This window comes from Natator depressus, chromosome 1, assembly GCF_965152275.1.
Source record: "Natator depressus isolate rNatDep1 chromosome 1, rNatDep2.hap1, whole genome shotgun sequence".
Taxonomy (NCBI): domain Eukaryota; kingdom Metazoa; phylum Chordata; order Testudines; family Cheloniidae; genus Natator; species Natator depressus.
The window spans coordinates 127,933,941-128,078,119 of record NC_134234.1 but is presented as its reverse complement, the minus strand read 5'-3'; positions in this window follow the sequence as shown (position 1 = coordinate 128,078,119).

Below are 144,179 nucleotides of genomic sequence, written 5' to 3'. Positions count from 1 at the left end.
GTGAGTAGAAGCAAAATTCTGAATCTTAGAGAACAGTGGCTAATTTATTAATATGGAAACAGAAAACTTATTGTGGAGGCCATGTTCATGGAAAAGAAAATGTGGTTTAATGTCATTAATTTCCTGAACAATCTTGTAGAGGAAGAGAAGATTAGGGTGCAGTTAATCAATTAAAAGTAATATTTATTTGCAACTCTTGTTTCCTCATTGGACACACAATCGTATAAATCTGAAGTAAACAGAGACAGATGGAGTGAGAATCTGCTTTGACCTTAGAGAGAAATATAACGCAGTAAGGAAACAATGGAAGTGATATGCTTTTCATGCAAGTTGTCTTCATTGCCACAATCTGAAATATACAGATCCTGTGATCTTTTAGCAACAACTCTGCAGATGACATTCTTTGTCAGAGGACAAATAGTTTTAGCTGGGTTCTCAACCAAAAATAAACTGATTCCATTTCTTTACATAAACAATAAAGCCAAGGCCCATCCAACTTTTGTCCTTTAACACAAATCAGCTGATTCAGTGCAGCTTCTCAGACCTCTGATTGTGGTTTTCTCCTCTCTGTATAACTGACTCCATTAAAGACAATGGGGGGACAATCAAGCTAGCTTCAGAATGGAAAGAATCACAATTATGAATACCCACCAAAATGCCCTAGAATCTTGCTTTGGCATGACACATGTGAATGACAATTCTACATATATTTTCCATTTAAGCAACCAGGAAACATTTCTGGGTGCATATCTGGTGGTCATTAATCTTTCCATTGTTTCTTTTTGACTACTCAATGCAATGTTATTCCTATGCTAATGACTTCCTTCCTTATTACAGGGAGTCTTATTGTATTGCTAACTACTCGCAAATATTAATTGCGAAGTGTGACAGGGTCAGGCTAGATGGCTACAAAAGAGCGGTCGAAGGTAGATAACCTGGAACCAATGTAAGCAGGTCCTTTTTCCCTGGGTAAAATAACAGGGATTATTCCAGAACACTCAGGAACTAATTAAGGCAGGCAGGCTAATTAGGACACCTGTAGCCAATTGGGAAGCTGCTAGAATTAAGGCTAATCAGGACACCTGGCTTAAAAAGGCTCTCACTCCAGTTAGTGAGGTGCATGCAAGGAGCTGAGTGAGAGAGGGTGTGCTGCTGGAGGACTGAGGAGTACAAATGCTATCTGGCATCAGGAGGAAGGTCCTGTGGTGAGGATACAGATGGTGTTGGGAGGAGACCATGGGGAAGTAGCCCAGGGAGTTGTAGCTGTCACACAGGTGTTACACAAAACACTATAGACAGCTGTGATCCACAGGGCCCTGGGCTGGAACCTGGAGTAGAGGGTGGGCCTGGGTTTTCCCCATCCCCCGCAACTCCCTATTGGATACAGGAGGAGTTGACTTGGACTGTGAGTCCCACCAGAGGGGAAGGTCCTTGGCCTGTCCCCCGAATGACTAGGTGCACCAGCAAAGACTGTGGGGGTTGTTCTTTTTCCCCATGCTGGCCAGTGATGAGGTTATATGAGTGAATGGTAGATTTGAGCCACGAAAGTGGCCAAACTGAGGGCTTCTGTGAGGTGAGCAAAATCCGCCAATAAGTGCAGGACCCACCAAGGTAGAGGAGGAACTTTGTCACAAAAGATATTAATTGGCAAGCCCAGTAGCAGATCTCAGATGCACAGATGGGGTATGGTCAGCAAACAATTCTTCTCACTTTATGAAAGTGACAAGAAAATGGCCATTCTATAGAATAATGGCAGGGAGCTCCTTATCCTGTTCCACATCCTGCCCGTGAAGAATCCTGGATCATTCTATCATTTTTTTCATTTAGGGGACTAAGTAGAGAGAGGAGAAATATAGCAAGGAAAGAAGGTTACCCATGAATGTGATCCTCAGGTCCTGATAGCAAACTCACCAATCTATGTTGTCCACTTCTCCAGTCCTCTCACTCCCCTCTGTATCCTTTGGCTCTTCTTCACACCATTCTGTCTTCCTTCTCTCTCTCACACACACACACACACACACAAACTTGTTCTTATCTTATTTCTCTTTTCCCCTTTTTCTTACCCCTGCCCTCCCTGAATTTAATTTCCCTCCCACACTTCTTCTTTACTCACTGTGCATAGGTACTCAAAATAATATTGAGTAAAACAAAGTTGTCACCTCAAGATTTTATCATGATTCCTGAATATTTGATGTGATCTAAAAAGCACAGATTCTGGAGTCATAGGATTATGTGCAAATCTCAGCTTTCATTAAAAAAGGGGAAAGCTTCTGGCCCTCATAGCTGCAGAAAAACAGCTTGAAAATGTGAATGCCAACGTTTCAAAGAGAAAAAAAACACACCAAACAGATGGCAAGTCCCTTCCCCCAACAATTTAATCTCATCATTTTGGAAGGCAGTCTGACTTCTATTTTTGAATTTCAGAGGCTGGCTAAACTGCTAGAATCCTGAATTCTGAAGTTGTTTGCGTGACTGAATAGAAGATGTAGATTAGCAAAGACATAAGAAAGAAATTAGTGGTGAAGGGTGAGTTTTTATCAGAAGGGAGCAGGATAATTCAGCAGGCACATCTGGTGGTGCGAAGTTTTATTTTATTTTGTGGTTTCATTTAGTAAGGATAGGCTATAATTAAATGTAGTGTGAAAGTGCATTAATAATTATATGAAAAGAAAATGTTCAGCTCATCCTAACTTTCCAAAATCAAACATTTCTGCAGTGTGGGTAAAAAAAAAAATCTAAATTTGGGTTTTGACAAAATAAAGGGCTATTTTTTAGGAAAACACTCCCATTTTTTGACCAGCTCTGATTCACTATGTCCTTTCTCAATTCTTGCCTAAATCCCTGATGCCTGTGACTTGTCCCATAGACCCTTTCCACCCAGAACATTCCATTGAACAATGATATGCTTTTTGAGCCTTCAAACATTTTTGAACTTTCAAAGGAAAAGAAAGGCAGATTTTTTGTTAGTTGAATTTTCATTTCTGTTGTCTTATTACAATGTCCATGATGTTTAAATGTGCTTTCTTGTAAACCTTTTGTGATTATCAGTTTTGCTCTGATGTAGTCATACATAAAAGCCATTTATTTCCCTATAAAATCCTTTACAGTAAACATTCTAAATCCAGTGTGACTAAATGTACTCTAAAGGCCAAAAGCAGCACATGGAGTTCTATAATACAAGTCAGGACCTCTCTCATTTGTAGTATGGAGGTATTGTTTAAGAAGGTTGCAGACTTAGAGAAATAGTCTCCTCTCAGATCAAGATGGACAGTTTCATACGTAGAGAACTGAGACCTATAGTCTGATAGCACATTTTAGTTAGAATTCGGATAGCTGCACTCAGGTTCATTTAGCTCAAACTAGGTACAGGTCTGTGACACAGACCACTCTTTTCTGTTGCAAAGTGAAACTTCAAGCTAGGAAGATCCACCATAATAAAAATGCCATACAACCTTGTATTGACTTGTGCCAAATCACAGCTTTTTAATGAAGTAGCAAAGACAGCTGGAATGAATGAATGCTTCAGATGCATGGGAAGTCTGAAGACAAGTATGTACAAGGTGGCAATCAAGAGTTTTGGAGAGAGTACTAAGAAAATTGTCAACTGGTTCCTAGACTATTTGGAGATACTGCTGCCCCTCATTGAGAGGAAAAGATCTGCTCTGATCACCTGCAAGTCTACTCCTACTACTGATTCGCTCAGCAACCTAAGAGAAGCTTGTAAGGTTGTTCAAATAGCTTCCAGGAGGTGTGCTCAAAAATTTTGGCCGAGTCTCTGTGACAGCATCTAACAAGCAGCTGACACAGGTGACAGTAGAAGGTTGTATAAGGACATTAGAAAGGTCATTGGGCCAATAAAGGACAAGATAGCTCTGCTGAAACATCTGTATGGCAATATCATAACTGTTAAAGGGAAGCAACTGCAGAGGTGGATTGAGCATTATGAAATGATATACTCAAGGGAGTCAGTAGTAGACTAACATGTGATAGACGAATTGCCTGGCTTTGATGTTACGACTTTGCTGGATGCCAAACCTACACTACAGGAACTTGAGCAAAGCATCAGAAAGATTCGCAACAACAAAGCTTCAGGATATGACTGCTTACCTGCTGAAATCTACAAATGTGAAAAGACTTGCTGCAAAGATTGCATGAGGTGTTGTTACTCTGGTGGAGGGCAGAAACCGTTCTGCAAGATTTTAAGAATGCTCATTTCATCCAACTCCACACACACACACAGAGGCAGAAGTGATTGTAATAACCACAGAGGTATATCTTAACATGTGGGAAAGATCTTACACTGTATTTTACCTAAATTCAAACTCTAGCTGAGATAATCCATCTTGACAGCCAGTGTGGCTTCTGTTTGGAAAGATGCCCCATAGACTTGGTCTTCTCTATAATACAACTGCAGGAAAAGTGCAGAGAGAAGCATATTCCACTGTACATGACTTTTATAGATTTAACAAAAGCCTTTGACATGATTATTCAGTCAGGATTTTACATTGTTCTGAAGAAGCTTCATTGTCCAACTATATTGCTAAACCTTGTGAAATCCTTACACGATGGCACGAAGGCAACTAATGTACGAAAACCAAGAGTGACTCACTTATCAACAATGAAGTGAAGCAGCGTTGCTTACTGGCACCTACATTGTTTAATATTTACTTCTCATCCCTGCTTCAACATGCGTTCCATGATGTTTGAGAGGATGCCTATCTAAGCACTAGACACGATGGAGGTTTGTTTAATATTGCAAGGTTCAGAGCTAAGACAAAGATAAAGGAGATCATCATAAAGGACCTGTTTGCAGATGATGCAGCCCTTGTGGCTCACAGTGTTGATGCCCTACAACATCTTAACACTAAGTTCTCTGATTCATGAAAAAACTTTGGACTAGTAATAAGCTTGAAGACGATTATCATGCACCAAGGCTCTTCAGAACCAGTTGATATCACCTTAGATGGTATTCGTCTGAACGTTGTTGACCAATTTTGCTACTTTGGCTCTACTGTTACCAGCAATGTAGATCTTGATGCTGAGCTCACTAGTAGAATCAGCAAAGCAGCCAGGAACTTTGGTCTTTTGCAGGACAGAGCCTGGAATAATAACAGATTGTCAACTCAAGTGAAAATCCATATGTGTGAGACACGTTTTATCTACTCTTCTATATAGCTCAGAAACATGGATGACTTACGTAAAACATACCAAAGACTAAACAGCTTTCATATCAGATGCTTGTGTAAAATTCATCAAATAAGTTGGGAAAATAGCGTGATGGAAGTGTTAAATCATGCTGGTCATTCATGGGAAAGTTGATAAGAAAGAAAAGACTCAGGCGGCTTGGACATGTCAAGTGAATGCCAGATTACAGGATCCTGAAGAGCACGTGTGATGTTTTCCAGGTGTCATCTGGACCGATGATCTGCTAGGTCATGCCAATCCTCGACTCTGGGAGCCAGCCTTACCATGCTCTCCTGTGAGAACCCCCACTCCTGGGCTGTTCATGCATAGCCTCTAGCATGTAAGCTGCCCCAGCTACATAAGTGAGCACTTTTGGCCAGCCGCTGCTTGGCCTGTGCAACTGAATGACACTAGCTAATACCTCCGGTCCGAGACACAACCCTAGGAACCTCCATCTTGCAGTGTCCAGTTATGCCCGCTGGATGCTGCAAGTTTATATGAGTTCATCAATTTAACAAAGAAATTGATATGTACCAGGCTTGTTATCCCAAGGGGAGACTGACATGCTTCAAACCAAATGCACTGCTTCAGGTAGAATAAACAAACAATTTATTAACTACAAAAGATAGATTTTAAGTGATTATAAGTCAAAGCACAACAAGTCAGATTTGGTCAAATGAAATATAAGCAAAATGCATTCTAAGCTGATCTTAACACCTTCAGTGCCCTTACAAACTTAGAAGTTTCTCACCACTGGTTGCCCTTCAGCCAGGCTCTCCCCTTTGATCAGAGCTTCAGTCGCTTGGTGGTGGTGTCTGTAGATGGAGGAGGAAGAGAGAGAGCATGGCAAACATCTCTCCCTTTTATCATGTTCTTTCTTCCCTCTTGGCTTTGCCCCTCCCCCTTCAGAGTCAGGTGAGCATTACCTCATCATAGTCCCAAACTGACCAAGGGAAGGGAGGTGATACACTCGAGAGTCCAACAGATCCTTTGTTGCTGCCTAGGCCAGTATCCTTTGTTCCTGTGAGGCTGAGCTGGGTTTGTCCCATACATGCCCTGATGAGGTGTGAACTGCCCCTCTGCTCCTGGAGAGTTTTGCTTGGGCCTCTGCTCCTGGAGAGTTTTTGCCTGGGCTTGTTTTAAGCCATGAGGACACATTTTCAGCCTCATAACTATATACATGAAATTACAACCTATAACTTTACTATAACAATGCTCAATCATAATTCTTCCGAAGACACCCGACATGACAATCTTTGCATTGGATACCACATAATCATTCTATAAGGATGAACATGAGGGTGCAGGGTGTTCTCCTGAGATACAGAGTGTCACAGCGTGCTGTACTCTAAAGCTTAAGGGCCTAGAAAGAGGCAGACCGCTGCACAGATTTTGGGATGCTTGCAAGAATGATTTAGTATCCTTTGGAATCTCTGTGGATGATTCGGAAAGGAATGCAGAATGCCACTCTGGTTGGCAGAGTCCGCTCGTAGCTGGAGTGAGGCACTGAGAGGAGGTCTGGATAAAGTTTTCTGATGACTGGCATCAGAGGAAGAATAAATCTGCTGCTCAGATTTAGAGCATTGCTAGTGCGTGAGAATTCCCTACCTGTTGATGGGAATGTCACTCACACATTGGACTCAGCAGCCATCACAGAACTCATCGGTCCACACACCATGCTCTGAAAAGAGTGACAGTGTCATTGGTACAATCTTCTGATTCTTGACACATTGCTAATCATCTTTAGTTTGGAACCCGGGCTTAAAATTGTTATTGGACCCGATGATGCCAAAATACTCAAGAATTTCATTTTGGGGGGTATATTTTTAGGTGAGATCAAATTTCTGTTACTGGATTATAAAGACTAAATGTGGCTGACTGTAAAAATGAACTTTGTGGCAGAAATAGTTTTCCAATAAGTGGGATTTCTATCAGTTGTGGAGAATTCTATACAGTACTCCCAGACCCCTAAATGTTTTTTAAAATGTCATGGGATGTTTCCTCAGCCATTAAGGGCACTCTGGCACACAGATGTGAATGTCACAGATCATTTTCATGCTTCACACAAGCACAAGTTGAATTAGAATTATTCCTATTTCACAATTTATTTTCTTTGTCTCAGTGAGCATTTGAATGCTCTCCTCCCCAAGAATTATGTTAAATTCTTTTAAATGGGATTCCTTTCAAATGCATTTCTTGTCCTTAACTCACTATGACATTCTAAATGTGAAAGGATGCATTAAAATTACAGCAAGCACCTATAATATAACAAGACTTTGTGTTGGAATTTGGAACACCTAAAGCTTGCAAATGGCACTCTTTATGGAGATAATTTGCATGACAATAGTACAGTACAATTCCATTTGTTTTAAATGAGAAATTATTAAAAATTTCATTTCATTTCAGATATGAAACATTTGACAGTATTGTCAAAACCTCCACTCATTATCATTGAAAGTGGCATTCATTTTTTTTTAAAGTTTAGTTTGTCATCATTTGGTGGTTCTGTATTGAATTTTTAAGACTGCCTGTCTTACTGTATTCCTGTGCATGTGTCTTAGTGAGGACTGTATATAAAATGCTACTGTTTGCAGTGATATGTTACAATTTAAGGTCATTGTGGATTTGAATATTGGGATATTGGCAACATGAATAGTTTTTACAGAGTCTTTTTGACTGTAATATGGCATTTTATCCTTTTTTTTTTTTAGATTGTGACCTTCCAGGTTGAACTGAAGTGTTTGCTTGTTAAACTCTGTGTGGAGGTTTCTGTATTCCTCCTGCAGGAGTGGATGGAATCACTAACATCTGCAATAAGGTAAGGACTGCAGTTCCCTGCTGCACTTTAGGTGTCTCTGATGTTGAAATGCTTCAGGAGAAATACAGAGACCCTTCAACTCAGGTTATAACATATAAGTAAAAGAGGAAATTATTTTCCACTGTTCTATTAGAAAATCTGATTCTCCCAACCATATGTAGGCCATGTCTACACGATAAAATTATGTCGACCTAATTTATGTTGGCATACAGACACTGCAGTTATTAAATCACTTGTGTGTATATACTTGGCTCCTTCTGTCAGCAGTGAGCACCCTCACTTGGAGCAATTGTATTGATTGTATTGTCAGTGCGGGGCATTGTGGGACAGCTCCTGAAAGCCAGTAACAGTCAACATAAGCATTGCAGTGTCTACACTGATACTTTGTTGACATAAATACATCGACTATGGCTCTACACCGCTCGGGGAGGTGGTGTTACTAAATTGGTGCAGAAAAGCATTTACATAGATCGGAGCCAAATTTAAGTGAAGATGCTTCCACAGGTAGGTCAATGCAAGGCAATTTACCTCAAGCTAACCCTGTAGTTTAGACCAGGCCTCAAATTGAATAGCACCTTATTCCAGGAGTAAGGTCATTTGGTTTCAGTGGGACTACTTATAGAGTAAGGTACTACTCAAGGTGAGCATGACTGGCGGAACTGAACCCTTATGTAAGACTTTACATTTTCAATGCACTCTACAAACATAATCCCTAACTCAAGTCCCATCCACACACAAAATCCCTTAACATGAAGGGCAGTGAGGGAAATGGTGCTTTTAACTCCAGCTGGCTATCCCATTGAGGTATTGACTGCAGCAGAGGTGAGCACAACTCATCAACTGCTAACACACTTTGCGGTTAATACAATTACTCTGTGTAGCTGAAGTTTCACAGGGCTTTCATAGTATTTCACAGTGTTTCACCATGCTTTCATTTCAGCTGGGCTAATTTAAAATGAGTTGATTTGAGGATAGATAACTTGAGTTAACTCTGCAGTTAAAATATAGCCTAAATTACTCAGGTCAGAAAAGCACGTGGAAGTTAGATCATAAGCTCTGATACATCATAACAAGGAAGGTTTCTGTATGAAAGTTGAACACATTTTCTGTTTTTTAAAAAAAAGCAACTTTTGTAATCAAGAAAAAATTCCCATAGAGCTACTTGTCAGGTAGTTGTCTTTGAGAGAGTACTTTTCCATACACCAGATATATGCTTTTTTAAATCAGGTGGATTTAGATTCTTAAAAGAACTATTATCTAAAAATGAGAGGTTGGGTGGTCTAGCATACAGGACATGGAAGCTGGTGGTACAGATGTGATGGGTTGGGTCATAGAAACCCCCTTGGGACTGCCATCTGATGTGCTGAGACTATCTCTGAGCCCATCTTCCCTGGCAGCTTGGGACTTCAGTACCCTGTCTTGTTGAGCCAGACATGCTAGCCTGATGCAAACACAGACCCAGTTCTGAACCACATCCCCCAAAAGCTGCAGACTTAACAGAAGATGACTTAGAAAGTGCTCCTGTCTCTAGCACCCAGATACCTAGTTCCCAATTGGGTCCAAACCTCAAATAAATCCTTCTTACTCTGTATAAAGCTTGTACAGGGTAAATTCAAATTGTCCGCCCTCTATAACACTGATAGAGAGAGATATTCAGCTGTTTCCTCTCCCAGTATTAGTCATAGAATATCAGGGTTGGAAGGGACCTCAGGAGGTCATCTAGTCCAACCTCCTGCTCAAAGCAGGGCTAATCCCCAATGTTTGCCCCAGATCCCTAAATGGGCCCCTCAAAGATTTAATTCACAACCCTGGGTTTAGCAGGCCAATGCTCAAACCACTGAGCTATCCCTCCCCCCGTCTCTAACTCTGAGTTCAGTAATAAGCAAAAAGTGACTTTATTAAATATAAAAAGTAGGATTTAAGTGGTTCCAAGTAATAACAAACAGAACAAATTAAGATACCAAGCAAAATAAAACGAAACATGCAAGTCTAAGCCTAATACAGTAGGAAACTGAATACAGATGAAATCTCACCCTCAGAGATGTTCCAATAAGCTTCTTTCACAGACTAGACTCCTTTCTAGTCTGGGCCCAATCCTTTCCCCTGGTACAGTCCTTGTTCCAGCTCAGGTGGTAGCTAGGGGATTTCTCAGGACTGCAGCCCCCTTTGTTCTGTTCCACCCCCTTATATACCTTTCGCACAAGGTGGGAATCTTTTGTCTCTCTCACTCAGTTCCCACCCCTCCTTCTAAATGGAAAAGCACCATTCCAGATGGATTCCAGTACCAGGTGACATGGTCACATGTCCTGTGAGACCTCCCAAGCCTTCATTCTTCCCAGCCTGACTCACAGGAAGGCTTGCAAGTAAATAGAGCCATCTACAGTCAATAGTCCTGGTTAATGGAAGCCATCAAGATTCAAACCATCATTAATGGCCCACACTTTCCATAATTACAATAGGACCTCAGAGTTATATTTCATATTTCTAGTTTCAAATATAAGAATGATACTATCAAGGGGCACAGACTCACCCGGCAGCACCTCCTGCTGGTTGTCCTGGGGAATTAGCATCCAGCCTCCAGAGCACCTCCTTCAGGCCAGTGTCTCACTACCCATGGCCCTTCCAAACCCTGGTGCCCTTGTCTTGGGTGCTGCCCCCTGGAAGAACCCCCACAGTTCTGGGTCTCCCCCTCCCAGGGGAACCCCCACCTTGCCTCAGTCTTAGGCTACTGACAGTCACCAACTAGCCCCCACTCCCTGGGGCAGACTGCAGTATAAGCCCCTCATCAAATGGTGAAGGGGTTTGGACCTGCTGCCTCTGCCTACCCGTGGCTGCCCCTGCAACCCCCATACCTAATAGACCTTCCCAGGCCTGGAGCCTGGGGCTTTCCTCAGCCCGAGCTCCTTGGCTTTCCCCAGCCCTACTCCCAATCTGGGTACTTTCTCAGCCCTTGCAGCCAGGTCCCTCTCTCTCCAAGCTAGAGAGAGTCTCTACTGGAACTTCTGGCTCAAAGCCTTTATAGAGCCAGCTGGGTCCTGATTGGGGTGTGGTCCCCAGCTGCTGCCACTTCCCCCACTCAGCTGGAGTTTTTCTCCATTCCCCAGCCCCAGCCCTCTCAGTGCTTTTCCAACCCCTTCAGGGCTGGAGTGGGTGCTCACCCTGCTACAGGTACATTTATACAAATAGGATGAACACACTCAGTAGATCATAAGCTTTGAAATGATACCTTACAAGAGACCTTTTGCATGAAGCATATTCCAGTTACATTATATTCACACTTATTAGCATATTTTCATAAAATCATATGGAGTGCAACGTCACAACAGGTTCTATTCTTGGTCTTCCATGGACTGCTGTGTGATCTTGGGTAAATCACTTTACCATTTTCTCTCCTCTCATGCATTGTCTGTCTTGTCCATTTAGAGTCTAAACTATTTAGAGCAGAGATTGCCTCTTATTGTGTGTATTGTGGGGCACAATGGGGCCCCAATCTCTAGGAACTACTTTAACACAAATACTAATAATAACAAAAAGTATAGTTAAGAATTCAGTAAAATAATTCTCCTACATATATTTCTGTATGACTATTTAGTGACTCTGTATTGTGTGTGTGACACCAAATGCCATCTTGTAATTAATCTAAAAACATGGAAGCATCTTACATGCGTTAAAAATTAGCATGTTTTTTCATGATTTACCATCTCAACACTCAATTTACATCTCAAGTTAACTCACCAGTGGAGACAAGCCCTTAGGATGAAGAATAATATTTTCCAAAGGAACAAGCTACCCAGGGCAGTGGTGGATCCTCCATCTCCAGATGAAGTCAAATCAAAACTGGAGGCCTTTTTGGAATATCTTTTAGCCAAATACTTATGCTTTAGTCAGACACAAATTACTGAGCTCAACACCGGGGTAAATGGGTGAAATTTAATGGACTGTGATATACAGGAGGTCAGATAATGAGTTAATGGTCCCGTCTCGCCCAAACTCTATGTAACTATTATCCATCCACCCTGTTAACTTTTTCCTCTCCCACTTTCCCGCCCCTTTCCTGGAGAATACTCTTGTGTAGCCAACTGTAATTTGTTTACTGTATGTCATGGCAGTACTATGTTGACTTTACCTTTATAGCTCAATATCAAATGCAACAATTCCACATTCTCCCAATAAGAAGAGTGCAGGACCTTATTAAAATATAATTGTAAAAATAAGGAGAGGGAGCATATGTTCAAAATGCTATATGGGAGATGCCCCGAAAGATCTATTGTTCATACACAAACCCACTGAATTAAATAGCATGGAAACACTTTCAACTGTAGGGTTTTTTCTCTCTTTGAAGTGTTGCAGGATAGTATTACATTATACTTCTCTTATATTAGCTTCCATGTACTTATTCTACTGGGCCTAATCAAACAGAGCCCACGTCTCTAGGATCAAACAGCTAATCTTTGCTAGCTTTGTCAGAGTGCTGACTCCCCCAATCTATCAAAAACCAGACTTTGAAAATGTGAGATACTGCTAAATAGCATTCTGTTGGGATGCAGAGAAACTTCTTTGCTAGCTAATCTGCAGCAGCTGAAGAAGCAGCATTAGAAGGGGAAAATGTTATTTGTATGCAACTGGCTTAACTTGATAGGGTAGGCTGAGGGGCCTTGTGATTTTAGAAAAGTACAGGATGTTAACATGAATACTACCCTTCTTCCTCCTTAGAAACAAAAGTAATTGACTGTTAGAACTCCTTGTGTTGAGAGTATTGATCAGTGACAGTTAGAGGCATTCTTTACAATCACTCCTCCTGTGAGGCCCAATTAACAAAGACCGGCTTGCTGAATTAGATAACACTCAGAGTCCACTGAAATTAATGTGATGCTGTCTGAGCATTCTTCACTTAATAGGGGAAAATCAAGTTAAAATGAAAGAAAAGACGGAAGTCCTGTTAAGAGCTAAAACAATTGTGACTAGAAAAAAAGTGGATTAAGACAGGAGTTTTGCGAGGACAATGAAGACACACAAAGACTTTCCTTTTTTTTTTTTAAAGTGAAGTAGTTGGCTGCTTTTTTGTCTCATGTTATTTCTAATGATGCTAGTGTCATTTATTATTAAGGTTTCCTCATTGTTAACTCTGGCTCCTGTGATGAGATTACAATTGTGGGGGGACTCTTTAATAAACAATTATCTCCATACTCCCATCAAGCCACTTCTTGGGGCTGTCTCATCACCACAGATAGTTTCTCAAGTTACATGGTTGTCATGTTTGGATAGAATAGCTGAGGGAGTAGAAATGTCATATATGGCCTCTGGTGATCAGATGGGATAATTTGGGACACTAATTTTAGGGAGCGAGAGGAAAGAGTTTTATTTAGAGAATGAGGGACCTGAAGTTTTCTCTCAATTTGTTCCTCTGTTGAGTCAACACAGCTTGGCTCACAAAAAAAGGGAGAACTTTAGGTCTGGAGCTGTGTGGAGACAGCTTACGTAACCTCTGATGCCAGGGAATTCTTTGGGTCTCCTGGCAGTCATACCTCTATAGAATCTGAAGTAGCATTGACTGACTATTGAAGGAACCACATCTAGTTCTCCCAGACTAGAACAATGCCCCAAGGATACCGGAATTCATAGATTCATAGATATTTAGGTCAGAAGGGACCATTATGGTCATCTAGTCTGACCTCCTGCACAACGCAGGCCACAGAATTTCACCCACCACTCCTGCAAAAAACCTCTCACCTAGGTCTGTGCTATTGAAGTCCTCAAATCATGGTTTAAAGACTTCAAGGAGCAGAGAATCCTCCAGCAAGTGACCTGTGCCCCATGCTACAGAGGAAGGCAAAAAATCTCCAGGGTCTCTTCCAATCTGCCCTGGAGGAAAATTCCTTCCCGACCCCAAATATGGCGATCAGCTAAACCCTGAGCATACGGGCAAGATTAATCAGCCAGATACCCAGGAAAGAATTTCTGTAGTAACTCAGATCCCACCCCATCTAACATCCCATCACAGGCCATTAGGCCTATTTACCATGAATATTTAAAGATCAATTAATTACCAAAATCATGTTATCCCATCATACCATCTCCTCCATAAACTTATCGAGTTTAATCTTAAAGCCAGATAGATCTTTTGCCCCCACTGCTTCCCTTGGAAGGCTATTCCAAAACTTCACTCCTCTGATGGTTAACAACCTTCGTCTAATTTCAAGTCTAAACTTCCTGATCGCCAGTGTATATCCATTTGTTCTTGTGTCCACATTGGTACTGAGCTTAAATAATTCCTCTCCCTCTCTGGTATTTATCCCTCTGATATATTTATAGAGAGCAATCTTATCTCCCCTCAACCTTCTGGGGATTGCCCCGCTAACCCCGGTGGCTGGGAGTTCCGGGTAACCCACCGCCCACGGAGGTGGGGGTGCTCCACAGCTCCCTACCCCCGAGGGTGAGGGAGGACCATGCAGCTCCTGACCACCTGAAGTCACGGAGGTCCGCAACCTCCATGACTAAATCGTCGCCTTATTGATGGTCCATTGAGCACAGTTTCAGATCTGCTCTAATAGATCATAACATACTTGTTCAGATTAATATACATGTCCAAGTGGTGATGACTATTAATGAATATAATTAAAATAAACCTTCTGATACTCTTTGAAATACTTTGAAAAATATATTGTAGTGACATATGAGCATAGGAATAATGCAAATGTCAGCCACCAAACAACAATAATTTATATATACACCTCCTTTACACTATCATTTGTCAGAGTTGGGGGGGTTTTTTAGATGCAAAGTGGTTTTAATCAATAGCTAGAAATCAGCTTGCTGGGCATTGATTTATTAAGCAAATTCTGCATGATGATGTACGCTATGGCTGACATTGATCACTTTCTAATTGCCTGATGGATTTAACACCTTTCAGTCAAGGCTGTGAACATATTGCAGTCTCTACAATAGCATAACTATGTTTATTGCAGAACTGGTGACAAATAGGAAAACAATCTGTAAGGCACGAAATGGAACCATCAGAATGAGAACACAGCTTGCATGCTTGCATAATCAGCACGTAGGTGTTAGTAAGTAACCCACATGCATGCATAAAGCCTGCATGTGGCATACTTATATATTTGTGAAAGGTATTGTTAAATGTCACTGTTGTAAAAGAAAAGTCAGTTAGTGATACAGCAAATATGTAGTTAACATGCCACAACGAACATAATGTAAGTTAAATGAGGGGAATATCAATGTTAGCAGCAGAGGTAAAACCCCATGTTCGTGCCTCAAGATTGAAGCACGTCCCTTCAATCGCCTCTCTCTTCCTTCCTGTTTTCAAGATGCCAGTGTTAGCTCACAGGTCACAAAACCTGGAGAAAATGTGGCATCTGAAATGAAGACTGTTTTTTTTTTTTTTTAACTCTTGACTTTTTACTGTCATTTGCTTTTATTTTCCCCCTTCCTGATGTTGAAAATTGAATTATGTATTTGAACTGAAATCATTTGGGGATTCTTAATATTGCCTTGACATATGTAGCCATTTCTGCTGTCCAATATTGGGCCAGATTGTGGGCCAACCAACAACTGCATGCAGAGGAGTAAGGGGATGCAGATTGTGACTCCTGGAGTCACAGTCTGACTCTGGTCTCCCCATTATCTCTCCACATTTTCTTTTTAAATGGTTTTTACATCTTGTCTAACTTAGGGTGCAAGCTCCTCAGGAAAGGGATCATTTCTTCTTCCTGTTTTGGGAGGCAGCTAACACAATAATTAGTTAAAATAATAGGTAATGAATCTTATGGTTTTTGAACAAATATTGATCAAAATGCCTCCGAAGGAGAGAGAATAATGCCAATGCTACTGTAATACAAATAGACTGGGATTTTCAAAGGAGACAGGAAGTTTGGGACCAGGTGCCCATTTCAATGGATACGTGAAAATAATAATAAGGAAAATACCAATCAAATATGTAATGACAGTGTGTATTTAAAAACAATCCAAACAACAGAGCTGTGTGTATCTTTTCTCTCTCTCTCGTTGTTATCTGTTGGCCATGCAACAAATAACAACATAGGCCTAGTTCCCCAAAGGTATTTAAATACCCAATTCTCACCAAAATCAATGGGAGTTAGGCTCATAAATACCTTTGAGTATCTGGAGCATATTTTTAATATAAATGGAAGGATCATAGGCTACAATCTTCCACCTCTATTTATGTATTTATTGTAGTGTCTGAGTATTTATGTTGTCATTTCAGAAGCCTCATCTTGTCCACCCTTTTTTGTGACTACTTTGTGTGTGCATTCTGTGCACTGAAGCCTCATCTCTGAAAGTGCTGTGTTTGCAAAGTTGGTCTCCAGAATAAGAGTATCAAGATTTTAATGACTCAAAAAGAAAAACCTTCATTTGTTTGAAAAATCAATCAAATAAATAAAGGTCATGTCACAGTTACACGGCAAGCTGTGGCTTAGACCTCTTTGCAGTCCTTCTCTAGTTCACCCCTCAGGTGACAGGCTTTGCTTCCTTCATCTTTCTTTGGGTGGAACTATGTTGTTCAACTACTCTCCATCTGTAGGTGGCAGCACTGTTTCCCATCTCTGATAACATGACAGGTTCAACTGTATTTGGCACCTGCAAGAAACTTCTCTCCAGGAGCCTGTGACCAGCACCTGATTGAAACATGACACAAAACAGCTTCTTCAAAACAAACGTTTGGAGCATTCCTTTGGATGAATAATCAGAGAAAAGGGTTAAAACAACAAAAAGCCTACGTGCCTGGGTCTTATCCAAAGTTGATTATTTCTCTCAAATCTTGGGCAAGGCTTGCTGCCTCAGATCCATCCTACAAACAGCTCCTGACAACGGAACCCACCTCCTTTTCTAGAGGGAGACTTAAAACTCTGTAGTGTGTTATATGATCTTAGACCCTCAGCCTTAGCAAACAAGCTGTGTAACTTTGCCTGCTGTCTGGAAACAGCATCTTCCTAATTAATGGTCTGGTTGTTATTCTATTAACTCCCTTGAATTTGTTTACCCACAGATGTCTTATATTTGGCCATTGTTTGGTTTCCTGCTTGTTCTTCCTAACAGCCTGGTTTGATTTAATTCCACATAGGCAGACAGAACAATATCAAGCAGGTAAACTGAGGCATGACTAATCTTCAAAAAGAATAGTTCAGCTATCTCCCACATTCTCCACAGTGCCTCTAGGCACAGCCCACCACAAAGTGCAGAGTGGAGATGCACCCCTCCAAAGGGGAACAACAGGAGACATTCTGCCTTAGGAAGCTTTCTGGAGCTTTTCACGGTTTGCAGTTTAGTCTCTCCTCATGAGGCCACCAATTGCTCTTAGGGGCATGGGAGGGAGATGGGGATAGTGCAGCCACTGTACTCCCATGAGTACTAGATCTGATATTCTGCCTCGTCTTTATGCAGCTTGTGAAACTTGTGATAGATCCTGCTACCATCCCTCCACTGCACACCCATGTAAAAGCCAGGCAGTTCTTCACCCCATGCCATCTGTTTGATTCCCTCCTCATGTCACTGGACTGTTTGTATTTATTGTACTTTATGAGAGAGTGAACCATTTTGGATTCTTCTCCTACACACCTAATTCCTCATGTTATCCTGCCTCCATCTAGCCTGAAAAATATTGTACAGAGTCAGTAGAGTTAACATGATTTCTGTCACTGAGATATCTCACCATGTACTGTATATCAAGCAGCACTTCCTAATTAAATCTTTGAGTAATCTGAATAACTACTCTCTTTTCTTTGGACATCCCCCATCCACTTAGAATGAATCCTCTGCAGTGGTGGCTCAGAGCAAAAGTGAACAGAATAGTGAAAGCTACAAAGATGAGAAGTACAAAGTTTTCTTATATTTTAGGTTCTCTGTGTACTGCATATAGCTCGTGGAGAGAACTGAATGCTCATGTGACTTGGCCAGAATTAAGCCATATGCAAAAAACGTGTACTCATACCAATCTCTGATCCTATCTGTGGGTGTCAACAGGATTAGGCTAGTGGAAGAAGAACTTAATATAAACACTTCAGATCCACAGCAGAGGATCTGGCCCAATATTTATCAAAGTAAGGGGGACTTTTAAATATTTGTTTATATTGCCTTTTACCTGTTTTGCTTCAATTTCCTTGTTTTGTGGTACAACCAGGCAGTAAACAAAACCGAGGGAACTAAATCTGCAGGACTAGAAGACTCCAAGGAGTAAACTATTATCCAGTTGCAAGGATCTGATGGAACAGTTGTCCAAACAAATAAAATCAACAACAAAGCAACCTCTAGCACTGTCAGAAAGCCAACTTCAGTTGGCATTTAGGAGACAAGTGCATTACAGAAAGAGCCTTCTTGAAGTGCAGAGTGGAAGCTTCTGCAATTAATGAAGCTCACATAGTGTTAGCACTGACTTTGGATCACTAATTATGTTGTTAATGCAGTTAGATTAATCTTTTTAGAAACAGAGTAAACATGTGGTAATTAAATCCGGGCTTCTAATGACCAGGTGATATGACATGGGGGGAACGGAGATTCTGTATCAATGAAAAATGTAAAGAACCTCATTTCCTAGCGCAGTAGAGATTAAGAATGTTAGCCAGTGAAATATTTGGAGGGAGCAAGGATGGTATCACACTCATCATAATAGGAACCTCTTGCCAGCCAGCATGTGAGAAAGCATTAACAGTGACCATACACGTGTTCACATATTCTGACCTGTAAGTCTTCTCTAGCTATATTGTCAAGTACTCAATTGGAATTTACAAAGTAAAATTTTACAGATAGTTGAAATTTTTCACAAACAAGTTTGCTCTTGGAAAATATGGTTTAGTCAAAATTGAAATGTGCCACGATTTTTTTCAGTTTACCTACAGGGAGAATGTAAATGGAAAGATTTCTTATTCATTTCAAAATGTTAAATTGTGTCATGTCCTAGAATACTGTATATTAGTACTTTGTCCAGTCTATTTAAGTATCCCAAAATATGGGGCTAGTGTGTCTTTTCCCTCTTTAATTTTTGTAATTGTTTCAGAAAGGCAGTTTGGTATAGTGGAAAGGGCACTGGAATGGGACTCTGGAGGCGGTCAGTGAGGCAATTGGAGGGGTTATAGGAGGAAAGCAGATGAGAAATGTCTGCATCAGCAATGTGGGAGAAAGAGGAGCAGGAGGTAGTAATAGGGGTCAGAGGAAGTCACTTTGGATCTTGTCAATTTTCTCTTTCAAGAAATTAGCAAGATTCTATTCAGAGAGAGAAGGGGAGTAGGTGATAGTGAAGGTTTGAGAAGGGAGTCTGAGGTGGCTAATAACCAGCTGAGACTGTGTGTGAGGGAATGAACCAGAGTGGGGAAGCAGAGCTGTTTAGTTTGAAAATGGCAGAACTGAAGGAAGAGGGAGTGAATTCATAGTGGAGGAAATCAGCATGGTCATGGGCATTGATGAAGCTAATAAGGGAGGCTGACTATCCTTCCACACCCCACACACATCTGGCAGCCTTTCGACATAGGTGTGGCACTCTTTCACACTGTCTGGAGAGCAAGCCTGTCCTGCAGTCACCCAACAGCAGCAGCTCCTGTCCTGTGGGATTGGACCCTGCACCAAGTAGGGTGACTAGATAGAAAGTGTGAAAAATCAGGACAGGAGATGGGGGCTAATAGATGCCTATATAAGAAAAAGCCCCAACTATCGGGACTGTCCCTATAAAATTGGGACATCTGATCACCCTAGTACCAAGCCATGTGACATCATGCATGGATCACTGTGCAGTGACCTTGTGCGCTGTGTCTCAATAGCGCTCACTGAAATTTGGCCTTACTCGCCCTCTGTCATGATGGAGAGATAACTGTGCCCAACCCGAGTGGTGCTGTGCCCCATGCAGCATATCACAACACCCAGAATGGGGAATTGGACAGGAGTAGTATAAGGGCCCTACCATCAATCAAAACCTGACCCCGCCCCTTGACCCCCCAGCCCCGCCCCTTGACCCCTCAGCCCCGCCCACCGGAAGTCCCGCCCCGTGGGTTATTACTTCCGGGGTCAAGGCTGCCACGTGACCAGAAGCAAGGTGTGTCATGTGACACCCACCCCACCCCTTGACCCCTTTAACCCCACCCCTTGACCTCTGCCCCCCCCACCGGAAGTCCTGCCCCATGGGGTATTACTTCCAGGGTCAAGGCTGCCACGTGACCGGAAGCAAGGTATGTCATGTGACCCCTCTAACAACTCCTCCCACTGCCCTCTACCAATCAGGATGGGTTTCGCCCCTGTAGGACTTCCCCCCCCCCAAGAGGAGCTTTGACCAATCAGGGCGAGTTCCGGGGCGGGGTGTCCTCTCCGGAAGTGGATCTTGTGACCCCTCTAACAACTCCTCCCCCCCCCTCCCCCACCAATCAGGATGAGTTTCGCCGCTGTAGGACCGCCCAGAGAGGAGCTTTGACCAATCAGGGCGAGTTCCGGGGTGGGGGTGTCCTCTCTGGCAGTGGGTCTTGTGACCCCTCTAACAACTCCTCCCCCCACCCCGCTACCAATCAGGAGGGGTTTTGTTCCGATAGGACCAAGAGGAGATTTGACCAATTAGGATGAGTTCCGGGGGCGGGGTGACCCGTCCGGAAATGATTCGTGTGACCCCTCTAACAACTCCTCCCACCAACCTCTACCAATCAGGCCGGCCTGAGAGCAGATTTGACCAAAATAGGGCAGGTTCTGGGATGGGGTGAACCGCCCAGAAGAGGGGCGTATGACCCCTCTGCCAATCAGAGCGCAGCACCATCACCCCATAAGGCCCAGCGTCGGGCAGAAGAGGCTGTCTTTTACCAAGAGCGCGTGTTTTAGAAATCGTGGAAACATGGACTCCTTCACCACCCCCGTGAGAACTTCGGACTTTGTTTTAGCCCCGAGGGCCTTTGGACTTGTATGGAGAAAGCGCTACATCAGCGAGAGTTCTGAGGAGGACCCTTTGGCCCAGCCGTTGATGGACACACCGGAAACCGACCCCGAAACCCAGCTGCTTGTGAGGCCCCGCGATAAGCGTGATGGCCTCTTGTTGTCCACCCCCCGAGAGGTGGAAGGTGATCACGGCTTGGGGGAGTTACAGGCGGACAAGGTGAATGAAAAAGACGTGGCTCAGGTAAATGAATGTTTAAGAAGTGACGGTTGGGGTGGGGGGGGGGGAAGGGCTAGGAACCAGGGATTGTGTAAATCAAAAACCAAGCAGTGGGGTGCTTACGCTGTTTCTTTTTTGAAAAAAATCTCTCAACAGCTTGATGATGCCTTTCTAGAGGACCTGGAGACTCTGGACAGCGTTGCACCAAGCAGCGAAGATGAACCGGGCCCACCTTGTTTTTGCTCAACGCCGATACAAAATGTTGAAGAGGACTCCGAGGATGACGGCTATGAGGAGTTTAGGAGGAGGCTTGGCATGGAACTGACTGAGCCAGTGCCACGTCGTGAGCGTAACAAAGTCATGCGGACTATTGTACGTGTTGCTGTTTATTCTGTTCTTAATCACTGTCTTAGGGAAAAGCTTTTTGAAGATTGTGAGGGCTGTGTCATAGATGCACCAGGCCAGCGTCACCATGACTGTGTGACTTGGACTTCAGTGGATATAAACTGCAAGCTCCGGGGCCTGTGTGCTGAGCTGTGTTTGGAAAGCTTATTAAACACTGTGATTGCCATAGGTTATGCTATGCAATGTCTGTGCCTAACCCAAGAACATTTAGCACAAGGGGTTACCTTGATAAATGCTGTGCAATTCAGTGGAGACCCTGACCATGTTTTAAAGAAAATGACCAAACCGGAAGATGCCTGCTTGGAGCGTTATATTGACCGTCTGGTCCGCACAAAAAGTTACAGAACCCTGCTTAAGAAAAAGGCTATTTGTAAGAAATCTAAAAGGATTAAGTTAGAAAATGGTGAGGTGCCAAACATGCGATATAAAACTTGGTAGCTGTAAATTAAAAAAAAAAAATCTATTGAAAAGGGCTTTGTGACTATTTGTATTTCTGTTAAAAGGTCTCTGGCCCTTAAGGGAGCTTAAAGTCTTTTTTTCTTTCTTTCTTTTTTTAATGGAGCATCTTGGTTTGTTTTCAAGGAGCTGTATGTCTTTTAAATAAAAAAAAAATTGTTTGTGAGAACCTAGCTCTTGTGTCTTTTGTGTAAGAGAGACTCATTTACAGCAAAAAAAAAAAAAAAAAGCTGAAATGTATGTTGTGGGAAGGGAAAAAAAATCCTAAAAATGTGTTTACAATAAAACAAACAGGGATGGTTCAGACATGTGGTTGAGTACAATAGAACTGACTTATTCTGTTGAACTGAATGGGTTTAACCACCCCCACCCCTTACTGAATAGCCAGGGTGACTGTGATTACTCACCCTGGTTGTCATAGGGTTAATTTGGATGGGGGAGCACCCATAGTAAGGGAGGTGGTCCAAAAAAAAAAAATACAAACAAGTCCAAAGCCATTCATTCATATCTACACAGGGTCCCTCACTTGAAATGGTTACTATAAGAAGGCCCTACAGGGGTGGGGAAAAATAAAATGTATTTGAACTAAAAAAAAAAAAAAAAACTTATACCCAACCCTTCCCCAGATCACAAAAAAGGGAATGCTAGGGAAGGGTGATCCAATCAACCTGCTAACTACTTTGAAACAAAAGAGTTAGGATGGTATAAAAACCTCAGGTAGCTTGGAGACTGTCTCTTTCAACAGAAATTCTCTTGAATTGCTGCTGGACTGCAATTGGAGGTATGTTCTCTGTTATTAACCTTGAAAATATATATTCTATAATGCTATGCTTTGGCCATGCTGTCTGAGTAAATAATGGTGTCTATCTTTTATTACAGTGTGATCTGTTTAGCATGGAACCAGTAACTTTAAGTTGCAGTTCATCACCAGGCCACGGTAAAAACCATTTTAAGTGTAGTTATAACTTAAGTAATAACTTCAGGTATTACTTAGGTTGAATAGGGATTTGGGGCTAATACTAAGTAACATTTTGGCTTGTTTTTTTTAAAAAGCCAAAGGCCCCAAGCACACATGGCTGTGGGGTGGGGAACAGAACAACCAGGGGTCTTTTTAAAAGCATGTGGGGGTTGGTATTGAAAAGTATTTTGTTGCAAACTGTTTTTTAAACTGATGGTAAGGGTGTGTTTATAAAGCTGCTGGGGTTTTGTGTGTGTGAGTGAGAGAGGGGTCTGTGAAAGACCTAGATGCAGGGTTTTAAAAGTGCTTGGTTGCAAACTGATGGTTTGTTTCCAGGTAACAGGGCTTTTTACTGTGCCCAATGTTGTTGTTTTTTTTAAATGGGGGGGGGCATTTGGGGCTAATACTAAGTAACATTTTGGCTTGTTTTTTTTTAAAAAAAAGCCAAAGGCCCCAAGCACACATGGCTGTGGGGGTGGGGGACAGAACAACCAGGGGTCTTTTTAAAAGCATGTGGGGGGGGGGGTATTGAAAAGTATTTTGTTGCAAACTGTTTTAAACTGATGGTAAGGGTGTGTTTATAAAGCTGCTGGGGTTTTGTGTGTGTGTGTGTAAAACATAAGTGGTTTTTAAAAAGTATATGTCTACAAACTGATGGTGATGGTGTGTTTCCAATTAACGGGTTTTTACTTTGCAAATGAGATGTATTTTTAAAAAAAAATAAAATATTCGTGGGGTTGTTTTTAAAGTGGTAGAAATAAACTCAAAACCTGTGTTTGTTGTACAGCCTGAAATGGATTATTTTGTTTTAAAGCTATGGCTTTTTAAATAGAAAAAATACCCTCATGAATATTTTTTTTTTATTTTAAAGTTTACTAGACAGTTTCATGTGTTTTATTAGAATGTTGTTTGCTTTACAGCACGGTCAAAACCTGAGGGGGTAAAAATGCTCAAAAGAAAAAGGAAAGAGACAACTGAAAAGAAAAATTCACCAGTATCCGTGACAGATGGATGGATGAAGCTGGGTAAATATATTTTGCTTATTAGTCTGGTTAATTTATGAGGTTTTGTATTTTAAGTACATACATAGGTGCAGGTGCGAGAGGTGGCAAAGTTACGTTTTTGTAAAATGCTCTTTTTTTCCCCTGCCCCAATCAGTCACGTGCAGCCCCTCTGACAAGGCTGTAGTGAGAGCTACCAGGACATCCCCCCGAGAACCATCAAAGAACCAGGAATCTGCTTTGAGACCTTTAACAGCGCAAAGCAGCACAAGCGTGCAGATGAAGCATCAGGCCAGTCCAAACCTCATTTACATCAAACCCAAGGACAAAACAAAACACTCTGGTAAAAAACGCCCCTGCAAACACAACTCCAGTTCCTCAGCGGCCACCACCGCACCAAGCCCTGAGAAAACTGTGAGCAAAAACGCCCACATTCACAAACCCAGAGCGCGCGCTGTAGCGGCTCTGAATGTGCGCAGAAACACACACATTCACAAACCCGGAGCAGGCGCTCTAGGGGCTGTGAATAAAAAACCAAGGACTGACAAGCCATTCTCCCAAAACCATCAGCTTGTCACAGACCCCCCATATGATAGTATTTGGGGAGAGATTGATGTGTCATTCAGAAAACTGATGGATGTTGTATCCTCGGGGGGTCTAAAACCACGACATTCTAAAAAGATTTGGAAAAAATACGCTTTGTTCAGAAAACTGGTGGAGGCTGAAGCCTCAGGGGTCCTAAAAGAAAGGGGGGCTGGAAAGGGTGGCTCTGATCAGGCCTGTCTAGGTGTGGAAAGGGGTACCTTCAAGGATGCACATCAGCTCACGTGTAAACAAAAGGGTGGACAGCACTTGGGGGATAAACAGATGGCTGCCAAAAAGTTCCAGGCCAGGGTCGCCATAAAAATTTTAAAAAGGGCTAAAGAGGTAATGAGGGAAAAAAAACAAAAAGAGACGCCCCCTACTGGAGGCTCTCAGGCTGGCCTGTCTGAAAATGGGGAGGCAAAATCAGTTTCTGGTTTAGAAAATTCCCCAGCGAGTTCTCTAGATTGTGTCCCATCTACTCCCAATGACCCACAGGGAGGCATCTCAGGGTCTGACTCTCAATTAGTATCTGATGTAGAAGATGCCATTGATGGTTCTGTAGAGGAATCCCCAAGTAACCCTGAAAATGCAGAGGTGTATATGGAGAGAGTGAGAAGTTGGCAACGTGAATTACCTAGATTTGGGGGGTTGGTGTATTGTGAGGAGTTTTGTTTTGTCCATCTTGAGCAAATAAATTCAGCTCAACAGGCTGTTGAAGCCATACATAGAGGGATACAGCTAGTTCTTGATGACATTAATGGTAGGGTAGGCCCTGATGATTACGTACAGCTACGTTTAGAGAGCCGTCGTTTAACTAACCCTTTGTTTTCGGTCAGAAGAACTAGGGATGAGCTGTCCGCTGAGGATTTCTTAAATCAGACCTCAAAGCTGCTTCAGAGCAATAGAGAATTGCATCTCGATGGTACGTTGCGCCTCGTTGTGACAGTTGTAAAAAAATAGGGGTGGGGGCGCTCGAAGAGTTTTAAAGTCTATCCTTAGTAGTCAGATTATTCATAAAAAGAGACAATGCTTAGTAGACCTGACTTACACCGGTACCAATCTATGTTTTGTGGGAGGGCTCTTGGCCGTCATGGCCGGTCATAAACCTACGGATGCAGAATTGTTAGCAGAGGCGAGAAAGTTGCACGAGAAACTGGGGTGGTCAGATCAAAAAAAGGTTATGCTCAGTGATGTAGCAAAGTTTGAACAGCATTTAGGAGTTAACATACAGGTGGTGTTGTATGCGGTGAAAGGTGGCTGGGTTTTTTTTAAAACGGGGGGCCCCGTGTACCCTAAGACTTATTTCATCCTGTTGCACGATGAACATTACTATGGGGTTCTGGATGTGAAAAAGTTGTTCGGAGCAAAAAATTACTGTGAGTTTTGCCACACGGTGTACAGTCACGACCATTCTTGCAGGTATCGTTGCCGTCCCTGCTTGAGCGCAACATGCTCTGACAACGTGGGTGTGCAGCTGAGGTGTCCTAGCTGTAAACTGTATTGTCGTTCCAAAGAGTGTTTAGACAGACATGTCAACTGTGAGTCAAAAAACCAAGTTGAATGCCTGTCTAAAACTTTGTGCGATAAGTGTCAGGCGTACGTGGACAAGCGGCACAGGTGTAAAGGGAGGCGCTGTAAGCAGTGTCAGGGTTTGATCGTTGGAGATGTAGACGTTCACCTCTGTTTTATGGACAGCCTTAGAAAGCCCGAATCATCAGAAAAGTATATTTTTTATGATTTTGAATGCATGCAGGAGACAGGGTTGCACACTCCCAATTATATTTTTGCGATGTCCCTAAAGCCGGAAAAACCTGGGAATTTAAGGGTGACGAATGTCTTTCTATGTTTGTTAAGACCTTTATTGGCAAAGAGTTCCGGGACTACACGTTCCTAGCACACAATTCCAAAGGTTATGATGCGTATTTCTGTGTTAGACAGTTACTGAAGGAAAAGATGTGCATAGAACTGATCACTCAGGGCAGTAAACTAATGTGTGTGGAAGTTAAGGCCCTTGGCATTCGTTTTATAGACTCTTTAAACTTCTTGCCCATGAAGCTTAGCAAGCTCCCACAGGCGATGGGGTTTGAAGGTTGCAAGGGGTATTTTCCACATTTTTTTAACACTTTAGAAAATCAAAATTATGTGGGACCTATGCCCGGTGTGGAGCACTACGGTGTAGAAAGCATGATGCCCAAGGAAAAAGCAGAGTTTCTCGACTGGCATCAAGACCACAGCTCTGAGACTTTTGACCTGCAGAAAGAGCTTGCGTATTACTGCCAGCAGGATGTAAAAATTTTGAGACAGGCTTGTATCCTATACAGAAAAGAAATTATGAATATGACGGAGAAGGTCGATCTAGTAGAGAGAGAACCCGGTAAATTCACTGAGATAAAACTGTGTATAGATCCGTTCCGGTACATAACGCTGGCATCCGTCTGCATGGCTATGTACAGGTTTATGTTTTTGGAGCCTAACACGGTAGCTCTTCTCCCTCCAGACAACTATCACAGACAGAAAAAGAGATATTCGACCCCATCTATCCAGTGGCTGTTGTATATCTCTCAAAAAGAACATATACAAATACGGCACGTTTTACAGGGTGGGGAACTACAGGTAGGCCCCTACTTTTTAGACGGTTATGCCAATATTGACGGGGTACACACAGCCTTTGAGTTTAATGGGTGTTTTTTTCACGGCTGTGTCGCCTGTCATTGTGAAAAAGCACAAAACCCTATGATGGGTACAACTTTTGGGTTTCTTTATTACAAGACGCAGCTCAAGACCGACTATCTAAAACGGCTTGGTTTTGTAGTGAGGACTCTTTAGGAGCACGAGTGAGTGGTGATGAAAGAAACAGACAGGGAGCTTGCGAGCTTTTTAAACCGAGCCCAGTTACCCCAGCCTCTCATGCCTAGGGATGCTCTTTTTGGGGGGAGGACGAACGCCATCCGTCTATATTATAAACCTAAGCACGGGGAAGAAATCCACTATTATGATTTTACCAGCTTGTACCCTTTTGTAAACAAAACGAAAGACTACCCTATCGGGCACCCCGATATAGTTTATGACAAATTTGGACCCCTTGCAAATTATTTTGGAATTGCAAAAGTTAAAGTGTACCCCCCACGAGGCCTCTTTTTCCCATTGTTACCTGTCAGAGTGGGCGGCAAGCTTATGTTCCCGCTATGCCGAACCTGCGCGGAAACCGTGCAGCGGGAGACGTGCACCCACACTGACGAGGAGAGGGCCATCCTGGGGACTTGGTGCACTGTGGAATTGAACGCAGCCATAGCGAAGGGGTACGTGGTGGCTAAAATCTATGAAATCTGGCATTTTAATGAAAAATCTGATAAACTCTTTTCGGAGTACATAAAATTACACCTCCGCCAGAAACAAGAGGCTTCAGGGTATCCCAGCTGGTGCACAGACGAAGACAAACAAAATAAGTATGTTAACGATTTCTACCAGAAAGAAGGCGTGCTTTTATGCCGACACGAGATCAGGCTAAACCCCGCTAAACGCCAAATTGCTAAACTGTTTTTAAATTCTCTGTGGGGTAAATTCGGCCAAAGAACCAACCTACCCAATACCAGCATCGTGAGAGACCCCGACGAACTCTTTCAGTACCTATTTTCCCCCAACTACGAGGTTTCATCCTGTGAGTTTATCGACGATGAAACAGCGTGCGTATCTTGGAAGCACGCAAAAGACCGTTATTCTGTCTCTGGCAATACCAATGTTTTCATAGCCTGTTTCACCACCGCTTATGCCCGCTTAGAACTATACAACCTCCTAGACGGATTGCAAGAGCGGTGCCTGTATCACGACACTGACTCTGTGATATTTGTGAAAAGGGAGGGGGCCTGGAATCCCCCTCTGGGGGATTATTTAGGGGACCTCACGAGCGAGATCCCACCAGATCAACACATCACCGAGTTTGTGTCGGCAGGCCCAAAAACATACGGGTACAAACTGTCGGGAGGAAAGGCTTGTATGAAGGTCAAAGGTATTACTCTGAACGTAGCAAACTGTGAAAAGATCAACTTTGACAGTTTGAAAGATCTATTCCTGGACTACTGCACGGGTCTGCGAGAGAAGCCCTCAAAAAAGATAGAGGTGCAGCAACCCTCTATTGTAAGAAACAAAAATCAGTGGCAAATAGAGACAAAAACCCTTAAAAAAACACAGAAAGTCGTTTACAACAAGAGGGTCCTAGGAGAAGGGTTTAAAACCCTGCCCTACGGTTTTTGAAAAATGGATACGAGGTGGAGACACCCCTTTTCTGCAATTCTCACGGGGCCTAGCAACTGCGGGAAAAGTTACTTTATAAAAAATGTATTGGATAATGCCAAACAAACATTGTCTGTTACGCCTGAGAATATTGTGTGGTGTTACAGTTGTTGGCAACCCTTGTATAAAGAACTGCTCTGTAAATACCCCTTTATCAATTTTGTGGAGGGTCTGCCTGATGCTTTTGACGATGACCGTTTGTTTCCTACCAATAAAGTGAACATGATTATCATAGACGATCTGATGAACTCCGCTTGTGAAAGCGATGAAATCAAGAAAGCCTTTACCAAGTACGTGCATCACAGGAACCTGAGCATTATGTATATAGTTCAGAACGTATTTTGCCAGGGAAAAAAGAGTCGCACTATTAACCTAAACACAAAATACATGGTTCTGTTCAAAAACCCCAGGGACAGATTACAAATTGCTACACTCGCTCGGCAAATGTACCCCGGCAAAGCTCAGTTCTTTCTAGAAGCTTTTGAGGATGCTACCAAAAGGCCTTATGGCTACCTGGTGGTGGATTTAAATGCTTCCACACCAGAAGCTTATAGGCTAAGAACTGGTCTTTTCCCTCCAGACTGGCCGGCAGTTTATACTTTAAAAAGAACAACAGCCCTGTATAAAAAGAGATGAATTATTGGCAGGTCCCTTTTTAGCAGCCGGGGTTGCTGACTGAAAACATGTCTAGCTGCGTGAAAAGAAACCTGGGCCTTTTAAAATTACTTAGCAAATCGTCCCCACAGCAAAGGAGGGCTATACTGTGCTCGGCCTCTGACGATCTAGTAGCAGCCATCTCAGAAATAGCGCTCAACACCTTAAAAGGAAACATACCTTTAACACCGAAGCAAGTGCGTGTGCTGAAAAAGAAACACACGCTTATAAAAACTTTGTGTAATAAAAGGGTTTCACTTAAAAGAAAGAAGCGTCTGGTGAAGCAGTCTGGGGGGTTTATAGGACCCCTGTTAAGTTTTGCTATCCCTCTGATAACGGGGCTTTTAACTAATCGATAATGGAGTATGCAGAAAAAATGTACCTGGTGCCCAGCCGGCAGTTGGAGCAATTAAGTGCTCCCCCTCCGGCAGAGGAAAATATCAGAACGACTGCAACTCGCTTACTGGATGCTGAAATGAAATCTGTTCTTCAAAGAACTGACTTAGGTGAATATGAAAAGGCTAAACTTTACAGCACCGTGCTTCAAAGGTACCTAACGTACGTGAAGCAGAGCGATGTGGACAAAGGAAAACTAAGTCTGTTTCTACCAGAACAGGAACAGAGTGTGACTGCCAAACCCTCCGAAACACCAAAGACCTCAGACTCTGTTGCTCAGGAGGTGTTGGATAACGTGAATAAGCGTTATAAGAAAAATGCATCAGTATTGCTAAATAAGCTGGGCCAAGATAAAAACATTTCTTCATGGACCGATAAAGGGTCTTTTGTGTACAAAGGCTCTGTGGTTAATGGTTCTAACATGCTCGACTTAGTCAGGGCCGTCACCCAGACGCGCTCTGTTCCTAGCAGACATGTACCTAAAGGATGGGATGTGTTTATGAATGCCATGGCGGAACTGAACATGCCATCTTCCATCATGGGCAACGCGACCAACAGAGATCTTTTGGAACGCCTCAAGGCCTCAATCGCCGACACCGGTGTGGACCAAGAAACAGTGACCCCTTTTTTGCCATCTAAAAAACGAAAATTGGCTAAAAGAGCCGAATGGCTCAGTTTGTGATCTTTTTCACGTTCTATTTTTTTTTTAAAACTGGTAATGTTTTGCTTTAAATAAAACATTTCTGAATTGGGTCATTGTGTTTTGTTTTTTTTTAAAAAAAACCACGCCAAACATCGATTGTCTTTAAACTCCCCACCTGGGGTGCTTTATTGGGTAACATGACTATGAAAATCGTTGCAAGATACGCATGTCTGGGCTTGTTGAAACATGCTTTGAGCAAGGCTAGGCATGGCCAAGTATTTAAATTTATTTTTTACAAAATTCATCACCATCCGGTCGTTTTGCACTAAGTCATTAGAATACAATTTTAAAATCCAGTCAAAAGATAAACCCTTGCTACGATGGTGTAAGAAAAACACGCAGTGATAGCCGCAGGCAACGGAGCTGGGGTCTTGTAATTGTCTGTTGTGAAACACAATGTCTGTGGCATTTTTGTTTAAAAATTTCATAATGCTTTTAGGAAAGAACACACTGTTCGGGGGATGCCCGTATGAGTCAAAAAACTCTCCAAGGTTACGCTCCACCAGATACACGGCAAGCCAGTGTTCACCCGGTCGGCTGTGTGGATGTGTGTTGACCACCAAACCTAGGGGTCTCTGAGACAGCTTGCCGCCAGGGAGCCAATCGCAGGGAAACACGTCTAAGAAATTCTTTTTCGTGTAAGGGTCTGTTGATAAGACACGTGAGAGCTGCACGGTGTCCATGTTCACATGTAGTCAAACAGAACATTTCTCCTCTGATTTATCTCTATGACGTTGTCAAAAACCCCATACACGATCATATTGACGGTAATGGTTAAAGCCTTCCCAAAACGAATTTCTGCTCTCAGGTTCCCGGTTTTAATCAGGGAATAGTGATCGGCGCATTCCTGGTCGGGGGACAGGTCAAAGGCAAACATGGTGTAACCCTGTGCAAACTCCTCACGGTCGATTAACAGAGAACGATCTTTCATGTGTTTACCGGCCGTCTGTACCAGATTCATGTATTCTCTCACGCAGCGTCCTGCCTCGAAGTCTGGTTGCAGAGGCTTGGTCGGTATCTGCTCACCATCCACATACAAGGCCACAAAATTAATATCGTAATGCTTAAAATGAAAGGGATTTTTAGCGTAACTTCCGCTAAAGGCATCGTTATCCACGAACCCCAGGACAAGCATTTTGGGCAACTGTCCCAAGAACAGGTTCTCCTGGTTACTGACCCTGCTGCCCGCAGGGATGCTAAACACTTTCATTCCCACACGGTCCACGGGGTATTTGGCATTAGCGGTAAGCAGGGCCTCGGCGTGCCCCAGACGAACGCTCGGGGCCACACGTACTTTCTTCACAAAAAGGGATGCTGATAGAATGCGCAGTTTAAAGCCTTCGGTTCTGCTGCCCATTAAACAGAAAGGATCTTTACTGCGCGTCAGTTTAATTTTCACATCCACTCCGTTCAACAATAGTTTTTCTTGAAAAAACAGGTCGCTGTGTAGATGACCCAGAAGCTCTACTGTTCTGCTTTGAGCGGTCAGCTTTGCACGCCTCACAAACCCTAGATTCTCGCCATCCAAGTCTGTGTCTTCCTGTTGTCCGGCAGTGTCTTTGTAAAAGAGGCCAGCGGAAAATTGCGTGGCGAGGGTGTCGTTGCTGTAATTGAGCACCGATTCTATAAAGGCCCTGTACGGGTAACAGTTGTTGTTTTGGCTTACAAGACGGTCTCCGAGCGTGACATCCAGCTGACTAAAAATAGAGGCCACTGGGTAATTCACCAGGCCCACCTCGGCACCCGCGTTGAGTTCAGTTCCGTCTCCTTTTACAATCTTGCAACACAGGTACAGCAGTGTGTTGTTTAAATCCATATAATCTACGCCATTCCCTGCTATAAAGAAGTCAATGGGGGCAGACTCCGTAACGGCCGACAGAGGTGGCACCTCGATGTAGATGCTTTTCTCAATGCTGGTCTGCGTAGGGGCTATTTGGAACAAGTCTAGTTCGGATTTGGTGCATTCTTCAGACCCGCAGTGAACGAAAGCCATGTTGATTAAAATATATCTCTCGTATCAGCCGGCGAGTGTTTCCTCTTTCGCCCAGGCTTCCTCTTGGACTTTCGCTTATGGCCGACCCTGCGGGTCAAAGCCCTTCTTTTAAAGGGTTTCGGGGGACCTGCGCGTCGTGGGTATGACGCATTTCTCTTTCTCTTCTTCCTCCTTTTAATGTACATCAGCCCCGATCCTTCCTGTGAAGCTGTGTTCCCCACCTTCTGGACGAGTTACATCCGAGAGTGCTGAAGGAATTGGCGGCTGTGATTGCAGAGCCCTTGGCCATTATCTTTGAAAACTCGTGGCGAACGGGGGAAGTCCCGGATGACTGGAAAAAGGCTAATGTAGTGCCAATCTTTAAAAAAGGGAAGAAGGAGGATCCTGGGAACTACAGGCCGGTCAGCCTCACCTCAGTCCCTGGAAAAATCATGGAGCAGGTCCTCAAAGAATCAATCCTGAAGCACTTACATGAGAGGAAAGTGATCAGGAACAGTCAGCATGGATTCACCAAGGGAAGGTCATGCCTGACTAATCTAATCGCCTTTTATGATGAGATTACTGGTTCTGTGGATGAAGGGAAAGCAGTGGATGTATTGTTTCTTGACTTTAGCAAAGCTTTTGACACGGTCTCCCACAGTATTCTTGTCAGCAAGTTAAAGAAGTATGGGCTGGATGAATGCACTATAAGGTGGGTAGAAAGCTGGCTAGATTGTCGGGCTCAACGGGTAGTGATAAATGGCTCCATGTCTAGTTGGCAGTCGGTGTCAAGTGGAGTGCCCCAGGGGTCGGTCCTGGGGCCGGTTTTGTTCAATATCTTCATAAATGATCTGGAGGATGGTGTGGATTGCACTCTCAGCAAATTTGCAGATGATACTAAACTGGGAGGAGTGGTAGATACGCTGGAGGGGAGGGATAGGATACAGAAGGACCTAGACAAATTGGAGGATTGGGCCAAAAGAAATCTGATGAGGTTAAATAAGGATAAGTGCAGGGTCCTGCACTTAGGATGGAAGAATCCAATGCACCGCTACAGACTAGGGACCGAATGGCTAGGCAGCAGTTCTGCGGAAAAGGACCTAGGGGTGACAGTGGACGAGAAGCTGGATATGAGTCAACAGTGTGCCCTTGTTGCCAAGAAGGCCAATGGCATTTTGGGATGTATAAGTAGGGGCATAGCCAGCAGATCGAGGGATGTGATCGTTCCCCTCTATTCGACACTGGTGAGGCCTCATCTGGAGTACTGTGTCCAGTTTTGGGCCCCACACTACAAGAAGGATGTGGATAAATTGGAGAGAGTCCAGCGAAGGGCAACAAAAATGATTAGGGGTCTAGAGCACATGACTTATGAGGAGAGGCTGAGGGAGCTGGGATTGTTTAGTCTGCAGAAGAGAAGAATGAGGGGGGATTTGATAGCTGCTTTCAACTACCTGAAAGGGGGTTCCAAAGAGGATGGCTCTAGACTGTTCTCAATGGTAGCAGATGACAGAACGAGGAGTAATGGTCTCAAGTTGCAATGGGGGAGGTTTAGATTGGATATTAGGAAAAACTTTTTCACTAAGAGGGTGGTGAAACACTGGAATGCGTTACCTAGGGAGGTGGTAGAATCTCCTTCCTTAGAGGTTTTTAAGGTCAGGCTTGACAAAGCCCTGGCTGGGATGATTTAACTGGGAATTGGTCCTGCTTCGAGCAGGGGGTTGGACTAGATGACCTTCTGGGGTCCCTTCCAACCCTGATAGTCTATGATTCTATGATTCTCCAGAACAGTGCGGGAGACGTGACCTACCACGTCTTTAGCTATGTTTTGAGCGGCGTTTTTTACGTGGGGTTTAATAATCTCTAGCCCCCTCCTCAAAAGCGGTACGGCTTTTCGAAAGAGGCTACGGAATATTCCACCCACGCCTGCCCCATACATCACGGGGGCCCCATGATATCCGGGAAGGGCATATCCCGCCTGGGCTTTGTAATAGTTTCTGTAGACATTGGGGTCGCCGTAATTTTTTTGGGATCGCCATAATACTGTTTTGCTTTTTTAGAAAACTCGCTCTCTCTGGGGGCGCAGGTGTAGCTTGATGATCACCTTGCCAAAGCGAAATGAGACGCTTTTGTTCTGATCTGTCTTTATTTCAATGGTAATTGTGTCGATGTGGTGTTTACTGATAGGGACGTAATGAGGTTTATCGTAGGTGATGGTGACAAACTCGTTGTTCCTTCCTTGGACGGGGACACAACGTAACAGGGGAACAGAAAAATCCCCCACAAACTGATGTTCTACGATATTCGTTTACAGATACAAGGAATTAAAACCCCCTGTAATGTCTGCCGAGAAAGGGAATTTTTGGACGCTGTGTTTGGGGCCCAAGCCCAGAATGTTAGCTAGCTCCCCGCTGGTAGAAAACATATAAGTAAAAGCGGCGGATTTAAGTCTAATTTTTCTACCCACAGGGTCATAGTTCATGACCATCTCAGGCGGTCCGGGGTGACGAGCTATGATACTGTTCATATGATCCAGTAATTCGGGTATGGACGCGTAATAACCTCGTCGTAGGATGAAACTCCATGCCATATCTCCAAAGGTGACTTCAAAAGGGGTGTCTTCGTTGATAGTGTTCCAGCTGTGCGGGTATTGTATTTCCACTAACCCCACCTCCCAGGCACCCCGGAGATCCAAGGGCTTAATTAGCCGTATTGTAAAGTTCGAGCTGGTGTTTTGGGGAAAAACAGCAGCGCTGGCGTTGCTGGGCAAAGTAATGTAAAACCCGCCGTCGCTCATCTTCTCTGACTTTGCGGGGAGGAATAACTTTTGTTTGTTTGTTGTTTGCGTCTAAATGTCACAGAGTTGAGAAGGTTTCACCCAGCTGTTAAACTTATCAGGCCACCCCAACCATTTTACCAGTAGTTGCTTTTTTCTCCCTTTTCCTTTCTCCGCTAGAACTTTTTCAACCCTGTAAATCCTGTCTCGTTTGGGGTTTACTTTTTGTAATTCTTCAGGGTAAAAAGATCCAGTAACTGTCTCACCCTCGTAGTCTTTTAATCGGTATACAGGTCTGTGACCCCTGGTTAAGGCTTCATCCACTATGAATATCTCATCGGTAAATGTCTGTTCATAACCTTTTTCAAAAGCTCCTTTGGTTTTAGATAGTCTCACGTGGTCGCCTTTTCGAAAAGGGGCAACAACCGGTTTTATTTTAAAATCATCTCCATAAACCATTTTCCATACCTTCAGAGAATTTGAAGGGTTAACATCAGCGGGTCTGGTATGTATAGTTCTGTGAAAGCTCTGGTTGTAACTCTTTATAAAGTCAGGTAACACATCGATGTAGCGAAAGGTGTTATGGGCTGTAAAATATCTCCACATCCTAGTTTTTAAAGTTCTGTTAAACCACTCCACAACCCCTGCTTTGACTTCATTATTAGTAACAAAATGGTGAATGCCATGCCGTTTTAACAATCTGCTTAAGGGTTTGTTTAAAAATTCTTTCCCCCGATCGGTTTGTAATTTTTGAGGCACACGCCCTTCGCTAAAAATAGCTTTAAAGGCCTTGCATACCTCACCACTCGTCTTGTCCCTTAGGCCTAAGGCCCAGGCATATTTGGATAGAATGTCTACCACTGTTAAGATGTACTTAAAATTGCTGTTCTGTTTGGAGAACTGGTGCATATCCACCAAATCTGCCTGCCATTGCGCATCCACATCTGAAACAATGGTCTTGTTTCTTTTAAAATGTATTCGAGCCGGTTTGTGTAAAGTATAAGCATCCTGGTCTGAAAGCCAAGCTGTTACTTGTCTTCTATTTAAAGTTTTACTATGCTTTTTGGCCACTTGAAAAAGAGGGTTCACCCCGCCAAAGCTCCCAACTTCCCCGGGGGTGTAATATATTTTCTTTAACAGAGCCGCCTGTGGAGACATGACTGTTACTGGTACCATCTTTTACTAACACAAGTGTGGGTGGGGGACAACATTCATATTAACACGTTTAAATAAGTTTTATTAATCGCCTGGTTTAACACAACCTTTTACAACCATCTGTAAAAATGGACGCCATGACTCCTAACATGAGGGTGTCTGTGCTGGTTCATTCTTCCATTTTGTCCTTTTCCTCTTGAGATCTGTGTCTCAGACATGAGCAAAAACAGCTGACGCACGATACATTTACTCCCACAGGGCTACCGATGTGTAAGTTCTCAAAGGCCTTCAGAAAGGCATCATCGAGCTGTTGAGATGGTCAGGGTCTCCACTGAATTGCACAGCATTTATCAAGGTAACCCCTTGTGCTAAATGTTCTTGGGTTAGGCACAGACATTGCATAGCATAACCTATGGCAATCACAGTGTTTAATAAGCTTTCCAAACACAGCTCAGCACACAGGCCCCGGAGCTTGCAGTTTATATCCACTGAAGTCCAAGTCACACAGTCATGGTGACGCTGGCCTGGTGCATCTATGACACAGCCCTCACAATCTTCAAAAAGCTTTTCCCTAAGACAGTGATTAAGAACAGAATAAACAGCAACACGTACAATAGTCCTCATGACTTTGTTACGCTCACGACGTGGCACTGGCTCAGTCAGTTCCATGCCAAGCCTCCTCCTAAACTCCTCATAGCCGTCATCCTCGGAGTCCTCTTCAACATTTTGTATCGGCGTTGAGCAAAAACAAGGTGGGCCCGGTTCATCTTCGCTGCTTGGTGCAACGCTGTCCAGAGTCTCCAGGTCCTCTAGAAAGGCATCATCAAGCTGTTGAGAGATTTTTTTCAAAAAAGAAACAGCGTAAGCACCCCACTGCTTGGTTTTTGATTTACACAATCCCTGGTTCCTAGCCCTTCCCCCCCCCCCCACCCCAACCGTCACTTCTTAAACATTCATTTACCTGAGCCACGTCTTTTTCATTCACCTTGTCCGCCTGTAACTCCCCCAAGCCGTGATCACCTTCCACCTCTCGGGGGGTGGACAACAAGAGGCCATCACGCTTATCGCGGGGCCTCACAAGCAGCTGGGTTTCGGGGTCGGTTTCCGGTGTGTCCATCAACGGCTGGGCCAAAGGGTCCTCCTCAGAACTCTCGCTGATGTAGCGCTTTCTCCATACAAGTCCAAAGGCCCTCGGGGCTAAAACAAAGTCCGAAGTTCTCACGGGGGTGGTGAAGGAGTCCATGTTTCCACGATTTCTAAAACACGCGCTCTTGGTAAAAGACAGCCTCTTCTGCCCGACGCTGGGCCTTATGGGGTGATGGTGCTGCTCTCTGATTGGCAGAGGGGTCATACGCCCCTCTTCTGGGCGGTTCACCCCATCCCAGAACCTGCCCTATTTTGGTCAAATCTGCTCTCGGGCCGGCCTGATTGGTAGAGGTTGGTGGGAGGAGTTGTTAGAGGGGTCACACGAATCATTTCCGGACGGGTCACCCCGCCCCCGGAACTCATCCTAATTGGTCAAATCTCCTCTTGGTCCTATCGGAACAAAACCCCTCCTGATTGGTAGCGGGGTGGGGGGAGGAGTTGTTAGAGGGGTCACAAGACCCACTGCCAGAGAGGACACCCCCACCCCGGAACTCGCCCTGATTGGTCAAAGCTCCTCTCTGGGCGGTCCTACGGGGCGAAACTCATCCTGACTGGTGGGGGGGGGGGAGGAGTTGTTAGAGGGGTCACAAGATCCACTTCCGGAGAGGACACCCCGCCCTGGAACTCGCCCTGATTGGTCAAAGCTCCTCTTGGGGGGGGGGAAGTCCTACAGGGGCGAAACCCATCCTGATTGGTAGAGGGCAGTGGGAGGAGTTGTTAGAGGGGTCACATGACATACCTTGCTTCCGGTCACGTGGCAGCCTTGACCCTGGAAATAATATCCCATGGGGCAGGACTTCCGATGGGGGGGGCAGAGGTCAAGGGGTGGGGTTAAAGGGGTCAAGGGGTGGGGTGGGTGTCACATGACACACCTTGCTTCTGGTCACGTGGCAGCCTTGACCCCGGAAGTAATAACCCACGGGGCGGGACTTCCGGTGGGTGGGGCTTAGAGGTCAAGGGGCGGGGCTGAGGGGTCAAGGGGCGGGGCCAGGGTTTGATTGATGGTAGGGCCCTTATACTACTGACAGGAGCCAGTGCTGCAGCATGAGTGTGGGATGGGCTCACGCTCTAACCCCACCTCTCCACAGGGCCTCTGCACTAGTGCAGGAATAGGATTGCAATTCCAGGACAGAGGTTGCTGCTGCAGGTGTTCAATACCCCCTTGGTCATCACCTGCCCCCGTTGAAAATCCTGGCTCCACCACTGGTTATGGGACTTCTGCCAGAGATTCTCAGCTGCATGAATATAGGAGCAAATGTTGGGGATGAATTAAGGTCTGGTAGAGTGGATCTTGTGATGGGAGAGAAGGGCAAAAGATCCAAAGATAGGAGAGAATCAACAGTCTTGTCAACTGAAGAGAGACAACTGAGAGCAGAAAAGAAGTTATGGATACTGATGGACTGGAAATCATGGAAGGACCAGGTGGCCAGGTGAGAGAGAGCAGACAGATGGGGAAGATGAGAGAGTCTAGGTGGTGGTCAGAGAAGGGGAGCTCAGTGGTGAATAGATCAGAAAGAGAGCAGTATTTGAGGAAGACCAGATTTTGAAGGTGACCATTTTGATTAATCGATTTGTTGATCCAGGGGTTGAGATCAACTGACTTAATTTTAAATTAAATTCTTTCCTGCCTCTTGGGAAATGTTTTTCTTTTTGCATCACTTCCCCAGTCTCTCTTCTGAATAGAAGGAAAGAGGTCATCTGTATATTTGGAAATATTACTATTATGAGATAGATATACACAGTATTTTAACCGTAAAATGACTGTTTTTTTTTAAAAAATTCTGGTACAATTTTGGCTCTGGATACTGGGAATTAATATGCCAAATTTTAGCTGGGAGCAAATTCTTTGGCTTGTATTATAAACTGAAATAAAGCATTGAAGGACATTCCACGACAAATGATTGTACCAAGAATTTCCTCTTCAAAATCCAACACCACTGCCATAGCAGGAAAGAGGGGAGGGAAAACCCTCAAGCCCTACAGAAATATGAAGAAAAACGATAACAGGAAAGTAGTGAAAAGGAAAAATACTTCCTAACTATGCTGTGGAATCTCTTTCTCTCTCTCCCCACCCATCGATTATTAATCCTTCTTCTCCTATTCCCCCAGACCCGTCTTCCAAAGGAAGCAACGTGCATATTATGTGTTCTGGAGATGGATCAGGAGTGAAATGCAACAGCAGAAAGAACTATGAATATCTGACACACACAGCTTACATCTGATAGCTGGCCACCTAACAGCCAGACATGTTTTGTGTGTGATGGTTGGAGTGGGGTAGATCATTCTCAGATGGTCATGGAAAGAGAGAGCAGAAATAGGGTGCTTGTCTCTAACAATGCCTCTAACAACATGGTTGGTGTGAGTGATACACATGAAGCGATTTTTACTTGAATACTGAATACTTTTATAAATACAGGCCTCCCCAACATCTAAAAACTGTCTTATTATGGAAATATGCCTCCAGTGTTTTTGTAGAGGCAGACTGAATTTAGTAGTTAGTTACATGGTTGTTTTCCCAGTATAGTAGGATCAGTTCAGGTTTGTTTGCTCCCCCCTGCTCCCCTCCCCCCACTTCTTTCTACATACTCCATTAAGGATAAAAGATATTAGATTTCAAGAAAAGACATATGGGAAAATTGAGAAACAGTGAGCATGGTTCACTGGAGCATCCTAACAGCGTTCGTACTGAAATGGATGTGCAACCCTCTACAATTCTACTGTCAAAGGAAACTGTGAGGAACAAAAAATAGACAGTGTTGTATCAAGAGTGATCTTCACAATGATAAAAAATGTACTCAAAATGGAGGAATTGGGTGTATGGGAAGGGAAGTTTAGGTGGCAGAATGACAACAAGAAAATATAGTCAATTAGTGCCCGATTCTACTTTCTGTTAGATAAATGCCTGCACCCGTTCACTTCAGTGACACCAAAAAAATATGAGCAATATCAGATCCTTAAAATTTTAAGTGTATAAATATGGAGAAGTAGAAAGTGTTCTGCTTACTAAAGGACAAAAAACCCAATGTGTTAACAAAAATACCTTTCTTATTTTGACAGCACCTAGAGGCCTCAACCAACATCAGGCTCCTGTTGTTCTGGGATGGTACAAACACACAGTAAGAGACAATTCCTGCACTGAAGTGCTAACAATCTAAATAGGCAAGACAGACAAATGGTGAGAAGGGAAACAGAGATGAAGTGACTTGCCCAAAGTTACACAGCAGGTCAGTGGCAAAACCAGGAATAGACCTCTGGTCTCCTCACACTCAGGAAGTACTTTACCCATTGGCCCATGCTGCCTTTTTGTAAAGGTAGAAAGTAAAAGCTTGGGAACAATAGATGAAGAGGGAGAGGACAACAACAATGATTATAAAATGGCTGAGCTTCTTTTTTAACAGGAAAAATAGAAAAAAAGGGAGATGGATAATTAGGACAAACTTGTCAATGTCAACATTCTCCCACTCTTTAAAAGTTGTAAACACCTAGGAGGGAGGAGAGTGTATTTATTGCACTCCAAAATCTAAAACCATTGGGATGAAAATGAGCAAAGTAAAATTCAGGTTGAATATCAGGAGGCTATGAAATGATTTCCCAAAGGAAATGGTGAAACTGTCTGGACTGGATAAAAGCCTGATAGAAAACAATTCTGCACTGGCAGGATGAGAGGGACTGGGTGAACCAATAGCGCTTTTCCATCGCTAGGGTTATGTCATAATCCCCCTGAAGTCAACAGCAAAATTTCCATTCACTTCAATTTCTGTGATTCCACTGCCTTCAGAAATGGTAGACTAATCGTGCTGGGTAATGCTAATAAGTCTGTTCCAGAGTCAGTCTCTTTTGCAGCCACAATCTCCTATGAAGTCTGTTTCCTAAAATATACCTAGCCTGTACAGGAAGTCTTGCTTCAGAAGGATGACTTTGACACAACTACCTGGGTTTATGTTTATGATGATAAGGCTCCTTCCAATGATGTATGCTTTTATAGACTGAATACAGGATTTCATTTTCATTTCTGGCTTGAGACATGAATAAAGTACTATTGACAACATGGATTTTTCCCTTTCAAATCCTCTACTGATTAAGAGAACAAAGTCAGAATTGAGTATAGAGTCCTTGTCCCCTCCCCATCCCAAATAATGAAGAGAGAGAATCATAATGGCTTCTGTGCCTGTGGGCCTCGGGGCATTTAACCAAACATAACTAAAACCATTAAAAGAAAAAAGGCAGCATGGTTCAGTAAATTTTACAATTGGTGAAGGAACTGAAGGAAGAAGTACAATGACCCCTGACATTCAAGAAACAACACAATCACCCAAAAACTAATTATTCAATGAGAAACTTCAATGATATTTTTCATCATTAGCAGAGTGTTATGGGTGATATGAATAAAGATCATGATGTGCTTTCAATACTTGGAAAAATGGAAACCGAGCTAAATAGTTGCCAAGCTGCGGGTATGATTTTACATCATTCCATTTCCACAATCAATGGATTTGGAGACAAATCCTTGTGTCCTCCACATCTTGGTAATATGACACTGCAGTAGAACATTTCATTTTTCAGAAGCTATAATGACGGTCCTGACCTCCTGTGGTCACACGTCATAAAGATTCTATGGCCATTTTCATTGGCGTGTTTGTCATAATGTACTGACAAATTCCAATTTGGATAACTGTATTCTGCCTGCATAAATGCCCCAAGTAGTTTTAACTGGATAAGATTTTTTTTTTTTACTTCCTAAAGTGTTTTGAAGTTGTGCTATGTATAGTTAAACAGTTACTGTGTTCCACTCAGGATGTGGCTGCATTTCAGTGGTGAGTGCAATGAGACTTGTATAGCCCTTTATCTATCTTTCAGAAGTATAATAAAGCTTAATAAACATGTTTAATGTGCTCTGAGGTCATCAGGTGAAAATACTATATAAATAATATTTAGCACTTTCAGTGTATAGTACTTTATAATTTTAAAGTGCTGTACAAGCATTTAATTAGCTGGAAAGTGCCACCTTACTAATAAATACAAAATATTATTATTGTTATGTAATTGTCCTTTGGATCACTGATCCCGATAATGGGGATGACATGAACATTTTCCCTCCCCCCCCAGCTTGTTTTAATCTTGTAAATTAATCTTCTGTGTATTTCCTCCTAAAGCTGATGGATTGCATTTCTCAAGAAGAATGTGTGAGAAGGAACAGAATGCCAGAGTCAGCTATCATGTATTTTATTGTAAGCTTTAAATAATATTAACTAGCAACAACACTCAGCATAGAGATCAACTCTACAATGGTCTCATTCCAAGTCTACACAAATGAGTTATTTTGGCTGTTGCAGCATGTGATGTCTGTGGTGTTGGCCTACCCACTTGTGCTGAACAAGAGACTATGTTTATTTTTGTATATGTCACAACACTCTTTTCATATAGGGTAGAAAGGTGACAACTGGACAGAACAGTCAACTAATTTTGTAAGAGTTAGGAATTATTGTGCCTTTTACTCCCTTCACTACCAGCAACAGTCCCCAGTCTTTAGGGACCTCCACTACCATCAGTTTCCTTCATACAAGTTGTTTAAATACTGTTATTCTTAAGCCTCAGCTTGTAAACACCGCCTGCATTGTTAGTCTCCTCTTTAAAGAGATTTTGATCTCTTCATAGTTTAATGGTGCATTAGGGAATTTTTTTTCTTCCTTCCTGTTGAATGTAATGGGAGCTGCAGGTATGAGATCAGGCCCACCTCAGAGAACTCCAGTATACAAAATGAAACAGCTGCCCTCAGTTCTGAATGGCCACATTGCTTATTAATAGGGCAAATCTTGAGTTCCCATTAAAATGAATACGAGTGGAAGTATAAACTCAGCAAAGGATTTGGCCTAACATTTTATTTTCTTTTACACAAATAATCAACCCTTGCTAGTTCACTAACCGCACAACAGGTTCAAGCTAATAGTAACAACCTAGCATTCAAAGATTAGTGTCGTTACTCTTGTGACACTGTGACATCTAAAGCAGTATGAAAACACTCAGAGTGACAGGTGGCATTCTCTTTGTTACTCTGCCTTTGCACATGTCTGTGACATCTCTTCATGGACACAGTAGGGCTTTGATTCCTTGGTGTTTTGTATTCATGCATTTTCCACAGCACTGCTGTGGATCTACAGTATGCTAGGAATTGCAGAAATTCAAAGCATGCAAGTAAAAGGATAGATGATAAATTGTTGATTGGAGAAAAATAGCTGTGGTCAAGCGTGGAAAATAACCCATGGGAGCTCTGTGTTCTAGAAAGAATACAAACTCCCAAGGGAAAATAAATGATTGCTATTGTCTGACTTACAATTTTCTACCATTCCAGAGATGCTTCCTACTAATACGAATCTTAAAAATAGATGATAGTTAGCAGAGGTCACAAATGCACCCTCTCATAGCCTGGTAGTATATTTTAATCCTGCAAGTGTCATTGTGCCACACTCTGGTTCAACACTGGTTTCCAAGTTTAGTATTCAGAGAGCTAATTCATTTTGTTGCTGGCAGCACTGCATTAATGATCAAGCTACGACAATGAACACTGTCTGCATAACAAATGTGTCTTTCTCAAGCTGCAGTAAATACAAAGTGATTAACGTGAAATAACTACTTCTGAGAACTGCCGCTCCACTTTTAAATTGATACCAGTGTTTTTATTTAACCCTGCATTTGTCAGATTTGTTTTGAATAGGCTTCTTTGCATTTATTTTTTGTCTGAGATAAAAGCGAGTAGGGGCTTGCTACCTTCGAGCCTTCTTTTACAGAGCACTTCCTCTTGGAGAGCTGCCTTTAGCACAACGGGTGCAAATGATTATTAATACTCTGTTCCCTGCTTCTGACATTTACTAAGGCAGAAGCATCAAATAGAACTAAATCACGTCATGCTCCTTCTAGCTAACCTAATCCTGCCATCCTTTCCGAGCTAACAGAAATAAGGTCTGAATAGGTTAAAGCTGCAGTTGTTAATAACCTTTAAATCTAAAAGAGTACCAGGTGGGGTTGGTTTGCCTTCAGTCAGACAAGAAAGTATGAAGAGGAGAAGGTTACAGCACCTGCAAAAGCAAACACAGGTTGTTGTTCTCTCCTGCCTCCCGCCTCTTAATCCTGGCATAAGGAAGGATCATATTATGTCACCATATTATGAAAAGATGAGATTATCCTATTCTGAGACAGAGAGACAGTGCACTTGACAGGCAGTGTTTCCTTCAACATCATTTCCACGGAATCCCTGTGGGGGGAGCCCCCATCTGAAATGTAACAGAGTGAGTGGGAGAGTAAACACCCTCCATGAAGCAAGTGGAAATGGTTCTCTCTCATCCAGTTTATCCTCTAAAGCTGTGCTGTTCATGCTTCCATTCTATTTCATCTCATTATAATGTGCCAAAAGCTTGAGCTCCAGAACAGCCTGTTAAAGATAGAGCTTTATTGGAAGACATATCATGTAAAGGAGCCCAAGATGATGTGTTTTTTATTTTGCTTTTTCCTTATTCCACAGAGGCACTGCTGCAGGGATTTCTTGCTTTCAATGACTGGAAATTTTCCCCATTTAGACCAAAACAGGAGGCACTTTGAGAAGCTGGCTATAGAGCTGAAATCCATGTGTCTATTGTGAAACTACATTTTTGGGGTGTTCTATGAAGCTTCATTCAAAGATATCTCACTCCCCAGAAGCAACCAACAGCATGTGAAATAAAAATCAGATGGGAGAAGAACAGAAAATAAAGAAACTATTGCTCAGATGTAAGGCAAACCAGAAAGAAATATTAACCATTTGTTTTAAAATGAGAACTACTGAGCCACTCACCAGAGATGCTGTAGAAACACTCCAAAAATAAATAAATAGATAAACAAAAAGCACCCCTCTGGGCTCTCTTTAAACATTCAGAACCAGTTCTCTGCTCGCACGTTAAGTGTAGGTCAGGTTCATGGAAGTCTTGACTCAAAGGGAATAAAAATCGTTCCATCCTGGCAAACCTATCCTGAACCATTAAAAAAAAAAAGCAAAACTCTCCATTGGTTGTAAGGGCTCTGAAGAGCCCAAACTAGAGTGGAGCTATTAAGAGGAGAATGATACTGTGAGGATCATCTTCCCTGGGAGCAGGATGCATGTCAAACAGTAAGAGCACAATATAACATACCCGAGAGCACTGGTGGGAGCAAAGAAAATGGGAAGATGAAACAGGCGGAAGATAAAAATTTTCTTGAGCCACCCCTTCAAGATCAGGGTTCAGATCTTCAGCTGGTGTCAACTGCAATGGCTTTATTGGCTTCAAAAGAGCTATGGAAATCTATTGCAGCTGAGGACCTGTCTCCTTTTCCTCAGCTAGTATAAATCCTCATAGCTTGTTTTCAGCCAATTGTGCTAGGATAGTTACATCATCTGAGGATCTGGCACCTGCTGTGCTGAGGGAAAGAGGAGATCTGCAATAAAGCCATTGCTCCTTAGAACCAATAAGATCCACGGTAGGTTGAATCATTATCATCATAATTAATAAAAGTTAGCACATTACATCTGTGATGCTCACTGTTTGAGACTCCATGGTATGACTTATATAGTAATCCAGGAGTGCACAGTTGTTGCTGGTGTGGTGAAATCTAATTATAGAACATACCACCATCTTGGGGTTTCTGCCCTGTTTTCTGGCAGTCTGACCTGAGACTGACACTCTCAATTGTGAGCCATACCAGACAGTGTGACAACATCCAGTGATCTTGAAGTGCTTTATAAACAAATTGAGCTTCATAAACCCTAACCCCCCACCAACTCCTTCACATCTCCCTGCACCCAATAAAGCTAACACTGTGGGACAATAGGGGGAATCTCAGATGCAAGCAGAGCTCAGGAAGTCTGGTAACAATAGTGGGGCTGCCTGCCATGTAGGAATTTTACAGGCTTCCCCACCAGCATTTTAAACTATGGTCACTGATGTTTTCTAAAGATATTGAAGATGTTGAAGTCAGATTCACACCAGTGCAATTTAACGGAGCTCTGTTCTGCATATATTTCTTTGTAAGGTAAAGGTTATGTGCAAGGCTTTTAAATGACAGGGCACTGATGGAAATTCTATAATTGATGAAAAATAAGCCTGTGATGAAAATGATAAAAAATAACCCCCTTTCATGCAAGCAAAGCAAGAATCCTAGCTCAAACCCACGACTCTCCAGTCAGTTAAACCAATTTCAATTGATTTTTTCAATTAAATAAAATAACAGACTCACTGACAGACTGAATTAATGAATGAGTGAGCAAAAGAAAAAAGAGAGAGAGAGAAAAAGGATGGGCAGTGTAATGGCCATGCACTGGCATTAATATGAAGGAATCAAGCCAGCGCCTATTTACAGGAAAAGTTTTTTCATGAGAACAAAATGGCTAAAAGTTCAATAATCGTTATTTTTATTACAGTAGCGTGCAAAAGTTCCGGTAAGTATCCAGTGCCCCGTTGTATAAGACACTGTACAAACACTTGGGAAGATGGACCTGACCTGACATTGCCTTTGATGTGTACAATTTGCCACCCCAATCTTATTTTCTGCAGTATGTATTTCTGAATTGTAGTATAAAAATTCTTCAGCAGTACTCTGATGTGAAGGCCTTAGTTGGGAGGTTTTGGCAGCACCTTTCAGGCTGTTGCAGAGAGTGAAGCTATGTCTGTCCACACCTCCATGAAGAGATGATGTTCCACAGTGATGATGTCATAAAAACAGGACTGAGCATGGTCAGACAAATCAATGACAGGAAATTCAAGGCAAATTGAATCACTTCTCATCATCTCTTCAGCACATCTTCCCTTCTGCGGGAAATGCAGAATTCAGTAACAAAAAATATTACTTTCAACCAAAAGAACCAGTAAGCCCAAATACAAAAACAAAGAACCCAGGAAGCTGAAACAGGAGTGACCTAGGGCAAGGTGTAAGTTAGATTCTTGGAGCCACTAAATGACTATTTTCTTTCAACTAATAGGTATATTAGAGGCCCTACTCAAGATGGAGGTAGGAAATTTCTCTCTATGATATGACGACTTATGCAACAATTTATAACAAACACTACCAATGCCTTATATTGCCAAGGCAATTATTACCCTATGCTAATGGTTTAACTAATTTAAGGATGGCCATTGTGACCTCCAAACCAGTGGGCAGTGAGGTATGTGTGATGAAATAAATTCAATATATAACATAACTGTCAACAGCCCACATTTCTCAAAAGGTGATGAATTATTTCTGTGAAGAGAACATTCCTGGCAAGAAACATGTAAGTGTCCGTCATGAGTTTCCTTATCCTTAGTCTGGCATTTAGCTGGATTAGTTTTAAAATAAAATTTAAAAAAGATTTTGTTTGTTGCATACTTTATGGCTACTCAAGCAAGAGAAATAGATGTGAGGTGGAGCTGGGGCAAATATATTTATTGTAATTCATTTTGCTTCTAGAACTACATCTCTCTAATCAAGTCTATTCTATTCCATTTAGGTTCCTTTCCCACCTTTCTTTCCCTTTTATTTCTCCACAGGAGGCTCTCACTGCAATGCATCAAAGCAGATATAGATCCACCAGATGAGAGTTTGATACGCTTTTTGGGCCAAGTCTCCCCCTATTCCCACTCCCTCCACTTGTCTAGTACTGGTCATCTATTGTGGGAAGTTTTTTTGTGCCTTTCCTCTGCATCATCAGGGATGGCCACAGCTGGCAATGGACCAATGGACAGGGAGGGCCAGCATTCTCTCCGTCAGGCGCTTGGATGGCTGATTCTTGGTCACATACTCAGGGTTTAACTGATTGCCATACATGGGTTCAGGAAGGAATTTTAACCCGAGTCAGATTGGCAGTGACCTTGGGTGGGGGTCACCTTCCTCTGACATGTGTGGGTCATTTGCCAGGATTATCTGGATATCTCACTTTGTCATTTCTCTGTTGTTGTGGGGCCTCAAGCACTGGTGTACCTCGGTCCCTTCTATTCTTCGCATGTGGCCTAGAATAGCATTGTCTCCTGTGATCTGTAATACTTTTTTTCTAATTTTGGTTGTTGGATTATTGTGAGGGTTCTGGGTGATGGTGGCCTGTGACATGCAGGAGGTCAGACTAGATGATTTGGTGGTCCCTTCTGGCCTTAAACTCTGTGGTCTTCTCTCTCCAGTCACTTAATCTTATATTACGGTTTGGAGTGAGCACCTTCCTTTTCTTCTGCAGCCCCTGCCATCGACAATAGGATTCCTGTATCTTTCTGTGCATCCTATTCGCTGTCCATATCTTTCAAAACTAATCTGAAAATATGTTTTCTACATTTCTTCTCTTTCAATTTGATTGTCTCTCTGCTATTAACTAAATGACTGCATTATTTAACCCGATAAAAGATTTTAAGATAGAGTTTGTATGAAATACACAATGGAAAGATTATTGTTTTTTATCTCAAGAAGAATATGTTGACTGGAGATAAAGCCTGCTTGCACAATCTTCATTGGCATTCCATAGTGCATATTAAACTACATAACATTTGAGAATAACACATTTCTGAACAGCTTTTGACAACCACTCTGAAACCCTGATAAGAAGCATTAAGGAAGGAAGAAGGAACAGAACACCACATGGAATTTGCATTAGTAGAGTTGTGATAAATTGTCAGTTTGCTGCTTGCTCTTTTATTCAAGCGCTATCACTAGGAAGCATAGAGAGGCTGAAGTAAACATCATGATTGGGAGTACAGCGTGGAATGAGCTGCATTATTACAAAAAAGGGAATAGTTTGGGAATTTATTGATACTTTGTTCTTTATACTTTAGTCATCCCTTAAGTTGGTTACCAAAATCTATACAAAGACTGTTGCAAGTAATTAATATCACCATACAATTTGCTTGGTAGTATCCAGACTAAGTATAGTCAATTCCATGATAATGCTGTCTACTCACGAAGGAAAAATTATAATGATTTTAATGACAGTCACTGTACGTGACATATCGGACACATATAAACAGTACTGTGGAATACTTTCTGCCCAAAGTCTAGCTTGAGCTGCCAATTCATCAAATACTTAAGAGGCAAAGGCTGTGTGGTTGAGAATGCATGATAGAAAATGGGTTGAAACTGATTCCTCAGAGTAGCATATTCTTCCTATCAAACGAGTACTCATTTACTAGAATAGCTGGTCCACACTCTCACTGAACCCCTGGCCAAAGAACCCAAGAAGTTTATGATCCAGTCTATAAACTAGGTCTTGGAGCAGCAAGAAAATGCTGAAATTATGATACGCTTTTCCAATTTACTCCCAAATAGAGTATAAATTTAGTCCTGCCGCTACCGAAATCAAGGAAAGGACTAAACCTTTCACAACGACTATCAGAACAATAAGAAAACAAAGCAGAGTTTTTTTAAAAAAGAAAACACACTGATTGTTTTCTGACTCACGCAGAATTGAGATTGAGGCTCTTGACAACCTGCTTTGATGCTGCCTGGTATAGCATTGATGAAGAGTCATTGGATCTCTAGTGGCTACCCCTGTGCATTAATGAAAGGTGAGACAGAAACTGCAGAACTGCCATACAGAATGACCTTACCTGATAAGACTGTTGCCTTCTCTGCAGTAGGTGAGAAGGGCAGGCAGTGTGCAGCAGCCTGTCTTTCCCACACTTTAATAAGAAAAAATGACCTGTTTATCCACCAGCTGTCTTCTTTGTTTCTAATCCAAGTCATTTCTAGAAAATCATTTCTGCTCTTAAATGTTGAAATCAAGCAGAATACCTTGAAGAATGGCTTTTTGTTGACAAAATATACCAAATCCGTGCTAAGGTATGGAAAAGCAACTGCCAACAGACACATTTACAAGACTACTATGACATTTACACACTGCCTTCAACACTCGTATTTTATACTGTAGACTTAATTTATGTGGCATATCAAGCACTGTATAAATGAACACAGGCGCCTGAGCCCTGTCTAAGCAAATGGTTTCATTATCTTCCATATTTTATGTAGTGTAGCTCTGCTTTATAGGTCTATGCTGTATCTCTCAGACATTCTTTGGTGAAAGGCAAATTATGAAAAACCAAAAATAAAAGCTTTCTCAGAGTAAGAAAATGGCTTTTTGATAAGGTCTCCTTTTTTGCCTTTAGTTTCATGATGAAATCTAGTTGTTACCCTGTGTACTATAATTATATACGCTATACACAAGAGAACAGTTTTTGTGTGTGTAAAAAGTCCAAGCACCCATAAACTGGGAAATGCCAGGGTTCCCTGAGCAGCCTTAATTTGCCCTCCTTGTGCCTATATATTATCATACAGTCTTTATTTACATGGTAACATACTGTTTTTCCAGAGGATCCCTGCCTCATTCAGTACACAGGATGGATCAGCTCTGGGGACGAATCAAGGTTGTGTAGTAAAGGAAGATATTGTCTGTATGACTCATCTCATTTCTTGCAGAATTTGGAAGGTGTGTAGTGAATGAGGCGGGGGACTTCAGGAAGACAAAGCATGGTCTCATGGAAGTAAGAATGGAGGGTCGCCCCTAATGTCATTAAATCCCAGTCTGCTTCTCCAGACTCTTCATTTAATCTCATTATCCCTCCTCACCCCAGTGGTTCTGTGTTGCAGTCTCTTTGCACAACCAATCCCAGTTCCTCCCCACACACACTCCAGCTCCTATTCACATCTGTCTCTTCTCCCCACTGCTCCTGTTACCCCTCCCCTTCCTTGTCCCAGTATTCCTATCAAGCCAGTCCCCATTCTTCTTTCTCCCCAGTTTCTTTCCCGCTCTCTGGATCCCTCCTCTCTGGACAACTGGCTCCATGTCCCCTCCTGTTTCCCTCATCCATTCCCAGACCCAGTTCCCCACACCAGTTTCTCTTCTGTCCTCCAGTGCCAGTGTCACCAGACTCCTTATTCCAAACTAATTATTTCCCTCTCTCCTGGTCTGGCTTCTGTCTGCATTTGAGCCAGGAGGCTTACTCCTCCATGCTGCTTGAGCACCAGTATGGGGATCATGGAGACAAAAGCCAGGAAAGACAGGGTGCCTGCGCTCAGTTCCAGTGTCTGGCCAGGAGCAGCCATTACAGGGAAAGTCCTTCAGAGACTTTCAGCCCTGGACAGGAGACTGTTTGGTTATTCTGTTGGAATGGTTCATGCATAGTCTGGTCCAGTAATTGTGAGAGGCTTGGGTATGCCCCGTGTGGACATAATCTTTGGCTATTTTAGGTATTAAACTCCGAGAAGTCCTTACTGAACATGTGTGAACTACTGTTTTGCAAAGGCTTCTAACTTGGCCAGATTTTGGTGGATTTTCATGGGGATGACAAAAGGCATATCATCCCTGAAATAAAGGCCATCCCCAATCAAATTTTAAGTCCCTTCTCCAAAGCATGGTGATGCTAAAGAATTCAAGGTCTCAAGAAAATAAAAAGGTCTCAAAATGTTTAATGTGGACAAAACAACTTATTTTTCCCAAGCCCCATTATCAGAAGCTCTTCTTGAATTGATTCCACCACCCCTTTGCTTCCCCCTCCCCAGAGAAAGAGTCAGCCTGAGGCAGACACCCGGCATAGAAAATTTCAGCCTGAATGGTTAAAGCTTGGCAAAGTTATAAGCAACTGAAAAAGGGGGCTTATAATGGGTTTTATCAGCCCTGTCTATAATCAACCTTAGTAGATATTCTTCACAGTGAGGAGATTTATATACACACATATTTTCCACTGAATGCATCCGATGAAGTGAGCTGAAGCTCACAAAAGCTTATGCTCAAATAAATTGGTTAGTTTCTAAGGTGCCACTAGTACTCCTTTTCTTTTTGCGAATACAGACTAACACGGCTGCTACTCTGAAAATCAAAACAGTAGCTCACCATTGAGTTGCTAGGGGAAAAAAGAGAGACTGTTTTGGTAAGTGGTAAACATGGCTAGGGGGGAAATAAAGGGAAGCAAAAAGGGTTTATGACCGGTTGTGAAAGATCTTTAGCACTGCACTGAAACATAGCTTGCAGCATCAGGATAAGCATGCCAAACTGTATGTAATTGTGCTACAGTTTTTTTCAAAGTTCGTAAAAGAACTAGATACATTCATGAAGGATAGGTCCATCAATGGCTATTAGCCAGGATGGCCAGGGATGGTGTCCCTAGCCTCTGTTTGCCAGAAGCTGGGAATGGGCAACAGGGGATGGATCACTTGATAATTACCTGTTCTGTTCATTCCCCCTGGGGCACCTGGCATTGGCCACTGTCGGAAGACAGGATCCTGGGCTAGATGGATGTTTGGTCTGACCCAGTATGGCCGTTCTTATGTTCTTAAAGCTCTTTGCAGTCTAAAATATAGCCCACTTTATCAACCTCTCCCACACACCCACCCCACAATTTGCAGATGGTCCATTTATCCCTAAAAGCCCCACTGAAAAAATTATTTTTACATTGCACCTGAGTAAGGCTGTGACCTATTTTCAGCAAGCAATTTATGTAACTAACTTAACCCCTATTCTGTTCAAGAAATATAGACTTCCATTTTTATAAAATGTGTTAATTTAGAATTTGAGTGAACATTTTATGCAAATGTATTTCATCTCATAGTTTGCTCATTAACTGTTTTTGTAAGTATTGCTTTCCATATTATCTATTCCACATTCACTGTTGTTCATGAATCACCATATAAATCACATGGCATTGTTTCTGCTTTCTGACTGGATGACTGTCAAGCTCCCAAACAGCTTCCATGATGCTTGCACAAATACTTCCAGTGAATATTCATATGAATATTTGTGTATAAATACAGGTTTCAGAGTAACAGCCGTGTTAGTCTGTATTCGCAAAAAGAAAAGGAGTACTTGTGGCACCTTAGAGACTAACCAATTTATTTGAGCATGAGCTTTCGTGAGCTACAGCTCACTTCATCGGATGCAGTGAGCTGTAGCTCACGAAAGCTCATGCTCAAATAAATTGGTTAGTCTCTAAGGTGCCACAAGTACTCCTTTTCTTTTTGTGTATAAATATATATTCACACCCAGATGTGCAACACTTTCCTTGTTTGCAAACGTTCTTGCAATAAAGATAGTGTTTGAGTGATGTCTGTGATACACGAATAAAAGGGATTATGAATACCATCCCAGTAAATCTGTGGGTTGTATTCAAACAAGTGTCAAATACTTTTATTTTGCAGTATTTGTCCAGCTCTACACCTGAGTATAATTTTCTGTGGGGAGTAAGTTTTTCCTGCTCAGAGAGCAATAATGTATGCTGGCTTTTCTGCATTTAGGGTCTGATCCTCTTCAGTGGAAAAACTTTTATGAGCATTGGATGAGGGGGTCTTAGTTGCATGACTTTCTAATAGTATCAGGCCTTTCCTAAACTTCTCCCATGTTTCCCTAGGTCATATCCCTATATGTATATTTTGCAGATCAGCATGGAGACATTTTTGTATTGTACATTGATTAACAAGTAGGCTGTTTTATGTTTCCCTTTTACAGATTGTTTGTAATAAACTGCTAGGATTTTCCTCACTTTGGGTGCGAGACATGGAAATGTGTGGCCTAAGTTAGGAAACCGTCAATTTTTCATTATATATTGTGACAGGGTCAGGCCAGATGGCTATAGGAGAGTAATTTTTTTTTTTGAAACAAAAGATGTTTTTATTTGCATAACACACTTACAAAGTAAAAACAGCAGCATATTCAATGCGTAACACAGCAACCAATCACAATTGTTTTCTCATTAGCTTCAGGGGAGGGAAGTGTTCAAGCTTGCCTGGGCCCAGAGCGGGGGGGGGCTTCCTCGACTCTCGTGGTCTTCCACCCTGCTGAGTTACCTGGTGGCCCAGAGCGAGGGGGCTTCATCGACTCTCAAGGTCTGCCACCCCCTCGAGTTACCTGGCACCACGCCCAGTGTCACCAACAATTCCCTCCTCTGAAAGCACCCAACAAGAGGGGCAGGCTGTGGGGTGGACAATCCGGGGGGGAGAGCACATGCACCCACGTGTGAAAGGACCCCTCTAAGGTGGTGGTGTCCGCAGCAGCAATGGCTGGGGTTGGGGTCCCTTACTCTCTCCCCCCAATCAAAGGGTCAGACAAAGGGACCCGGACGGGGACACCGAGCAGAGAACCTCGGACAGCGCCCACCGCTCCTCAAAAGCATCAAGGGAGTCGGTGGACGCCGCCCAGAGGAACTCCGCCCGGAAACGAGAATGGACCGAGGATCGGAAAATGGCCTCACAGTCACAGGAAACTCCATCGGCCAACCTCCTCTTTCTGGTTTTATAGATGGCCATTTTAGCCAGGGCCAAGAGGAGGTTAGCTAGGAGATCCCGCGACTTTGTGAGGCCACGGATGGGGAGTGCATCAATAAAAAGGTGAGGGGAAAAATGCAAGCAAAAACGTAATAGGAGATTTGTGAGGAGCTGGAACAGGGGCTGCAGCCTGGTGCATTCCAAATATACATGCGCCAGGGTTTCCCTCACACCACAAAAGGGACAAGTATCTGGGACAGGGGTGAACTGCACCAAGTACGTGCCCGTGCTCACAGCTCCGTGAAGGAGCCGCCAACTGATGTCCCCGACGGGCCTCGGGACCAAGGTGGAATACAGGCTGGCCCACCGAGGTTGCTCACCCTCCAAAGGTGGCAGGAGGTCCCGCCACTTTGTATCGGGGCGGGACACCAGGGTGTGGGCGTGAAGGGTGTGAAGCGTGAGTGTGTATAAATATTTCCATGGTGCGATTTGAAAACTGACCGGCTACAGTTCATGCAGCCGGCTTGCAGTGAAAGGGTGGGGGGTTTTTTGGGATCGGCAGGGTAGGGGCCCAATGGAAAGGTCCGGCGGGCCTGGGGTAGAGGATGGGCGGGGTGCGCCCTTGCGCAAGGCTCGGTTGACATAAGCCCGAGCAGCGGGGGTCAAGGCGGCCTTCACCTCCTGAAGTACGCGCCTGGGGGTACAAGGGCTGGAGAGCCTCATGCGCCAAGCGAGCATCAGGGGATCCAGCCAGTCTCTCCGGTCGTAGTCCAGGAGGTCTCCGACCCTCGTGACTTCCGCCAGGACCAACCTCTGGCACACCGAGCGGGACTCCGCCACCTGCACACGGAGTTGGGGGTTGTGTAGCAGGGGCTCCGTGAGGAGATCTGCTCCCACGGTGGCCGCCACGGACCTGGTCGTTAGAAACAGTTTCCAGGTCCGGAGGAGGTCCTGGTAGAAGACCGGCAGCCCGGAGAGGTCTCGCGGAAAACCTCTCGGACTAAGGTAAAAGAGCTGCCAGTCGTATCGGAGCCCTTGGAAGCGGCGCAGGAAGGCGTGCGCCAATATGCTCCACGTCAAACTACCTGCACTGTAAAGGAGCCTCTGCAGGGCCTGGAGGCGGAAAACGCGGACCTGAGTGTACAGACACTTCAGGCCTTGTCCTCCTTCCTTCAGGGGTAAATGAAGAACTCCAACAGGGGCCCAGTGCATTCCCGACCAAAAGAACTCTAGAATCAATCTCCAGAGGTGGGTCAGGAAACCCGGGGCCGGGGCCAGGGTGTTGAGCCGGTACCAGAGCGTGGACAGGACTAGTTGATAAAGCACCAGTGCTCTCCCTCGGAGGGAGAGACATCGGAGTAGCCTCGTCCATTTCCGGATCCGCTCTATCACCCCGCCCTCTAAATTTTGCCAGTTCTCCGGCGGGGAAGGGTGCGTGGCGGAAAGGTAAACGCCGAAATAGAGCAGTGGACCTGCGCTCCACCGGATGGTGTGAAGCGCGGGTGGGAGGGAGCTTACCTGCCGCCAGTCCCCCACCGCCAAGCCAGAGCTCTTGACCCAGTTGACTTGGGCAGAGGAGGCTGCCGAATAGATGGCCTGGCATGCCTCCACTCGCGCCAAGTCGCCCGGGTCCTGGACCACGAGGAGTACGTCATCGGCGTACGCCAACAGGACCAGCCGCAGCTCCGGCTCCCGCAGCACCAACCCCGTCAACCTCCTGCGGAGGAGACAGAGGAAAGGCTCAATCGCCAGAGCGTACAGCTGGCCCGAGAGGGGGCACCCCTGCCGCACTCCTCGCCCGAAGCTGACCGGTTCGGTCAGGGTCCAGTTGAGCCTAACCAAACACTCCGCGGAGGCATACAGCACCCGGAGAAAACTCACAAACTGAGGTCCGAATCCAAATGCCTGCAGAGTGCTCAGGAGATACCCATGGTCTACTCTATCGAACGCCTTCTCCTGATCAAGAGACAGGAGGGCGAACGACAGACCATCTCTCCGCCCGAGTTCCAAAAGGTCTCGGACTAGAAATAGGTTGTCAAAAATGCTGCAACCCGGGACAGTATAGGTCTGGTCTGGGTGGATCACGTCCGCCATCACGGACCCTAGCCGCAGCAAAATTGCTTTCGCTACGATTTTGTAATCCGTGCTAAGTAGTGAGACGGGACGCCAGTTTCGTAAATCGCGGAGGTCCCCCTTCTTCGGCAACAAAGCGAGCACCGCTCTCCTGCACGACAGAGGGAGGACCCTGCCCTGCAAGGACTCAGCCCAGACAGTGACTAGATCTGGGCCGAGGATGTCCCAGAACGCGCGGTAAAACTCCACAGTCAGCCCGTCCATGTCCGGAAATTTATTGGTGGGCATGCGACGGAGGGCTTCCGAGAACTCGGCCAGGGTGAGAGGCAGCTCTAGCCGGTCTCGGTCGCCCACGCTGACCATGGGGAGTTCCTCCCAGAGCACCCCGCAAGCGCCAGGATCGGTCGGATCCGGGGAGAAAAGGCTTGCGTAGAAGTCGCGGGCCCTCCCACACATCTCGTCCGGATCCGTGAGGGGGGTGCCATCTTCCGCTAGAAGGCAGGTGACGTGTTTCTTGGCCCCCCTCGTTTTCTCCAGGGCATAGAAGAAGCGGGAGCCGCGGTCCATCTCCCGAAAAAGGCGGATGCGGGACCGGACGAAGGCACCTCGGGCCCGGTGGTCCTCGAGGGCCCGAAGCTCCTCCCGCTTCTCCCGGCACGCTCCGCAGAGGGACGGGTCCTTGGGGTCGGCGGCCAGGCGCCTCTCCATCTCTAAGACCTCCCGTTCCAACTGCTCTATCGCCGCATTTCTCCGTCGGCTGGTGCCCCGAGTGTAGTCACGGCAGAAGAGCTTGGCGCGCACCTTCCCTAGATCCCACCAACGCCGCAGCAAGGGAAAGGCACGCCACTGCTCTCGCCAGGCCAGCCAAAACTCCCGGAAGGACGTCACGAAGCTCTCGTCCTCCAACAGGCTGTTGTTAAAGTGCCAATAGGCCGGCCCCGATCTCTCTGCACGGACGGAGACTGTTATGGTGGCTAAATGATGGTCGGAGAATGGGGCCGGCCAAATGGTGGAGGAGTGGGCCTGTGAAAGATGGAAACGGGATAAGTAAATACGGTCCAACCGAGAGTGGTGTGACGGATGGGCCCCCACCCGGACAAAAGTGAACGTGGAAGTGTCATCTGGGTGATGGTCACGCCAGACGTCCACTAGGGAGTGATGTTCGACTATTCCTCGGAGAATGTTCGCGGCAGCTGGGCTCGGCTTGGCACCTGAGCGGTCCTGTTCCTCGAGGGTGGTGTTTAAGTCCCCTCCCAGGACCAGGCACTCATGCGAATCTAGGGTGCCGAGAAAGTCGGACACCCGCTGATAGAATTGTGGCCGCTTTGGGCTCGTTTGCAGGGCATAGATGTTAACAAGGTTGACCACGAGCCCCTCCATACGGACTCGAAGGTGCAGCAGGTGGACCGGCACGGCCTCAGTGACCCCTAGCACCTCGGGCCGTAGGGTGGGGGAGAACAGGGTCGCCACTCCAGCTTGCCAAGTCGTGAAGTGGCTAAAGTAGACCCCGTCCCCCCACTCCAGCCGACACCTGTCCTCAACAGTCGGGTCCGTATGGGTCTCCTGCAGGAAAACTACAGAGTACCCCCCTTCCCGAAGGTAAGAGAGCACCTGGGACCTGCGGAGAGCCATCCTACAACCCCTGGTATTCAAGGTTGCAATAATAAGAGGCATCATGCAGAGGGCTGGGGGGGTGGGGGTTTCTCATTGGTGGGGGTGTTCGTGGCCCCCGGCGGGTTGCGCAGCAACCCGTGACCCATCCCGTAGATGAGTAGATCGTTTCGGAAGCCGCGGGCCCGCTCGTAGGCCGCAGCACCGCGCCTGCCTTGCCCTCTGCCCTCCTTTATAAGGGCCCTTGTGGCCTGAAAAATTTGATCAAAGTCCCCCCAGAGCTGAAGAGCCAGCTGTACCCTATTGCGGGCGCCACAGGTGTGTTCTAAGAACTTCCGTAGTGCATGCCACGGCTCATGGGGGGGTGGGGTTACAATTTCCGGGGTATTCCCTGGTGGGGCTCTTAATACAGCCTCGTGGTCCGCTAAGGCGGGTAGGCAAGGTGCGGACCACCGACGGGGCGTCTGACAGGCTGGGGTTATTAAATCCATTTTGCGCCTTGGGGTGGAAGGGGATGGCGGGGGAAAAATTGCAACTCCTAATGGGTTGCGACTAGAAAGTGCAAAGACTGCTCCCTGGGGGGAATCTGCAAAAGGCGGAAAAAAAACAACCCCAGGGGCGGCAATAGCATTGCAGGAGGAGGTAAACTGGGCGGGGACAGGGGTGGGGGCAGGGGCAGAGGTAAGGCTCTGGGGTTCAGGAGGCAAGCAGCTAAAGGAAGGTGCCTCCTGAGCAGAGTCAAGGGTTAAGGGGTAAGGGAGGGGGCTCCCAGTAATGCTAGGCGCTGGCTCCGTGGTGGTCTTGGCAGCCATGGCATCAGGTGGTGGACCACCTTCTGCAGGGTGCTCGCCCGGGAAGGCAATTAGGGGGAGGGAGCATGGGGAAAGGGGGGCTGGGGTGAGGTTGCCCAGCTCGAGGCCAGCCGGCAGTAGATCATCCTCTCCCTGGGTGACCGGGGTCAAATCTAGGGCCTCAATCTCCGCATACACGGAGGAGAGGCCAACTCCTGCTACCCCAGGGGCTTCTCCTCTAGGGCCCGCCTCAACAGTCGCCTCGGGGTTCGCGGGGGGTTCGGGTGGTATCCGGACAGAAGGGGCGTCCTCAGGGGTCTCGGAGGGGAGGGTCTCCCATGGAGGGGGGATTCTGCCCTCCAATGCCAGTCTGTCTTCCCCTCCCAACACCAGCAGATGGATCTCACTCGTGGTCATAGCGGAGGGCTCAATATCAGTGCCTCCCTTCCTGGTCTTCCAGGGGGCTTCCGCGTCGGATGGATGCAGCAGAGCTCGAGCCTTCCGCTTGCCTCGCTTCCCCTGGACTAGGGTCCAGCCCTCCCTAGCTTCGTCTGGGGGTTGGTTAGCAGGGGTCGTGTCGGGGGGCGGAGGCGATGGTTCAAGAGACCGGGGGGGTAGCGGTGAGGCAGCATGAGGGGCGGGGGGTTCTCCTTGGGGCGCACCCTCTCCTATACCCGGTAATATCTTTGCCACACCCTCCTCCATAGGCTCTGCCAAAGTGGTAATAGCAAGGGTGGGACTCCCTTGCTCGCCCGGGCGTTGTAGGGAAGGAGTCTCCTGGGCCCGGACAGGAGCAGCGATGGATTGAGTAGGAGGAGGGTTGGTTTCAGGTGCCGGGCGGCCAGGGGCGTCGGCAACGACGGGGCCGATGTCCTGCCAGGTCTCGGGGGTCTCGGGTGCCCCTCCCCCCCGGGCCAAAGGGCAGTCTCTGTGGACATGCCCGGCTGAGCGGCAGAGGTAGCACCGGGCCTCTCCGGTGGAGTAAAAGACCCGATAGCAGGCTCCCTGATAGGGGACTAGGAAGGACCCCTCGAGCACCTCCCCGTCACGGACCCCCGCCGGCGGTAGAAGCTGCACTTGCCGGCGGAATGAAAGGATGTGACGGAGGGTGGGGTCCTTGCAGCCCAACGGGAGAGGGCTGATGACAGAGGTAAGTTTCCCCAGGGCGGAGAGAGCGGGTAACAGGGCAGCATTGGGTAAAAAGGGAGGAACGGAGGTGAGGACGAGGCAAACGCCCAGGTCTTCTAGCGGCTCTAGGGGGACGAACACTCCCCCCACCGCCAGGCCCCTCTCCACCGCCTCCTGGGCGGCAGACTCCGAAGCTAAGAAAAAAACGACCTTCCCATACATCTTGGAGGCCGCCACAATGGCCGTGGGTCCTACCACCTTCGCCAACGCCTGCACGTATGTCTCCACGTGGGGCGAGGCGGGCAGCAGGAGGCAACGGACAGCGTGCTTCCTGGTCAAGGTGGGGAAAGGGCCCCGGCTGCTGGTGATGGTAGCGGAGGCAGTGGGTGGGCGAGATGACGAGGCGGCAGGCAGGGGGGAGCCTGCCACCGCCCGGGCATATGTCCTGGGGGCCGGGGGGGGGACATATGCAGAGCTGGTGGAGGGAACTGTGGGGAGGGGCGCCGCGGTCGATGATGAGGCCACGGCTGTGGGGGCGGTCCCTGCCATGGAGGGCCCAGATGTTTTAGCGGGGCCCTTTCCTTTCGTCCCACCCTGGCCTTTGCGGCCAGCTGGCGGGGGGCTCCTAGAACCTGGGCGGGCGGTGGGCACAGCAGAGGCAGTAATCACTCCGGTGCCTCTCGCTGCCGGTGCCCCATCGGGGGCGGTGGCAAGTATTTTAACAATCGTGGGGGGGGCGGGTTGGGGGTTGGGCGGGGGGGGTGGGGAGGAACAACTAAATTTGCTAAAGGGGCCTTGCCCCTCTCATTCCCTGCCATTGTGAGCAGGGAGAGACGGGGAGACACCGGAAGGAAGGGGGAGGGGAAAGCGAATTAACCACTCCTCCCTGCTAGGCTGCAGGCAGGAGGGGGGGAATGCCAAAAGGGTTGTACGGGGAGGGGGGGAAAAACAAAAAGGAATCCAATAACAGGGGCAAGCCATAAAGTAAGCAATCCGGGGGGGGGGGGGGCGGCGTGTAGACCCACGCACGTTTGTCCAAAGAGTCTCGTTTGGTCGGCTGTTATGTCCGGTCCAAAAGGCAAAGTCCAAAGCAAACAGCTGGATCTGAGGGCAGATGGCAGGTCGCCAGCAGGGACGAATGGCGGGGGGCCGTGACAGTTGTAGTAACGGTGGGGTGGGGTGGGGGGGCACCGATGGATCGGAAGGCGGCTCTGTGCCACACTCCCTGTGCCACCACAAACGCAATTAAAACACAGTCAAACTCCCCCCCACGAGAATAGAATTCGAAAAATTACTCAGTCTTACGGCCCCTTCCCGATGACTTGTAACTTCCGTAAATTATTTCTCCTGTCTTCTAAAATCTTCTTCTCCGGCCGTGTTGGCTGTGTTCCAAGACTTCCGGCATGCTAAGAATGTTAAAGATAAGAAATAAAGTCCGAGCTGCCAGCAAAATGGCTGGGTCTGGGGGCTTCCACTCCCCCCTCCGGATGGCAAAATCGGCAATCTTCCCCCCTTCCTCCGGGGGTTTCAGCTGGAACAAATAGCTGCGCCCGAAAGCAGGCGAGGGGGAGGGGGCGGGTGCTGGCTGCAAGCTGGTAACCGACCAGCACTCAGCAAGAAGCGGCAGAAATCAAACCAAAACAACAACCAAAAAAAACACAAAAAAGCGTCTGGCCCGTTCGGGGGGGAACTATGCAAGGTCCAAAAGTAAGAAAATCCAGGCCAGGGGGCTTTAGGAAAGAAAAGAAAGCAGATAGCTAAGGAGCAAGCTAGGGACGGTCCCGTCCTCCAACAGGGAAGGCTCCAGAACAATCAGGAACCTTCTGGAGACAATTAAGACAGGCTGATTAGAACACCTGCAGCCAATCAAGAAGCTGCTAGAATCAATTAAGGTAGGCTAATCAGGGCACCTGGGTTTTAAAAAGGAGCTCACTTCAGTTTGCGGTGTGCGTGTGAGGAGCTGGGAGCAAGAGGCACTAGGAGCTGAGAGTGAGAACGTGGACTGTTGGAGGACTGAGGTGTACAAACATTATCAGACACCAGGAGGAAGGTCCTATGATGAGGATAAAGAAGGTGTTAGGAGGAGGCCATGGGGAAGTAGCCCAGGGAGTTGTAGCTGTCGCACAGCTGTTCCAGGAGGCACGCTAGACAGCTGCGTTCCACAGGGCCCTGGGTTGGAACCGGAGTAGAGGGTGGGCCTGGGTTCCCCCAAATCCTCCCAACTCCTGGTCAGACACAGGAGGAGTTGACCTGGACTATGGGTTCAGAAAAACGGCCATGCTGAGGGCTGCCATGAAGTGCCAAGGCGAGCAAATGCGCCAATAAGCGTAAGAGCCACCAAGGTAGAGCAGGAACTTTGTCACTATATATATATATATATATATATATATATATATATATATATATATATATATATGTATATGTATATATATGTATATATATATTATGCATCTTGACTGAAATCAGTTGGAGTTCTGCCTAAAAACTGATGGCAGACTATGGCCACATATTATTCAAGAGAAGGAAATTACTCTCTTGTGGCTACTTATTTAAAATAAATCACAGGGTTGCTTAAAGTTTTTTTCAAGACAGAACTGAAATTAACTTCATAGCATTCCAGTTGAGGGGTTGTTTTATTTTTAAAAGAATTCATGAAAATTTAAATCTTTCATAAAATATTTCTAATGTACTTAGATGTAGTCACATAGAGAACAGTTGCATGTATATTTGCATATTGTAGCTTGACACAAAATGAGTATAGTGCAGTGAGCTGTTACATTAAAAAGTACTTGTTATTGCAGTTGAATTGATAATGTCCTGTGGCTTCATTAAAAAGAAGGTATGCACGTAAAAAAGATGTTATGTTTTTCATTTAGCCTCATACTCAACATTGATAGTCCAGCTAATGAAGGAAATAAAAAGAAAACAAAATCCCTCCTGCATTCTACTTCGTTCACTGATATGAAAGGTCTCATTAAATGAATGTTCCGATATACAACTATTGCACAACTTTCAGCACATTAACACCAAAATGAAGGGTAATATTATGAGCATGTAACAACTGCAAGCCTCAGACTACTTTTAGCAGTGTGTTGCTATGTGAGAGCTGGAAATGTTAGTTTTACTTTTAAAAATTAAAGACTTGTTTCAAGTAAACAATGCAAACATTATCACTTAATATCTAACAGGTAATATTACTGTAGCATGATTTTGCTGACCATTTTTTATTTTTACTGTCAGTGTTAGACACTCCTCACTGTTAGTCCTAGTGACTCTGCTTATGTTAAAACTATCAAAGGAAACATAGACAATAGTTTTTCCCTATTAAATGTGCAGATAGCTGTTGACAAGAGATTCCAGAAAGTAAGACTTAAAATAGTTTTAAATGTTTTTTTTACTAATTGTAGATGTTTCACAAAGTATGAGAGAAGCATTTTAATTTTTCCAAACTGCTTTATTCAACGTGCTGTATGTTATTCAGAATGCAGTTAAAGAATAGATACCAACTATAGTGACTCTGTTTTTCCAGATGATATTCTGAATGGATACTGTTGGTGATGTGCAGATCCTTTCTAAATAGCAGAATCTGTTGGGGCAGCACATGAAACTTCATGTCATCCCAGCCACTCATTTCCTTCCACTAATTCAAAACCTTTGTAAAATTCCAAAATAGTGCAGGAAGAGGGTCAGGAGCATGGAGTCATGCAAGCAATCATATGAATGAATCATATGAAAGAATTGGTAAGTTCCAATTCTTTCTTGCTTGCTTTCTTTCTTGCTTTCTGCATTTCCTGCATAGATTCCCATTGTAGGAAACTGAAAAGCAGTTCTCAGACTCAAAGGAGGTGAGTCTGAGGAGCCTTGTTTGAAAACAGTTGCAGGACTGCTCTCACAAACTAAGCATCTGATCTAGAGGCCAAGTTCAATTAATAATTCTCTGAAAATATAGATTGAACTTTGAGTTGCAGCCTCATGTACCTCAACAATGGAGTTCTTTCTAAAATATGCACTTGCAGCTGCCCTAGAACTGGTGGAATGTGCTCAAACACCGGTTGATATTGAATACCTACTAGTTCATAAATAAGAAAGATTGCAGAGTCTGAAATATTTGGATATTCACAGAATCTGATTGGCCCCTAGTATTATTCTCTTGCTCTACAAACAGCCTAGGTGTTTTGTGGAGAATCTTACTTGTGAGAGTTGCTCAGAGTCCTTTTAATTGGAATATTGCCTTGTAAGGAATGGGCTTATGGAAAATTATTCATAAACTGTTTGCTTAAGCCAGGTGGCAATCAGAGACCACCCTGGGCAAGAATTTGCGGTGTTTATTCTGGATCGTTTCATCTCTATGGATTACTATGGTGTAGGTCAGCATTAGCACTCGTATCTCTCAGGCTGAAGGATTGCCATTAGGAATATAGTCATCAATGAGAGATTGTGCAAGACACATTGCAGCTTTGGCTCAGAGTTTGGTTGTTATTTTGGCGAGGATCACGTTTCAATCCCCAAAGATGGCAACTCCTGAAGAAGAAGAAACTCTCAAAGTAGGCACTATAATAAACACATCATTGTACCTGGAGAGAATGCAGTAGAGTGCCCTGTACAAGTCAGTGAAAGGCCAACATTGTAACCATATATTTTTGCATGAAGTCAAGGGAAAGACCAACTTGTTTAAAGAGAAGTACATTGTGAAGAGCAAAGAGAATGGAAGATGGTCAGTGATCAAATGCTTTCTTTCTTTCCCAGATGGAGAACCACTTCCATATCAGAGAGTAAATTTTGTAATGGAAGGTTTGTTGCTCTCCAGCAAAATTTTCTGGACCTGTTGAACTCCTTCCCAGAGGATGTTGTGAAGGCCAAGACTGTAACAGGGTTCAAAAAAGAACTAGTTGATTTGATTTAGTTCATTTATTTATTTTGTACATGAGTCTGTGACCCAGTGATTTTACTGTTTGTTTTTACTGTGGTTTGATTTGCCTTTGCAGTTTCTGTTTTTTTTAATTGAAAATGCAATGAATAATCTTAGCCACATAAGTTAAAGCAGCCTCAGAAATATTCATTTAACAGATTCCAAGGACATTGTGATCATTAGTCTGACCTTCTGTATAACACAGGCCAGAGAACTTCTTCAAAATTTCTAGACCATATTTTTTAGAAAAACATTCCATCTTAATTTTAAAAATACAAGTAATGGAGAATCAAATGTAACCTTGGTAAATTGTCCCAAATGGTTAGTTACTCTCACTGTTAACAAGTCATACCTTATTTCCAATCTGAAGTTGTCTAGCTTCAACTGCCAGCGACTGGATTGTGTCATATGTTTTTCTGCTAGCCTGAAGAGCCCATTATTAAATATTTGTTCCCACTGTAGGTACTTATAGATTGTAATCAAGTCACTCCTTAATCAGCAGCACTAAATTTACTTTGAAAAGCAAGGGGAGAATACATTGCTAACAATGTGTTTATAAAAGGCATACTGTTCTTTTAAGGAAGACTAATATAGGATTATGCTCTCTACTCTTCTGAGACATCCTCTTCCGCTTGGTTAATAGTCCCCCTCCCTTGTTTCTCTCTGAGACCCTTTACTGACAAAATATGACTCTACAACTAGGTCCTGCCTTCTCCTCCAGAGCTTACTTACTAGGTTGGGAACACTGCCGTCTCAACAATTGGTTCATTCTTCTCCCTCACTGTCTACATATCTCTCATCATGCCAAGACCCAAATGTGGGATGCCTTGTCTTACAAAGACCCCTAATGAGGGACAAAATAAATATTTATGAGGAAATTTAAAATTCTGTGGAATTCATTTCTGTAGTGTAGCACTTTATAATGACATCAGCAATTAAGAATCAAGAAGCTGAAAACAGTGTTCAGCATATTTGTGTGGAACAACAACTTTGGACTTTAAAAAAAAGTTGGCAAAAAATGTGATCAGAAACATAAGCTTGAATTTAAAATTCAATTGTCTTGTCTCTAAGTCCTGGCAAAGGGCCACCTCAATTAGCCAGATGTGGCTCCAATCACATGCTAGGCAAGTAGGACTGTGCATAGAAGTATTTAGTGTCAATGACTGGTGATGAGACGAAAGTTACAGATCAGTACATGAAAAGCACTTGGAATATTTTATATTTAAGGGAACACTGCTTAACACAGCAGAAGGGCAGGATTCCTATAGAAACTTCATCAGCTTCCTGACACAGAGGCAATTAAACAAGCAAGATGAGAATCTCACATACACATAAGTATATTTTGTGTGACTAGAGTTGAGAGAAAATTAAGTTTAAACTCTGCAGCCACCTAATAAATCTTATGCTAGCTTTGTGGAAGATCCATTTGGCCTAGATAAACACAGGTTTAACTTTTTCTATACTTCCCAAATCTACCTTCCCCTCATCTTTCCCTTGGCTTGGTATAAGTACTATGCTAATCCAGTCAAGAAACAGAAACAAAACTATGTGATTTTGTGTCTACTCAGGACTAAGACACTCAGCTTGAATTTAGAAATAGTGACTACTGAATATTCACAGGCACTGTTCACATTCAGAGAAAAATAAACTTTTGTAAAAATTAATCAAATAAATTCCAGTAAACAGGGACAGCTGAGGGTATCTTGATCTGCTCAACAGAAAAATGAGTTTGTTGAGCCTCTTATCAAGGCTTTCTGCCTTCTGCTGGCTGACTTCTTCATTCAATTGTGTTACTTTCCACAACTGAGATAAGGCTCTCTCTGTCAGTTAGCCAGGTGCACTATTTATTTAACATTAAAAACTTTCTTCCGGCTCTTTTACTTTGCCTTGTGGTATGATGAATGGAACTGGGGATAGAGGACCAGTTCCAGGAGGCACCTGGTTTGATACCACAGGAGTAGGAAGGTAAACTGGCACCATGCTGCTACCAGACAATCATAGGTCTCTCAGCATGAAATACTGGCCTGTATATTGCTCATTAAAGATATCTTCCATATAACTCTGCCTGCTTGCTGCATTACTTATTACTAATGAAACAGGCCTACCCATGAGTGCTAAAGGAGTTGGCGGATAAAATTGCAGAGCCATTGGCCATTACCTTTGAAAACTCATGGCAATCAGGGGAGGTCCCGGACGACTGGAAAAAGGCTAATGCATTGCCCATCTTGAAAAAAGGGATGAAGGAGGATCCAGGGAACTACAGGCCAGTCAGCCTCACCTCAGTCCCTGGAAAAATCATGGAGCAGGTCCTCAAGGAATCAATTCTGAAGCACTTAGAGGAGAGGAAAGTGATCAGGAACAGTCAGCATGGATTCACCAAGGGCAAGTCATGCCTGGCTAACCTAATTGCCTTCTGTGACGAGATAACTGGCTCTGTGGATGAAGGGAAAGTGCATGTGTTATTTCTTGACTTTAGCAAAGCTTTTGATACGGTCTCCCGCAGCATTCTTGCCAGCAAGTTAAAGAAATATGGGCTGGATGAATGGACTATAAGGTGGATAGAAAGCTGGCTAGATCATCAGGCTCAATGGGTAGTGATAAATGGCTCCATGTCTAGTTGGCAGCCGGTATCAAACGGAATGCCCCAAGGGTCAGTCCTGGGGCCGGTTTTGTTCAGTATCTTCATTAATGATCTGGAGGATGGCGTGGACTGCACCCTCAGCAAGTCTGCAGATTACAGTAAACTGGGGGGAGTGGTAGATACACTGGAGGGTAGGGGTAGGATACACAGGGACCTAGACAAATTAGAGGATTGGGCCAAAAAAAATCTGATGAGGTTCAACAAAGACAAGTGCAGAGTCCTGCACTTAAAAGGACGGAAGAATCCCATGCACCGCTACAGACGAGGGACCGAGTGGCTCGGCAGCAGTTCTGCAGAAAAGGACCTAGGGGTTACAGAGGACGAGAAGCTGGATATGAGTCAACAGTGTGCCCTTGTTGCCAAGAAGGCCAATGGTATTTTGGGATGGAAAATAGGGGCATTGCCAGCAGATCGAGGGACATGATCATTCCCCTCTATTCAGCATTGGTGAGGCCTCATCTGGAGTAGTGTGTCCAGTTTTGGGCCCCACACTACAAGAAGGATGTGGAAAAATTGGAAAACGTCTAGTGGAGGGCAACAAAAATTATTAGGGAGCTGGAACACATGAGTTACGAGGAGAGGCTGAGGGACCTGGGATTGTTTAGTCTTCAGAAGAGAAGAATGGGGGGGGTTTGATAGCTGTTTTCAACTACCTGGAAGGGGATTCAAAAGAGGATGGAGCTAGACTGTTCTTGGTGGTAGCAGATGACAGAACAAGGAGTAATGGTCTCAAGTTGCAGTGGGGGAGGTTTAGGTTGGATATTAGGAAAAAAAAATTCACTAGGAGGGTGGTGAAGCACTGGAATGTGTTACCTAGGGAGGTAGTGGAATCTCCTTCCTTAGAGGTTTTTAAGGTCAGGCTTGACAAAGCCCTGCTGGGATGATTTAGTTGGGGATTTGAGCAGGGGGTTGGACTAGACGACCTCCTGAGGTCCCTTCCAACCCTGATATTCTATGATTCTATGATTCTATGACGTAATAATTTAATGGGTTGAGAGTCATTCAGATCATCTTCTTTATGCCATCCTAGTCGGTCAGACTTTAATGGGCAGTAGGATTAGACAACTGGGATGGGAGAAGCTGGTGATTGTTTGGGTTTTGCAAAACCTCTGAGAACTTATATAAACACAAGGTTTTTCCAGTTACCACATTTCCCTAATTGAAACCCTTGGTTTTGAAGGAAAATATAATAAAACCTTATATTTCTAACATTTATTATTTGTAATGTGGTAGCACCCAAAGGCCCTGATCACAACTGGGAACTCATTGTGCTAGGCATAATCAATATATGTTGGTGAATATGGATCTCTCAATAGCTTTTAGTTTAAAGCTCTAATTTTCTTGCAAATGTGCTGCCCAAGGAAGGCAGCTGTCCAAGCTGTGTTTAAGTGTATTCCAAAGACAGGACTGTGCAAATTGATGGTATGGAAATATTATGCAGCATTTGGGGTGTTTTAAAATATAATAGGTGGGACTGGTAGTACTGTTAGGCTCTGATAGAGGACTCCCAACAGGATCGGGGAGCAGGCAGATACTGGGCACAGTGTTGGTATATAATACTCTAAATATTTTAATTGATTACAATATAAACTCCACTCACTCTACAGTCACACCCCTTTCATACTACACCAGAGTCCGAAGATTAGAACCAAGTCCCAATGGCCAGTCACGGTCCACTCCAATCATAAGGCTTGGGGAGCCTGCACTGCACACCTCTTCTTTATCAGGGCTCTGGATTAATGTCTGACTCCAAATTTCAGATATGTCAGGCAACTATTTATAGACCGCTCTGTCGTGTCATCAGCTCTTTGTCTGTTTACTAAGCCTTTCACACATAACCTCAGGAAAACAGTTCTGGGCAGGCCGCCATAATTCAAGACATTCCATTTCCTCTTGTGGACATGACAAAGTTGTTTTTCACAGACAGTCCTTGACTGCTCATAGCCTTAAATCATGCAACTCATGTTCTCACGTCAAGCACACAGCATTCATACTAGGCCTAAATGGCCTATAGCATATTACAACATATACTACTATATATCCCAACAATGCCACCTATTAATAAACTGGGCTAACTCTTCTCCTTATAAGAATTGGCTTTCAGAGGAGTGTGATTTTCCCAGACTTTAACTGTTTAGGTGGAAATTTTCCATGCTGGGTGTCTGCATCAGATTGAATTTGCATGGAAATCTTCAGCCAAAACGGTTCAGCTGTTTTTAAGAATGAAGCTAGGGCCCAATACTATTTTCTTCCACAAGAACAACTTGTGTGATTGCGTAATTAAAGATTGTATCATAATGCATCCACAGAAGGGGGCTGAATTAAAGATTTCACAGGCAACTTTAACTAACCTTTGCTAACCTCTGAGTGCTTGACTTTGCAACTCTAATAATGTTCTTTTAACACTTTTAGGGGAGTGTAATAAGGTAGATAATATTGCCCGGAACTAAGTGGAAGCCAGTCCTATGCAAATAATAATGATCCTGCTTTTCAGATTAACCAGGAGAATACAGTAATAAAAATGTAGTGGCCCAGAAATCACATTTTGATGTAGCTCAGGGATCAGCAACCTTTGGCATGCGGCCCATCAGGGAAATCTGATGGCGGGCTGGGAAGGTTTGTTTACCTGCAGCGTCTGCCGGTTCGGCTGATCGCAGCTCCCACTGGCTGTGGTTCACTGTTCCAAGCAAATGGGGGCTGCAGAAAGCGATGGCCAGTACATCCCTTGGCCCACGCCGCTTCCCGCAGACCTCATTGGCCTGGAATGGTGAACTGCAGCCAGTGGGAGCTGTGATAGGCCGAACCTGTGGATGCTGCAGGTAAACAAACCGTCCCGGGCCGCCAGCGGATTTCCCTGATGGGCCGCGTGCCAAAGGTTGCCGATCCCTGATGTAGCTAAATAAAACTCAAACATCTTAGTTATGAATTTAGACCTGGAGTTGAAATCTCTCAACCTTCAGTTCTGTTCTAAGTTTGATAAAGTGAATTCTTCCCCAATAAGGGGAAATACAGACTGGAAGTTAAAGTTCGTGATCGGCGTATTGGAGATCTATATTAAGTTCTTGACTCTGCCACAGAATTCATGTGTTACCTTGGGTAGATCATTTAAAGGGTGATAATTTCAAAAGCCCTTAATTCTGACCTAACTCTGCTCCTATGGAATTCACTGTAAAACTCTAACCGATTTCACTGGTGTGATAAATAAAGTGCGGGGATAGCTCCCTTTGATAGACACCCATCCAGTCAGTTAGCTGTAAAATCCCTCTTGGTAGCTTTTCTTTACTTGCTTTACCTGTAAAGGGTTAAAAAGTCCCAGGTAAAGAAAAAAAAAAGTGGGCACCTGACCAAAAGAGCCAATGGGAAGGCTAGAACTTTTTTAAATGGGGAAAGAAACTTTCCCTTTATCTGTTGTTCTCTGGGATGGATGGACAGAGCAGCCATGCTAGAAGCAGCTTTAAGCCAGGTATGTCTTAGCACCTTTGGGTTAGGGACTTACTCTTACTATGTATATGTACAACACCTTTCACAGTAAGGACTTTATCTCAATCTGTCCCTTTAAATGCTATTTTAATACAAATATATATTAATAGTAAAGAAATATTTAAACCTCAAAGGTATGGCCATACAATTTAAGAATTGTGATTTTTAAGTGCATATATTAACACCTCAGTCAAGCAGCTATAACCCTTTGAATCTGTTTAGTTATGTTTCTTTTTTTCCACAAATTATGTTTGTATGTTGCTTAATTTACTGTATTCTTTTTGATGAATGAGGTATGAAGATATGGTATGATTTGTGATGCAAGACACACAGGTGGAAGAAGAACAGCAAGTTTCACTCACCAGCCTTGTTCTGCTAATGATCTATCTTTGAAGTATCTTTCCAAAGTGAGATTAAAAACTTGAATTCATACCAAAGCCAGGGGGGAAATGGGGTGGGGAGAGAGAGAAAGAGAGATTTCCAAGGCCCTTAAAGAGCTTTTTCCTTCATAATCAGATTTTTGCAACATGTTATTTTCTATATAAAGACACTTCAATTTTTTTGTTACTAAACTATTGATGAGCAGGCTGTTTTCTAAATAAATTCATAACTAATGGAAGACAGAGCTTGAGGAGGTAATTACAAAAACATGACTAGGGACAGAAATGTCCCTTCATCTCCTGCTACAATTATTTCTTTATTGGAAACCAAAGGCTTTGCAGACAAAAAGCAAAATCTTAGAAATTGTAAAAGGCAATACAGAAGCCCTAGTGTGGTACTTTTTTTCCCCCTGAATCAGCTTCATTATAGTTATTGGTTAGATTTTTGGGGTTTGGTATTCTTCCTGTAATTCTTGGCAGAGTGTTCTTTAACCTTTCAGAGCGTTTACACATTTCATACTTGGGAAGCAAGGAATACACGCTTTGAAAATGAATTGCAATACATACCAAAATGGCTTAAAAGTCCCATGGTGGTATCCATAAAACTGTAAAATCCTCTAACAGTCAAGAATCTCAGCCTCAGGCAGAGCTTGAACAGTAAACATTTAATAAACGCAACTCCTATTTCATCCTTCCTCTCCCCATGTGTAGCCTGATTCATTTTACAGTATATTTCATTTGATTTTACATGATCATTTCCCTCCCCACTGCACTAGTCAAGAAGTTATATGGTAATGAAATAGCATGCCTCTGGGCATAAGCTGAACACTGCAGGAGTCAGAAAGTGACTTTTTCAATGCACAGTTGGAGAAGTGTAATATGGGAGATTTTCACTGCAGTCTCCCTGTACACTCGCTGCTACTGTGCCTCCTATTGTCTACTCCAGGAATTAGCTCTTTCCAGGTCCAATACCCCCTCCTGTAGCTTGTTCACATGCCCATCAGCCTCTCTCTTTCTTCAGCTCAGGGTGGTCTTTCTTCATGGCTTGGCTAGTCCTCAGGCTGCCTTGCCCCATTACCTATTTTCCAGTCCTGCTCTGTATGGCCTCTGCTAATTCCTTTGTCCAAGAGTCTATATACATGGCACTGCTGTTCAGCTAGTTTCTTCAAATATCCCTGCAGGTATACCTGTGCTTCCCACTGTCTTTGTTGATTCTCCAGGACTTGCATATGTAGTGCCTGGATATCCTTTGGCTGTTTTTCTGCCTCCTTAAATAGGAGCAAAAATTCTGGGGTCCAACCTGGGAGGGTGCATCTGCCGTTTGGAAAAAAGCTTCTGTGCAGGGTGGCTTCCTAGTCATTTTTCCTTGTTCTCTGCTACTACAGTCTCTCACACTCCACTTGCATCAGGGCTGACCATAATGCCCGCATTCTCCACCAAGTGTATCAGGGTTCACGCACCACTGGGGCACCTCCTCATGGCTATGACTGGAGAATCATCTCTTTTCTAGTATGGCACTCCCTTCTGTCATTCGCTCACCTGACAGCCTCTGTGACTTGAGATGCTCTCTCTTCAAGACTGAGCACTCTAGCTAGGTCATTATATAGTCCCCTCGTCCAGGGTATCAAAGTCCCCCTGAACCAGCTGTTTAGTTGGCATCCCCCACAATCCTTTTTTATTCCCAGTGACAGGTAGGGGAACCTTAGCCATCTTGCTACTTCAGGTTCCAGCCCACACACCCTACAATCAGCAGCCAAAGTCTACACAATCTCTATCTTCTGGCCTTGCTGCTCTTTCCCTAGGCTGCTTCCTACTCCACCTCCCACAGGATTTCTTCTCCACCCTTCTGGGTAAACCCTTCCCTCAAGGCCAGGATCCCAAGGCTTCTCCATCTTCCTGGGTTTCCTCCTTTTCCCTTTCTAAACCCAGAGGGGGATTGCTGACTTCCACATTGCAGCCCCTTTCTGATGCAAACTTCCTGGCTTAAACCTTAGGCAGTTTCTCTCCTAGGTGGGCTTCACCAGCTATTAGTTATTTTCAGTCAAGCCAGACTCTCCTCCAGGTGTGGCTTGCTTTCACTCTCTCTCATGACAGAATTTTCCTCACTTGGGTTCTCTCCCACTACAGACCTTTCCTGAGCAAAGACGAGTAACTCATTTTTATAGTCCCTTGGTCACCCCGCCCACAAAGTTGAACACCTGGTCCTCCCACATGCTTTCATCAAATGAGGCAGCAAACAGACCCTCAAGGAATCAACCCCAGCCATACATGAGTAAATTTTCAGGGCAAACCTATTTTAACATAAGATTCTTGGAAATATCTTAAATAAATCCTCTTCCTAGGCTGTTAGACTATAGAGTTAAAACATCACTGAAAACTGATGTGCAGAGGGCCAACAAAAGGGCTATGAAGGACTTTATTTGAATGTAAGCCTTATTTTGAGGGCTTCAGTGAAATCTCAGTAGTGAATTGGCCTTATGGCCACCTTTGCACAGTGTGGAACATCATCCATACTAATTTGCAAAATTTAAAAAATTTCAAAGGATGGCTCATTATTTCTGCCGACTAGTATTCTAAATGTATATTTATATATAACAGAAATGTAGGGGCATACATAAAAGAAACAAATAGCCATTTGTACACTTCTCATCATAGTTTCACTGAGTTGAGTGTAATTATTTATTTGTATTATGATAGTTCTCAAAACCTCCAACCAGAATGAGGCCTTATTGTGTTAGCAGCTGTACAAAATGCATAGTGGTAGGTAGAGAATTTGCAGTGTACACAGATGAGAAGGTTTCTTATCCCTGTTTTACAGACAGGGAATGGAGGCAGAGAGATTAAATAACTTGCCCATAGTCACATAAGAAATCTATGACAGAACTGAAAACAGAACCCAAACCTCTTGAGTCCCAGTCCAGTATTTTAACAACACCATCATTCCTGTGATATTTACCAGATGCTTGTTGGCAGTGTATTTGAGCTTAGTTTCCTATTTCCTGTATGCTTTAGTGGATTTATATTAATTTTTTAATGTTACTTTCACAATGTGTAACACTATTACTGGTATGGTAGCTGCTAAAACTAGAACTGGCAGAAGAGGCATAGATTACTGGTAAAAGACAAATGGCAAAACTAAAGAAGACATCTGCCTTTTAGCATCCCAGGGCATCCCCTGGCTTTGAACCAGCCAGAGACTTCCAATAAGCAAAGATAGTTTTCGCAGACCACCACAACTTTAATCTCTTGGTCTCTAACATCCTGTGCTAGTTTTGGTTAGATCATATCAGATGATAGCCAGAGAAGAAACAGGAATCTAAATCTAGTATTTCTTTCTTTCAGATCTAACCAACTAAAAAAAAAATCCTCTATGAGATTGAGGAGTAGAGGTTGGAAATATTGAGCACAAGTATGATGTGTAGTATCTATTATTTAATGTTTATTCAGAAACATGAACAAATCTTCATTTAGTGGCTGAATTTCTTTTCTTAGACTTTATCTAGCCCATTGTCAGCATTTTCAGACATCTGATGGTTGGCATCATATTTAGTTACACATTTTAACCATTCTGTTTCCTTCATTCATGGTAATAAACAGCTAGCACATAAGAGGGAGGTGGATACAATACATGTCCACTTGATACAGGATGACGGGGGGAAATACAGTAAAGCAACACATTTTGTAAAAGAGTAATTTAAAACTTTAATAAAGGCTAGTTGTCTGTGTCTAGCTTTGATTTATCTTGTTTTATTAAACAGAAGTTTATGATGAGTAGCCCTTTTACTCGTGATTTCCCACTGAAACTCTTTACTTCAACATTGAAAGGCTGCAAAAAAGACTTGCACACCCACTGTCTTAGTGTGATAAGCTTTAAAATATATATAGTGCCAGAATCTGGGTTGCCTTTACATGAATGCTCAAGGCAGGGAGTAGCACAAAGTCTATGTTCCACTGAGGAGTTCACTCACCGCTGGTGTCACCTAGTGGTTAGGTTGGGGCATGACAGGCCCTCTCCTTTTGGGGCACCCTTGTTGACAGCTGCTCTATCCCTGCAGTGGCCTGTTCCTTCCATGACTTGGCCCTCAGACTAGGTCGCACATTTGCATCTTCCCCTTTCAGGGTATAAAAAGAATCCAAGAATGGGGTAGCCCTCCACGTTAGGCAAGTAGCTCTAGTATTCTCCTTGGGTCAGGGTCTCATGCTCCTGACCCTTCTGTCTTCAGGGCCTTCCCTCACCTAGATTTCCTGAACCAGGAGTAGACATCTGTCTACCCTTGAGGTGGGCAAATCTGGGCCCACCCCCAGATTCCAATCCAGGGCCCAGTGGTAAGCAGCTAAGACCTGAACCCCAAAGTGCTATACGGCTGCTTCCGGGGTCACTTACTACCAGTCCCCCATCACACTCAGTGTTGCAGTCTACACCAGTGAGGGGTTGTGTCACCACCTGTCCTCCAGATGTTAGTGCCTCACAAGGCTTTACTGTTGTAGCTCCCAACCTGGGCCACTCACAAACAGCCAAACAGCATGCAGGTCATGGCCTGAGTGTCTGTGTATAGTTACAGCCCTGGTCCAGCAACTCTGACTCCAACAGCCTGTCAGCAACACACCAGAAGCCTTGGCTATTACTTGCAGAGTGACTCCCAGGCCTGAATTTTATTCCCCGCACCGGCCTCCTCACCCCTGCCCCCCGCCCCCGCAACCAACCATGTGTTCTGCACTGTCCAGCTCTCTCCTGGACAGTTTAGATATTAGAATTCAATTGCTTCCGGGAGGGGTGAATATACAACAGTTTTCTACTGTAACTGGAGTTACCAAACAGTTCAGTTTAAACATAATGCTGGATTAGTTTTGATTAAAAAAATAAAACAAGTTCATTTTAACTACTGAGGGATTTTAAGTGAGTACAAGTATAAGGTATTAAAGTCCAAAATGATTACAAGGGAAAAAAAGATACAAAACTTTTTAGTAGCTAAAACTTAAACTAGACTTGGTTCAAGGCAAAATCCTTACTACATGTTCCAAGCAACATTGCTAACTATCTTCTCAGGTCAGGATGCCCCCCCAAAGTCAAAGGGCTGGTTCCTTTATCTTCTTAGGTGAAAGAGACTGTGAGAGAGATAGGGAAAGAAAGAGAGAATAGCTGGGGTGTTTTGCCCCTCAGTTTTATAGTCCAGTCACCCTTTGAAATGCATTTTCCTGAGGTTTGTCCCTAGCTAAAGTTCCTTCCCTCTCTGAGGACAGAGACATGCTGTGAAAGAGGTTCCATATTGTTGTTTGCTAAAATGCAGATCAATCGGTTCCTGCCCTCTTTTATTGCCACTAAACCAGTGATTGCCAGTCAACTTTGATGATTCCTGGCTAGAGATGTTAGCTTATCCTTTGTCTTTAAGGAACAGGTTTACCGGGCAAATCTAGGTAGGGGCCAAACACATTTCAGTCATATTTTCAGCTTATGTCCATAATAACTCTTAATATGCATTTTGTACATATATTATACAAGAATATTGATGATCAGCATTGTTAGTTTTTTAAATGATACCTCACAACACAAAAGTTATTATAGTGTGTGCAGGGTGTGAATACAGGGGTGCATTCGGTCACACCCCTTTTTTCCCAACAGATAAAGGAAAATCATTAAGTAACTGAATCCAAAGATCAAGTCTCAGACCTTTGGAGAGTTGCAAGTTCTTCCTATGTGGGCTTGACCAAGTCACTGTAGCGAGGTCTCAGACAGGAGGTGCTCCTGCAGTACTCCCTCCCAGGAGGTCAGAGTGTAGGTCCCTTCACCTCCACTGTCTCCCTGCCACTGAGTTGCTCTGATCCCCTTTTAAGCTCCTCCTCCAGCCAGTGCATATTTTGAAGGTGTGGCAGGCTGAGGCCACCTGGAGCCAGAGCAGCTCTAACCACTTCCTTTTCAATGTGGGGTTTGTATACCCCATCACATCCTCCCTATGTCCCCATCATAGGGGCAATGCACAACTGAAGTCCAGGGTAAAACCCTGTCCACATTGAATCAATGGGAGTTTTACCACTTACTTCTGTGGAACTAGTATTTCACCCCATGAACTTTCTAGTGGGAAGGGACTTCATGTTATGTCTTGGGGTTGGAAGTCACTCCCAATGATGTGAAGTAGGTGAGCCATGGCTCTATCCCACCCCCTGCAAAGATGTGATCAACCTTGGAGCAAATGTTGAAAGTTTAAATTGTGCACCAGAGATACCAGGGTCTTTGTGCCTCCCTTTGGTATAGTACCTGCAAGAGCTATCTCTGTGGGGATGTAGATTAACTTTATCCTTATCCTACTCTTCAAGTGTCTTAGTGGCACAGTTTGGCCCATAATGTATATTTGATCAAACCTCCATTAAATTGTAAGGGGCTGTGATTTTGGGGTGCAATTTAGATCAGTGAGAGGATGTGTCACGACCTGGCCTGTAATTCTTGGTGCCTTAAATGATCTGCTGCTGTGGCTCACAGTCCAGACACCAATAGCCAGCAGACAAGTAGAAGGGATTGAAGGTAGAACAGGTTACAAACCAAAAAATAACTGTGCTTTCTAATAGCTAAGGGATAATTTAACAAGCTACAGACTTTGCTCAAGTAATTTTCTTTGCTGATCGTTTGCTTTCTGGCCATGCCTGACTTTCTCTCAGTCAGGACCTTCCACAGAAGTACAAGGTGCTGGTTTTCTTTTCTTCCTAGGTGAAAGTTCTTTGCCTAACCAGATTTTTCACCCACATTCAGTTTTCAGAGACTTCAACCCCCTAGGCTGAAGAGCCCGCCTTTCTCAGCTTGCGAGAGCTCTGGCCCCTTGTGTCTTTCCAGTGATAGATGCCAAGATGGCTTCTTCTCTCTCCTTATATCTTCTCAAACTGACTGTTTTGCCCCCAGACTCAGAGAAGAGCAGCATGAGGCCATCTTATCTATTTACTTTCCATCCCCCCATGCCGATTCATATGTAAATGAGTCTTCCATTGTTTTTGGTCACACCTTGCTTCATTTCACTGGAGACAGGTAAATGGGTTTTCTCCAGAAAGGAAGGCAGCTGTTTTGCCCTTTGTTTGGTCATAGTCTTTAAAGCATAATATCAATTACTATTCATAATTCATAATGTTAATACATACATTTTATAAGATATTAATCACCAGAGTGTCATTAGCTTTCATGTAAGACCTTCCTTGATACTTTTACTAACAAATTTATTTGGGCATAAGCTTTTTTGGGTTTATGCTCAGATAAATTTGTTAGTCTCTAAGGTGCCACAAGTATTCCTCGTTCTTTTTATAATATAGTCATTTTGTATACAATCACTTGATTTAATTACTTATCATTTCAGGTTCAAACCCTTGTCTTTGAAGTCCAAAGGCAATCTCCCCCACTCACTAGGTTGATGACTTTGTTTACTTTTTATGTAAATATGCCTTCATTGTCTCTGTCTGAGGATCAGGCTGGTCAGACAAACAAATACACATTTCTTTGTCTAGGGCAGACACAGCTTATTCATTGTATGCCAAACACATTTTAAGAACATAATTCTAGCACATTCCATAACTTTTTGTACACAGCCTGTACATACATCACAAGAGGATATTAATGATCAGTGAGTTACTAGTTTTCAAATGATATCTTTCATGCCATCTTTAGGGTATATATCATGACAAAAACTGGACACATGACAACCGTATCCACAAAGTGCCAGGCAGTGGAGAGTCAGGCCTTGAGAATCCTTTCCCCTAAGAACCATTAGCACGCAGACATTTTCTTGTCCTAACTTTTATTTTCATTGGTTTTCTTACAATGATAAAGGTTTAGTAAGATAACTACTTACAGAGTACACATTGTGCCTAAATACACAGATTTTAAATAATTTCTTGTGAACAAATGTCAAATTAATCTTCATTTCAACTAAGATCCAGAAAGAAACCGAAACAATGAAGAGAAATATGTGACCGTATTTTGCTCTGTGTTTTTCATCCTTGCAGAGAGGGTGAGGCAAGGCTCCTATCTCACACAACCAATCAGTATGAGCTGGGAGAAGCTCCTCCCTTCTAGTTGCGGAGACACCAGCAAGGGAAGGCTGGACTGCTGAGCACCCTGAAGATTAATTAAAGAGAAGTGGTGAACTGAAGGAGCATCTGGTAAAGGCACTACAGCTGATTAACCCCGAGCTCAGCTCTGGAGTTGAGAGCTGAGGGCTCTTGATTTAAGAAGGAACAGAGGATTGGAATTTCTAAACGTTACAGATGACAATTTTCTAACTCAAAAAGTGCTGCAGATAAGGAGGAACTGATCACAGCACCTAAAATTAATGGAAGTTTAGGTACAAATGATTATGACTTGACTTATAAGGTGCAAGCAGAATAAAGTCCAGACCAGTAATATATATATATATATACTTGGTGCTTGTGTTCCTGGCAGACCAGGAGCCAGCTCATGACAAGGACTCTGTGTCTCAGCTGAACACTGACAAATACATAGCTGGAATCTGTCTGGCTCACCTGTGTGTTCGTGTTGTTAAAACAGATGTAATGTTGATAAGAATGTGGTAGGACTTTAGGAAATGCTTGTAAACTGCTGCATGTATTATTCTCACTTATAATATCTGTATCTCATGTTACAAGGTGTTTGTTCTGTAACTATAAATCACTGGTCAGGAGAGAAGCATTACCAAGCATGAAATACTAGTTTGCCACATAAGGTGTTCTCTTGCCCACCAAGAAGGATCATTGAAACCAAATGATCCATTGTGAAACATGAAAGAACAAAGACTTTGCTAATTGCATTCCTTCTCTCCTACACCATGAAGAAGAGACATGCACATGAACTCATCCCATCAGCTTGAACTCAGGGAGAAGGGAATAAAAATCACTAACAAGAAGAAACTGTATCTCTATGCTGCTTGGACTTTAGGAGGGCAAGATTTCTTAGCCTGGGTTAGCCCTAAAGGGCATGTAGAGATTGCATATTACTGCAGCTTCTCTCACCATTTGGAACCTACGATTATAACTCATTTGCCTGAGTATGTTTACCTGCTTTAACCTTGTAAATAACTCTCATTTCTTTGTCTTGGCTACAATAATTGTCTTTGGTATAAGATCTAAAGTACAACTGACCGGGGGAAAGTGACCAGTACTTTTTAGATTCAGAGTAATCTGAATATTGTTATGATTTTTTGCAGAAGAGACCATCTATCACAAAGCTGGTCACAAACCAGGAAGAATTAGTAGGGGAAGCAAAAGTGGATGGGAACCTGGGAGGCAGTGACCATGAGATGGTCGAGTTCAGGATCCTGACACAAGGAAGAAAGGAAAGCAGCAGAATATGGACCCTGGACTTCAGAAAAGCAGGCTTTGACTACCTCAGGGAACTGATGGGCAAGGGAGAATAACATGAGGGGGAAAGGAGTCCAGGAGAGCTGGCTGTATTTTAAAGAATCCTTATTGAGGTTACAGGGACAAACCATCCCAATGTGTAGAAAGAATAGTAAATATGGCAGGCGACCAGCTTGGCTTAACAGTGAAATCCTTGCTGATCTTAAACACAAAAAAGAAGCTTACAAGAAGTGGAAGATTGGACAAATGACCAGGGATGAGTATAAAAATATTGCTCGGGCATGCAGGAGTGAAATCAGGAAGGCCAAATCACACCTGGAGTTGCAGCTAGCAAGAGATGTTAAGAGTAACAAGAAGGGTTTCTTCAGGTATGTTAGCAACAAGAAGAAAGTCAAGGAAAGTGTGGGCCCCTTACTGAATGAGGGAGGCAACCTAGTGACAGAGGATGTGGAAAAAGCTAATGTACTCAATGCTTTTTTTGCCTCTGTCTTCACGAACAAGGTCAGCTCCCAGACTACTGCACTGGGCAGTACAGCATGGGGAGGAGGTGACCAGCCCTCCGTGGAGAAAGAAGTGGTTCAGGACTATTTAGAAAAGCTGGACGTGCACAAGTCCATGGGGCCAGATGCGTTGCATCCGAGAGTGCTAAAGGAGTTGGTGGATGTGATTGCAGAGCCATTGGCCATTATCTTTGAAAACTCATGGTGATCGGGGGAAGTCCCGGACGACTGGAAAAAGGCTAATGTAGTGCCCATCTTTAAAAAAGGGAAGAAGGAGGATCCTGGGAACTACAGGCCAGTCAGCCTCACCTCAGTCCCTGGAAAAATCATGGAGCAGGTCCTCAAGGAATCAATTCTGAAGCACTTAGAGGAGAGGAAAGTGATCAGGAACAGTCAGCATGGATTCACCAAGGGCAAGTCATGCCTGGCTAACCTAATTGCCTTCTATGACGAGATAACTGGTTCTGTGGATGAAGGGAAAACAGTGGACATGTTGTTCCTTGACTTTAGCAAAGCTTTTGACACTGTTTCCCACAGTATTCTTGCCAGCAAGTTAAAGAAATATGGGCTGGATGAATGGACTATAAGGTGGATAAAAAGCTGGCTAGATTGTCGGGCTCAACGGGTAGTGATCAATGGCTCCATGTCTAGTTGGCAGCCGGTATCAAGTGGAGTGCCCCAAGGGTCGGTTCTGGGGCCGGTTTTGTTCAATATCTTCATAAATGATCTGGAGGATGGTGTGGATTGCACCCTCAGCAAGTTTGCAGATGACACTAAACTGGGAGGAGAGGTAGATACGCTGGAGGGTAGGGATAGGATACACAGGGACCTAGACAAATTGGAGGATTGGGCCAAAAGAAATCTGATGAGGTTCAACAAGGACAAGTGCAGAGTCCTGCACTTAGGACAGAAGAATCCAATGCACCGCTACAGACTAGGGACTGAATGGCTCGGCAGCAGTTCTGCAGAAAAGGACCTAGGGGTGACAGTGGACGAGAAGCTGGATATGAGTCAACAGTGTGCCCTTGTTACCAAGAAGGCCAAAGGCATTTTGGGATGTATAAGTAGGGGCATTGCCAGCAGATCGAGGGACGTGATCGTTCCCCTCTATTCGACACTGGTGAGGTCTCATCTGGAGTACTGTGTCCTGTGTTGGGCCCCACACTACAAGAAGGATGTGGAAAAATTGGAAAGAGTCCAGCGGAGGGCAACAAAAATGATTAGGGGACTGGAACACATAAGTTATGAGGAGAGGCTGAGGGAACTGGGGATGTTTAGTCTATGGAAGAGAAGAATGAGGGAGGATTTGATAGCTGCTTTCAACTACCTGAAAGGGGGTTCCAAAGAGGATGGATCTAGACTGTTCTCAGTGGTAGCAGATGACAGAACAAGGAGTAATGGTCTCAAGTTGCAGTGGGGGAGATTTAGGTTGGATATTAGGAAAAACTTTTTCACTAGGAGGGTGGTGAAACACTGGAATGTGTTCCCTAGTGAGGTGGCGGAATCTCCTTCCTTAGAAGTTTTTAAGGTCAGGCTTGACAAAGCCCTGGCTGGGATGATTTAATTGGGGATCGGTCCTGCTTTGAGCAGGGGGTTGGACTAGATGACCTCCTGAGGTCCCTTCCAACCCTGATATTCTATGATTGTATGAAAGGCAAGCTTGGCTAGTGGCAACATAGACCAGAGTAATTAAGGAGACTGCCTATGACTCCATGTTAAGCCTGTTATAATGCCTGAGTAATCTGCACTTGCTACTGATTGGTGCAATCTCAGTATAGAACTCATAGCCAATTTGGTGGGCTTCTGCCCTGGTTCCTAACGGTCTGCCCTGAGGTTGGTTCCTGAGCCACTCCAGGCAGCTTGGCAGTACTTTAATAGGGCCAGCTTCACAAAGCTGGAAGCCATTGATCCAAACTGGCTGGAAGAACGAATTTAATCAGAGAAATGTGACTGATAATTGGGAATCATTTAAGAACACTTTACTAGATGCCTAAAAAGCCACAATACCACAGCTGAGGAAGAAGGCTATCCTGGTTAAAAAAGTGACCTGGGTTAGAGAGGAAGTAAAGGCAGCTGTTGTCATGGTCCAAGGGAGCAGCCACTCTCCAACCCTCCATCTGGCAGCCTGTTGATGCTTGCTCACCTGGGACCCATGAAATCCAGCTCCAGTTTGAGGTTCTTCCCCTGCAGTTCTGTTAGTGGAGTCCTTGGAAGAGATGATTGGCCTGCTGACCCTACTTAAGCCAGCAGCAGGAACAGGAAGCTGTCTGAACAAGTGGCACTCTGACCTGCTGTGACTTCTGGAATCTGATTCATAGTTCTGACCTCTGGTTTGTCTCCTGACTCTGACTTCCTGACTCCTGTCTTGTGACTGTGGACTCTGACTCTGACTGCTAGCTCAGGCTGCCCATGACCTGGATGGATGTGACAGCTGTATATATAAACATTTTGATAATGGTATTGGTCCATTACTAGATTAAAATGGTAGAGTCAGCAATAAGAATGCAGAAAAGGCAGAAGTGTTCAATAAGTATTTGTAATCTGTATTGGGGGGGGGGAACAGATGATGTAGTCTCATTATTTGGTGATAACACTCTTTCCACTCCACTAATATCTCTGGAGGACATTAAACAGAAACAACTAGAATTTAGACATTTTTTAATCTGTAGGTCCAGTTAATTTAGGTCCAGGAGATTTAAAGCAGCTGGCTGAGGAGCTCCCTGGTTCATTGATGTTGTTTTTCAACAAATTTTGGAGCACAGAGAAAGCTCCAGAAGACTGGAAGAAAGCTAATTTTTGCCGACTTTTAACATTTTAAAAAGGGTAAATGGCATGATCTGAGTAATTATAGGCCTGCCACCCTGACATTGATCCTAGGCAAGTAATGGAGTGGCTGATATGGGACATGATTAATCAAAAATTAAGCTTGGGTAATGTAATTAATGCAAATCAACATGAGTTTATGGAAGATAGATCCTGTCAAACTAACTGGATATCTTTTTTTAAATGAGATTAGAAGTTTGGTTGATAAAGGTAATAGTGTTGACATACTTAGATTTCTCTAAGGCATTTGACTTGGTATCACAAAACATTTTGATTAAAAAAACTAAAATGATATAAAATTAACATGGAATACAATAAATGGATTAAAAACTGGCTAACTGATAGGTCTCAAAATGTAACTGTATCCAGTGTGGTCCTGCAGGGATTGGTTCTTCACCCTACATTATTTAACATTATTTTATCAATGATCTAGAAGAAAACATAAAATCATCGCTATAACGTTTGCAGATGGCCCAAAAAGTGGGGGAGTGGTAAATAACGAAGAGGACAGGCCCCTGATTCTGATCAATATGTATCACTTGGTAAACTGGGTGTAAGCAAACGCTATTCATTTTAGAATAGGTAAATGTAAACATATGGGAAGAATAGGTCATATTTACAGATGAAAGACTATCTTGGGAAACAGCAACTCTGAAAAAGATTTGGGGGTCATGGTGGATAGTCAACTAAAGATGAGCTCCTACGAATGCTGAAGCTAGAGAAATTCAGACTGGAATTAAGGTGTACATTTTTAACACTGAGAGTAATTAATCTTTGGAACAATTTACAATGGTTGTAGTGGATTCTCCATCACTGACAAATTATAAATCAAGATTGGATGTTTTTCTAAAAGATATGATGTAGGAATTATGTGGGGGCCTGTGTTATACAGGAGGTCAGACTAGATGATCACAATGGTCTTAGAATCTAAGATTCTGGAGAACAGAACAAGAAAAGCTGGAGAGACTCCTATTTAAGGGGAAAATTGATTGATTAACTCATTCCAAAAAAGAGAGCTGGGAACTCCTGCTTAAGGAAGGATTGAAAAGGAGTAAGTCAGATAAGGAACTGGGAATGGTCCCAGGAACAGAGACTGCTGACAGGTTCAGGAAAGAGTCTCCTCAAAAAAGGAGCTAGAAATGGGTATTGGGCTGTGCCTGAGATGCATGTCCCTGGATGGATCTGAATAAGTGCCTGCTTATGCTTTTGGCTGTTAAAAATGAGACTTAGAAAGTGGGTACTCTTTGATAAAAAGAACTGTCTGGACCCCATTAGAAACATACTGCTCAATTGACATTTCCCTGTTTACAATTACAATCGGAGATGAATAGTTAGCCAGTTTTTAATCCATATAATGCTTTAGTATGAGCTCTGCCTAAAAGAAATAATCTAGTTCTATAGAGTGTTCTGTAGGGAGAGTGCCTAGTGGTGCCACTTGTTCTCCAGACTCCCATTTCTTTTCGGTGCTTGACTTCTCAATGTTTGTTTTGTCATTGTCTTTAAGGGAGGCTTGGATTACATCAATAAAGAAAAACTATAGCATTAGAACAGCTTTCAGGAGCAATGAATAGGGTGTGTGAAACATCGGCCTGCGCAATAAGATATATTGTATACTTGAGTCTGTATATTTTACTATGAAATCTCTTTACCAAATGTACAATAAATATTAATTTATTTGCATTGCATTTATGAATTTTAAAATCAACAAATACATTTATATAATAATAAAGGTATTTATTATGTTAAAGTAACTTAAAAAAACAAACAACACTTTTTATTTCAAAAATGTCAAAACTGGACACTTTGAACATTTTGAAACCTTTTGATCAGCTTCAGTTTTGACAAACTGACATTTTCTAAATGAAAATGAAAAATGTGTTCTTGGAAAATTCTTGACCAGCTCTATTTGTGTGACCAGTCACAGTCCACAAATGTTAAATAGGGAAGAATCAACATTAAAACAAACTGCAAATTCTGAAATTTATTCTCAAGCTATTTGGCAAATAGTTTAAAATAAAGCACCAATAAATTGGTAAAAATCTTATGGGGGCGGGAGAGTGATCTGGCAATAGGAGAGAGGCCATAAGCCACAACCAGTATACCTGTCACAGTGACAAAACCTCTTTCAGATCATGATTGTGGGAGTTGTAATGGAGCACATGACTGAAAGATCATGTGATTGAGAATCATGTGACTGCTTGTGGTGACTATATAAGACAAAGCTCTTGGCTTAGTGAGAGAGATTAAGACTAGCACTAAGATGTTGTGTAAGTCTTTCAGTGGAGGGCTTGGGAGAGCTGGGAAGAATTCAACCTGGGAGAGGCTGTAAGAAAGGGCAAAGCATGAGACAAGTCATGTAGGAAACGGAGCAGGGGGGAAAATGAAGCAGAACAGAGCAGAGTGGAATAGGCAACCACTGCATGTTTAGGGTCCCTGGGTTGAAACATGAAGAGTTCCCTTGCAGCCTCAAATAAAGGTAGTGGATATAATGTATGGATGGGGGCATTGGGTCATGGGAAAGGAACTAGTGAGTTTGAGAGGCTGGAGAGAACTGGCAAAGAACTCCTTAAAGGCCAGAGAAAACTGGAAGAACTGCTTCCTTAGTTGGACTCTGTCCCCAGGGAGGCTGTATTGGATAGAAGACTAAGACATCTTAATGCCCCAACCTCTCTGTCTGCGGACTGTGAACCTGATGGAAAACAGAGGTGCTAACCAGTAAAGCGAGGCATACTGGAGCACAGGAACAAGGTAAGCTGACCATAGCAGAGACTTATGTGATAACATTCATTGCAAATAAGTTAATTCTCTCTAATTAGGTGTAGCGAATGCACATGGGAATATGACTGCATATAGTAATTATGGCTAAAAGCAAAACTACAGCCTTCTAGTTAGCAGAAGAGTGCAAAAACAGTTGTTTAATCTTCCAATACCTTTAGTATGGCACTGGTTTTGAATGGTATTTTCCCATGTGTTTCTGAGAACCTGAACAGATGACATGAAAGTTCCTAAAAGGTCTATTATCAGTATTCTTCCTTTTTGAAATCCAACCTTGTCTTTCTCTTTTGTGTCTGTAAGTTTTTATTAAAGGCATGTTCTTATAACTGGTTCCTTTTTCCCACTTATAACCACAGAGAGGACATTTTTCCCCCTTTGCTTTTAACTTTCTTCCAACCTATTAATGACAAAGCATCTCAATATTTTTTCACTAATAACTCTTCTTATTAGTGAGAGAATCACTAATATCATCAGATACTAAAATCTCTAAGAACACCAGAAATACTGACTCTTTAAAACCCCTGTTATTGGGATAAAAAGCTAAGTGAATGAGTGAAACAAATGTGGGATAATTCAACAAATAGACATGGGTGAATTGCCCATTCAGTTTTGAATGATATTTATATATGAGGATACTAATACCCGAATGATATTCATGCCAGAGTTAAAGAACAAATTCAATGAAACTAGAGAAGATAACTGAAAAGCAAACTGCAGCCAAACCAAACAAATATACTTTTCATTTTGCTTTTAAACTAACTGGAATTGGACCTCAGAGGAAAGCCAAAAGAAACAAATGTTAAAGGTGGGTAATCTCAAGTTAAAAATCACTGGAAAGATACTGAAGCCCAGATCCTCAGAGTTATTTAGGCACCTAACACCCTTTGATTTCAATCTGAGTTAGGTGCCTAAATACCTTTGAAGATCTGGAACTGGACATTTTGAGCTAGGAACTCAAGAGCAAGAGTTTTCCAACTAACATTATTTCACTGCAGTAGTTGCAAGGAAAGCTTGAGTGTCAAATAACAAGGTCTCAAACTATTCAAGGCTTTAAAAGATATTACCAACACCTTTCTCCAGGAAATTAGTGCAAAAACACTTATACAGTCTCAGCAGCTTGCTATTTCCAAAAGCCAAGCAGCTATATTCTGCATCAGGTGTAGATTGTGCATGAATTTAAAGGGTAGCTCTAACTAATGTGACTTGCAGTAGTCTAGCCAGGAATAACTGCAGCCTCTTGACCTGCTGTACAGTAGATAGTGGAGGGTATTATAGACTAACGCAGAGAATTGTGGCCCACTCATGTATCCAAAGTGCCTGTCTTGCTAGGGGTGCTACGCAAATAATAAAGAACAGAATCCCAAATCAACAAGCAATGGACAGTGACTCCAAATCAGACATATTCATTAGAAATAGCACTTTTAAAAATGCCTCTCATTGCTGGGCTGTGGTTGCTGGAAAAGCTGGGTGAAATATTTTGGGTAAATAGTTCATTTGCCAAAGAACATAGTTTTAGGGAGCCTGAACCTACCTGCAAATTCAACACTAATTTGCCAAATTTCAGGGAGAAAAATCTTTTGGGTTAAATTCACAAGGGGGCTTAGGATCCATTGACACAACTGTGGAGATGGAACAGGGATTAGAAACCACATAAGATGGCTAGCCATCAAGATGGTCAATTTCTGTCTCTGGCCCAATGACTATTTATGCAAAGTGGAACAGCTTTAAGAGGAGAGACTGAGAGAGACCCAACCTGGAATATCCTACAATCTAACAGCTAGGGTATTCTCTTGTGATGTGGCAGACTCCAGTTCAACTCCTGGCTCTGAATCAAGCAGATTAGCAACTTGAATTCGGGGCATCCCAGATGAGTGCTATAACCATGCAACTATAGGGGTCCAGGGGGCATCTCTACCTACTCCACTCCTGCATTTCTGTGAATGATATTTTAAAATTTCCTTTCATTTTATTAAAAAGACTGTTAAAATTGCTGGAAATAAAAACAGAAGTCTCACTTCAATTTAAAGAAACTGTTTTCATTTTTGTTTCATCAGCAAAACAAATTCATTTCTGGTCCACCCAAAATGAATTCCTTTTAGATTTTTATTTATTTATTTATTTTAATTCGGCCAGTGATCCAAAAAGCTGATTTGCACAGGTCTTGTTGCTGGCCTGCTCAGAGAAGTCATGCTGCTGCTGCGACTTCAGGGCCCTCTCCTAGAACATGCCTGCATGCGCTCATCTATCCTGAACTACTTCTTACAATGGGATCTAAATTCTGTATGTGGAGGAGGGAAAGAAAAAAAAAAACCTCTGTGATCTAACTGATTAGGAAGGGATATATTTAGTCCTTGGTTTTCTAAATGTAATGAGACACACTCTACAGTCTGGATCCCCGAAGGAGCTCATTTGTATGAACTTGTAATTTGAAACAATTGATTTAAATTAACAGCAATAAAGGGCATGTAGAATCATAGAAATGTAGGGCAGAAAGGGAATTTGAGAAGTTAGCAAGTCCACCCCATCCCCCGTCTTGAGGCAGGACCAAGTATGCCTAGACTATCCCTGACAGGTGTTTGTCTAACCTATTCTTAAAACATCCAGTGACAGGGATTCCACAACCACCTTTGGAAGCTTATTTCAGTGCTTAACTATCCTTATAGTTAGAAATATTTTCCTAATATCTAACCTAAATCTCCCTTGCTGCAGATCAAGCTGACTACTTCTTTTCCTACCTTCAGTTGACATGGAGCATAACTGATCACCATCCTCTTTAAAACAGCCCATAATATATTTGAAGACTGTTATCAGGTCCTCCCCTCCTTAGTCTTCTTTTCTCAAGAATAAACATGCCAATTTTTTTAACCTTTACTCATAGATGAGGATTTCTAAAACTTTGATAACTTTTGTTGCTCACCTCTTGACCTTCTCTCCAATTTGTCCTCATCTTTCTCGTGGGGTGCCCAGAACTAGACACAGTACTTCAGCTCAGGCCTCACCAGTTCCAGGTAGAGTGGGACAATTACCTCCTATGTCTTACATATGACACCCTTAATACACCCCCAGAATATTAGCTTTTTTTCCAACTGTATCAGATTGTTCACTCCTATTCAATTTATGATCCACTATAACCCACAGTGTTTAAAATGGCAATGGCAGCTCCACATAAACTTCATAGACTTTGAGAAGGCTTTTGAGAGCATTCACAGGACCAGCCTATGTCGCATTCTGTGGGCATATGGAATCCTCCTCCGTATAATCAACATCATCAAAAGCTTTTATTTCAATTTTACATGCAGTGTTGATCATCGTGAGTTCAGTCTTGAAGTCAAAACAGGAGTACGTCAAGGGTGAGTTATGTCTGCAATCCTCTTCAACATTGCCATTGATTGGGTATGGGTAATGCAGCGTACAACAGACATGCCAAGAGGCATTACATTGACATCCTTCTTGTCCCCTGAAGACCTGGATTTCGCAGATGATCTCGCTCTCCTATCACATACCCAGCACCATACATAAGAAAAATCAACATGACTCAATGCATTCAGCCAGCAAATTGGACTGAAAATCAACCACAATAAGACAGATATCATGACCTTTAATATTGCCTCACCATCACCAGTATGGATAGAGGATTATGTTTTCACCAATGTAGAAACATTCACATACTTGGGCAGTACTATCAGCCAGGAGGGTGGAACAAGCCAGGACATCCAGAACAAAATCAGTAAAACTAGGAACACCTTCAGGAGCTTAAATACAGTCTGCAAATCATCAAAATACAACACGAAAACCAAACTCAAGATTTATCAGAGCTGTGTACTTTCAACATTACTTTATAGTGCAGAATGCTGGGGAATGAAAAAGTATGACATGTCCAAACTGTCTTCATTACATACAACCTGCCTCAGAAAAATCCTCTGTATCTTTTGGCCCAGAACAATCTCAAACCAAGGCCTATTCACACAGTGCAGCAAAGAGGATATGAGCACTAGAATTGCCAGGAGGCATTGGAGATGAATTGGTCATGTGCTTTGGATGGACAACTGATTCCATCACCAGAGTAGCAGTAAGATGGACACCTGAAGGCAAATGAAACGAGGCCGCCCAAAACCAACATGGCAAAGAGCTGTGGAAGCCAAGCTGAAAAGCCTGGGGCACAGCTGGGGAACCATTGAAAGACTTGCCAGAAACAGACAGGAGCTTCGTCACAGCCCTAAACGCCAGAAGCATAATGGGAACATGATTGATGATGACAACCTACAGACTCTTTTCTGCCTATCAATTATTCCCCATTTTGTAGTTGTGCATGCAGTTTAGTTTTTCCCTTCTCTTAACTGAATGTCATCTTGTGGATTTCAGATCAATTCTCCAATTTGTCAAGGTCAGTTTGAATTCTAAACCTATCCTCCAGATGGCAACATTTTCCCAGCTTGGTTTCATCTACAAACTTTGTAAGCATACTTTCCATTCCATTATCCAAGTCATTAATGAAAATATTGCATGGTATTGGAACCAGGACAGATTCCTCTGGGACCCCACTAGATACATCCCCTGTCCCAGTTTGATCATGAACCATTGATAATTAGTCTTTGAGAACAGTCTTTCAACCAGTTTTGCACTCACCTTATGGTAATTGCATCTAGACCACATTTCCTTAGTTTAAGAACATAAGAACGGCCATACTGGGTCAGACCAAAGGTCCATCTATCCCAATATCCTGTCTTCCAACAGTGGCCAATGCCAGGTGCCCCAGAGGGAATGGACAGAGAATTATGAAAATGTCATGTTTATGACAATGTCATGTGTGACTATGTCAAAAGTCTTACTAAAATCAAGATATCATGTCTACAGCTTTCCACCCCATCCCCCACTACTAAGCCAGTAACCCTGTCCAATAAGGAAATTAAGTTGGCTCGGGATGACTTGTTCTTGACAAATCCATGGTGGCTATTTCTTATGACCCTATTATCCTCTAGGTACTTACAAAAGTGACGGTAATAATTTGTTCCAGTATATTTCCAGGTATCAAATTTAGGCTTACTCTTCTATAATTCCTCATGTCCTCTTTCTCCCTGCCCTTTTTAAAGATAGTACCCATCTTTAGTATAGGTGTACAGGTATGCTTTTTTTATCATCTTTCTGAGTGGGGTAGTGTCCTTGCTTGTGCAGTTTTAGAGCCTTCTCCTCAATCCCCTTTGGTGAAAAAAAAAAATTATATATATATATATATATATATATGCAACAAATCACATAGCTAACACACTCATATCTTTAGATGCTTCTGCCTTCCAACATATATTACTTCTGTCTTATCTGAGTTGAGTCAGTCTGTTTGCTATTATGAAGTTCTCAAAGAGTGGTGTCAAACTAAGATTTAAATTAAGAATATCTCTGGAATAGTCACAAATGATTTTAAATTGTTTCCTTTATGGATTCCATTACATGAACATGCTTGAAAACGGAATAAAATTTCATCCTATGTCTCAAATATAAAGACACAGATGAGAGGAAATTGAACATAGCATGTAAATCTATAGCTAACAACTCAGTTTAATAATTGTAGGGCATAGAGAATGGGCTACTTTCCCTGTTCCTTGACCTGTGTGAGAATATGACTTGTCCAGTTTCCATCTAAGAGAATCTTAATATGATTAGTAAAGTGTCTGTCTCTCTCTAATCTATCTTCTCTCATCTCAATGCTGTGTGACTCTTGACATTAGCAGTTATTTTGTATGGAATTTGATTTCTTCTTGTGGCTTTTCCAGCTTATATAAACTGTATAGAGCTAAACATAAAAATGGTGATAACGAAGAAAATGTGCTGAGCTTCCCCACACTTCCTTTTTGGCTAGTTCATAGGAACTTGACTTGCCACAAACAATTTTACTACTTTTACCGCTCAGTGAATGTTACATTTCTTCCACTTCCCTCTGTCAGTTTCTTGGCAGGCAATTTCTTTAGGACAGGGATAATACATCTTTTTGTCCCTGGCATGAGTCAGAGTAAGATACTACCTGGTGTGGGTACAGGTGGCAGAAATTGGCAATAACAGGACACCTCTCTTTCTATGCTAGTACACCATTTTTGATCAGTAGAGATACTCAAGGTCATATCCTCTGCCTCGAAGGCAGAAGGGCTTTCCTGATGAGGGATCCTTCAGTCTGGAACACACTGTACATCCATAGTGCACCAGAGATTGGTTTGGAGACTTATGGGTTTTCCTTCTCCCCACCCGGTCAGGACAGTTGAGTGGATAGGCATGTGGGGTGAGAGAATCCGAGATTAGAAATAGTGGAGGGTTTTAACTTTTACTTTTGAAGATTAGTGTATAGATGAATCATGTTAATATTGTGTTTTTTAATGTACTAGGCACAGTCGGAATGGGGTGGTGTCATGCCATGCCAGCAGGAAGTCTAGGAATTACTGATCAGGGCATGTTGACACTTACAGTGCTTTAGCAGCACCCCTATAGTACTTAATGAAGACGCTACCTAAGCCAACAGAGCTTTTTCTGTCTACATAGGTACTCCACCTCCCGAGAGGCGGTAGCTGTGTTGATGGAAGAATCCCTCCTGTTGACATAGCGCTGTCTACGCCAGGGGTTAGGTTGGCATAACTATGTAGCTCAGGGGTGTGGTATGAAGGTTCACTAGTCACTTTTTAAACTGAAATTGCATTAATTCATAAAATCTAATAGGGGTGTATACAGATTCTCTGATGCAGACTATTGAAGAGCTACAAATGGATATGCTAAGCAAAAATGAGAAGGTATAATGATATTTAGGAACCATGATAACCAAGAATGGTGATCCCTCTGAGTATTGACCAGAAATATTGTGAACACCAACTCTGGACCCTCTACTATAACTGGCCTGTTGCAAGCCAGTGAATATCAGGGAAATCCTGCTCTCCTGTTAATGCGTGTAAATTTTGTTTCCAAAATGGTCAGGAAGTTTAATAAAGGTGAATTGTTTATTCTAATAAGAGAAAAATACACTTCACTTGTCTTTTGGTTGGAAATTTCATTAGGAAGAAACAGAGGAATACACTTAGAGAGCCAACTTGAATTATTCTTGATCATCAAAACAAGGTGAAACTTGCCAGAAAAGGGTGGAGCCGAAGCCCTCACTTGCTCATCATCCTCATCCTTATCAAACAATCAACCAACCCATGTTGTCAGAGTGCACTGGAGGAGATGAGATGATAGTTGTTTAGCTTCTGGCCAAACACTTGAATTTATGGTGCTTCAGATACATCTTAATGCCACAAAAATGGTAGGTTGCAGTTAGTCACTAGATTTGCACGATTTCAGGTTCTGTTGCAAACACCATTCTAAACGCAGTGAACTTTAGTTTGTTCTGTGTTTGTACAACACGTAGCAAAATGGGGTTCTTGTCCTTGAGTAGGACTCTTGCATGCTATGATAATACAATTTTAAGCCATATATCTAGGATAACAATCTGGGAGGAGAGGCATGTTCAGTACAACTACTAGCTGTTAAAACCAAACTTAATTTTATAGATTATTTTAAGGCAAGGATTTTTCCATCAAGAGAACTCAATGGTCTTGAACTAATGGACATAGTCTTGAATCAACTGGGTAACCGAGGCATGTCTATTGAGAGTTTACAAGATAGGACTGTGATAACGTTATGAATACAGAAGTGAAATTCTTGGGAGTACAAGAGGTGTTTCGTCTTATTGTTTCAAGCGAAGTGCACATATCCAATTTGGTCCTTAATGATGCTGTAATGTTATTACAAGAAGCTGTAACTCTTGCTGGTGAGTATAGCTTTTGCTATCCTGAAAGACCTTGTGACTTCGACAGTGAAACCACTGGCTTGGTAATACACATTGCCTATTTGTATGCCTAAACTAGGCACACAAATAGCCAATGCAACTATATGCTACTAATTGTATGCATTTAACTTTGAAAACCTGACCCGAGATAGTCATGTCTACCTCATTATATCTCATCTAGCACTGTATCTTGATCTTCCTTTATAGCTTTTTTTAAAGTTAGCATCACCAAACTACCAGTTAATTTATACAGAATTTGATTTACTGTGAAGCCATTATTATATTAATGTTTCTTATATTGTGCTTTGGCCTTGTGAAGAATGCTCTGCTAGTATCTACATATTTTTCTCTGGCTCTTATCACAATGCCAGCAGAATGGCTCACCTACATAAACGAATGGCTTCCTACCACTTATGTGAGATAAGGAAGTATTATCTATCTTAGAGATGGGGAATTGAGGCACAAAAAGTGATGGAGCAAGACTGAGCTTCTATGCTTGCTCTTGTTCAAAGAGCATAGTGATGACATAGCAAGGGACCCCAAGAAGGGATTGTGATGCAGAGTCTCGCTTGCTCCTGCAGGAGAAGTAATTTGCAACATCCCCTTACCTGGTGTAGTTTATTTCCATCCCAGTACCTGTTTCTGACCTGATTAGGGAGCAGAGGAAGAGCCATGGCTCCCTCCCTGCCTACTTACTCACAGGAGGGTAGAGTGGGAGTATTCCCTACACTATCGTCCCTAGGCCCGGACAGAAGATGGCTACAGGGTACAGGTATTTTACTCTACACCACTATGTTGACAATTGTTGTGTGAGTTAGCCTTAAGGAACCAAATCCTATAGGAATCATTGGTTAAGGTTCTGCAGTAGTACTCTATTCAGACTCTTCCACATTCTTTGCCTTTATATATCATCCTTTTTGACTGAACTGTGTGTCAAAGAAACTAAGTCAGGACACATTTAATTTTAGTTACTTTTATTGATTTCTTTAATTGACAATATACAAAGAGAATCTAACAAACAGACACAAATCAAATAGACAATAGAAATTAATGTAACATGCAGAAATCATTAGGCACGAGTATATGAAATTGTACAACTCCTTAATGGAGTCTGAAAGATTAACGACCCTACCCAAATACATCTAAAGTACAAAATATGTTAAAATAAAAATTAATGGAAATCAAATCCAATCCAATCTACAGTGGCTATCATGAGAAACTATTTATGAAATGTATTTTTCTAGGAACTGTAAATTAATCTAATAAATAATCATTTAGATGAATAAAGGAAAGTTTATAATGACTTGTGGTATAACCAGTGTTTGGATTTATCACATAGACCCTTTATGTATGTTCTTGGAAATGTCCCTGAACCAATTTAAGCAGAGGGCATTCATGACCAGGTGGGTGATGAAAGATACACAGGCCCCCAGAATACTCTAGAAAATACACACCAATAGGCAAGCAGAGTGTTTCAATAAGCGGAAGCAGGTAGGTAAGGGTCCAACCCAGGAGAGCATGCCATGACTATATTAAACTGTGTGTAAGGGGATATAGTTGTTGCCAAACCACCACTTATCAACAAAGGTGGCACCAGCAGCAATCTGCAACCAAATCTCTGGACCCAGTGTAGCTGCTCAAAATCTTCCAAATTCCCCTCTCCCAAAAACACCCCTCAAATTTCAAAATGCTTGCACAACTCTTTTCAAGATTTTGGCCAGCTTTAGAGGTGAGAGGGTCTTCCCCCCACTTACCCTGGTCCCCCTGCCCCCTCCCCCCCCAAAATCTGGACATTTCAGAACAATTTTGGTAATTAGAACTGGTAGAAAATGCTGCAGTGTAGGATAGCATGGCATAAGACAGCTGATAGCAAAGAAAGGCCATGTAGACAAAAAAGAAAACAGTCAGAAAAGAAACGTGTCAAAGAAATATAGTAGAAGGAGATCAGAGGAGACCGCTGCATCACCATGAAGTTGTCCTATTAATAGTATGATGCAGGATTTTCAGGTTCAAAGTCTATCACCACTCTGGCACACATCAAGCTGACATTTGGCATGGAATTCCTGTTTTCTAAGTCTCTACTGCACCACCCAAATGTTGGTACAGATAGCTGGAACTGTCTAGACTTGGTATTACATGATCCAAAGTTGTCCTCCATAAACAGCTCTTGGTGAGCCATAATGCATCCATTAAGACATCTTCTGCTGTCTTGTCCCACACCTGTTCTCTCTACATCGGTTGCCAAATATGTATGCCGACTCTCTAGGAGCCTGGCTAACATCATGGAGATAGGGATGTGCATAGAAAGGAATATATAAAGGAGCGTGGGGTACTTTACTTGGAACATTCACTGGAGTACATCATAATGAGCACTCTCCTGGGGGACAGTGGAATGCAGCCCATATTTATTACATGATATCACTTCCACATATAGCACAAAGATGTGATAAACTTATTTATTCACCTTTGACTGCTCCCTGTCTATTGTTCTCTCAAGACTTAATGTTCTAAGCCACTGAGCACCATCAAAGAGTCATTTTTTAAAATCAAATTACCACAGAAATGTTTCCTCCTCCCAAAAGGAGAACTAGTGCACTTTATCCGCTGTCCCCACCCCAATTCACATGCCCAATGCCCAGTAAGAGTAATTTCTGAGCCAATAATATGTTGTCTACACACAAAAATCATGTAGCTTCAAAGTCTAATGTTCTATAGTCCCTACAAAGCCTAAGTCATAAACATATGAGAAAGATCCCCTGGATTGATCATGTCATCAACAATTAGATGTCTCAGCCCATACCTGCACAGTCTAAATCATATTCTAAACTAAATGTTGTGGAGCATCATGCTTGCTCTAACATCTCTAGAGGAGTTTGTGCATAATTCTTAGCACCCTTCTAATGTTTAGGAGTGAAGTATCACCAAATGTTCTCAAATTTAAAATACTAGTTCTGGGCACAGGACAACTTAACCAGAAGGACCCAGAAACATCAGGAATAGGGTCTGAGAGTTATTAGATATGCTCAGTAGCTCTTTCTGAGGCTGTGTAGGAAATTTTCATTGACATCCCACCCCCCCTCACGCTCTGAGAGCTGAGCCAATCACAGCACAAAAGGGGAAAAGGTTACAAATATAGGCATTAAAGACAGCCCTATTGACTCAGTGGCTGATTGATGCAAGCCAATAGATGTGTGTCCCTGGAGAGGGCTGGGTCACAATCCCTGTACCTCTTTAGATACAGGTTAGTGCTATTCTAGCTTTATTTGCTAGGGAAGCCCTCCATTAGGACCAGGGCCAAGATAAAGAAGGAAACGTTTTTTTCATATGTGCGAAAGTCTGGAAAATGTTATGTTGAAACCTTATATTTGAATGTTTGTAACAGAAACAATAAGGAGAGAAGTCTGCATAAGGAACACCAGTAGATTTACTGTTTAATAGCTTTTGTTTAGAAGTTGTTCTCAGGATAAAATATTGTTAAGAATTTTTGGATTTGCATTTACAATGTGTTTTGTGTGCATTAAATCTTAGTAAAACAAAGAAAGTGGGTGGTGCTCTCTCTGAAATTGGATGGGAACTATTAACATCCATTTACCAGGGATTTACATGCAATCAGTGGTTCTAGAACACTTTTAATAGTGGGGAGCTGAAAGGCAGCCCCCTTACCTCGGTCCGTCCTGTCCCCCACCCGAGCTGGGGCTGGGAGCACGGCAGAGGTGAAAATAAGCTGATACGCCCCAGTACAGTGTACTGGTAAGAGCCGGTGTGCCGTGCCAGGACCAGCTTTCCGAGAGGGCAATTTAAAGACCTGGGGTAGTGTCGGCGGGTCTGCGGCGGGGATTTAAAGGACCCCGGAGCTCCAGCCGCTGCTATCCCCCCCCACCCCCCGGGGCCCTTTAAATCCCCGCCTGAGCCCTGCTGCCCGAGCCCTGGGGTAGCAGTGGTGGGGCTCCGGAGGGCATTTAAAGGGCAGGGGCGGTAGCGGCTGCTCGAGCCCCGGGCCCTTTAAATCCTCACCAGAGCCCGGCCACCGCTACCCCAGGGCTCGGGCAGCAGTGCTCAGGCGGGGATCTGAAGGGCTCGGGGCTCCAGCAGCTGCTACCACAGCAGAGGCCCAGGCCCTTTAAAGCTCTGCCAGAGCCCAGAGCCCCAGGGTAGCGGTGGCAGCTGGGAGCCCGCAGGGGTCCTCAGTGATTTAAAAGGGCCCAGGGCTCCGCTGCGGTAGCAGCCTCTGGAGCCCTGAGCCCTTTAAATCGCCCCCAAGCCCTGGGGCTCCCAGCCGCCTCTGCAGCTGGTAGCTCATGGGTGATTTAAAGGGCCCCAGGCTCCCAGCCGCCACTACCGCAGCTGGACCCCTGGCCCTTTAAATTAAGATTTAAAGGGCCCGGGGATTTAAGGCCCTGCCTCTTCCGGTTGAGGCCACACCCCCTGCTCAGGACTCCGGTGTACCAGTAAGTCCTCTAACTTACTTTCACCCCGGAGCCGGGGACCTGGACGGGGCAAGGGGGCCAAGGCTCGGGCCACAGCTGGGGGCAGGCATTCATCCAACAGCTGGAGCCCCGGGCATGGAGCCGGCAGCAGAGCCCCGGGCATGGGGCCAGCAGCCGGGACATATTTCCGTTGGACGTATTCCTGGAGGTTTCATCACATGATATAATCTTTAATTTCTGGAGACTCCAGGGCAACCCTGAAGGGTTGGCAACCCTAAGCAGAACCCCAGGCATGGGGCTGCAGCCTGAACCCTGGGCACGGGGCTGGCAGCAGAGCCCAGAGTGGCGGGGGGGCAGCAGCAGGGACCCCAGGCACAGGCTGGCAGCTGGGACCCCAGGCGTGGGCCTGCAGCAGAGCCCTGCATAAAAAATGTGTATCCCTAGTTCCCATGCCTATGCATGCAATAACCTGAATGTTCACAGTTAAATTATCCCTCTGTGCTAGAAAGAACTTCTATTAGTTAATTTTAAATCTTCCATTCTCCCTGAACCATACCAAAGGGAAAACTATACCTACCAGGCAGTGAGAAGACACTTGTCCCTAGTCAACTTCAATAAATAACCACACACATAGGAAAATTGCTTTTTGTAAATCACTGACATGTGGGAAAGTGATTAATTTAGAAATAGAGTGTAATTAGAAATGCCTAATTTAAATATGTGCCTGTTCTCTTTCCAGAACAAGTGCATTATATAGCTGAGTATAAAAGTATAAATGAAGGTGGCCGGGGGGGGAGGGAAGTGCTCATCTGTCTCTGTCTTTGGTTTTTATTTCAGAGGTGCTTAACTCTGTGGTGAAATAGCCCTTCTAGAAATATGTCCGGTTTCTAAGACTGTTTCCACAGGTTGTCTAACATCTAATTGCAGGGCATGTAGTGTTGCTCTTGCACTGTCTCATAAGGGAGTTTAGTGCCAGTCTAAGCTGACCTTCTTATTTCTATTTGTCAATAACTTGCCAATAGCTTAGCATGCTCTGCTTAATGAGTATCCTTACAGAGAAGTTTGAGGAAAGCTAAGTTGCCAGATGGCCAGTTAACTTCAAAGCTGTCTCTGTCTGATTGAGGCCAAGAACTAGCAAAACAAAGGGTAGGATTGTCCCCACTGAATACACAAGCAGATGCAGGACAAGCAAAACAGAAGTCCTTTCCAAAAGAAGAACACTAAGGTCAGATACGAGAAAAACTGACACTAGAACAATTAGTGCACAAAACAATGGGGCCATTTGTGGTGGCTTTGTCAGATATGATAGAAGTGACAGTTTCCATCTCCTGACCTACATGAGTACTGTGCTAACAATAGATGTTACTGAATTTTTTTTTATCTGGGAATTGGTTGAGGTTATTTCTTGGTTTTTATCACTGATTGGAATATATACCATATCCTGGGCAACAATGTATACAAACAGGAAATTGGCGCAAACTGTTAGGGCACTAAATTTGGGTACCATTGTTAAATTTGCATTCTAGATCTGAAAATTTGATTCACTGGGGTCTGCATCAGTTTAATACCGTAAGAGCTAATTAACCCACATCAGTTCACAACCTAGAATTTAGATAGTTCAGTGTACCTTACATGCTAAATGAGGGGTTCATAAAAATCTTGCCAGTTCTTCAGTATCTAGCTAAACAAGCACAGATAGAATAATAGAAATGTAGGGATGGGAGATACCTTGCACTGAGGCAGGACCAAGTATACTCTGACAGATGTTTGTCTAACCTGTTCTTAAAAACCTCCAATTATGGGGATTCCACAGCCTCTCCTGGCAATCTATTGCAGTACTTAACTAGTCCAGTTATAAAGTTTTCCAAATATCGAACCTAAATCTCTTTTGCTGCAGATTAAGCCGATCACTTCTTGTCCTACTTTCAGGGGACATGGAGAACAATTGGTCACTGTCCTCTTTAAAAATCCTTCATATGTTTGAAGACTGTTATCAAGTCCCCATCAGTCTTCTTTTCTTAAGACTAAAGATGTCCAGTTTCTTTAACCTTTCCTCATAGATCAAGTTTTCTAAAGCTTTCATCATTTTTTTTGAAGTGAGCTGTAGCTCATGAAAGCTCATGCTCAAATAAATTGGTTAGTCTCTAAGGTGCCACAAGTACTCCTTTTCTTTTTGCAAATACAGACTAACACGGCTGTTACTCTGAAACCTATCATTTTTTTTGTTCTCTGGAATCTCTTCAGTGTGTCCACATCTTACATAAATTGTGGCACCCAGAACTGGACACTGTATTCCCAGCTGGGCCTCATCAGTGCTGAGTAGAGTAGGATAATTACCTTCTGTCTTAGGTATGACTCAGATGAATTTATATCCTTAAGGTATCTTAAAGGATATACGCTTATTTATTTTAGATTTAAATAGGTGTTTCCAAAGCACTAATCCCCATAGTATCCAAGTGCTTCACCAAAACTGATGAATTTAGATGATCTCTGAAAGAGGTGTTGGAGAAAATATTATCTCTAGTCTACAGACAAAGGCTGAAATCCTCACCCCTTGCTCTGACCCTGTACACGCAGGTGAAACAGTGGAACACATTAAGTAGCTCTAAAATCCTTGGTTCCCACCAAAGGAGGATTCCCCATTGCAGACATGGTGGTAGCCAGCTGTAAGAATGCCCTTTGGGGCGGTCCTCTTTAACCATGCTGGTTGTAGAGCTGGAGGCGAGAGAGGTGAGACCAAAGCATAAAATGCTTTGAAGGGTCAAGGCAGTGCTGGAGCACATAGGTAGCTAGGGAGCCTGAAGTAACTTAGGCTCCTGAAAGTGCCTAAGCCTTAGCTATGCCGCCAAAACTTTGTAGCGTAGATATTGTCAGCTAAGAGTATCAATAATCACAGCCCCTAACCAACACAGCTGTGGCGGCAAAACCCTCAGATGCAACTGTGCCAACAGAAGAGGGCTTCTAACAGCTAATGTTGTTCAGAGAGGCAGATTACCTGTTCCAGCAGAAAAACTCTTATTGGCACACATTGTGTCTATACTAGAGGGCTCTGCTGATATAGCAAAATCAAGTTTATTAATAGCGACTTAGCCTTAGGTCACTGTACAAAAATCAAAGTAAAACTAAATTTAAATTATAAAATGTTACCATACTTATGAATAAAAATTAAAAAGGACATACAGTACTAAATGGTATATGATCACTACACAACTTGTCTTTTTCTTGTTTTAGCGGTTGCCCATGCAAATAGAGCAACCACTCAGAGCAGATACATTGTCAGTTTCTAACAAATATTCTATTTTGGAGAGGTCATAGGAAAAGGCATCTGGGACAAAAACATAGACAGCCATTTTGACCTCAAGTGGCAATACAGATTACAATGTAATAAATAAAGTGGTAGGTCTGCCCTAAGATGCCTGGACAGAGGTGGTTACATTTCTCAATGTCAGTATATAGCCTTCGAAGTAAACCATCTGCATGGATTGAAAACAGAGAGCTGTAAAGGCCCTCTTGCCATGTTATTACAAAAACTATCTAAATATCTGGCATGCTTATGAGTCTTTTTAACAAGGGGAAACCAAGGTGTCATATTTGAAATAGAAACAACTGCCCAATTCAGTTGCTTATTAATATCCTCTATTCTCAGCTTGATTATTGATTTCATATTTTAAAATTTTAATTTCCGATTCTGAGAAACCTATAAAATGCAGAGTTCTGAATATACTCTAACCAAGGAAATTTACATGAAAAAGTCCTACTGAGCTATTTTTCTAAGTACAAGTTTGGCAAATGCTGCCAGTGCATACTATCACTATGAAGCCAAAAATTAATATTATTATATTGCACTTTGACAGAATGGAGATCATACCTGTTTTGACTCTAAAAGCAGTTAGCATATTATGTGGGAGGCCAAAAATCTTCCTAAGAAATTTGTTTTGAATCACTTCCAGTCCCATGGAATCATTACATCTTCATCGTTCTGCGCTGTACAAAATCTGAGTGTATGCCTTGGTCTCAAACACTCAAAGGGCTGGTGCAATTAAGTAGCCTCCCATGAGTCCAGGTAAAATGTAATACAACTTGCATTTAATTTTATTACCTAAATATGATTATCCCACAAACCATTTTGTGTGAACCAGATACTCAGGTAGGGGAAAGAGCGAACTTGTTCAATATCTTGCCCATTGATGTCTCTGACTAAAGACAATTACATTAATTTTTGAATAATGTATCAAGAGGCCTTCCTGTTGACAGTATAAACTGAACTCATTAATAAACACTTCAGTCCCAATAGTGTTTGTGATAGTAAAACCATATCATCTGCACATAAGAAGACAGACGTGTGATTCATAATTTTAGGGCAAAAATTGTAATGCTAAAACCACATCACTGACATAAAAGGGGGAAGGTTAAAAGGGCATCCCTATTGAATCCCCTTTGTAATTAGGCTGGAATCAGTTAATTTATCTTCTAGACCTATCCTAATCTTAGCTACTGTTTGTCTGTGAAGAGCTCTTAAAAAAAAAAGTAACCAAGGATCAAAAGCCAATTTTAGATAAATAAAAGCTGCTTACTTTTTTATTGCCCAATCCTCTAATCTCCCCAAAAGATATCTAGTGTAACATTTTAAAGCAACATTCAATAAACTAATTGGGGAGTAATCTCAGGTCTTTTCGAACCCCCTTTTCTGATAAAGTGGAATGATAATACTGGTAGCCCAATCTGAGGGGGAAATCCTGGTATTATTTATATTAGAGAAAAATTTACCCAAAACAATTCCCCCAGTCAGTATTCTCCTTAAATACTTCCACAGGGATAAAATCCTCCCTGTGTGCTTTATTATAACATTGTTAATTACAAATTTAACTTCCTCACTGCATACTGCAGACCAAGCTGGAAGGAAATGGAGAATAGAGGCTTCCAGATCCCCTAGTGCCTAAAACTTAATACATACCCTATCATTGTAAAGTACAGAAAAATATTTCTCCCATATCTGCCTGAGGGTCAGAGCTTCAATATTACTCCTGATCTTCTTGGAACCCATTGCTACCAATTTCCAAAAATGTGCAGAAATTTTCATTTTGGCAGCAAATTCCAATTCCTTCCAATTTTTTTCCTTTTGGCAATTTTTATAAAGCTTTCTAAAATTAACTAGTTTTTGGATGGAATCCTGTGAGCTATCTTTCTTGACATCCCTTGCCATAGTCACCACGGAGCAGCAACCTTTGGCACGCAGCCCATCAGGGAAATCCGCTGGTGGGCCGGGACAGTTAGTTTACCTGCAGTGCCCAATCGCAGCTCCCACTGGCTGTGGTTCACTGTTCCAGGCCAAGGGGGGCTGCAGGAAGCGGCAGCCAGCACATCCCTCGGCCCATGCATGATCAATTTCTTTAGAGTCTTTACATTCTTGCTGTGTTTGCCATAATGCCCATCTCTCCTCACCCCCCACCCCCAGCAAGACCTTGAAATCAAAGAAAGATTCTTTGATTTCGGAAATGTCTGTAAACATTTTACCAACTAGGGGCAGTGCCAGATAAAGAAAACATAGAAAAGTTTATATTTGATTCTGTAGATACATTTGAAAAGTCTGACAATCTTGAAGCAGGTTTCTAAGGAGAGTTCAAATGTCCATTCAAATCATTGTCCTGGGAAAACTGACCTAGCCCTGGTTCCTGTACAGCAACCTCAGAGTCAGTGTTTGTAGAATAGTTGGGACAAAATCCTGAAGGACTCAGACCAGAAGTAGGATGATCATCAAATTGCGTTTCCAGAGAAGATCATGTCTGACCCACCACAAATCTATTCTCTTCACTAGGAAGGGGACATTATGAAATCCGTAATTTTAGATTGAGCAAGGGAACAAATTAGGGAGCACTTGTGGTAGGAGCAGGAACACTGCCTAACTAAGATCTATCACCTTGCTGATGGGTTATAACTCTTGCTATTGGATATAATCAACTTGTTTTGGCCCATTCTGCTATAATTTATATAATACTCTCCAGCTGTGCATCCAGCCTGCATTTTTTTTGCTGTAACCACAGTTTGCAGAAAGACTCATCCAGCACCTGGGATCTTACTCTTTCGTGAGACACAAACACTTCAGAATCCCACCCCTCTATTAGATCTAGGGTTACCACCTTTGACATGCAAAAAAATGGCACCCTCCATAAAGCAAGCCCAAGACAACCCCAATCCCGAATCACAAGGTAACTCTACAACATCCCCCACCCTTTCAACAGCCACTTATAGTATCTAGAGAGATAAAACACAGAGATAAGACTGATAACATCATTTTCTTGCCTTGGTCATATTTCTCCAAGCTACTTTATTTGTGTCCATCTTCACTGAGATTATTTTCCCCCAAACTGCATTGATTCTATATTTTAACTATATACTTGAATGTGAACATTTTGGAACTTTATACATAAAGACAATCCATTGGGTTTACTTCTTGAATTTGTATTTGCCATTTCTAGCCATTTCTTTTTCACAGACCCGGAATAGTTAAGGTTGCATCTAATGCAAAGCTCACTCTTGGCCACTTCAACACTTACGCGATTCCTCTTGTCTAGGGTGATCATCAGTTGGCAAGAGCAAACTGGACAAATGCATAGTTTTGCCAAAAAAGTCCGCTGGGAACCCTAGCGGGGCACAGAGGAATGTGCGGGGGTGAGGGAGGGGCAGTGGTAATGGCAGCCCTGCAGTGGAGGGAGGGCTGGGAGAGCGGCTCAGGCTGACTTTCCCTACATGCAGGGGGGAGAAAGGAGCCTTGGGCAGCCCAGCATGTGGGCAGGTGGTAGAAGGCCTCGGACGGTGGGGTGGGGGAGATCTCGGACCACCAGTTCTACGTGGATGGGAGGTGGGGGGACTTGGAGGATCAGCCCCTTGTGCAGGGGGGAAGGGGTTGTGGGATCATGGGTAGGCCTCAGGGGGGCTTGAGCTGGCCCAGAGTGCTGGAGGGGAGGGAGATCTCAGGCCATCCCTGAAAACTTGCTCCATGAATAAATTACTGCCTGGCACAGAAAACACATGCTGAACAATTTTCAAGATATTTGGGGCTTCCACTTTCCTGAAAAATGCACGCCACTTATCAGCAGGTCTGGTGAGACAGTCATCTTCCATTAGAGCCAGGGCAGTGGTATATAAGAGACCAATCATCCCTTTCCAAAACAGTAACAGCACTCCATTTCAAAAGGTCTTGCAACTTCATTAAGTCATCAAATGTCACTTTCTTGAAGTTTATAAATGAAAATGACTTAAATAGAGAGTCTTCTAAAGAAAACCATTTCTCCAAATAAGCGACTGCTCGACTGTTCAAGTCTTTGCTTCATTCTGAACTTTTCCTGAGCGTCTCTTGGCAAGTGTGGCAAAGCTCTGTTCACCTGGTAACTGAAAAAATCATCCTTTGTTCTGTCAATTAGCTGTCTTCTGTCATCCAGTATCAGATTGAAAAGTACTGTGGCATTCGTAGAATTCTTTTAAAGAATGGAGACTAACTTCTGCAAGATGGCCATGACAGAATGCACAAAATAAATGTAGCACTCAGGAAGTGTCAACTTGTCACTTAACTCATGTTCCTGATCTTCGATGAATCTCCAAATCAGCCAGTCGCAGTCCGATTTTCCAAGCTCCAAGATGTACACCTTCATAGCTTACCAGTTAAACAGAATCCTTTCAGCTGCAGTAAAGAGGCTTAACCAGTGAGTGGGCATATGCAAAAGTACTTTCTGATATTCTTACTCCACAAATTGAAAGCAGGACTTCAGAAATTCTACTTTTTCTGCACTGCATGAAAACTCATTGAAAATCTTGAAAACCAAACCTTCCACATCAAAGCTGAGGGCTTTCATGCAGTTTTTTGCTGCATTGTGTAACACGTGACAGTTGCAGTTAGTTTAGATCATCAGTGGTTGAACAACTTTCAGTTTAGCAAACAGAACAGTTCTCACCATAATAATGGATGCATTATCAGCTCCATAAGCATTGACATTTTTCAGGTCCAAGCCAAGCTCATTTATGACATTAATTATACCTCCTGAAATCGATTCCAATGTCTCATCTAGTTCTTCATAAAAATCCAAAAGGACATTGTTTATGCCTCTTTTGATGTCAAAAAAAGAGCAGCCAAAAGAAAAGACTTTCCCTTCCTTTATTTGAAGCATCAGTAACAACTGCAAAGGGAGAACTGGTTTCTTTTAGCTTTTTGACTGGTGTTTTCACAGAAAATGGCCCAAACATATTCTCAACTAGACTTTCGATTTTTGTTCTTCCCAGCTTCATTTTATTTGCCACAGCAGAATCAGCATGTAGCGGTGTAGCTAATTTGCTGCCACAGTCCATTGACAAAATCCATAGTTGTGCTTCACTCCATGAAAGACATAGGTCAATTCACTTGCAGCCATAGTGTTGTCTTTAACTCTGTTTCCCCGTGAGAAAAACTAATGATATGCATGCATTTTGTTTTGCACTCTGAACTGCTCTCTGGAGTTTTTCTCCAGTTGAATGTTTCCACACAGTACTGATGCCATCATATTTCACCCTAAAGACACTCTGACAAATTGTGCAACGGGCGTTTGTTTGATCACACATTTCACCAGCCAGTCTTTGTAATCCAGTGGTGGGCAGGGTTAGGATATAGATATTCAGGCCTGTCTGTCAAGGCCTATACTCTAAGAATTTAGGTGTATTCTTATCACTTGGCTAGTTGTAGAGGTATAAAAGAGACTCAAAATCACTGTCTGCCAGTGTAAGGTCCTTCTCTTACTGTGACAGTCTGAGGCCCTGTTCTTAGGCTAAGGCCTTTGGCTAAGCAGCAGAGGCAGCCATAAACTGGGAAGCGACCAGACACATCCTCATATTCCAACCTAGTCACATTGAAATAAGGTGCTACTGGGCTGTTAGGTATTATCAGGACAGGATTGTATTCCTATCGCCTCCAGAGAAAGAGAAGTGCCTAGAAGATGTAAAAGGAAATTTAGTTTGATAGCATCCTGTCTGGCAAGAACTCACTTATCAATAGCTGGGATGTGAAATCCTCATTTCTGTGTTTGTTCTTTCACTGTAATCCCCATTTCCTCATTGTTTGTCTGTATAATCTGTCTAGTTCTGTGATTGTTTCTGTCTGCTGTATAATTAATTTTGCTGGGTGTAAACTAATTAAGGTGGTGGGATATAATTGGTTAAATAATCATGTTAGGATTGGTTAGTTAAATTTCAGGAAAATGATTGGTTAAGGTATAGCTAAGCAGAACTCAAGTTTTACTATATAGTCTGCAGTCAATCAGGAAGTGTGTGTGGGGGGGAAATGGGAACAGGGAATGGGGGTGGGGAAATTGGAATCATGTTTAGCTAAAGGGGGAAATGGGAACAGGGACACAGGCAAGCTTCTGTGGTGTCAGAGCTGGGAAGGGGGACACTAAGGAAGGAAACGAATCATGCTTACTGGAAGTTCACCCCAATAAACATCGAATTGTTTGCACCTTTGGACTTCGGGTATTGTTGCTCTTTGTTCATGCAAGAATGTCCAGGGCAATAAGTGGGTGAAGGAATAACCCCCCTAACAGGCAGCCTGCGGGCCGTGGGCCACATGAAGCCCATCAGGGTAATCTGATTGTGGGATGCAAGACATTTTGCTGATGTTGACCGTTCGCAGGTCAATGGGAGCTGCAGGAAGTGGCTTGTATTGCCATTGAAGGGCAGAAATGTCACTTGATTAGGGCTACAAAAAACATGTGAAACAAAATGCAAAACTCAAAAGTCAGCCTAGATTTGTCTGGAGGTTTTTAAAACTTTCAGAAAACCTTAGCTAACTTGTGTTTTGTTGAAATCGAGTAAACTTTTGCAGTTTCTCACGAATTTGGCACAGAACCTAGTGAAACTGTGTTTTTTGTATGAAAATTGGTTTTGTGTAGCAAAATTAGAAAATTTAAACCCACACAGTCTGAACATGGAGAATATATTCACTTGAACCCCAGTGAACTGAATTGTGTACAGTTGGTTCATGTTTAATCCTTTAGATTTGTTATTGTAAAGCAATAAATATGAAACACTTTAAAAAGATTATTTAGTAGCATGCCCACAAGGAGGAAGGATGTTTATCTTCGGAGTGTTATTGTTAAAGTCAACACTAAAGGACAGTGGAAGAAGAACCAAGTACCACTGTTCTTGGTTAGTAGAAATGTCCCATCAGGTTTTTATCCCAAGATATATCAATATTCTATTTGATGCATTAAAAGTAGCACTATAGCAAGAAATTGTTTAAATTTCAGGTTTCAGAGTAGCAGCAGTGTTAGTCTGTATTCGCAAAAAGAAAAGGAGGACTTGTGGCACCTTAGAGACTAACCAATTTATTTGAGCATCAGCTTTCGTGAGCTACAGCTCACTTCATCGGATGCATTCGATGAAGTGAGCTGTAGCTCACAAAAGCTTATGCTCAAATAAATTGGTTAGTCTCTATGGTGCTACTAGTACTCCTTTTCTTTTTATATTTCAGAAAACAAGTGTCCTGCAGTTTTGTGGGTTTTTTTTAAAAAGGAACAAGAAGAACTTCCAGACCAGCAACCCCAATGGTTTGTTAGTATGACAGTTTAAAGAAATCTGCGCTTCAAATCTGATTCCTGAAGAATGGCACCTAGCCACCTGAGCTCTGGAATATCTACAAATGCTGGGAAGAGAAGTCATCAAGGGTTACATGGCTTGATGGCTTGGTGTCCTCTTTTTCTGAGTATTACTTGCACAACTCTGTGTCAGAAATGGAGGAGAGTAGGGGTCGTGGCAGGGGAGAGTTTTGTAATTCACATTTCACTGTGTTTCAAAAAAAGTCACACTCAATAAATAAATTACCACAGTGGCTATGGTATTTTGTGAGCTTCTAAGAATTTCTAAAAGTTTAAAAAAAAAAGCCTTTATTTCTGATTTAGTTCTCTTCACAGGCTAGGGAAGGGAAAAACTTTTCCAGGAATAGATCAGAGAGAGAATGATACTTAACATTTTACTTAGGGCTTTTCATCTTCAAAATGCTTTACAAACATTAGCTAATCTTCCCAACACCCTCTGTGAGGTAGGAGAAAATGAGGGTAAGTGTTTTGACCAAAATCCCAGAGTGACAGAAAAAGACAGGTTTACAACTCAAGAGCTGCTGTTATTCATCTATTTATGTATCTAAAGTGTCTCTCTCTTAAGGGATAAAAAGAGAGAAATGTATAGTTTCATTTTGTCATTAAAACACTGAATTTTCAAACTATACGCTTTGAAAATTTCTGTGAGCCCAAGAAGCTTACATAAAATGCTGGGTTTTAAAAATATTTGTGGGGTGTTTTTAGACTAGTTAGGAAGATTTGGTCCCAGTTTCCCATACTGGCACAAAGCAGTGGGGAAGTCAGTTTTACTGGTAAACTTGGGATCTCCGTTCCCTGAACAGAATCACTATATCACAGAGATGTGACCTTTAAACCACTGCCCTCCTGGTCCCCAACATAAGGAGCATGACAGCTGGGCATAATTTAGAGAATACCCAGAGCTGCTCTAAATTTCTCTGGGAGTTATCCTTTCAGATTGGGGATGTGTACAGACAAATTTGTCCACCCCCATTTTGGTTGACCATAGGGGAGGCTCTGGACCTTGATGCCCTCTTCTTATATTCTTAACTTCTTCAGTGCAGAGTAGAGAGCTTAACTATAAGGGATTATCTCACTCACCCTACAGAAGTTGGCCTTGCCATGGAAATAACTCGGAGTTACTCACACTGAGAACTGGACCCTGAGATAGCAGAGCTACATTTAGAAAAGAGAACTGGTCCACAGGAATGTGTGGTGAGATGCTCTCTCAGATTCCCTTTGCAGTACAGCAATTCCTTCCGCTGCTGAAAACAGATCTGCCCTTTTGAGGCAATGAAAAGAATGTGGGGATGTTTTAAGGACTAAAGCATGCCTGAGTGGAAGGAAAATCTCACACTTTTTCTTTGTCAGCTCCACAACATTGTGCCTGATGACTTGGAGGGATGACAACTGTGCATTTTATATCTACGGGATATCTTATCTGTGAAGGGTGATTATTATGCTGCTTTTGTGGTGCTTTTGAGTTACTGAAGTCTTTCTCTGGAGCAAAAGAAATAATCATCACCCTTCATGGGAGATATTGTATTTGTTCTGTGAGAAACTGTTTTTTCATAAAAAAGCCCACATTCTAGGTTTGAATTAGTAAGCACATCAACTTCAATCAGTCAACTTTATTTCAAACTTACTAGCTCTGAACAGTGAATGCTAACCTTCACTTTACCTGTGAAAGGAGGCAAAGCTGTTTTGGCATGTGGAGAAGTCCCATGGAAAAGCAAGGATTTGAAACCGGGAAGGAATTATGGCCTGACAAATTTTCAAGGTCACAGCCACCTGGTGCAGTTTAAGTTTCTTGAAGTTATCCATGTCCATGGGACTAAGGGACTTTAAAACCAGGAATTATTTTCTATCTGAAAGATAGTGTAATATGATCCTGACCAAAAGTTCTGATATTTTATTGACCAGGAAGGAGGGTGTAAGTAAACATTTACTATATGAAATGCAAACATTTCCAATGAAGACTCTCATCACCTGTGGCCATTAAACATTTCAAATAATTTTTTGTAAGCCTAGGAATCAAAGCCTGGATGCCCCAACCAAATTCCAATGGGTAACTACGTTCTGCCTTCCTAAAATTCTCTCTTCCAATTCAATTGGATACAATATTCTTCCTGATCTAAACTATATTGTTTAGTGGTGCCATGCATTGTTGACAGCTCCAAAGATATCTGCACTTCGCTGGAGGGCAAAGTCAGTTACCACGGAATATTTATATTGAGATAGTGCCCCAAGACCCAAGCTGGGATTTAGTCCTCATTGTGCTAACATGCTATACAAACCCATGACACAGTCCTTGCCCCAAAGAGATGGGCTTAAGCTGTGAACTTCAGATCTGCTTTCAAACCCCTAAATTTTGTGGCTATTCAGATCTGGGGATTTGGTTCAGCCATGTATGCAGTAGGGCCCAGCTGAAAAAATCAGATCCAGAGTCTAGTTCCAATTCTGAACCCTCCACACAATTTGGGGGTTCAGATTGGGGTAGCGTTTTGGACTATCTCTTATAAAATACATGTATACTGCATACATCATGGTGATACTTCTGTAATAAATGTATCTTGTCCCTTTCACTGCCTCACTTGCACTCTGCCCACAAATCCATTTCCAATGGGAATTTTTCTAACATGCCAGACCTCTGAGCAGCTTTAAATAGACTTTTTCTCTTTCTCCTTACTTTATAAAAACCTTCCACAAACTATTACTCTTCAAATATAAAATTTTATCCCCAGAATTGCACTGCTGTGAAGTGCTAGATTGACAATATTTAATCCTGGCCAAGAGACAAGTTTAAGTATCAATATTTTGCAAAGTATGAGGGTTAGAAATAGGTTGTTTATCAATCTCATTGGAGAGCTCAGAATCATTCTTCTTTCCATGGGGAATGGCACTGGTTTCTAGGTGACCACAACATACCAGGTATCATGACATGGGAAAGATGTTTTAGAGGTGTCTAAAGTGGATTAATTGAGGAGGGGGATTGTTTTGTGGTTTTGGTAAGTATATTTTGGTTGGAGTGTTTTGAGATAAGGTATGCAGAGTTGGACCAGAGCTATCTAACGTGTATTTCTACACTAACTTCCAGCTCCTCAGGCCCTCTACAGGGAGTGAGTTCTATAGGGGCAAGCTTAGGTGCAAAGTGTGATACACCAGAGGAATTGAAACATGTCAGTGTTAGATGTAGCATAGACACTAGGGGATGGGCCAGGAGAGCTGGAAAGGGGAATTATAGTGGAGAAGGAATAGAGAGAAATCCAGAGAGAGACAGTGGTGGGGAACTCAATAGAAAAATTGAGGATGCATGTGTAGAAAGAGAGAAGGTGGTCTCAGCCCCACAGAAAAAAATGAGCTGACCTATGCCTGAAGTTGCCACATGGAGGAACAGATCTAAGCAGCTTAATTTTTTTTTTAAAGAACAGCCCACAGTCTTGTTCATATATATATACATTTATGTCAATTAGCATATTCCCTTAACAAAACTTCTGTAAATCAGACGACAGGGTTTTTAAAAACCCAGTGTGGTTGTGTCTTGGTTAGACTTAAGGTGGGTTTATGGGTGAAAGGATACAAAAGAAAGTACTAATATATGTTTTTAACACCTAAAATACTTACAAAATAGTTCTTCTGTTAAATCTTCTGATTCGTTTTATTCACCTCATCCATGCTGAGGTAGTTTATAGATTTCATGGGCTCTTGTCTGGGATGACCTGAATGACTTGGCCATGGCTTCACTGCTAATGAGCAATTTGTCCTTCCCAAACTTGTTCTGAAAAAAACCTATGTAACTGCACTGCACCATCACATATTCACAAGATCTATATTCCATTTAAAATATTTTTTTTTTAAAAAACAACCTTAGTTTAAAAAGGATTAATACTGGGGGAATGTCACACTTGGCCAATGCAAAGATCAAAGAGTAAAGGAATGGCAAATTATAGGACACTGCTTAACTGTACTCTAATGCCCACACATCTTGCGTCCACTGACAGTGATGGAATGAATTTGTATCATCCAAAAGAAGTCCCTTTGCCTGCACTCAAATAGGAAATCTGCTACATGCAACACATTAATCTTGCTTGCAGAATAATAGACAACCTTAATATTGACCTTAGGCTTCCCCCGCCAACACATAATATGCTTGCTTGTTTGTATATGTCAACCCTGAATACTTGCTAATGTTGCTGAGGTCGTAATTAAGATATTGTGTTATTTCACACCTCTATAATAGTACATATGTAAGTGGGGGAATGGTCCCGCTATTGTGGGGAACTTTCCTGGCTTATACACTACCCCGGTGAAGTGCCTCAGCTCCAGCTCCACCACTCTGTCTCAGCTCCAGCTCCACTCCTCTGCCTCAGCACAGCTGCTGCTGCTGCTCTGCCTCTAGATCCCTGGACTGCTTCTCTGGACCCTCTGGCTCTGGTTGCTGCAGCTCTCCTCCCAGCACAGGTCTGCTCTGTGGGCTGCTTCTGTGACTCTTCTCCCAGCACTGACCTGCTTCCTGGGCTGCTTTTCTGGCCCCTCTGGATCTGGCACAGCTCTGTTCCCCAAGTCACCTTGGGCCCCTGCTTTCTCCTTAGCTCAGCCCCACTGTCTGACCCAGGCAATTCCAGCTCACACGGAGGATGGGACCCCCCTGGCGTCCTGACTCTCTGATTAGTCTGTCCCACCATCAATCAGGCTGACCTGGAACATTGGCCTCTCCCCATTGTTCCTGGGGCCTGTCAGTTTCAATTTCCCATCAACCCTTCCCCTTACTTTTGGTACTGGGAGCTAGCCAACCAAAACACCCCCACTGAGTTTTAGTAGGGGGACAACAGTCCCCTTACACATATACATCTCATTCTTACCACAGGCTTGGGAATTTCTTAGCTATTCTTTAAAAAAGTCTACAGATTACATGACTTCCTGTTGCTACTGGCTTTTAGCTTTCATATACTATAAAAAGATGTACTGATATTTTAAATTATTCTCAATGGAAACTGTTGCAATGTACTGTCCTGTATTGAGGGACTTAGCAGGAAAAAAAGAAAACAGGTATAACAAAACAGTGGTTTCCACAGGACAAATCCCTAAATGTAGCCTGCCTAACTGCCCATCAGATTATCTAGTATACTGTGTCAATGCCTGCATAATTGGAGCTCCTTGAACGTAGTCAGTAAAGCAAATGTTGATGGTCCCAGGAACTTTATTCCATACAGCTCAATATATTGAGTACTGGTAGACATCTAAAACAGCAAGTGGATTATCCTGAAGCTTCTGGTCTAGAGGAGAAAAAAGGCAATCTTCATTAAAACAATGCCCATACGGTAAAGATACTGTAAGCCCCTTTGAAGTGAAAGAGTCTATGAGTTCAGTGGAACGGATCCACTCCACCTGAAGAGGGTAAGGTGCACAGAACCGGCTCAGGAATTTCTCACCCTGTGGTTTCCATGGAGCACAGTTTTGAAAATGTTCCTTAAAGCCCAGTTAAGAAAAGAGAGTTTGGAAGAAGGGTGCGTGGGGACAGAGCTGATTGATCAGCACTCACATAAAAGCATTAACCTACCATTAAATGTTGTCTGCGGGGAGGTGTAGGAGGTAGGAATAGCTGCCTCAGAGGCCCCAGAGCTTCAGCAAAAGGCTCACAGTGGTTCTACAGCCGCTCCACACTCACTTGGGGTGAGATAACAGGGTGGGATTCCATCACAGTTCATGACCCCTTTGTACATAAACTATTTTATGTCTGTATTTAGAAGAAAGGGCACTGGATCATTTAAAAATTCTGAGTCCTATGAATCACCCTCATTAGTATTTCACACTAGTTTTAGATAATTCAAAATGACCGAAGAAGTTTGACACCTGGTATTTTTCTGTAGGCATTATGGTTCACCTTCTAGGCTGCTTACATCTCTTCTATTTTGTAAAATGTAATTGAAACAATGTGCCTGAGTTGGTCCAACATCAAAAAGAAATAACTAATCAACAAGTTTGCTTGTTGTTGAATGTACCACCACTGTATGTTAGAAATGTGTATGCTGTGTACTTCTCATTGCAAACAAAATAAAGGCCAGAAAGCTTTATATTTAGAAAAGAAAGAGAAGCACATTTTCTTATGTAATTATGAGAACAGTCAGTTCAGGTTTATTCAGATGAAATGCACTGAAGGGTGACTTTAATCTTACTACATACAGGATAAGATTTACATACTAAAAGGGACTTGCCAAAATTCTGGCTCTGAGAGATATCCTGTCAAAAGAATAAAGAGAAATTCCATATTTATTAGTTTTTTGTTGGACCTTTTTCACTAAACTGATGCCTGAGTAAAGTAGCAATATGTCGCACTCAAACTCAGTTACCTTTGTTGTTTAAGTAATTTTTGCCAGCTGCTGCACATCTATTGGATCCTAATAGAGAACACAGGAAAAATCATTGACAAAAGTTTACAATGGTTACAGGGATAGCTGATAAAGTACAGTGCAAAAGAAATTCAGAAGAAAATAAGTGCCTAGCATGCAAGCACTTATAGATGTCTTAAGAGCTAAAGGCACAAATCTTGAATTTAATCCTTCTCTCCCTAACAGAACAAGAAGTAATGGGCTATAGCTGAAGCAAGGAACAAGCACAGTAGGTGAAATAAGAGGAAGAACTATATAAATACAAGAACATTTAGAAAATAGAATAAACTGTCAAGCAAGGCTGTGAAATTGCCATCTTTGGAGCTGTTCGTGGCTAGGCAAGACACCCCATCTATCAGGGATATCAATTCTGCGAAAATACAAAGGGATAAGCTAAATGACCCACTAGAGATCCCTTTTAACCCAAATGATTCTGTGCTGTGGAAAAAGCTTGACGTGAAAGATGCTTACTGAATGGTAAGAATTATCCAGTGCTTTGAATTGTGACAAGCATCTGTTATAATTTGCTGAGTTTTAGCAAGCTCCAGATAAGAATAGTCAAAGCTGACAATACCCTCATCTGAGTTATTTCTCACAGTACCAAAATACATGAAGCTGTTCAGATAAGGCGTGAAACAAAACAAATGTTTTTCTTAATCTCAGTCTAAATTCAGTCTTTTATGAGGTTGGAAAAGTTAACCATATTTTATCTTCTTTGCGATCACTTTCCTCCTTGCTTCCTGGTTTTCTCAAGTGACAGAAATACCAAAATACCGTGGGAAAATCAGTTTCCGTTATTTGTAGATTGATCTAACTCTGAAAAACTGACAGTTATGAAAGAGATACAAATAGGTTTGGATAAACATCTGAAGCTTGCTTCACACCAGTGTTACATCATTCTTTATGTTGGTAAAATTCCATTGATTTCATGCAGTTACAGTAGCATAAAACTAGACTAAGACTAGAGGTGGATGAATTTTTTCAGTGAAATTGAGTTGAATTTAGCAAATTTCAACTGGAAAAAAATATTCAGGGATTTTGAAATTAAACATTTTGACCTTTCATTTCATTTGTTTTGAAATTTGTCTAATAAAAATTTGTAAAATGCCTAAAAATGATACAATATAAAAGAAACCAAAAATCTTGCTTTGGTTCAAAGTTGTGTTGTTTTGTTTTATTTCAGTGAGAAACTGAAAATCACTTTCCGTTCAAAGCTAACCAAATTTTTTCTGGAGTCCTGGTTTGCCTCCTAAATTGAAAAATCAGTTATTTACTCAGTTCTAATTAAGACAATGGTGAATCAGACCAGTAAATATTTGAATGTTTCTCTGACTCATATTGAACCTCCGATGCTTTTGAGACTTTCGCATCAGTAATTTTGGGCAGTCATAGCCCCCAAACCTGCAACCATGAGAGTGAGTTTTCCCACTGGACTCCATGAAAACTAGCTCAATTCATAAGTTGTGGATCAGGACCTTAGGTTGTAAACTCTTTGGGACAGGAACTCTGTTTGCCTGTATGAACAGTGTCTGGTTCTTTTGCTTTGATTTTTGGAGGTATCCCAATGACTTCAGTCGAAGATGTGTGCTCAGAAAATCAAGACCAAAGTGGTATTGCCAGAATACAAATAAATAGAAATAAAATCCTAATAAATCAGGTTGTGGAGAGTAGGTGTGAAAGGAGATCTTTATGAGTCTAAACAAACCAGTTTAACATATAAGGGCTTGATTCTACAGACATTTGCTTCCATGCATAGTCCCATTGAAGCACAGCTCCATTGGCTTTATTAGGAGAAATATTGGGCTTTTTAGCCCGCCCTCCTCCCCCATCCCCAAAAGGTATAATTGTTTTCTATGAGAAATATATTACATATCATAGAATATCAGGGTTGGAAGGGATCCTCAGGAGGTCATCTAGTCCAACCCCCTGCTCAAAGCAGGACCAATCCCCAACTAAATCATCCCAGCCAGGGCTTTGTCAAGCCTGACCTTAAAAACTTCTAAGGAAGGAGATTCCACCACCTCCCTAGGTAACACATTCCAGTGTTTCACCACCCTCCTAGTGAAAAAGTTTTTCCTAATATCCAACCTAAACCTCCCCCACTGAAACTTGAGACCATTACTCCTCGTTCTGTCATCTGCTACCACTGAGAACAGTCTAGATCCATCCTCTTTGGAACCACCTTTCAGGTAGTTGAAAGCAGCTGTCAAATCGCCCCTCATTCTTCTCTTCCGCAGACTAAACAATCCCAGTTCCCTCAGTCTCTCCTCATAAGTCATGTGTTCCAGTCCCCTAATCATATTTGTTGCCCTCCGCTGGACGTTTTCCAATTTTTCCACATCTTTCTTGTAGTGTGGGGCCCAAAACTGGACACAGTACTCCAGATGAGGCCTCACCAATGTCGAATAGAGGGAAATATATATATATATAATATTGCACATTACTCATATTGTACTTTGGGACTGAATGATTTACGGTACTTGCGTGCCAAGATATTGTCAAATGTACAAAATAACATTCCATACATTTGCTTTTCTGCATGGATTGATCTTTTAGATGTCTCAGCGTTTCATCAGCAGTACAAATTGTGTTTTCTCATTGTTTAGTATGATTTTATTTTAAATTTCCTTTGTTTACACCTTTTATGGAACATCATTGCTCTGAAATGACTTTACCTGCAAAGAATCCATTTGCAGTAAATTGCTTCCTCAATTAAATACATCTTCTGTACTGAAAATTTAACATTGAATGGATACCCTTTATTCATAGATGTGCAATTTCTCTCCAAGGATTTGATGAAAAGAAATTATGTTTAAATCATTCTGAAAAAATTGCAGACTATGAACTTAATTTAACTAACAGCTTAAAAAGTAGTAATTTTTCACTCTGTCTCTCTCTGTATTTTAAATGTTAGCGCTGTCAGTCATATTTATTTCAGTTTGAATCTAAAAGAAGTGTGTTTCTTTCTTTTTGTACTTTTCAGTAAAATAGGACCAGGATGTTCTCTAGTGGTTTGAGAAGGGGACTGGGATTCATAGGTTCTGTTCCTGACTTTTCCACTAAGCTTCTCTGTGCCAAATTATCTGTTTGGAAATTAATATAATATTACTTACCTTCCTCAGAAAAGAGTTGTAGTTAAAGCTGGTTGGGTTTCTACCTTTCCCATCCCACTTCATGGAATGTTTGATGAAAAATATTTTTGTTCTGTTTTTTTCAAAGTTTTCAGTGGAAAATTTAAACTTGTTGTCAAAAAGCCTAAAACTGAAAAAAAAAAAAAATCAATTGCCAAAAACTTCAGTTTTCAGCAGAAAATCTTTAAGTTTTCAGTTTTCTGGTGAAAATTTGAATTTTTTTGAGGAAAGCAGTTGTTTTCCACATTTTTTTCATTTATTTAAAAAACAAACAATAATTTTTGGGGTTAATTTTGATGAATTTTTGACCAGCCCTAGTTGCAGTAGATAATTGTAATACAAATAGATAATTGCTAATAATCAACTCAGACCCTATTCTTCTGATATACTTAAAGTGAATTCCATACATCTTACTACATGGTCTTTCCTCTAAAACCGTACAAATAAAGATCTTATCTGTGTAGATATTAAAGATTCCATGGCACTTTTCATAAGAGTAAGGGCTTGCCAAAATTCCTCTTCCCGGCACTCCTCTGCACCAATTGTTTGCCTAACTGATACCTCATACCCAGAGGTGGTTGTGTTTCAGTGGTCCTTGGTGTATGAATATAGTTTGTAAAATACTTGGGAATCATCTGGGCTGAACAGTTATATAAATATATATTATTACAAAGCACTTCTAGATCCTTGGATGAAAATCAATATAATTCTCTGTGCTGAGTATTGTACATTATGATAGTATGAGGAGTTTGGAACAAATGTTGAAAGGTCATCCTCTATTTTCCAGTGCAGAAATATCCACGCTCTTTCTAAGACAGGCAATGGTTCTGTAGTAGAACCTAGCCGTGTTCCATGCATCTTTAAAATAAGTGGGTTGTTGCTTCTTTAAAGAGAATGACTTGTTGCCTCTTTAAAGAGAAGAACATGCTATTGACTGGGTGGTACATTTTATTAATTATATGTAGCCAGGAGTGTGTCACACTTAGACTAAAAAGAAATTTTGCTATTCACTTACAATAAAGATTGTGAGTATATGACGTCCTCTGTACTAAGCCTGTCTATTAATGCTAGTTCCAGGAGATTCTAATAATTGTGTAATTTGTTTTTACAGAAATCAAAGTGAAGACGTTTAAAATAAACATTACCAGTTAAACATAGTGTTGTTGTAGCTGTGTCGGTCGCAGGATATTACCTCACTCACATTGTCTCTCTGCTACCAGTTGAGACACACAAGAATACCAACCAGACTGTGTTCAATTACATGGATGCCAATACAAGATAATACAGGACTTTGTAAAAGGAAAGTTCTTTCTCAGAAAAGCTAATACTTCATTTTGAATCTTGCACTTCCATTTAGCTCTAGTTAATAGAAAATTTATGACATACTGTTTCTTTCTGACTAAGGCTGTTCAGCTGCACACTGATGGGGGGGGGGGGACACTCTCAGTTTAGGTGTACCATGAGCCAAAGATAACTGAGCTGTGGAAAAAAAGATGTACCATACCAAGGAGAATCTATATTTCTCTGCCTAATCTGCCTGGATTTCTAATGTGAACATCACCCTAGCATCACTGTTCCATGCTTTTTGAATCTGTGGATCTCAAACCTGATTCAATATGATATTCTTATCTACTGTAGGAAAAGCTAGAAAGGATTATACTTCAGCAAAACATTTACTACATAGTATGCAGCAGACTCTGCAGTTCCAACTTATTGTTCACCCATAGACATAGATGATAACCATTTGTAGAGACTGAGAACATAGTAGAATAGATTTCAGAAGCATCAGTGTTGTGTTTACCATACACATTACCTCATTAATAAAATAAATGATCATATAACGGACACAGTCATTATTGAGATAGTACAGTGCTCATTGATTTCTATAACAAACTTGCTCCCTCTGACACATACACACACACACACATTTCTGTCCATATAGACTTTAGTGCCCTTTGTCTTATATTGGAAATATATGGAATTTTTCTGCCAATAATGATGCCACTTGGACTTGGACTTTCTTCATGGGAGAGAAGGGATTTCATCTGTGAAGCCAATTTAAAGTTGTAGGAAACAGTTGGTAGAGGTCGAGGCATCACTTATTCATTTCTGTAGTAGTGGTCAGCATGGTAGACCTCTAATGTATGTTTATGTGCTTTAAAAGGATCAAGGGCACTAGATATATGCATGCTATGTATTCTGTTAAAAATTGGGGAAAGGATTTTAAGACCCCTTGGTTACCTATAATTGCTATTGAACAATGTATCCTTTGGAAGAAACCTGAGCTGTTCTTACCTTCCAGAACTGCACCTCTTTGCTTAGAATCATAGATTCATAGAACTATAGCGTTAGAAGGGACTGCAAGGGTCATCTACTCTAACCCCCTGCCAAGATGCAGGATTTGTTGTATCTAACCCATCCAAGACAGATGGCTGTTCAGCCTCTATTTGAAAACCTCCATGCAAAGGAGTTTCCATGACTTCCCTAGGCAGTTTGTTCATTGTCCTAAATGTTCTTACAGTTAGGAAGTTTTTCCTAAGGTTTCATCTAACTCTGCTATGCTGTAGTTTGAACCCATAGCCTCTGTAACAACAGAGAACAATTTTTCTCCATCTTTTTTATGGCATCCTTTCAAGTATTTGAAGACTGCTATCATGTTCCCCCTTAATCTCCTCTTTTCCAGACTAAACATACCCAGTTCCTTCAGCCTTTGCTCAGATGGCTTGCATTCCATCCCTTTGATCATCTTTATCACCTGCCTCTGGATCCTTTCCAGTTTCTATTTATTCTTTCTATACATTGGTCACCAAAATTAGACACAGTATTCCAGCCGAGACCTAACCAGTGCTGAGTAGAGCATTACTATCATCTCCCATGCTTGCATGCTATGCTTGTGTTAATGGAACCCAAAATTGCATTTGCTATTTTTGCAACAGCATCACACTGTTGTCTCATGTTGTCTTTGTTGAACTGTATTTTGTTGTCTATAACCCAGTTCTCCAATTTATTAAGATCCCTCTGAATTTTAACTCTATCCTCCAAAGTATTGGCAACCCTCCCCCTCCCAGCTTTAAAAAAGGGTTCTGCGTCCTTTAGGGTATGTCTACACGGCAAGCAGAAATCTGTGGCAGTGAGTCTCAGAACCTGGGTCTACAGATTCAAATTGGGGTGTGAAACCCAGATGTCCGAGACTTGCTGGTGTGGGTTTCTGCTTGCTGTGTAGCCAAACTCTTAGAATGAAATTCCCGCTTGTTGGGGACACTGGGGCATGGCCACTAGGTAACTCGAGGGGATGAAAGACCACGAGTGTCAATGAAGCCCCCTCGCACTAGGCCCAAGTGTCCTTGCCCCCCCCCCCCGCCTGGAGTCACTCGCAGCAGCTCTGCGTACTAGGCCCAAGTGTCCTTGGCCCCCCTCGCCTGGAGGCACACACAGCAGTTATGCTGAAAATCTGCAACAACATGCTGCAGAGTCAGACTGCCTGAAACTAAGCAAGGCCAAACAGGGCAGATATGGAAGAACAATGCTGAATAAAGCAGCTTTATGTATGGTTTAAGAAATGATACAGAGAACAAGGGAACTAGCTGGGAACTGGATTGGCTGGCTATATGGATACTTAGGGCAGCTTGCTATTGGATAAGTATGCTGGGAAAAAGGATGTATAAAAGCCTGTGTAACTGCCTGCTTTGTGTGCAGGATTTGAGATTTTATTCTCCCTGTACCTTTTTGCAGCTGCAAATAAACTTTTCTGCTTCTCCACCCCGTTGTGTTTGTTGGCAACAGCTTTTGGTGTCCCTGGGTGGGCCACGAGGCTGCAATTTAGCCTTGCCCGGACCCCTCCTTGAGGTCGAGGATTGTGGCGAGAACTGACGCCCAGTGCACACCGGTGAGTTCATCGGGGCCTCGGAGGAGATGCAATTTGATCGACCCCGGAGGGCACAACGGTGCAACGCACTCATATAGTGGAGAAGTAGTTGTGGACGACGGTGAAGAACCGGTCCCTTGGACATAGGGGAGGAGCAGTTGTGGATGACGGTGAAGAACCGGTCCCTTGGATAAGGTAGGAACCTTTTGAAATCTGGATTGTATGCTCTGTTGAAATCTGGGGACGCCCAGAGTTACCCTGTAGGTATGGGACTGGGACAGAGCTCAGGGGGTTAGGGCACGGTGTACGCCCCTAGAATGCATTCTAGCAAACTGGAAGGTATTTGGTGCGGATCCGATGGCTAAGAGCCAATTAAAATGATTCTGTACAGTTGACTGGCCTCAATATCAACTAGAGGACCAGGAGTGGTGGCCACCAGGAGGGTTAATTAATTACAACACAATCCTCCAATTAGTTTTGTTTTGTCAGTGAATGGGTAAATGGAATGAATATTTGTATGCACAAGCATTTATGGCTTTAAAAAATAGAATAGAGCTGTAATTCTGCAGAGTTGTAATTTGACTCTGACTGGTTCGGTAGCAGCTAATGTTAGTCCCCAAACCCCCACCCCCACTGTAATGGCAGAGCTGGTGTCCCCTTCGGACCCCACACCCCCACCTTATAAGGGTAGGATGCCTTGGGTTACAGAGATTGCCCCCTCGGTGGGACTCTATCCTTTGCTTACCGAGACTGTTGTGGCTTGCCCAGGGGCAGACGGACGTCAGGCTACGACTATGCAGGTTTATACTCATGTGCCTTTCAATCCAATAGACTTAGCAGCTTTTAAAACACAGGCTGGGGAATTCTCAACGAACCCAAGCAGGTTTATATCAGTCTTTGAGGGGTGCCTCAGTAGTCACAAGCCAGATTGAGACAACTGTAATATCGTCCTAAGAACTCTGTTGTCTGAGGTAAAGGAATCAGGTTACAGCTAAGGCAAGGGGAGCGTCAGCGTTCAAGCGAAAGAAAAAAAAAAAGGAAAGGAAGCTATCTGTCAAGTTCCTACCCCAAGCACTCGTAAGCGGCTCAGGGTATTTCTGGGTATGGCAGGCTTTTGCAGGATATGGATCCCAGAGTTTGGACTGTGGGCTAAACCCCTGTATGACTGTGTAAAAGGAGCAGATCATGACCCCAGAGGCTGACAGGGCATTTAAAATCCTGAAAAGAAAATTGATGGAAGCCCCGGCTCTGGGCCTGCCGGATCTCTCTAAGCCGTTTCAGTTGTATGTACATGAACGAAGGGGGGTGGCCCTAGGAGTGCTTACACAGCTGTTAGGAGCATGGAGACGTCCCGTGGCTTATTTTTCTAAGCAACTGGATCAGGTTGCAAAGGGTTGGCCGGCATGTTTATGGGTGGTCGCAGCTACTGCCCTAGTGCTTGAGGAAGCCGAGAAGCTAACATTGGGAGGGGTTATGCAAATCTGTACTCCCCATATGGTCCGAGCCTTATCGGATGCAAAGGGAGGGCTTTGGCTCACCCAGGCTCGGATTGCTCGGTACCAGGCTAAGCTATTAGAGAACTCTGAAGTCACCTTACAGCCTTGCCCCTCCCTTAACCCAGCCACCCTCTTGCCAGAAACAGAGGAACAAAAACATGACTGTTTAGAGATCATAGATGCCCAGTACTCCAGCCGTCCGGATTTAAAGGATGTATCCTTCCCAAATGCAAATTATGAGTGGTACGCTAATGGTAGCAGTACTGTAATAAATGGGCAAAGGAGAGCAGGTTATGCTGTTGTAACCCTCCATGACACTGTAGAAGCTGAAGGTTTGCCTGCTGGGGCCTCTGCCCAGCTTGCCGAACTAATAGCCCTGACCTGTGCACTTGAACTGTCAAAAGGAAAGCGGGTCAACATTTTTACTGATTCAAAGTATGCTTTTGGTGTGCTGCATGCTCATGCTGGCCTATGGAAGCAAAGGGGAATGCTGACAGCCCAAGGCTCCCCAGTCAAGTACGGGCCCCAAATCCTCCGGCTCCTAGAAGCCGTACAACTTCCCTCGGAAGTGGCGGTGGTACACTGTAAATCCCATCAAAGGGAGGATCAAGATGTGGCCAGAGGTAACGCCCAGGCAGATAGAGAGGCTAAGCATGCTGCCACCCTGCCATCCCCTCAGACTGAGAACGCCCATATGCATGCCCTTATCCCATCAGTAGGGGAGCTTCCAACCCCTCAGTACTCTGGGGAGGAAAGACAGCTAACTGACAAACTCGGTCTCCAGGAAAAGGAGGGATGGCTCCATTCCCCAGAAAGGAAGGTCCTCTTACCAAAGGGCCTGATCCGGCCAGTGCTGCAAAAACTACATCAAACCACTCATGCTGGCAGGGAAGCACTCATCCAGCTAATGGGAAAATACTTTATCACTTCCGGACTCCGACCCCTGGCTGCCCAGGTACAAGCGGACTGCTTAGTCTGCCAAAAGAATAACCCCTGACCAGGACATCCTGTGCCACCAGCTGCCCTAGAACCCACTCCGGGCCCCAGACAAGTGTGGCAAATAGACTTTACTGAGTTTTCCTGGACCCAAGGGTTCAAATATCTCCTTGTCATAGTGGATCGGTTCAGCGGATGGCCAGAAGCCTTCCCATGCCGTAATTGCACTGCCAGAACAGTGGCCCTCAAGTTTGTTAAGGAGATCATTCCTCGCTTTGGACTCCCCCTGTGGATGGAATCTGACAACGGGACACATTTCACGTCAAAAATCATTCCAAGCATCTCACATGCCTTACAGATCCCCTGGAAACTCCATACTCCCTGGAGACCGCAAGCCAGCGGGGTAGTGGAGCGTACCAATCAGACCCTTAAACGGCATCTCTCAAAAGTGTGCCAAGAAGCCTCACTGCGATGGCCTGATGCTTTGCCCCTCGTCCTACTCCATATCCGCGTTCTCCCTAAGGGTAGATTAGGGCTTAGTCCCTTTAAAATTATGTTTAGAAGGGCATGGCCTATAAATGGCACCCCGGTCCTGTCAGAAAAATAAAAGTTGGGTAATGTTTTTTTTGTCACAGTATATGTGTTCCCTGTCTGCTGTTCTTTTGTCTCTTCACAGGTATACCAAGGATTCCCAGCCTCTCCCCTTGGACTCTCCCGTCCACTCCTTACAGCCCGGTGACTCCGTGTTTGTTCGTACCTGGAAAGACCAGCCTCTCCAGGAAAAGTGGAAAGGACCCTATACCGTCCTGCTGATCTCCCATACAGCGGCAAAGATCGAGGGACACAAGAACTGGATCCATCACTCTCGTCTGAAGGCAGTACCCGCCCCCTTGTCAGCAGAACAGTGGACCGTCCAACCTGCTGACTCCTCATCTAGTGACGATCTCGGGCTAAAGCTACTGTTTAAAAAACACAAATAGTGGGCACCTTAATGGTAAAATGGGCCCACCCAGGTACTGGAAACCCTGGGTTAAAAAGACTCTGGTAATAATTAATTGGGTAACATTGTTATTCTCTGTATTGGTATTTCCAAACTGTGCATATCGGGAGCATAACTCCTTTGTTTCACTTGCGCACCATGTTGCTATTTTAACAAACCAGACTGATTGCTGGGTATGTGCTCCAACTCCACCGTCCCCCCAAACAGAAATGCCCCTTAACATGCTGCCCTTGACCCTAGCAGAATTAGCCGCCACCAAAGAGCAGGAAAGAACGGACTCGCCATTATGGAATAAGACCTCTTTACAGCAAGCCACCTATCAGGACCAGAAGTATTCAGTTGCAGTACTCACTGAGAAAGTGTTATGTTTTACCCAAAACCAATCTGATCACTATGGGCATCCTCTGGGAAAAAGCTCCTGTGTTATTACACAGTGGGCTAATGGATATTAAATAAAGACCAAAAGGGGAGGCCAGCAGTGTGGGTGTAATGGTTCCTCCCCTTTTAAAAAAACCCTTACAAATACTCTTACCACAAAAGAAGGGTTTGGAAATATAATTTGTCGTCCAGTTAATATCTCCAATGTAGCAAGCCAATGGTGGGTTTGTAGTGGTCCCTATGGCGAGTGTAATTTGCACAGCACAATTAGAAACACTCCCACTTGTACCCAATCAGGAAAATGGGATGCCCCCTTAGGGGCATATGAACTATTTGGAAAAGCAGCCAAAGCAGCCTTAAATATCCCAGAAGTCCCCTTAAGAAACAGTCCTTACTGGGCCCTACAGGGTCACTATTTTGTATGTGGCCAAAAGGCTTACAAGGTGCTGCCAGCCAACTGGACAGGTAGCTGTTATATAGCTCATGGAGTTCCTCATCTGTCAATAACTGCCACACTGCCCAAAGGAAAGATTAGAAATGCCCGAGACACCTTTGTTAAGTCATGAAAAAAGACCCTGCGGCGACTAACTACGGCATTGAAGGGCAATATAAAGAATTCCCTCACAACCGAGAAGCTTGTAGGGTGCTCTGTACTGGGAATAGCGCCACTGTTTACTGGGCCAGCCACGGCATGCATAGGCTGCTATACTGTAAGGCTGCAAATGGTACTTAAAAAAATTGCCTTAAAGTTAAAAATCGGTTAGTAATTTAAAATCAGCAATAAAAACATTAAATAAAAAGGTACAGCAGCTCAGAACATTTTCCCTCCAAAACAGGCTGGCTTTGGACTATCTCTTGGCATCCCAAAGAGGAATTTGTGCCCTCGTCGGGCCCCAATGTTGTGTATATGTAAATAATAGCAGTTATAAAATCTATGAAAAGGTGGTACAGGCTGAGGCCCATGCCCGAGCCGGAGCACAGGTTGCCTATACTGCCCCAGAGAGCGATTGGTTGCAAACCTTATTTTCAGGCTGGGGTTTGTCGTTTTGGCTTGGTGGTTTATTTAGCCTGCTATTAAAACTTCTCTTTCCTGTATTGCTTGTATTACTGGTATTATGCTGTGCAGTATCATGTGTTAAGGCCCTTTTGCAAAAGTTAATAAGTCATTCTCTTCAGGGCTATCACAAAGTGCTTATGCAAAGTCCTATTGTAAAAAAATAAGTAGCCCAAATAAAAAAACTCAGAGCCAAGGCTGTTGAGTGTTCTCAAAGAAGGGAGTTGTTGGGGACACTGTGGCATGGCCACTAGGTAACCCGAGGGGATGGAAGACCACGAGTGTCAATGAAGCCCCCTCGCACTAGGCCCAAGTGTCCTTGCCCCCCCCCCGCCTGGAGGCACTCGCAGCAGCTCTGCGTACTAGGCCCAAGTGTCCTTGCCCCCCCCGGCCTGGAGGCACTCGCAGCAATTATGCTGAAAATCTGCAACAATATGCTGCAGAGTCAGACTGCCTGAAACTAAGCAAGGCCAAACAGGGCAAATATAAAAAAACAATGCTGAATAAAGCAGCTTTATGTATGGTTTAAAAAATAATACAGAGCAGAAGGGCACTAGCTGGGAACTGGATTGGCTGGCTATATGGATACTTAGGGCAGCTTGCTATTGAATAAGTATGCTAAAAATATATATATATATATATATATATATATATATATATATATAAGCCTGTGTAACTTCCTGCTCTGTGTGCAGGATTTGAGATTTTATTCTCCCTATACCTTTTTGTAGCTGCAAATAAACTTTTCTGCTTCTCCACCCCGTCGTAATTATTGGGTGTAGCACACCGGGTAGCAAACCAGCTCCAGCTGTTGTTTAGCCTCTCGGCACTGGGTGCCGGCAACACGCTAATTGGGGAAGTCAGGAAGTATTATATTACAGAGATGGGTAGCGTATAAGAATGTGGGTAGATTTTAGAACACAATTACGGTAAAGCAGTTAAAAATGCCAAAACTGTTTTTGTGATTATATCCAGCACAGTGTACAAGCATCTGTCCTGACCTCAGACTATGGAGTAAAAGAAATGGCTCAGTAGCACAGTGTATAACTCACTTTTCATTATGCAATAGGTATGATTTTGACACCTCCCAACCATTGTCCTCATAAATGCTCCATTATGTTTGACATTTTATGTGTGGTCTCCAGATAGAGGACACTTTTCTGGAGGTAGTTTGAAATTGTTCAGACAAAGCATTTTGAGATATGGGATTTTGAAAACGCAGTATTCATTTTTGAATAATTTTCTAATGTATTTTGTAAAAGCGTCTTTCAAAAATGCCTTGGTTTAGAAATTTCAGATTTCTTTTATCTAGTAGACCTGAGTGAGATATAGGCCCCGAGTCAAAAAAAGTATTTAAGCATGTGCCTAACTTTAAGTGTGTTCTGAAAGTTAAAGACACATGCTTAAGTATCATGTTTTATTGGGAGCATCGTCCATAGAACTTTGTTTGATAAGATTATATATACAAAATGTTGGAGTTAGTCGCTGCAGCCCAGATCCTGAAAGGTATTTAGGCAACTAGCGCTTACTGATTCCAGTGGGAGCTAGGCACCTAAATACCTTCAAGAATCTGGGCTTAAAGGTTAAATTTTCAAAAATACTGATTTTAGGTATCTCTAATTTGGAACACCTTAAAGGATCCTGAGTTTTAGAGACAGGGTGCCCAGCTTTCTTTGAAAATCAGGACCCTTTCTGATGTTTCCTTTGGGCACCTGTAAATGGAGGAATCAAAAAAGCAATAGTCACTTTAAAAATTGATTTATGCCTTTTGGGTCTGATTCATTTTTCAGAGGTTCTGAGAACCCACCATGATAGTTGGAAGCCCAGCCCTAGTGGATCTTGTATATATCTTCAGAGGTCTTGCAGAGTTTATAAATTGTGCTGGTAATGCTGATGGAGATTGTAAGTGCCTTTAAACTAAATATTTCTCTCTCTCTCTTTTAAGAAGCTAAGAAGCTTTGCAGAGATATTCAGCAAAGTTTGTGAAATACATCATATGAATATCACAGATGCAAGCCTTTAAGAAATTTAGCAGACAGAACCAGGAAAGCTCAAAAGCTCCTGGAATCTAACAGTTCCTGTTTAAGGAACTTGAAAACTCTATTGGTGAAAACAGCAGAGCTCATAAGCTCCAAAAAATCCTAGCTCTGGTTCAAGGAACATTAAAGTTCTGAAGACATGCATGGTAAAACAAGTAAATCATGTAGGCTAACTAGCTATGATTTAAGGGGCTTGGAAGCTTAAGACACACCTGACTGAACTTACCCTAGCTATTTAGCTTATGTAGGTTAGGGAGCTTAAACTCAGAGGAAAACTCCAAGAGCCAAATAAATTTTGCTCAAGGAACAATAGGTGTTGGAGAATATATATGACTGAAGTTCCAAAGGCTAGACCTCCTTGTCCTGATTCCAGCAGCTTTGCAGGCAAAACCAGCACTGCTTGTAAACTCTGTGGACACTTTCAGCAAAGCTTTGAAACGTCATCATCTGAATAATTTTGAGTTCCTCAGGGCCTTGAATCACTGGGCCTTGTTTTCCACTGTTTTGCTCTTTGGACAGCCATTTACAGCTATCTAAAGTGGGTGCGAAATATTGCCCAAGTCATAATGGTAATCTTTTACATCCCCTTTGTACTCTTAACAATTGCAAATCACCACACAAGGGACAAGGCAGTGGAGAATCAGGTCCAAAGTCTCTGAGGGCTCCATTGGGGCAACTGTTCTATTCATCATCCTCAGCACCGAGCCTTAATAGCACAATGTAGCCCTTTGCTTTTTCCTACCTCATTATTATAATCATGACACTAGCTTTGTCTTTACTGCTAAGAAAAGATGTGTTTTTATCTCAGGGTATCTAACCACACATTGGCTATCCCAAGGTAAAAACATGGTGGGGACCTGTCACTTTACTTTTACTGCAAGCTAAAATAGGTGAGGTCAGCCACTGGCTGGGGTATAGTGCCGATGAATTTGCCTAGTTTACCTCATAGTAAAACTAACCTGCCTTGTCTCCACTGTATATTTTGTGGGGAATAGCTCATGCTTGTTAGTTACCTCGAGATAAAAACACACCTTTTCTTAGCAGAGAAGACAATGCCAAAGACTCTGCTGCTGTACTAGCTAATACGCCTGATGTAACAATTCACTCCTCCTGCTTTTAATCACCAATTATTCCTTTTTTTGCAACCATCTCTGTATGATAGTATAAGTAGAGACAAATTTCCGATTTGCTGATTTTATTCTTTCTAGCAAATAATGGATAAGTATCATAAAAAGGTATATTTTCAAATGATTTAATAAAAAATCATTATGTGTGATGCCCAGATATACCATACTTAACTATCATGTCTTTTGTATCTTCCATTGTCACAGCAGGAAGAAATGTTTTTTGAGCCCACAATGCCTCGTACCCTGGATGTAGATTTTAAGAATACTGCAAAAAAGCAATCCTGCTCTATTTTTGGAATTGTCTCTTCCTTCTCTCTTGCACAGTTATCCCAATCAACAGCTGGGTAATTAAAATCTCCAGAATCAAAGTTCTAGCCTTCTTGGAGGTTTGCTTCTCTTATCTGTAATAACATTTCTTGATCAACTTTTGCTAACTGGAAGTCTGTAGCTAAAGAATATGTTGACTGAACTAATTTTCCTTAAAGAGACATTGTTTAGTGGCTTAAGCCTTTAAATTGGTTATAACCCATTGGGAAATACATATCACATTCCAAGTATGGTTTCTCCCTTCTTGAAATCCACCCACTGCTACTGTTGAAAAGAAGAGCTCTACCATTTATTTTGTGGGACCTAAAAACACACATGGTGTTTTTCAGTCACATGTCAGGGCACATGCCAATAGGGATGGGCATAACTCACAAAAAAATCTATCAGATAATACAATAAACAGTAAAGCAAGGAAGAAAGAAGTTTAGCAGTAAGAAATACTTTATGAAATGGTCTTTTAATAAAGGACAGGTAAGGGGAAAATGTGAACTTATACAAATTAATCAGTTCAGATAATAGGCACATAAATTATAAGCTAACAAATGCACTGTACAATGGTCACCCTTAAACATTTTTCAATTGCCTTTGTAACTAAATATTCTTTGAGAATCATTCACATTACTTCATATTATGCTACAATAAAGTTATCCAATTACTCAGGACAAAATTGTAAAGTTCTCAAGGGGAACCACAGTACTGTAGATAATCCCTGAAGAAGTGGGGAGCTACTCTAAGAGTAGAGAAAAGGAAATAGAGCACAGATCTTAAAAAAAAAAAAAGAGGAGTGATGATCCTGGCAACTGCCATCCCGTAAGTCTAACTTTTTTTTCTAGTTAGAAACTGTGTAACATATTAAGAGAAAAAACCCACTAAACTTTGAAGACTAGACAATGCTGCTTAGCTCTGCTCACAGAGGAGACTGTCTCTAAGTGGATCAGCAGAGAACATACAGTGGCATTGATGATCAGCCTGGGTATGACTACACTGTAATCTGAGGTGTGATTGCTGCTAGGTAGACATATTTGTGTTAACTTTACTTGTGCTAGCATGGCTAAAAATAGCCGCGTAACTGTGGCGACCTGGGCATCAACACAAGCTAGCAATGCAAGACTGTACTAGAATCCCAGTGTGCTTGCACAACCTGTGCTGAAGCCCCTGCCACCATGTCTGCACTTCTATTTTTAGCCATGCTACTGTGGATATATCTATCCATACCGCAATCCCACCTCAAACTGAAGAGTAGACATGCCCCATGTGGAGAGAAGAAGGACAGGGGCCAAGAGAGAGTAGGTAGGGAGCTCCTAGCTTCTAAAATATATTAACTGTGCGGTGGCCCTTTTCCAATGAATAGTGGCATTTTGCACTAGAAAGGATTCCCTATCCCAGCTCAGTAATGAGACTGTTCGCAAACAATCTATGGACCCAGAATTATTTACAGAAATTGTTCAGCAAATAAAATTAAAGAACAAAAACTGATAAAATGGCAAATGGTGAAGGCCAATTCATGAATGCAGGTGAAATTAATTGAATAAGGTAATTGAATTAACCACTCAGCCCTAAAAAAAAGCTATCCAAATAGATAATGTTTCAGCCCAATATCTTTCTCTGTATTCTAAATTCCAGTCCTTTTCTTTCTTATATATCCTTATCTCATGCACTCAACGACTGGAAAGTAATACCATTATTCAATAAAAAGATCAATAGAAGTCAATTATAGATTCACATCCTTGTGGGCAAATATTAGAAACAATTTGTTGGTTGTCGGGAGAGAACACCTCAAAAAGCATGATTTGATTAGAAACAGCCAACAAGGATTTATGAGAAGGATGGCTTTTTTATTCAACATGCTGGGGATCTTCCAAGAGATTACTACTACAGCAGACAAAGGAAATAAAATGAATGTATATAATTTAGATTTTCAAACAGCATTTGATCAGTCTCTATAGGAAAGATTATTGTCCAATTCACTTGGATGAACAGATCACCTGATAGATAAGAAACTGGATGGAAAACAAAGTTACAGCAATGTGAAAAAAATCACAACTCCTCAACCTGGAAAGACAGGTATGCCTGAGTCCCTGTCAGCAGAAGTGATCAGTGGAACACTTTGTCTAAAGCACCTATCAGGTTTGGATATCTTGGGAACCTATTTAATTTAGCAAGAGGATAATGAAAAGGCACATCCTGGAAAAGGAATGGGACATCAAAAAGCAATATAAGTAAGAGTTGTGAAACAAATTATACACTTGAAGGGAATTCCAATGTTACAGATCCCCAAACAAGAATGTATTGTTAGGTGATGGTGAGGCAACCCAAACCTGTACTGTTTTTCTTAAATGAAAGCTGATGCTGGAAAGCTAGAAAAGGCATGGGAGTAAAGATGGCAATGTACATTTAAAGAACATAACACTGAACATTATGCTGAGGGTTACGGCATAAGAGACAAGCTGGTCTGCATCTGTTCAAATGGATCATTTTAAAACGATGATCCTTGCCAGAAAGTTAACTAAAAGATTAAGGGTCAGATGCGCAGTTGCACAAGACCCCATTTACACCATTCTGGCAGTGTATGTGGGCTTTAAAGTGGGCATAAATGTCCAGAGGGCATTTACACTGCCAAAATTGTGTAAAGGAGCCTTGTAGTCACTGAGCATCTGGTCCAAAATCTTCTATTTGAAAAAGAGAAACCACACAAAAGATCCTTTTATTGAAATGCAGTCACTCCTAGGGTAAGACATAACAGCAGTTCCACATAACATTCCTATTAGTTTAGGACAGGAAGTGAAGAAGAATATATCCAGTAAAAAATGTTTGGGGGATTTCAGTAGAGAAAATGTAATTACCCAAGCTGGAATCTAGTCAGAACACTAAGCCTGTGAAATGGTATATTATACAAGCATGGCTGTTTTCATAACTGTATATTTATATGCTATTTATGTTGTGGTAGGGCACATAATGTGCTAGGCATTTGGGAAAACAACAACAAAACACACACAAAAACAAATAACAAAACCACACAAGAAGTAACAGTTTCTTCACAAAAAAAGCTTATATCAGGGTATACCACAACAAATAGTGTAATAAACTTAACACTAGCCTGTGCTAATTGTAAGCCATTATTACCATCTCCCCTCTGTAGCTGAACATATCTGTGTTTTCAGTCTAATCTACTGTAGATAAAAAAGTAAATGTATGAAGAGATGAAATAAGACATCACAATAATTCTAATTAAGCATTACAGAGAGGAAATGGATAGTATTTTCAGAAGGTGAACCCAGATTTTTTTAAGATGAGTCTTTTTAGTAATAGTGTAAAGAATAATGACCCATCTACTAAAAGAGGTTAAGTACTGCATAGTGTTTCCATCTCTTCATTTTCTGAAAGAAGCCTAATAATAATAATTACATTTTATAATAGAATTTAGCAGCTGCCTAACTGTTTTGATTTCTTAGGATTAGCAGTTGGGGTGCCATTATTGTAATTCCTTCTGATTGCGAACTGCACGGCACTTGCTCAGTCGCTTAGTTCTCATTTAGAGTTTCTGATGCTGCATCCTTTTTAGACTGATTTGGAGGTAATGAAGCAATCTATATTTAGATAGTTTTCAGAGGATTTTTTATTATTATTTTTAGTTAGTATTCATTTCCCAGGTACTAAATGAATAATGCTGCTAGCAGGCAAGGAACACAGGGAACGTTTTTGAAGCAGAATCTGAGATATGAGTTATTTTTAATCAGATATCACTCATGCCCTTGCTTCCTTTTTCACACTAGTGCACAGCTAACTGAAAGTGGGCTCAGCTTCCCAGGTTCAAGTCAGATGGAGAGCATATGTTCCAAACTTGGGCATCAATCGTTGCATTTAGGATATCAGATGGCAATTAGATGCCTAAAATTGAGCGGAAGCTGATTTGAGCACTAAACTCCGATACTCAGACTTGCCAACTGAGCCCACCATCTTATTTGATTATGTAGAAGCAATCTCTCTGTCTAGGCCTTACAGTGAATGTGAAGGAAAGTATGTTTTATGACCATTGCTATAGTTTCCAACCTTTCGCTAGGGGCTGTCATTTCCACAGGAGCTGTTATTTCCATAGCTGAAGAGATGCAAGCCAGCTCCGCTCTTCCTCCATAACCAAAAACATATTGTTCACCATTACTTGGGCACCATGGAAGTCAATGGCAAGCTCCCATTGACTTCCATGGGGCCAGTATTTCACTCTTAAGTTCTTACACAAAATATATATTTCTACCTTTTTATTTCAGCATACTGATATGCCAACTTGTTGTTGTGTGTTTGTTTTGATGCTGTCAAAATGCATGAACCAAGCACAGTTAGGCTGCATGAGTACTTGTGTAGGAGAATTCCAAGGGAAATTTTGATGATTCAGTGTGTTTTCCTCTTCTACCGAAGTCAGCACTGAACTAATGTGCCAGTATGTTGTTACACTCTGCATTGGACATACCCACTCTACAAGCTGCTAGTGATCAGTATAGTGCAAATGAAACTTTTTGCAAGTGTGGGAGTGTTAACCGCAGTGTTCTGACTAGCTTTCTTTTTGGATAATTACATTCGCTCTAACTACATTTCCCTGCAGTTTCTACTAGATACATTCTTCTTCTGTTACCATCCTCAAGTGTCAGGTAGTGTTACTGTGAGCTGTGAAAATCTTGTTACATTTCAACGGAGGTATGACTGCATTTGTATAAATGTTTTTATAAAAATGTTAGTCACCTAGACCCTTGTCCTGCAATACAATCCAAGAATCCTGTTCGTTTCTATGGGGCTCCATGCAGGCAAGCATAAAGGCCTGTCTATACAGAGCAGAATGGATTGGGGCCTCAATTATTTTTTAAGTAAATCATATCTCTGAAGTTGAGGAAAATGCGTCTTATATAGTGAAGGGAGCACACACAGCTACGTGCACTGACCTAAATGGTTGTACGTTAGCCAAATAATGGCTCAGGTCTAGGCAGGCTCTTCTAGGATGACTGGGCCCACAGCCCTACCCTGTGTGCTGTGATATTAGGAAGGGTCCAATCCTAAAGGGCTGTACTAATGAACATCTTATTTTTCAGGGAGGGTGAAATTCACCCAGTTCAAAGGACCAACCCCAGAGCCAGCCCCCAAATTTGCAAATTAGTCTTAAAGGCTTTGAGATGAATTTCACCTTGATTAAACAGAAATGGTAATAGAACAAAGGATTCAGAGTAGCAGCCGTGTTAGTCTGTATCCGGAAAAAGAACAGGAGTACTTATGGCACCTCATTCCTTCCAGTGACCAAGATGTTGTCCAGATAGCACTGGACTTCTGGCAAACCACACAAGATCTGGTCCATAGCCCTCTGGAACAAGGCAAGAGCAGACGTTATTCCGAAAGGTAGGCAACAGTATCGATAAAGCCCTTTATGTGTCACAATAGTCAACAGCTCTTTGGACTTTTAATCGATGTGCATCTGTAAATACGCTTGACTCAGATCAATCTTACTGAACTTTTGTCCCCCAGCCAGGCTCGCAAAGAGGTCATCGATGTAGGGAAGTGGGTACTGCTCTGCACACAACACCGGGTTGACAGTGACTTTAAAATCACCGCAAATCCAGAGGGAGCTATCTTTCTTCACTATTGGAATGATAGGAGTTGCCCATGGGCTACTGATAACTGGTATGAGGACTCCATTTGTGATCAGACGCTCCAGGTCCACTTCAACCTTCGGTCTGATGGCATACGGCACAGTTCTGGCTTTCAGATATTTTGGTTGACTGTCAGGTTTAATGTTCAATGTCACAGTGATTCCCTTCATACTTCCCAGATCCTCTCCAAAAACAGCAGGATGTTTCCTTAGTATAGTGGGCAGACTGGTTTCTTCCTTAGTCATTCGGTGCACTTCTGCCCAGTTCAGCTGAATCTTCCTAAGCCAAGACCTACCCATTAAGGCTGGGTAATTACCTCTCACCACAAACAGTGGCAATTTAGCAGCCTGTCCATTGAGCTCCACCTTAACATCAGTAGTGCCCAACATGGGCACAGCTTCTCCTGTTCTTCAGAACAGTTTTTGTTGCCTTAACCAGAAGATGCTGTAGCTTTTATTTATACACAGTCTCGGAGACCAGTGAGACGGCTGCACCAGTTTCCAGTTCCGTGTATAGGGTTGCCATCCAACAGCGGGGTTACCCACTATTTGTCTTTGGCCCACTGCCAAAGACAAAACGTGGAGTGGCACTTCTTCTTGCGATGAGATGTCATCCTGGGTCTGCTCTAGGGTATGCAGATTTCCCATTTTGGTTGGCCAGACCACAGGACTCTTTTTCTTTTGTTTACAGGCACACTCAGTGTGTCCCTTTTTGCCACAGGGTCGACACTCCAGGTCCTCACACCAGCATTCTGAGGCATGGTGACCCAGCTTACCACAGCGGTAACATTCCTGACTCCCCACAGTTTTGTGGGTAGGTTCTTGTGACACCTTATGCACCCTAAGGGATGCACAGATGTATGGTGTCTCCTTTGTTGCCAGTTCCATGGAGACCGCAATATCAACAACCTTCTGTAAGGTAAGCTGAGCCTCTGTCAATAGGCGCTTCTGTATAGCTTCACTGTGCAGGCCACACACTAACCGGTCACATAGGGCGTCATTTAATATCTTCTTAAATTCACAGTGTTCTGCAAGGTTTTTCAAAGTTGCTACAAATTGTACAACTGTTTCGTCTTCTTTCTGGTCTCTTTTGTGGAACCTATATCTTTCAGCAGGTACCAATGGTTTTGGAGAAAAATGGGACCCCAGGATTTCCGCAATGTCACTGTAAGATTTGGTCTGTGGCTTAACTGGGTGTAGTAAGCTGCGTAGCAGGGAGTAGGTCTTAGCCCCTACAACACTTAAGAATATTGGCACCTTCTTCTTTTCTGTAATGTCATTTTAGGTGCCATTGCATTATAGTCTCCTCTAAAGGTTCCAGTGGCCCCATAAGTGTAGCCATGGTTTTAGTTTCAGTTTGCACAGTCAGCGTAAACAAGCCAGTTCTCACCCCCTTCCAACAGCAAAAGGGCTTTTTTTTGTACCTTGACTTCTGCTTCCTTCTGTTGCTGGGGCAGCACAGGAATCCCATCCTCGTCGCCACATTATTGTATCTTTGGGGGCAACAGTTTTAGGAAGAAATCACTTGAGACACAGAGAGCTGTAACCCTTAAAAGCAGCCATTTATTGCCACACTGAACTAACCAAAAACCAGCCAAAAGTGGCTGGGCTATCCCCTAATAATCTAACTCAGTTGCCATGGCAACAACAAAATTCTATTACCACGACAACCAAATACAGATACTATTCCTCCATCCCCTTTCTGTGAGTTTTCACCAGATGTCTGTGCTTGGTTCCCTATGTTATTCTCCCTCTGCACTTGCTCCACTGGGAATCTTATACACTCCTTATAGTTTCAGTATTCAACTTTGTTGATGACTCTCAAACCTGTATCTCCATCTCATCTCTCTTCCCAAGAGCTAAATTCATATAACTATATTTCCTCTAATATCTCCTCCTGGATGTGCCACACTTCTTCCTCAGACTATATACATCTAAAGCTGATGGACAGATTCCTATCATCACCTCCTCACTTATAAAATTCTTCAAAGTGCTACCTACACCCCAGTTCTTATTTCCTCTTGCACTGTCTCTCATGTATGATGTTCTGATAATTCACCTCACCCAGCTGTTCTTTTCATCTCTCCCAGCTGAGAAAGTGCACCTTTTCTCATACCATCCTTTATCCTGGGAATAACTTCCTTCCTTCAGTGTACACAGCAGCCTTGCTCACCTTCTTCTAGTGGCTAATAAAATCCCATAGTTCCAGCTATTCTTGTTCTGCTTCATCTCACATTTGAAATTTAACTTTAATCATAGTAATATTAAATGCATTTTTAAAAGAACACAGAATTACAAAAAATGCATCTCAAATATTGATCCACAAACCAGACCATTCTGATTCATCCTTCCTCTTCCCTCTCTGTTTCTTGTCTAATCTAGATTGTAAACTCCTCAGGGAAGGCTCTTCAGCTTGATTGTCTGCAAAGCACCTGCACACCACAGGTCTATACAAATAATATCAGGAGTAATTTCCTAGAGGAATCAGGGCCCCTTCTTCTGTACACTTCTGTCTAGTATATTGGGAGAGTTTCCAATAGAAAATACTCACAATATGGGTTAGAGGATTTATGTTTGTGTATTTTAGATGATCGGCCAAAATCTATAAGCAATCATCCAAGAAAATATTGTTACTTTGGGCCTTTCCAGGTGCCAAAAATGTAATTCTTATCAAATACAAATCACTGTTGCTTGCTCTTAGTTTTCAGTCATCTGGCTATTATTCAAAGGATAGAAGATAAATTTGACTCAATAACAGGTATTTGGCTGCTTTTACTCAAACTGCATGAAAACTATCTGCACACTGTCATTTTAGATTAACAATATTATGTGTTATGCCACAGGAATCTTCTTTTTCTCCTTTTCTTTTTATTTCACAGATGTACAGTCTATTCTTTTAACAGTTGATGTTGCCCTCTGTTTAAAAAAGTCAATGCAAATAAAAAATCATAAGCCCCCATTCCCTATTGTCCATTTCTTTAGAAGGTTTATTAACATAATCCTCTTCCTATTTCCCTTGTGATCCTGATTGTGAGATTTGATTTCAGGGAGAATGCAGTCTGATGCACAGCAAGATTATCCAGTCATTTTGTAGGGGAGCAAGCAGTTTGCTTGATGGAAAGGTGAGTAGGACTGGCTTCATTTTATGTTTGTGCAGCAAAGAAACATTATTTTAAGCTGAAATTCATTCTAGAGTGTGCCATGCTGATATGCTTAAGAAGAGGAACAAAGTAAAAGTGATACGTTTCTAAGACTGAAAATCACAAATTTTTAGAGAGACTTTTTTTAATTGATGTCTGATACATGCATATAAATTATACTTTTATGTGAACCAACATATACTTTCATGTGTGTACAACTGGTTTTCCATAGTTACCAATCCATATCTGAACTTACATCACTTGCCGATACAATTACTTTTTTTGCATCTGCCCATATTGGGCCAAATTCTGATATTTACTCACCATGAGTAGTACCTTAGTCGTCAAATAGACTCAATAAAAGTCAAGAGGATGATTGGTCAAGTAAGGCACTAATCAAAGGGAATAAAAGTTTCCTACCCTGGACCATAATTTTCATTTAGAATTTAGGCCTATCGAGTCTCTCTGGAATGGCTATGGCATTAACTTTGAGCCATATGCATACTATTCATATTGAGCAGGACCTTTCCTCACAAATAGCTGCATCGATATCAATGGGACGATTCATAGAGTAAGATGTTATTCAACACATGTAAAGGTATCTGAATTGGGTCCATCATGTTTTGTGATTTTTCTCTTACTGTAAATCTAGGCCCTGATTCCAAAAAACAGAAAAGCAGATGCCTGACTTTCAGCACGTGAGTAGTTCCATTAATTTGTGTGTGAAGTTTTGTTGAAGTTAGGCACATAATTCAGTGCATTCCTGAGCTGGGTTTTCAGGCAGTGTTTTAGTAATAGAAAGGTACACTGTGCAGGTACAAATATGATGGACTGAAGACAAATCACTAGGAATAAAATTAACAGTGCCCTTTTGTTTATACTGAACTTATCCTCTTTACCTTGGTTGGCATTGTCTGGCCCCATATCAGATACATGATAAAGGCCAGATTTTTTGGAAGTGTTGAAGTGCTTTATATTTTTTTAATATATGACTAATATGTATTTATTGTCTAATAGTAAAAAAACCCCATGATTGAATTAATGTTGAATATTATTTAAAAATGTGTAGCAACATGTAGGGAACTGTCTGCAGCTAGCACTTTTCCTATTACTAATGCTGTGAAACTTGTGCTAGACATAACAGTCGTGCTGGTTACAGTTGTTCCTTGAAAGTGTGAGATAACTGAATTTGACTTTTGCATTTTTTGTATACCATGATCTGTAAAGTGTTTGTTGCATTATTTTTGATCTTGAATTAAAATCATTTAGTGGACTATACAGGATCACAAGATAAGCATGCATCAAGTGATGCCACTTGATATCAAAGAAAATATACTCTTCCTCCCCACCCCCAATTTTTTTTCTATAAATCAAGAGAAACAAGAATAAAAATCAGACAAAATGCCAAAAGAATGAGTGATGACTTCTGTTATCATGTACAATTCTAAAATGATCTTTTGTAAAGCAATTGAATCTGTAATCCTTCCTTGCTGTGGGATTTCATTTGGTTGACAATTTAAATATGGGTCATTTCCTGCCGTAGGGTTAGTACAGGAGGTACCTGTCCACTTTAATCATCATCCAAAAGATTTCAACTATCAGAGTAAACTAATCAAATTCATAAACCACAAGTCTATTTAAGTAGAGCTGGTATGTTTTTTTCCCCCTGTACATGAAAGGATTCTGGGAAGATGCAGAACTCTGAATAGCTTTAAGGTAATGACAGAAAGTAACAGGAATACTAAAAAAAAGAATCACTTGTGTCTCTTGAGGTTTGTTTTTTAAAAGAGTGGGAAAAAAATCTCTCCAGCACAACACAAATTAATTACACAACACAAATCTTCTTGTTTTGGAAATGTCAAAATTTGATTAGATTTATTTTAAGTTTGATTGAACAGACTATTTAATTAAAATTAAAACAAAAGAAAAACTTCATTAATGCAGTTTTAAACTTGAGATTTTAATCATACAAAAGTTGGGTAGTTCAACAGTTTTGATCCCAAAGCAACATTAGCTCTGCCACATTGATTTATAGAATATGTTGGCTTACTGTTTATGACAATACTTTCTGTGTACAGAGCTTGTTGTAATTATAAATTTATGTTAACAACAATCCTGCATAGAAGGCAAATGAGTAATGTTAGCTGTCCTACACAGATGGGAAAAGCAGAGGTGACATGCTTTGCCAAAGGCAACAAAACTGCATCTAAAACAATCAGGGCCTGAACTAGGGCTTAATTTCTTCTTCAGGCCTGAGCTGAAATCACTATGAGCCAGATTTTGATACCCTCACCCACATTAATGAATACCTTTCTCTACGAGTCAATTGATTTCACTTGAACTGTGCATGGAGTAAGTTGCTACTCAGTGGAAGGAAGGCTATCAGAATATGATGCTGTATGTGCAATGCAGATAAATTAATAAAACTGGGACAATTGAATTATCACATTTAATAGTAGCATTAATTAATGTCCTTGTGTTTATATTTAAATGAGAATTTATATATAATAGGGCTCTAAGCCAGTGGTTCCCAAACTTGTTCTGCCACTTGTTCAGGGAAAGCCCCTGGCGGGCCAGGCCGGTTTGTTGACCTGCCGCTTCCGCACGTTCGGCCGATCGCGGCTCCCGCTGGCTACAGTTCACTGCTCCAGGTCAATGGGGGCTGCGGGAAGCGGCAGCCAGCACATCCCTCAGCCCGCCCCGCTTCCCGCAGCTCCCATTGGTCTGGAGCAGTGAACCGCGGCCACTGGGAGCCGCGATCGGCCAAACCTGCGGACACGGAAGGTAAACAAACTGGCCTGGCGTGCCGGGGGCTTTCCCTGAACAAGCGGCAAAACAAGTTTGTGAAGCACTGCTCTAAGCCTTGGTAGGGGTAGGAATGTTCTGGAACCTGGAGGCAGCGGCTATGGGTTGTCACTGGGGGAATGGGTTTGACAGCTTAAAGGGAAGATCACGGGTTTATCTGTATGTGCACATGCCCTCGCACATCTGCATGTTTGAAAGAGAAAGACAAAAAAAAATGACAATCCAGGAATGGAGTTGGGCAAAATTCTGGTCAACCAAAACATTTTGCAAATTTAGATTGAATTCACTGAATTGTTTGTTTTTTAAGAAAAAAAAATCAGAGAGAATCAGAACATTTTGTGTTGACATTTTCTAAACACAGCTTCAACTTGAAATAGATTTTCATTTTAAATTTTACTGCAATTTAGTTTTTTTAAATGGTGAAAAAAAATCTCAGAAAACAAAATGAAACATTTAATTTAGGGTCAAATGAAACATTTTGTTTGACCTGAAACATTTTTTTTCCAATTGTTTTTGCTTCACCCACAGTACTGAAAATTCAGTTATTTGTACTGCTCTGTCCAGGAGGGTTTCTTATGTTTAGAAGTAGGCAATTTGGGGGAATGTCCATGTGGGAGATCTGAGGTTTTGCACAGCAAAGTGTTGAATTAATTTCAGATTTGTCATGTGGGAGAGTGGGAAAAATTTGCCATATGGTGGGAAAGCTGTATTCTTGTCAATAAAGGAAGAAGAAATCAGTGTTTTTTCAGCTGAAAATGGAATTGTGAACATTTCACAAGCAAGGGACCAGGGAGTGTTTTGC